Here is a 117700-nt window from a genome sequence, read left to right as displayed (position 1 = left end):
GTTTTTAGTTTTTCAAAATATTATATTTACATTTAAATATGATTGAAGAATACAATATGCGAACCTTGGCTGGATCCAGATTGGGGAGGGACACAAGTGATCAAGAATATTGTTGGGGAAAAAAAAAAAAAGAATATTGTTGGTACCTGACCAGGCGGTGGCACAGTGGATAGAGCATCAGATTGGTATGTGGAGGACCCAGGTTCGAAACCCCAAGGTCATCAGCTTGAGTGCAGGCTCATCTGGTTTGAGAGAGGCTCACCAGCTTGAGCCCAATGTTGCTGGCCTGAGCAAGGGGTCACTCGCTCTGCTGTAGACCCCCAGTCAAGGCACATATAAGAAAGCAATCAATGAACAGCTAAGGTGCCGCAACAAAGAATTTGATGCTACTTATCTCTCTCCCTTCCTGTCTGTCTGTCCCTCTCTCTGTCTCTGTCACACACACACACACACACACACACACACACACACACAGAATGTTGTTGGTGTTTTATACTTCAAATTTGCTGAGAGAGCAGACCTTAAATGTCATCACTCAAAAAAAAAAAAAAAAGTAAAGTCATAGCATGTTAACTAATTGTGGTAATTTCATATTACACATATCAAAATCATCATGTTGTATACCTTAAATTTATACAATGTTATAACTGGTTAAGCAGAGAAAATACCTTGTTAACCATTGAACCACCTATACTGAAGTAACTGGTGATATATACCAATAAACATGGAAAATAGTATATATAAAAAAAAGAATAGCAATTCAGGAAACATTGATTAGGGCAGAAACCCAAATCCGAACTCCTCAGATGGAGAGACAAAGGCAAGGGCTATTTATGAGAAAGGGAAGGGGAACAGTCAGATCAGTTGAAGGAAGGTATTTCTATTGGTGCAGATAAGCTACATAGTGATGCTATTTCAAAACAATGTTTTAAATTTTCAGTACAATAGTCCTCAGTCCAGTAGTCATAACTGCCTTCTTGTTATCATCCTTGCAAATAGTTCTTTGGGATACAATGTTGCCTTAGGCTCAGTCCAAAGGTTATTTTGATGTTTTAACATTCCAAAAGTTTAAGGCATAGATATGAAAGATAGAGCCGGGATGGCAGCTCCAACTCCATGTTAAAGTGGCTGTCTCTCTATGTATCACCCCAGCTACTTCAGGGTAGGTACTTCAGTGGTTCAGAAGGTATCTTCTCTGCTTAACGAGTTTACAGTCTACAAGGAAGAAAGAAAAGTAAAAGGGCAACTTCAAATCTGTGTATTAAAAACACCAAGGGCACACAAAGAAGCAGCGTCTATACCTTCCAGTTCTGGAAGGTCAAGGAGGATTTTCCTGAGAGGGTGCCAACTGGTGGAGCAGCAGTGGTCACAGCTGAGTAAACTTCAGTCCAGGGTCAATGGCAATGCTCTGCTACTCCCTTTCCTAGTTTCAATGTGGAAAGATTTGAGATTTGGAGACCAAGAGCTATCTTTTCTTCTCTTTGCCCTGGTTTATAATGCCTGCGCTCAGGCAACGTCACTTTTTAGTACCCTGTAGACCAGGGGTCTCAAACTCACGGCCCGCGGGCCGCATGCAGCCCGCCGAACAATTTTGTGCAGCCCGCAGACTAATCCACGAAGTTCAAAATATTTTGGATAAAATTAAGTAAGCCTAGGGGCCTACTTGTATTTTTCATTTCTCTAGCATCCTAGCTAAATATTAGCTTAGTTAACAGCAGTTGTGATGCGAACTACAGTTTTTGGTCTTTTTGTGACACTGAGTAAACTGCATGTACGATTGTGCTTGTTGTACTGATTTTTTTTTGTTTTCAACTGCAGTGAGAAAAGTGTTGCATAACAGTTGCCTTTTGTAGACCTAGTGCGGCCCGCCGAACGGCTGTGATCCTGCTCTGCGGCCCATATGCTGAGTTGAGTTTGAGACCCCTGCTGTAGACCCAAGGGCTGAGAAGTCACAGAGGACTCTGAAGGTTATATCTGATTAAATTCCCTCGGTGTAGAACAGGGGCAAGTGGCTACACGTCTTATCTCTGAATATGACCAGAAGTTCTTCAAGATTTGTGATTTCACCTGACCTGTGGTGGCACCGTGGATAAAGTGCTGAGTTGGAATTCTGAGATCACCAGTTCGAAACCCTGGGCTTGCTCGATCAAGGCACATTTGGGAAACGACTACTTGGAGTTTATGCTTCCGGCTTCTCTGCTCATGCCCACCTTCTCTCTTCCTCTCTGTCTCTCTGGCTTGCTCTCTCCCCTCTATCTAAAAATCAATAATAATAGCCTTAATAAAAAGACATGTGATTTTCATAATAAGCAAAAATTTTAGACCAGGTTTCACAAATATTGTGCCAGAGTCATAATTTCATGATTGCTCTATGTCCCATTGTTTTATGTTTCTTTGTTTTCTCTAAGCTTAGCTCTTTTATTCTTGAACAGCACTATCCACTAGAAATATGTGATCCACTAATGTAATTTTAAATTTTCTAGCAGCTACCTTTTAAAAAGTAAAACTAAACAGAAAATTACCTTAATAACACGGTCTAAACAAAAATAAAATAGGAAAAACAATTTAAAAAATAAAATACTATGGGAATAAATTTAGCAAGAGAAGTACAAAACTTACTGGAGCTACAAAAACGTTATTGGAAGAAATTTAAAAAGACCTAAATTAATGGGCAGATAGCCCATTTTGTGAAACAGAAAGCTTACTATTGAGATGGTAACATGGACACAGCATGATCTCTATCATGTCCCACATGATTTCTTTGCAGAAACTTACAAACAGATCCTAAATTTCCTATGGAAATTCAAAGGACCCAGCAGAGCCAAGACAATCTTGCAAAAGAAGAGCAAAGTTGGAGGACTGACACATCTTTGATTTCAAAACTTAGTACAAAGCCACAGTAATCAAGACTGTGGCACTGGCATAAAGACAGACAATAGGCCTGACCTGTGGTGGTGCAGTGGATAAAATATTGACCTGGAATGCTGAGGTCGCCAGTTTGAATGCCCAGTCAAGGCACATCCAGGAAACAACTACTGAGTTGATGCTTCCTGCTTCTTCTCTCTCTCTCTCTCTCTCTCTCTCTCTCTCTCTCTCTCTCTCTTTCTCCCACTCCTATCTTTAAAACAGAGAAAGACAGACAACAGATCAGTGGAATAGAAATGACAATCCACAAATAGCCTCAAATTTATGGTAATTTGATTTTTGACAAGAGTATTAAGAGAACTCGACTGGGGGATGGAGGAAGAGTCTTTCCAACAAACTGCGCTGGAACAGCCGGACAGCCACAGGAGGAAAAAAAAATGAAGTTGGACCACTACCTCACATCATACACAAAAATGTACTCAAAATGGATTAAAGACCTAAATGTAAGAGATAAAACTATAAAACTCTTAGAATGTAGTATAACTCTGTGATCTTGGCAGGTGATGGTTTCCTGGATGTGACCCCAAAAGTATACACAACTACAGAAAAAAATAAATAACCTGGACTTTTTCTCTATTTAATTTTAAAACTTTGCTTTTTGGCCCTGGCTGGTTGGCTCAGTGGTAGAGCGTCGGCCTGGCGTGCAGGAGTCCTGGGTTCGATTTCCGGCCAGGGCACACAGGAGAAGCGCCCATCTGCTTCTCCACCCCTCCTTTTCTCCTTCCTCTCTGTCTCTCTCTTCCCCTCCCGCAGCCAAGGCTCCATTGGAGCAAAGATGGCCCGGGCGCTGGGGATGCTCTGTGGCCTCTGCCTCAGGCGCTAGAATGGCTCTGGATGCAACAGAGCGGCGCCCCAGAGGGGCAGAGCATCGCCCCCTGGTGGGCATGCCAGATGGATCCTGGTCAGGCGCATGTGGGAGTCTGTCTGACTGCCTCCCTGTTTCCAGCTTCGGAAAAATGAAAACAAACAAACAAACAAAAAAAAAAAAACAACTTTGCTTTTCAAAGGACACCAACAAAAAAGCAAGATGACAAGTCACAGACCAGGAGAAAATTTTGCAAATATCTGATAAGATAGCTGTATTTAGAATATATAAAGAACTATTATAACATACTAACAAAAGACAAATAACCCACTTTAAAAACGGACAGGGCCTGACCTGTGATGGTGCAATGGATAAAGTGTTGACCTGGAATGCTGAGGTTGCAGGTTGAAAACCCTGGGCTTGCCCAGTCAAGGCACATATGAGAAGCAGCTACTGTGAGTGGATGCTTCCAGCTCCCCTCCCCCTCCTTCTCTCTTTCTCTCCTCACTCTAAAATCAATAAATAAACTTTTTTAAAACATGGACAGGACCTCTGAATAGACATTTTTTCCAAAGAAGATATGCAAATAGTCACTAAATACATGAACAGATGCTGATCATTAGCAACTAAAGAAGTGCAAACCGAAACCACAATGAGCTATCACTTCATATACGCTAGGATGGCTGTCATCAAAAACACAGATAACAGTCGACCTGGAATGCTGAGGTCAGCGGTTCGAAACCCTGGGCTTGCCCTGTCAAGGCACATACCAGAAGCAATGATTACAAGTTGATGCTTCCCACTCCTCCCCAACCCCCTTTCTCTTTCTCTCTTCTCTCTAATAAATCAAGAAATTAAAACTTTAAAACACACACACAGATAACAAGTGTTGGTGGGAATGTAGAGAAATTAGAACCCTTACACACTGCCGGTGGTGATTCAATAACGTGCAGCTGCTATGGAAAACAGTCTGGTGGCTCCTCACACAGTTAAACATGGAGCTACCTTATGACCCATATATGCACTATAAATACACAGAGCTCAAGTGACAACTGGTAAGTCCTAAAAATGAATACACTCTTGCAACCAGCAAAACAATCATGATACAGAACTTCATCCTCGCCCTGGAAAGTTCCCTCATGCTCCTTTCCAGCCAATTTCCTCCGGGAAATTCTAGAGACAACTACTATTCTGCTTTCTAGCTCCATAGAATTGTTTTTCAAAAACAAACCAAAAAAATGGTCTTTGAAATTCATATAAATGGACCAACCTAGTATTATAGCATTATATTTTTATCTTAATGCACAAGCTTATTCCTGTTAAATTTAACCATGTTGATCTCAGTCTTTCCTTACGGCTCATTGCAAGCATTTTCATCTTGATTCCATCACACATATCTGCTCATTTCCGCAACTTCATGCACCTACATCTTTCTGTCCTTAATCCAGCATGAAACAAGAACAAAGGTGGAGTCCAGCAGTACTAATGTAGAAAGTTCCCTTCCAAGATTAGGAGGTGAGGAGCATTGTGGAGGCTCTGGCCGAGGGAGGAGGTGGGGCAACCACGCCGATGGAGAGGACTGGGTTCTGTCTGGCACACACTGAAACGGGGAGGTGGAGACAGGAAATCCCAGTGGGGTCGTGTGCTGGGGAGAGGGCAGGGCTGCAGGGGACAGTCTGAGCGTCGCATGCATAGAAATGAGCCCGGACATAAAAGGCGGTAGAGAGCTCCTGAGAGGAAGGACCGAGGGCTCTATCCATCACCTGAAATTAGAAGGTCACGAAAATTTCCAAGATCATCGCAGGAGTCCTGAGCTACAGTTACCGTTTGGCCCGGTTTTAGATTTTGTTTTGCTTGTTTTGGTAAGTCCTAAATGGAATCTGACAGCTTGTAAGGGAATTTTAATTTCCTAGATTTAGAACGTACTGAAATTGTTAAAAATCAAAGAGGTCTCTTAGTCTCTCCCCATACTCCCCCAGACTCAAACCAGCTTTGGGGACCGGCTGAGTGCAGGCTGAAGGGTGGGGCTGGGGGGAAAGACATTTGCAACATGTTGGGGACCTCTCTGGTCTTATCCAAATGTTCCTTCAGGCCCTGGCTGGGCAGCTCATTTGGTGAGAGCATTGCCCTGATAGGCCAAGGCTGCGGGTTCCACCCACCCAGATGGGGGTGACAGGCCCCGTTTACCCCACCCTCATCTATTAACGGCAAAAGAGAGTCAGAAATCTGTCTGAGTGTCAGAACTAGACATCATTTTAAAAGAAATAGTTGGTGGGATCCTGGAAACTGCATTTTTTAGACTAAATTTTGACACTGGTTCACAGACTGGTATTTAAGACTCACTAAACTACTGGTAAGGTCTGTTATAGTTCTAATATTCTATAATATGTGGTAGGACATCCTATCTGAACCCAAAAAGAATCGGTCCTTTGTGGTCTATGCATTTATTTCATTTATTTGCATGAATTAATATTTATAGTGGTCAAATTGGGGAACGATTTTTGGGGAGGGGGTCAGAAGAAAAGATGGAGGGATAGCAATAAAGATAATGGGGATGGGGTGCCTGACCGTCCAGCGTGGTTACAGTTCATGGCAAGTTGATATTTGATGGAAACTTCTTTTAAAAATTTTTTAACTAATTTTGAGAGAGAGAGAGAGAAACATCAACTTGTTGTTCCACTTATCTATGCATTTATTGGTTGACTGCTTTATGTGTCTTGACTGGGGATCAAACCCACAAGCTGGGTGTATCAGGACAATGTTCTAATGAACTGAGCTACCTAGCCAGGGCCTGATGGAAACTTCTACGATAAGAAAATAGATGTAGCCTGACCAGGCAGTGGCTCAGTGGATAGAGCATCGGACTGGGATGCCGAGGACCCAGGTTCGAGACTCCGAGGTCGCCAGCTTGAGTGCAGGCTCATCGGGTTTGAGCAAAGCTCACCAGCTTGGACCCAAGGTCGCTGGCTTGAGCAAGGGGTTACTTGGTCTGCTGTAGCCCCCCGGTCAAGGCATATGTGAGAAAGCAATCAATGAGCAACTAAGGTGTCGCAACGAAGAATTGATGTTTCTCATCTCTCTCCCTTCCTGTCAGTCTGTCCCTCTCTTTGACTCTCTCTGTCTCTGCCACATACACATACACACACACACACACACACACACACACACACACACACACACGATGTAAAAAGGCATGCCAGGGCCCAACTGGCACATAATTCAGTGTGAAAAGGTACTGACACCTCATCCCCAGTGGACTGACCATGCAACCTTTGAGCATGGGGTAGCTTAGGGCTCTCAGGAGCCATCAGGGCTGTCACCGAATTTGTAGAAGGGCTAACTTCTCCAGCTTCCTTCATCCCCCATCCACCCCTTGCAACCAATAGATGATGAATGCAGACACATTCCCCATACTCCCATCCCACGTCCCACTGACCTATCCTTTCTGAGCTTCCCCCCCCCAGCCCCGCCCTTCCCACCTCAGAGATCCTCCCATCAAGTCCAAGTAACCTTATCTTTAATGTTAAACGCTTTATCCATAGAGTATTTTATTCGTTCTTAAAAGGTAGGTAATATCATTCCCATTTTTACACAGGCAAACTGAAGCTTATAGACTGCATTAAATACCTAATTGGGTGATTCCCCACTTTTCTCTTCTCTGAAAAGCTTTAACCCACCCCCCTAAGGTGGGTTGTTGCTGGCAGGTTGGTACAAGACACACACCAACCACCACACTCCTCAAGCCAGGGATGAAACTTGACCCCAGTGCAGAACATTGGTCATCTTTTCCCAGAAATGTAGATTCGGATGTAGAGACATTTGTCCTCACTGATAGGCCTTCATAAAGGTGGGACTGCAACACCAGCGTGTGGTCACGTGTACCGTGAAGGCCAGCTGAGAAAGAAGAATCAGCAGTGCCGAGCAAAGCAGGGGCAGAGAAAAGCTGCCACCTCAGAGAAGAGAGAGAGGAGACAGGCCACACCCTGGTCCACAGGGGCTCTCCCACCAGCTCCCAGGTTTTCTGAGAATCCCTCTGATTCTTCAAATTAAGTACTCTATTTTGATCAAGCTACATCAAGTGGCTTTCAATTCTTGGTAACCAAAGGGACTTGACTCAGAGAAGTTTAGTAACTTAACCGATGCCACACAGCCCAGAAGGATGGAGCTGGAGCCGCAAAGCCCTCACACTGCTGTCATTGCCAAGCTGCTCAGAGGCTGGCAGGGCAGACGTAGGGCATTTCCTACCAGATCATTGTCTCCTGTCCCTTCTTTTACACCCAGTACACTTTCTCAAGGACCGCCAGGGCAGCCTCAAATGGGAAAAGAGGTTACAACGTAGAGACTTGTCCTCACTAATAGGCCTTCATAAAGGTGGGACTTTATAAAGGAAGAGAGAAGGGCAGCACCTCTTTGGTGGGTGGGGATGGGGCATCATAGGGCAAATTCTTGTTTTTACCAAATCTCAGGTCTTTGCAAGAACAGGTGGAGCCATCTCCTTCCCTCCATGAGACCCAGCTCAGCAGATGGCTAGGGCGAGGAGGGAAGAGGCCAGGAAGGAATGGGGACAGCTGAGTCTTTGGAACGGGAACTTTGACCATGAGCCCCTCAGGCCCAACGTCCTCCAGGGAACAACATTCAGATTTGCCCCAAATGTGCAGTCAAGCCAGGTGAAGCCCAAAGGAAAGTGGGTCAAGTCTTCTCTGGGCACATGCATGAGAAGTAGCTGCTCCCTGAGAGCCACTTGAAGCCTGCAGCTCCTGGAGCTCCGTTTATTGACTCTGTTTATTTCCCTAATTCGTCAAGTACTGTCTGCAAGCTGGAGCTTGCCTCCTAAATGCTCAGCTTCCATCCCGCCTTGCAGGCTTCACCAATTTGATTAGCATACTCTATGCTCTCTCTTTTGAGTCATTAATGAAAACACTGATGAATACTGGGCATCAGTCAGATCCCTGGGAGGCCTCTTGGCTGCAATCTCTTTTTGCCTGGCTGACAACCTAACAGGGATGACCCTTCTTTTCAGACTGTTTTTTGCCCATCATTCAAGAGTTTTTGTCCCCTCTTTTCATCCACTTATTTACTCATTCACTCATTCATTCATTCATTCATTCATTGCACTAGGGCTAGAGTTACCCCAATTCCTGGAAAGTGAAAATTTATGGCAAATGCTTAACAAAGGCAAGCTATTACGACTATTCGGTGTTGTGGGAGAACAGAGGTGCACAGGACAGACCCCAGCCCTCAGCAGTGGGAATAACAGCTTCCACTTGCCAGCGCTGGGCTGAGTTTCATGCAGGTGTTGTCCAACCTGTGCCTGAGATCAGCCACCCGAAGGAGGGAGCTGTTGGTAACGATGAGGAGTAAGAATTCTAAAGTTTTTATTCTGGCTTAAACTTCTTTGGCTTAGATTCTCCCTTTGTGAACTTACCTCCTGGGGTTGTTAAAAGGACTTAAATTACTAAATTAGATAATATAGAAGAGGTACGTGGAGCATTGCTCAATACATAATAAGCATTCACTAAATGCTAGCTATTACTCTTATTTCAAGCACTATGTATAACTACCCAACATGAGGTCTTATTATCTGTGTTTTACCAGCAGGAAAGCTGAGGGTTAGGAAGAGAAGTAATTTGCCCAAAGTTTCAGCCGATTATAGAACTAGGGTTCAAGCCCAAGTCTGTTTGATGCCAAATCTCATTTGCTTTCTTATCATAACCTAAAAAGGCAGAGAACATGCACAAATAACTATTTTACAAGATAGAAAAGCCAATGAGACTGTAGAGAATATTTTCATGACACAGAGTAGATGCTCAATAAATACTACCAAATGATGATGATGATGATAAAATTATAAGCACCATACTGAAGTTTTAGAAAAAAAGTGTTTTACGATATCAGAAGAAAGAGAGAGATCTTTTTTTTTTTCTTAAGTGAGAAGTAGGAAGGCAGAGAGACAGGCTCCCACATGTGCCCCGACCAGGATCTACCTGGCAAGCCCCCTACTGGGCACTGCTCTGCCCATCTAGAGCTGTTGCTCCGTTTCTCAGCAACCAAGTTATTTTAGCACCTGAGGCAAGGTCATGGAGCCATCCTCAGTGCCCAGGGCCAACTTGCTCAAACCGTTTCAGCCATGGCTACGAGAGAGGAAGAAAGAGAGAGGAGAGAGAGAGAGAGAGAGAGAGAGAGAGAGAGAAGGGGGAGAGGTAGAGAAGCAGATGGTTGCTTCTCCTGTGTTCCCTGACTGGAAATCAAACCCAGGACATCCGCATGCCTGGCCAATGCTCTACCATTGAGCCAGCCAGCAAGGCAAGAGAGATTATCTCTAAGCAGGAGAATAGTTGAAAACTTTTATGGAAAAGGGGCCATTTGACTAGGCCTTAGCAGATGAGTGTGAGTTAGACACAAAAAGAAAAGAGTGTGGGCCCCAATTAGAAAGATTTATCTGTCAAAATGGACTTCTTGTCACTAACTGGGCCAAAATTCATAACCAGAGTCTAGAGGCCATTGCTGACAAAGGCCTCTCACACACTCTGTATTTCAGGAAAAGCCATAGGCTGAGCTCTCAACCTCTTGCAGTATGCTCCTGCCATCTGAGTCAACCATTGTAAGGGAGTTTCTGCTTTTGTCATTTGACCAAAGGACTGACACCTGTCCTGTTCAATCAGAATCGCACAATTATATCCTTATTTGCACCTAAACTGACCAATCAGGACTGCTCTATAATAACCAATTAGAACACCCAATACTGACCAATCAGAACTGTCCACATTTAGAAACCTCATTTGCATAAAATTGAACCAATCAGGAACCTTCTCTATAAACTGTGGCCTCCCCTATGTGTTGAAGGAAGGCACTTTTTGTTTCTACCAGAGGCTGTGTTTCCCCATTTGCAAACTGCTTGGCTAAAGTATCACCTTTTCCCACATCTCTTTTGGAATTTGTGGCAACAAAGATAAAGGCACTCCTGATAGAGGAAACTGCATGAGCAAAGGCATGAAGATTAGGAATGCTTAGGGTGTGTTTGAAAAAAATATAACAAGAAGTTCCATTTAGATAGTCTGTGGTATAATAAAGGAAATAGTTTGGAATGAACTAGAAAGTATTGGTAAATGAGGTCTGGACCACAACACTGACCTAAGTCGAGAGATTTCTCATACTCCAAGAGTCTCCTAAATACACTGGGGGAAGTGCCATAGTGGGGATTTGGGGATAAGGAAGGGGATTTCTTTAGTATTCAGGCAAGAGTAATTTCCAGAACTGTGTGATAAGGTTTAAGCTTGAGGTGGGGGCCCCAACAGGGCCGACAGCTGATTTATGTGTATGAGTTGTTAAAATACCAGTGTTTTGAACCTTGAGGACATTATGCTAAGTGAAATAAGCCAGTCACAAAAGGACAAATATTGTATGCTTCCACTCATAAAATATCTAAAATGGTCAAAATCAAAGAAACAGAAAATACAAGGGTTGTTTGTTGCAAAAGAATGAGGGGAGAAGGAAGGGAGAATTAGTGGTTAGTGGGTATAGAGTTTCAAGTTTGCAAGATGGACAAGTTCTAGAGATCTGTTGCACAACAATGTAAATACACTTAACGCTACTGAACTAAGCTCTGAAAACTGGTATCTTTAATGTTGTGTGTGTTTTTACAATAAAGTAAAGAAAAAGTGAATCCCCTCCCCAATACATTCAAGTGCTTTCTATCCAGCTGGTGAATGGCACTGCCCTCAGCCACCCAAAGCCCCTTCTCCGGACCCTGGACCTCCTTGACATCCCGCTGTGAAAGGATTAATGTCTGGCACTATTTTGAAAACCACCCCTGGGGTTAGGGCACTTGGCTTGAAGTTGCATTTGCACAGCATTTTTCTTAAGATGGAAAAACACAACAATTGTATCAATGAATGGGGGAGGCATCCCAAGCAGTTGCTGAAGAGTGTTGAAAAAGCAAACAGACCCACCAGGGGCACTCTGGCCTCAGATATTCCTCAGGCAAGATCCCTGCAAAAGCAAGCAAGCATTGCCGGGAACTCTCTTCCTGCTGAGTCATGGGGCAGCAGGGCTGCCCAGCCATGAGACTTGTGTGGGAGTCCGGAGGTACAGACCCTGCAGGGGTCCCTTTCTGAACCCAGGGCAACCGCAAGAGTCCATATCAGGACAATAGCGGCACCACGCTAGGCACACACCTGCCCGTCTACCTTGTGGACGCCTCGTTTTCCCGTTGCTCCTAGCATCAGATATCCCTAATCCCTCCATTAGCTTGGCAGTGCTGTGGAGAGTGTCAGAGAAAAAACAATCCTAAAGCATTGGTTCTTGGCAGCGTTGTCCCAGTCATTTCTCCTCCTAGTGAACCAGCAGAGAGCTGGCTCGGTTGGGACCCTGTCGCTCCTTGTCCGGCTCCTGATTCATCATCTGTGAGGCTGTACCACTTCGTCCGAGGTGACAGGAGGGAAGGAGAGGCAGAAGCTTGGGGCCTGCTGTCCCTTCTGCTGCAGCTGTTCTCCTCCTGCCCCAAGCAGTGGCCTTGCTCAGCCCAGTGTTTCAGTTTGATTACTCCCACTCCCACCGTCACCGCCCCAACCCCCAGCCCTGCACCAAAGACAGCCTAGAGCGGGGAGGAAGGGATCCTGAGGGCAGGGTCCCCTACAAGGCCGAGGTCCATAGGCAACTCCAGAGGTCAGGTGTGAGTGGTGCTCCAGGATGAACGGTGCCCCCACGCGCCCACACACACTGCACGCACCCCCATGCGCCCCCACGCACCCCCTGCTGCTCCTCACGGGGGGGGGGGGGGCACGACAGGCCCACCCCGGAGCCAGGAGCAGTAGGAAGGAGGACCTGGACTTCCTGCATCTGCCCTCCTGCTGGGTGAGATATTGTTTCTTTAACAAAAGTGGGGGCTTTCCAGCCTCTTAAGAAGACAGATAGGCCCTGGCCGGTTGGCTCAGCAGTAGAGCGTCCGCCTGGCGTGCGGGGGACCTGGGTTCGATTCCCGGCCAGGGCACATAGGAGAAGCGCCCATTTGCTTCTCCACCCCCCCCCCTCCTTCCTCTCTGTCTCTCTCTTCCCCTCCTGCAGCCAGGGCTCCATTGGAGCAGAGATGGCCCGGGCGCTGGGGATGGCTCCTTGGCCTCTGCCCCAGGCGCTAGAGTGGCTCTGGTCGCGGCAGAGCGATGCCCCGGAGGGGCAGAGCATCGCCCCCTGGTGGGCAGAGCGTCGCCCATGGTGGGCGTGCCGGGTGGATCCCGGTCGGGCGCATGCGGGAGTCTGTCTGACTGTCTCTCCCCGTTTCCAGCTTCAGAAAAATACAAAAAAAAAAAAAAGAAGACAGATAAAAGACCTTAATTCCTCCACCCCTAGGTGTGGCTTCTGAGGGTGGCTTTTCCTTGGGGCATCTCTCCCAGGAGGGGAAAGGGGAACCCATGAATGGCATTGAGGGCCTGAACAAAAGAGAAGGGGTGAAGGACATGTAGGGGAAGGGTTGTGACAATTAAAAGGGTCTTTATTGGCATGTCAGCCCTCCACATGCAGCAAGCAGGTCCCCCCTACCATCCCCAGAAGGTTCCTAAGGAAGCATGTGTGTGGTCCCTCTTGGCCATTCGCATCCCCCTCCAACAGCACGTGCTCTCTGCCCTCCTGCTCACACTGGCCCGATGTTCAGTCCGGCGGGTGCCAGAATGACATCTTCCCTGTCCGCGCGGAACCCACCTGCCATTCCACATCCCCCACCTCAACTCCTCTCCCTACAGCGGCTCCCAAGCCTCATGCTGCCTGTGTGAATTTGGGAGCTTGTTTCAGCCTCACCTGGGTATCACCAGTGTTGGCCCGGTCACCCCACGATGGCCTTTTAGTCAGCTTCTCGCGGCTGAAAGGGGCCCTCTCCTATGTGCAGAAGAACCCTTAGCTACACCTCATCAATTCACATTTACATGGATAACAACACCTAATATTTATAAAGCTCGAGTGCCAGGCACTGTCCAAAGTATTTACACGCATTACTCATTTAACCCTCACAATTACAATTCCACGAGGCCTCCACTATTGTCCGCCCTGACTGACAGAGGAAACTGGAGCATAAATATTTGGTGACGTAGCCAGAGCTGCATATAAGGAACTGAGCCCAGACTCCAACCCACGCTATTAAGCTCCAGAGCACAGGCACTTCCCAAAACATCATACCACAGGGCCACCAGAGAGGTACACGGGCCTGATACCTAGCCCTTCCCCCAGAACAGGTGCTAAGGGCTGGGTGGAGGAGCACGGGAGGAGGCAGATGCCTGAAAAGGGGAGGGGAAAGAGTGCAGAGAGGGGATCAGAGCAAAGGGCCACAGGGGAACTTTGAGTCCCTCTCTGTGCTGTCTGCCAGCTGGCTGTCACAGCGGGTGAGGTGTGGGTGGGGGTGAGGAGAAGGGGATTTGGGAAGTGGAATGAGAGTGAGTGAGCAGCGGGCGCCTGGAGGTGGAGGTGAGGAATGCCGACAGGGTGACCTGAGAGACTGGTACAGACACACCCAGAGCCCGATGGGAGGGGGGAAGGGAGCCAGCAGCGCCCAAAGGTGCTGACCCAAGTCTGGACTGCTGACTCGGGGGCTGACCAGGCAGTCATCAACTTTGGTTTTAACACCAGAAAGCAATGCATTCATTACTGCACGCTACTTCTTGACCAAGTTTTCCCAAAGGTATAAGATGCCAGTGGCTGCTCAACGGGATGCTCCAGGTTCTGGGGAAGAGAGGGCCAGGGAGGCCAAAACGGAGACCAGACACTAATGCTTCTGCCAGCAGAGTCAGAGCAAGCCTGTCAGTGCCGGCCCACCAGCCCGAAGCTGGCCACAGGCAGCCAGGACAGGCACAGGCCAGGGCAAGGCAAGGGAGCAGGCCGCCCCAAGGCCCTTGGGATACCTTGTCAACAGGCCAGTGTCCCTTGGAAACAATCCAGATGAAACAGCAACTGTGAGACAAAGGATTTCCTTCCTCCTCCAGCATGTCATAGGTTCCCTCAGGGTTCTTCCAGGAGCCAGAGTCCATCTTTATAAAAATCCTAGTCTAAGCTTTTAATCCACCCTGAAAATGGGAAATGGAGAAAAAAGCGAGGTTGAAAAGGTGTTGCTGTGGTCATCCACGCAGGATAGACTGCCATTACTGAGCAGTGAGCAGCTGAGCAGTGTGGGGACAAGGCCACTGTCTGGGGGCAGGATTCTCTAAGGTCATTCATACCCTGTGGTGCCCGCCTCACCCACTGTCTGAGGGCTGTTAGAGCTGGGGAGACCTCGGTGCTCCTCACACCAGTAGACCAGGGAGTGGAAGGCATCGCCCAAGACCACACAGTAAGTTAGTGGCAGAGGAAGTGCCAGAGCCTAGGTCTCCTAGTGATCAAAGCTACCATCTCATTGCTACATGCACCACACTGAGTCCTGAGAATAGGAGAGATGCTCCCAAAATGTCGGGTTTCAACAGGAGGGACAGGTTCGCACAAGAGAAGGGGCAGGCATACCACAGGGGTCTTGCTCTGTGGCACCCGGAGAAACCCTGGCAGAGCTGTGGCTACAGGTCCTGCGCACTGTGTTGTCGGAGTGAAGAGTGCCGGGTTCTGGGCTCAAACAAATAAGGACTTGAATTTTGTGTGACCCTGGCTAGGTGACTCAACTTCTCTAAGCCTCAGGTTCTACTTCTGTACAACAAAGAGAAAATGAATACCTCACAGGATTTGGGAGAGGATTAAATAAAATAATCCACACAAAGCCCTTAGGACATTTGAAAACTGGCACTGAATAAGCACTTGATCTAATGGTTCTCATTTTTATCTACAGCGGTTGTCTGATTTAATTTCACACCTTTTAAGAGAGGGAGGACATCGGCTCAGAAAGCTCAGTTGCTTGCTCAGACGTGTATGTATCTACTCAGATCCCTTAAACTTACGTCAAGAGCCAGACACTGTTCTAGATGTGGGGATGCAGCAGTGAGCAAAGTTGACAAAGGTCCCTGCCCTCACAGCACTTACATTGTCTTTGAGGAAGATAAACAATAAACAAAAAATATAAATAAGTGGTATGCTATGCTAGAGAGTGATAGGTGCTATAGAGAAGCAAAGCAGGGAAGAAGATGGGGTGACAGTGTGGAGGATGGCAGTACTAGAGCAGCCAACGAAGGCCTTCCCCTGATGACACTGAGCAAAGGCTTGAAGAAGGCAGGGGTGAGGGCATCTGGGGGAAGAGCATTCCAGAGAAAGGGAAGTACAAGTGCAAAGGTCCTGAGGCAGGCACCAAGTATTAGAACAGGGGTCGGGAAACCTTTTGGCTGAGAGAGCCATAAACGCCATATATTTTAAAATGTAATTCCGTGAGAGCCATACAACCACCCGTGTACGTTATGTATTATCCAATAAAAATTTGGTATCGTCCTGGAGGGCAGCTGTGATTGGCTCCAGCCACCCGCACCATAAACATGAGCGATAGGAAATGAATGGATTGTAATACATGAGAATGTTTTATATTTTTAACATTATTATTTTTTTTATTAAAGATTTGTCTGCGAGCCAGATGCAGCCATCAAAAGAGCCACATCTGGCTTGTGAGCCATAGGTTCCCGATCCCTGTATTAGAAGGACAAGCTGGAGGCTAGTGCTGGGAAGCAGAGGAGTGCAGGAGGAGTAAGAGATGAAGTTAGAAAATTCTATAAATTATGATGCAGGAAATGTGCATTTGAACCCAGAACTGATTCCCAAACCCATGCACACATGCACACTCACACACATACACACTCACACATGCACATGCACACCTTGCCTGGCCCCCTCACAGCTTCCCTCGGTGATTGGCAGGTGTGACTGGGGAGTTAATTCTATTCTTCCCAGAGAGGGTTTTTTGTGGTTCCAAGTCAAATCCCAGGGAGTGGGTAAAGAATTCCATTTCTAAATAAGTATACTGTCTCTAGTTTCAGAATCAAAAACCAGAATACAAATTCCAATAAAGAGGGTAGGACAGAATACTTGAACAGGGCATCTAAGACATCCAGGACACGGTCACCTTAAACAAGCACAGATGCTTCCATCCCAAAGACCTGCAGCTGTTTCACCTGTATCCACCTCTGCCAAAGAGCAGCTGAGAAGCTCCTTCACTGGTCTTGGGAAGGAGAAACTGGGACTCTAATATCCTCTATCTGTGGCAGCAGGAGCAAGTCCAAATGGGCCAGTGGGCTGACTTCTGGTCACCCTCAGGACCTTCTGACGACCATCATCTGCTTCCCACCCCCATCTGCCCACCTCGGAGGATATTGCTGGGAAGGATCAAAGAGAACCTCTTGAAAGGGCTGGCTCCCATTCCAGATAATTGCCAGGTAAACACGCAGTGTCTTTGTGATGTAATGGGCCTGTGCCGGCAGAGCAGAGGAAATTGCTCACTTTGGGGAGAGGCAGGAACTCTTCCAGGCCATTACGATCCACTAAGTAAGTTGCCTTTGCCAAGGTGAAATGGTTCCCTCGTGATCTGAAAAGCGAACTATCTTCTACCATCTCAGAAAGCATTTCAGTTACCTGGGCTACGACGTGACCTTCTCTCTCCATGAACTCCCTGCAGCAGAGTTCCCAGACTCCTGGCAAAAAGACTGGGAAAAGAGCATATATTTCAAAGAGGGTGGGAATTCCTATTGAATGCGGGCTGGGGGAAGAAGAGACTGCTCCATAGCTACATAGGGGCCTCCGGGTTATACCCTGTGCCAGTTCCAGTCCTGGTCATTGGTCATTTCCTCATACCCCACCCCCCCATCAGCTGAGTGACCTTGAGCAAGTCAGTTCTTGACTCTAGCCCTCAGATTTATCATATATAACATGGGAAGGTAATTGTAAAGTTGACATTCAGCTCTAAAATTCTGTCATTTTAAGCAGAAGAGATTGTGTGGGGCATTTATAATGACCAGGATGGCTCATGATTTGAACTGAATGATCTATCTTTGTTTTGGGTCCAGAAACAACACCTTCAGCTGAATGTTATTATTGCAAGTCACAATGAGACCTAGACAGGGATTTTCACATAGGCAGAAATAAAATAAAACACAATTAACCATGTTATGGGGTTGGGGCGCGGGTCATTTCTGCTTGGAGCTTGGAAGCCCAGAGGAAAAACCACAAATAGGGCTGGGGACCCACACACATACTCAGCAACTGAATTTTAATATCAGAAGATCACTTTCATAAGCTACATCAACAACTTGTATCTCAGTAGGTGCCAACTAAGCCCTCCCGCTTAATTACATGCCTGGAGCACTACAATTTAAAATCCTGGCAACCATGTTCTATGTAATTAAAAACAAACTAACAAACAGGCCTTCCTTGAGCCCCTAATATTTTATTCGAGTGTTTGCCTGCGGTTCTCCCACTCCCCTGGTGACACAGAAGGCTCCCCACCGACCAGCCTCAGTCCCCTATTCCCTAACGCCAGCTGATCACTCCCCGGCCTCAGTCAAGAGGTCCAACATCAGGTGCCACTCAAACCAACAGGTGTGCTTCCTCCCAGCCTGAGTTTCCAGGTCACTGTGCTTCCACTTTGCCCTGTTGGAGCACAAGATTCCTGAGCTGGGGATGCTGAGAGAATTTTGCATCATCAGTGGCTTTGAAAGTAAGACATTAGCATGCTGCCTCAATTAACCTTCAATCACTAATCAGCTTTGCTTTTTCTGCTTTTCCAGGTTTATGAGCAGAAATTGGGGCCTAAGAGACACTATCAGCCAGAATCCCAGGGGGCAGAGAACCCTGAACCCACAGCACTCTCTTCTTCTATACATCAACTCCACTAAACGTTAGCCCAACAACATATTCATATGAGAACTACGCTAGCAGGCGGCTAGGGGTCCGGCGCAAAGTGTACCCATGCCTCCCCCTTCTCCCAGCAAACGAGGGAGCAAAGGGGACACCATCAAATATGCTTAGGGATGGAGTCTCCACATCAAATCCATCAGCAAGATCTGGGTGTTCTACTTCCAAAAGTGTGAGCATTTATCCCCTTCCCTCCACCCCAGTTCAGGCTACCATCATTTATTTCTTGGGTGTTGGGCAGACAACTGCCTCCTTTGAAAGCTATGACTTTCTCTATTACTCTAGTCCAGGGGTCCCCAAACTACGGCCCGCGGGCTGCATGCGGCCCCCTGAGGCCATTTATCCAGCCCCAGCCGCACTTCCGGAAGGGGCACCTCTTTCATTGGTGGTCAGTGAGAGGAGCATAGTTCCCATTGAAAAACTGGTCAGTTTGTTGATTTAAATTTACTTGTTCTTTATTTTAAATATTGTATGTATTGTTCTCGCTTTGTTTTTTTACTTTAAAATAAGATATGTGCAGTGTGCATAAGGATTTGTTAATCATTTTTTTTATTGTCTGGCCCTCCAACGGTCTGAGGGACAGTGAACTGGCCCCCTGTGTAAAAAGTTTGGGGACCCCTGCTCTAGCCAATCCATTCTCCACGCCACAGCGTGAATGATTTTGTCAAAAGTCAAAGTAAATGATGTCACCCGTGATTAAAAACATTGATTCTTTTCTATGAACAATATCCAAACTCCTTACTGTGACCTAAGAGACTCCCAGTGCAATTCTGTTCTCTCTTGATGGGCTTCTCATCTTTCTGGTCTTAGCTTAAATCAGTGGTTCTCAATCGGGAGCACTTTTGGCTGCCAGGGGATATTTGACAGTATCTGGAGACAGTTTTGGTTGTCAAAGTTGGGGTGGAGGGTGCTACTGGATCTAGTGGGCAGAGGCCAGGGATACCGCTGAAAGTCCTACCATGTGCAGGATAGTCACCGCAACAAAGAACTGTCTGACCCAAAAGGTCAATAGTGCCAAGGTAGACGAATCCTGGCTTAAATCCACTTCCTCAGAGAGGTCTTCCCTGAGCATCTTTATCTACAATTGGTCCCCGTGCCCCTCAGCTTTTACCTCATTAGCCACTGTCTGTAAATATGCTTTTGTTCTTGTTTACACACTCGTGTGCTCCACCAGGTGAGAGACCAACTATGTCTTGTTAAGCACCTGTCACTTAATAGGTGATTACTAAATATTCGTGGAAATGAAAGGGCAAGAAGGAAGGGCAGGGGGAGCAGAAAGGACCTTGGAGCGGGAGCAGCATCCCGGCCACCCTTTCTGAGCCTCTCACGGGGTCACTCCCACCTTCAGCTCCACGTGGAAAAGCTGCCATTCAACTTGGCCAACTGCGCTGATAGTTTTACCAGAGAATAAACTCAGTGGACTTTGAAACATTTTTAAAAAGCCTATGTTGAGGGGTTGGCGTGAAGATGTCTAGATTTCTTGTACAGTATGGGCTTTGCTTTTTCCAAACGAGTCACCCTGCAGGTAGGACGTGGGTCTACTTCAGTCTGCACTGGAGACCCAGCACCCGGCAAAGTGCCTAGTACACAGTGAGCAGGTTCCAAACTCTGAATGAAAAAACATCAAAGGGGGAACACATGGAAACCCCAGCCTCATTGCACCCGCTTCTCTAGCATCTCCTAAATCCATTCAGAGAGCCCGCTGCCCTCACCACCTTTCTAGGCCCCATCTCCTTTGATTGCTGACCCTTAAAGAAAGCCCTGCCAATAAAACTTCACTTCTGGAAAAGACTTCTCTCCTTTGTCAGCTATTTCAGACTGCCCTGGAAGGAAAAGTAAATTTGGCTTCGAGTTTTCCCAAGGCCCATTGCCGTTCCTCACCCAAAGCCCTGACATTTATACTATTCTGTCATCCTGTGGCCCACTCACTCTTTTAAAGGGAACCTTCTCTCCACCCCCACCCCAATGGCTCCACCCCAATTACCTCCTCCCCCACTCAGGGCTTCCTGGTACCTAGAGGAATGAGCTGCTGGCTGTGAGGTTTCTACAATGCACTCCTCACTGGAATAAATCTGCCTAAATTTCACTCTTAAACCCCAGGGATTAATGTTATTTTATTAGCGACACAAAATGGGAAAGACTGAGCCCTTTCAACCTAATCTGCTTTGGCTGCCTAGGCTGCAGGGAGCTTCTCCAAGGAATGTGCTTGGCTATTGTTAGAAGGGGGAAAAAAGCCCTACATATTATTTGGCATAAATCTGCCTATCTAATTTAGATTGTGAAAACCCAGCTGATTAAGCCCTGCATCTATCTTTTTTTTTTTTCTTATGGAGTCTACAGATATCATTACTATTAGGAAATATTATACCATAAAACTCACTACTACAAATACTACTTTTATTCTCTTTCTCTCTCTCTCTCTCTCTCTCTCTCTCTCTCTCTCTCTCTCTCACACACACACACACACACACAAATCTACTCTTTATTCTCATCAACGCCATCTGGTGGTGACTCAAATCCTCTACTTTAAAAGCTATTAACTCCCCAATGCCTGTATATGTATACATATTGTATCTATCGTATTTATCTATTGTATTAAAAAATAAAACCCAGAAAGAAAAATAATTTATTGAGTAATTTAAAAATTACAATAATAATCCCATTAAAGTTTTAACAAACACATTTTAATAAAAAATAACCATATGTTTCAAAACAAAAAATATATAGAGAGTACCATTATTTTAATTTCTGCACATCTCTTTAATGTCTGGCTTAATAAAACACAGCCAAATTCTCATTTCTGTTTCTGAACTCAGTCTATTTCAATATCTTGTTTTTGGTGGAAACATATGAAGAAAATCTGCCCTCACACAGATACATAGCTGGAAAAAGGGGTATTTAATAGCCTTTCCATATAATTGTGGGCATTCTGCTTTCATAGCATACCAAAACTCAGTAAGTTATACAATTTCTTTTTTTTTTTTTTTTTTTTGTATTTTTCTGAAGCTGGAAACGGGGAGAGACAGTCAGACAGACTCCCGCATGCGCCCGACCAGGATCCACCCAGCACGCCCACCAGGGGGCGACGCTCTGCCCACCAGGGGGCGATGCTCTGCCCCTCCGGGGCATTGCTCTGTCACGACCAGAGCCACTTTAGCGCCTGGGGCAGAGGCCAAGGAGCCATCCCCAGCGCCCGGGCCATCTTTGCTCCAATGGAGCCTCGGCTGTGGGAGGGGAAGAGAGAGACAGAGAGGAAGGAGAGGGGGAGGAGTGGAGAAGCAAATGAGCGCTTCTGCTGTGTGCCCTGGCCGGGAATCGAACCCGGGACTTCTACACGCTCTACCACTGAGCCAATCGGCCAGGGCCGTTATACAGTTTCTTAAAGGTTAGTTGGAATGTGGAACCTAAAATCATAATCATAAACTTTTTGTACTATGCTACATTGAAATTCATTGGTCTATCTTGGACTTTGAATGGATATTTGATGCATAATTTTATAACTTTATTCCTTTTCATATGGAAAATACTGTTCACTGAATTATGCAGAATTTCCAAAGGTTGACACATTTCATTATATGACATCAAAATATCATATTCATTAATATCACTATCAACCTCATCAGAAAAGTCAAATCAGAAAAGTATTAAGAAGCTGTCATGCTCATAACAAACTCACATTTCCCCAAATCCTAATTTTCACTTGAAAGTTCAAATTTTATCATTGGGAACTAATAGTGTCAATTGTTTTCCTTGAAGTAACAGTCTCAGCCCTGGCCAGTTGGCTCAGTGGTAGAGCATCAGCCCCATGCATGGATGTCCCAGGTTTGACTCCTGGTCAGGGTGCACAGGAGAAGCACCCATCTGCTTTACCACCCCTTCCCCTCTCGCTTCTCTCTCTCTCTCTCTCTTCCTCTCCTGCAGCCATGGCTCAATTGGAGCGAGTTGGCCCCTGGCCCTGAGGATGGCTCCATGGCCTCCCTCTCAGGTGCTATAAAGAGCTCAGTTGCTGCACGAGGGAGCAACACCCCAGAGAGGCAGAGCATCGCCCTCTAGTGGGCTTGCCGGCTGGATCCTGGTCAGGGTGCTTGCGGGAGTCTGTCTCTGCTTCCCCTCCATTCACTGAATAAAAAAAGAAGAAGTAACAGTCTCACTTGATTCATTTTTGAGAAAATTTCTGCCGAATACCACAGCTTGTTTGTCAATCATTCTTTTGAGAAAAAAAATGGTGCTCCACTACAGAAAGAAAGCAGCTAATTCAGCTAGCAACTCAATCATATACGTGCTTTTTTAAAAAGACAACCCTCTTCTACTAACATAGGCAACAAAAATGCCTCATGCAAACTTCACATCTCATCATATAGAATGTTAAAAAGGTGTACTCATGAGTCAATATGTATTACATTAGTACTGTGCAGCTGACGTCTCTGTTGCTGCGAGTGCATGGTGGTGATGAATACAGGGGTGCTGTCCAGTCTGGTATCACCACCATGACATGTGTAAAGGTGCCAGGAGTTTTAGCTACCATTGCTTTTTGCATCCCTGGTGCAGATATCAACACAGTGGAAAAGCAAACAACTGGTTACTACTATTGGAAAAATAGTTTCAGCCTCACAGGTCTCCAAGGGTCTATGGATCACACTTCAAAAATCATTGCTCTATTGGGGTAAATCTCCTAATATGGGCTGCAAAGGGAAGGACAGAGGGGCTGTTATATTCTGTCATGAATATAATTTGCACAGAGATGGGGTAAAAAAAAAAAAGATCCCCATACTCAGAACTCATCTCCTCAACCCTCACCTCTCAGGTTCTTTTCCATTGCCCAGTACCCTGTTCTGACTCCCCATAGAAAGTCTCCTGAGAGGTGCAACTGTTATTGTCACCACAGGGCAGACAAAATGGCACCGGTGGGACCCACTTTACCTCCCACCTAGGCTAACGTTTATTTTTTCTTTATCTCTCCCAGTTATCACCTAACCCCTAGCACTTATGATTAGGAAATAAAAAAGGCTTCAAGAACAAAGCACCCCACGAGATGAGGTAAAGAATGCAAGATGAGCAATCTGGCAGAGGATATAAAAATCCCCTTTCTGTGGGCTTCTTGCAACACATGGAATCCCCATCGCCATTACCACCCAGTGACTGTTTTCGACTTAAGTCATCTTTCAGGTTTCAACTAAAACATCACTTCCTATCTCTCTATCTATATCTGCCTATCTGTCTAGATGGTGCTGCAATGGTGAGTCACTTGCAGAAAATAGATATAGGTACAAAGAGTCCTCGAGTTACGACCCAGTTCTGTTCCTACGACAGTGATGTAACCCAATTTTGGTGTAAGTCGAACCATACCCTAGTGTAACACAAACAGAGCACTTGCACTTTTAACAGTCCAAAATGGCGTCGGTAAGTGTAGGGGGGGGGACGACACCAACTCCCTCCTTCATATGCCCATTACTGTGTATTCTGCCACGTGCAACCAAATTATTTCACCCACGTAGTCCGTTAGTACGACGTTAACGGCGTAATCCCGAACACTTACCTCTCAATTTTTAAAAGTTTTTATGGGAGTGAGCGTTGTAAACCCCAAGCGTCTTATGTCAAGACTGTCGTAACCTGAAGACCCTGTACATAGATGCACAGCTGTATCTCAGCCTCGGATACCTTCACTGTCCGCTGCCTTTCGTGCTTCCCCCCACTAGATGGTAAACCCCAAGAAGGCAGTAGTAGTCATTTTCTGCCAAGGGATTTAAAACATAGGGCAGATGGTTTATGCATTCTTTTTGTAAGCCAGTGCCTCTAGATGAGGCATTCCTCTTCATTCTCCGCAGTCTTCTGCCACATCCTGCTGTTATAAGAATGCACCACTCACGGACCTGCCTGGCCCTGAATGAATTAGAATTTGCCAGTCACACCGCATCCCAGAACAGACCTGGCCCTCCGTAAGTACTGTATTTTTCAGAGGAATATCTTTTCTTTTCAGGTTTGCTTAAAGTACAACACGAGATGGGGGGTTCATGCTCCTTTAACTGGCCAGCCTTCACTCACCCCCCACCAGGGCTGCTTTTATTTGTGGGAGTCCCTTTGCACTTGGGCCACTGCTTCCCTGCACCCCAGCACAGTTGGTCTCATGAGGGAGCTGTGACATTCTAGAGCGCAGAATCTAAGTCTCTCTTCCTTTCTCCGCTTACCCTCTTTCTCTTGCCTCATTCTCCCTTGCCTCCTTCTACCCCCATTCAACCATTTAATGCCAATCACTTAATTAGGTTACAGTTAAGGTGGACGCCCAGGTAGGGAGCAGAGAGTCTGCTCGTAAAGAGGATAATGCTCTCTCAGGCAGAAGGCCTCTGTTCCTGGAAGATCGAGTCTTACAAGAAACAGGGCCGTGCACAGTCTCATGGGCGGGGGAGGGCAGGAAAACTGGTAGGAGTTGGGGAAGGTAGGCTGGGACCGGACTGGGATGGGCCCTCAAGGCCATGCTAAAGAATGCATGTCTTTTCCTACAGACATTGGGGGTTAACATGACCGGACCTGTCTTCCATAAACTTATTTCCTAGGGCTAATCTTCTATTCCAACTCTTCCCCTTTCCTCCCTTATCACAAAGACGTCTCCAGTGCCTGCCACTAAGACATGAGAGGCCCTCCTGATCGGTGGCTGCAGTGTGACCAGGTCTGAGAGGAGGGGCAGGGCAGGACACAGCAGCAGCTGCCCACCCTTCCCACAACCCTTCTCCTACCAAAACACGTTCTCCAGCTTGAGCTGGTCTGACTAGACTGGGTGGGGACCCGAGGGCTCAGAGGATTAGCATATCGGTCCCAGCCTTAACGAAGCACATTCCACAGTCAAGTAAACAGGGTGTGGTGTACCAGGCCCCGCCCTGCGCAGAGGAGCGTGTGCACGTGCTGCCCCCTAGGAGACCTCCTTGGTGCTTCCTCTCTTAGAACATCCTCTGTCCCTCCTCTCCCTCCCTCTCTCTCTCTCTCTTTTTCTCTCTCTCTCCTTCCTCTCTAAAAAATATCAATAATTAAAAAAACAAAAAACAGAGGGTGAGGCCCTGGCCAGTTGGCTCAGCGGTATAGTGTCGGCCCAGCTTGTGAAAGTCCCAGGTTTGATTCCCAGTCAAGGCACACAGGAGAATCACCCATCTGCTTCTCCACCCCTCCCCCTCTCCTTCCTCTCTGTCTCTCTCTTCCCCTCCCGCAGCCAAGGCTCCATTGGAGCAAAGTTGGCCCAGGTGCTGAGGATGGCTCCCTGGCCTCTGCCTCAGGCACTAGAATGGCTCTGGTTGTGATGGAGCAACGCCCCACATGGGCAGAGCATCGCCCCCTGGTGGACATGCCGGTGGATCCTGGTCAGGCGCATGTGGGAGTCTGTCTGCCTCCCTGCTTCTCACTTCAGAAAAATACAAAAAATAAAAATAAATAAAAAATTTAAGAAAAGAACAGAGGATGGAGGAAGACTGAAAAATATCTCATTTGGATCATTGGTAGAGACTTGAACTCTCCTGTAAATAATGTTGGGATGACCAGTGAGCGGATTTTTGCTTGCATCTGACTCATTCTCATGACACAAGTGTTCATGCTAGAATCAGACCAATCCCAGCCCCGCTATTTGATGTGTGGCCCTGGACATGTTACTTGACTCTGATCCTCATTTCCCTCAATACAAAATGAATAATGAGATCTACTTTTAAGGATGTTAAAAAGTTGCAAATGAGATAATGTAAGGTCAAGTCCTAGCTCACTATAGCTAATTTTTACTACCTTGTTTCCCCAAAAATAAGACATCCCCCAAAAATAAGACCTAGTGCAATTTTTTTCAAGCTTAGAAATATAATGCCTCCCCTGAGAATAAGACCTAGCGCATCTTTAGGAGCAAAAATGAATATAAGACAGTGGTTTATTTTCGGGGAAACGGTAGATTATTGTACATGGAAATAGTCACAGGAAATTCTTGATGGAATTCAGAGTTTGGCTGGTTATGCTGATGTTTGTGACGACATGACTACAGTATATTAATAAATGTTTATTTTTTCTTCAACAATAAATGTGAATTCTTGTTCATGGAAAAATAACGCATCCTCTGAAAATAAGACCCAGCACGTCTTTAGGACCAAAAATTAATATAAGACACTGTCTTATTGTCAGGGAAACACGGTACTACATGGTATTTCTGGGCCTGTGATATAAAATTAATGTCACATAGCCATACTGCTTCCCAGAAACAGGGGGCAATTTATACACGTGCGTCTGGCACATGTCACCTTTCCTGGTATCTTCTTCAGCAAGGCATTCGGTCAGTTTCCCATCTTCACCCAACCCACTGTCCATAGCAGATTACATAGGCCCGGGACAAGCCTGCCTTGAAATCCAGCAAAGCTCATCTTTCTCCTCACAATCAAAGTGTCCGGCACAGAGCCCCACCTCACAGAGCGAATGAAAGGTCACGGCTTTCAGGCAGGAGGGTGTCAGTATAGAAGTTCAGAAGCCATTTTTCCACATGCAGCTAAAAGTTGAAATAGGACACTGTGGGGAAGAAAGCCCCCAACTCAGTCTTCCTGTCTGCTTTCACCCTCACTCCCACCCAACACATAATCACTCAGAGTAAGAGCACAACGGCCATGTTATGCTGCAGAAGTGGCCCAGAGAGGTGGTGTGTCGTGCCCAAGGTCACACAGCTAACGAGTGCCATTACAGGTTTCAAGACCACAAGGGGATCCATGACACACAGCCAACAAATCTTGTCTACGAGTGTAAAACTCCATTTGTGTTTGTCCCCTTAACCCCATTCACAGCTGTACCGGCATTGTCAGGGTAGGCAATGACAGGGAGCAGGGGACAACACAAACTTGCTCGGGGCTCTGAAAGCCAAAATCCATGGGCTGTGCCAAAGTCAGTTGTGAGAAGAGACAGACTCACCTGGACAGGTGGCACTCAGTGTCACGCTCCAGAGAAGCCCCTGCGGTCCAGTTGGGGGTGCTAGGACCTTCAGGGAGGCGCCTCACCCACCTCTTTCCTGCACCGTATCCATCTTTCTCCGGCTTTTCCCCACATACGGAAATGCCCCACACACTTGTACATCTTATCTAATTAAAAAGAAATGAGGGACCCTGGCTGGATAGCTTGGTTGGTTAGAGCGTCGTCCCAAAGCCCAGAGGTTGCTGGTTCGATCCCCAGTCAGGGCACATACAGGAACAGATCAATGTTCCTGTCTCTGTTTCCCTCTCTCCTCCTCTCTCTCTAAAATCAACAAAATAAACATTTAAAAAAATAAAAAGGGTGAAATAACAAGTTTATAAAGCACCACAGTAAACCAGAAGTCATTGTTATAACAGTTTTATTCAAGTTTGTGTGTTCTCTGGTGGGAAGACCAGGCTGAGATCAGCATTACACGGTAATACAGTAAGAGGTTTAGCCATTGAACCAAGCCTGCTTGGCACCCCTAGTCAACAATTTACAGTACCTTGAAAAAAAAAAAGCCAAAGAAAAAAACCTGAAAAGCTTCCTCCAGGACTTTTCGATTTTTAAATATTGTAGATGAAATAACAATAACTTAAATCCCAAAACAAAATGGGAATTCAAGAACACAGGGTCAGGACACACGGACAGGACACTGGAGCAGGGAAAACCCAGGCATGAAAACTGGCGGCTAATTACAGAGGAGCAAACGAACACGTGTGTGAACTCTCACATTACCTAGACTCAAAGGTTCAAACAAGGACGAAAACCTCAAAGAAAGCTTTTTTTGTGAGCTAGATCAAGCCCATCTCCAACTCCTTCCCCTAATCACTAGAAGATACACCTTAGCCTAAATCTGAGTGAGCACATGACCATTTGCGTGTGTGTGTGTGTGTGTGTGTGTGTGTAGAGCAGGTGATAAGGAAAAATCAGAGGAGAAAGTCAACAAGTTCATCAACCCCCTTCTTTGCTACAACTGGGTACCAAGGGTCTATGGTGCCTCAATACAAGTCTGACTTCAAGATCCCAGTGAGGAGCGATGATAAGGCTTCCACACTGGAAAGACCGGAAGGGACGTAGGTGGAAGCTTTAGCAAAGAGCAGCGATGGGGCCACTAGAGCTGGAAAGGGGAGCGAGGCCCACAGGCCTTCAGTGGTCCTGGAAGGGCTACAGAATCAATACGTTCAAACCCCCCGTGTGGAACAAATCCCTGGAAGTTTGTGGGAACAATGAGGAGAAAGCAACCAGGAGCAGGATGCTGGGAGGTTGCAGGTCCTGCTGGGTGAGTCCAGTGACGAAGGCAGGAGAGGTAGCCACAGGACACATCCCTCCTTGCACAAAGTGCCGTCTCCAACTTTAGGCAGACCTATGCCAGGCTGATTTTACCGCAGAGCTTCTAAACAGTGGCCCCAAATGTGCTCAAAAGAAAATGAGAAACAACTTTGGAGGCAAGCAGATCAGTAGCGCTGTTTCATAGCCTTGTGTGCTGCTACGTAGCATGTTATATAATTATCTGAGCCTCGGTTTCCACATCCTCAGATGGGGGTCATACCTTCCCTTTCAGGATTATTGTGATTCAGAATATAAGGATAAACCTCTGGGACAGCACCTCCCCCACAGGAGAAAGGTGATGGTTTCTTATCATTTCTTCTTAGTCGCCATGCCCGGGCCAGGATGAACCCATGCCTCACTCCTACAGTGATGAAGAAAAGGGCCATAGCCAGCATGGCTTCTGGAACTGGACGGAGAGGTAAGGGACGAGAGTGAGATAAAGACGAGAGAACGATACTGGCGGGGGAGAGGGCACGACAGCTGACATTACGAAGGCTTGCTAGGGGCCGGGCACAAGGCTGTGGCACTCCAGCCACTGCAGTCCTTGCTGGAATCTGGGAGAGGGCATGAGTATGAGTCATTCCCATCTCCCAGAGGTCAGAGGTGGCCCAAAGAGCCGTCAGAGGAGAATCAAAAGGGTCCTCTACTGTAATGACCATCCTTTCTCCTAAAACCCCGACACACCTCTTACGTGGCCTCAGGGTTTCGGGGAGCCTGACAGGAAGCTAGAAAACTTCCATGAAAAGTTACCCCCAATTATAGGCCCAGAGATGAAAACTGTCCTCACATGCTTCACTGTTCTAAGTCGACACATTCCTATTAAAATCAAATACTCCCAGCGAACTACCACCTCACTCGGGACTTGAGGGTAAAGGCAACCAGAAACCCCCCCTAAACCCTATTCCCCAATTCTGCCAGAGTACTGCCGCAGATCCGGGTGAGGGCCCCATTCCCCAACTCTGCCCGAGTACTGCCGCAGACCCGGGTGAGGGCCCCATTCCCCAATTCTGCCCGAGTACTGCCGCAGACCCGGGTGAGGGCCCCATTCCCCAATTCTGCCCGAGTACTGCCGCAGACCCGGGTGAGGGCCCCATTCCCCAACTCTGCCCGAGTACTGCCGCAGACCCGGGTGAGGGCCCCATTCCCCAACTCTGCCCGAGTACTGCCGCAGACCCGGGTGAGGGCCCCATTCCCCAATTCTGCCCGAGTACTGCCGCAGACCCGGGTGAGGGCCCTATTCCCCAACTCTGCCCGAGTACTGCCGCAGACCCGGGTGAGGACCCTATTCCCCAACTCTGCCTGAGTACTGCCGCAGATCCGGGTGAGGGCCCTATTCCCCAACTCTGCCTGAGTACTGCCGCAGACCCGGGTGAGGGCCCTATTCCCCAATTCTGCCCGAGTACTGCCGCAGACCCGGGTGAGGGCCCTATTCCCCAACTCTGCCCGAGTACTGCCGCAGACCCGGGTGAGGGCCCTATTCCCCAGTTCTGCCTGAGTACTGCTGCAGACCCGGGTGAGGGCCCTATTCCCCAGTTCTGCCCGAGTACTGCCGCAGACCCGGGTGAGGGCCCGCAGGGCCAGGCTGGGAGGGGGGGGGGGGCAGGTGGAGTTCACTGTGGATGAAAAACTAAGAGGGCACCAGAACAATTCTCGGTGTGGAGACAAGTGGCAACACATCCACAGGGCCTTCATTCCCCGGACTGTTCTTCACAAAACCACTCTGCCCTCTGGATTCAGAACTCCTGGATGTCAACTGCTCATAAAGGGCCATCTCGGAAGGCCTGGAACTGTCCGCCCGCCTGTGTCCCAGCTGAGACAGCTCTCCAGTTGTCAGGTTCACACCTGCCAAACGGGTCTAGCAGAACTAGGTTGTGGGTGTTTGCAGGGAAGGGGGGTCAGGAGAGAGGTGGATCTGTTTCCAGGAGAAACAAAGAGAGGTGTGGAGAAGCTCCTGGCTCTGCTAACCCACGGGCCCTCCTCTATTGATTCTCTTTCTGGCTGCGGTTGTGAGCTCAAGACCCAAAACAAGGCTCTGGGCAGGGGCTGCAGGGAACCAGACGGGAAGAATCAGGAAGGACCAGCCCTACTGGCTCCAGGAGGGAGCCCAACCTTTGGAAGAACAAATGCCAGGACTCCTTCAGAAGCCTGGAGAGGCCAGGGTGCTTCCTGGGCCAAGACTGGAAACGACAAAGGAGGGGGTGGGGCCTGAAAGTATCTCATCAAGATGAATGGAAAACAGTCAACAGTCTGAGAAGTCTAGGAGAGGCTCACTTGGCCTGCACAGCCAAGCAGAAGCCCAGGGCTGGGTCAGGTTAATTAGGCACCTAAGCCCCTGTTAATTAGCCTTAATCAGCCAGGACTCCAGTGTCTGCCTCCTGTATTCCAACACCAGTGCACAGGCCAGGCCAGGAAAAAGCCAGGGACACAGGACCCCCCGCCCAGAAGCAGCAGTGGGTATCCCTTTCTGATGTGGATTTTTATTAGTTTGATTTCCCGATCTCAGAAAACAAGGATTTGTCTGGAAGAAGAGAGGTGCATTCGGGAAGGTGTTCCTACAACAACTGCAGCTTAACAGAAAACCATCTCCGGGCCTGAGGCCAAGGAGAGAGGCCAACGGTAGTAGGTTGAACCACATGAAACTGCTTTTTTACCCCTACTGTTTTTTTTACCTACAACAACTCCTTCCACACACACACAATTTTCTCTACAGAGAGAAGCAATCTAGCAAGATGAGGCTTATCAGCGCTGGACCGTTCCAAGACCACACGTATTTTAAAGTTAGAAGGGCTCCATGCTTCAGGTAGGAAAGAGCATCATCCTTAGTGCACGGCTGGGCTGAGGTCCACAGACAGGAAGAGACACTTGCAACTCCATACAACTAGCATGTGGGCAGCTCAGATCACCAGATTCCTGTGGCTCCTGCTGCCACTTCACTCCCGTTCACCTCTGATCACAATGCGCTATGGGCCGCCCTCACCTCTGACTCAGGTCTGCTGTCTCCGGCGGAGCCCTCCAAGAAAGCCTGGTCCTACAGAAAACTCAGCACCTTCTTCCCCTAGTCCTTCAAGAGGCAGTGTCTGACCCACCCGGAGGGGCTTCCCACTCCCGAGTCAAGGCACAGGCTTGATGAGAGGAAAAGGGCAGGTCCTGTGCTCAGAGGGGCCTGCCCGGCGGACATTTCAGCCCTGAAGTGGAGCCTTTGCAGCCATTCGGTCTCATGGATCTCTGCTCCGTGCTTTGTTAAAAGCGAGCTTAAAAGTTAGGAATGTTTAGGTGTCTCCCTCCTTGCAGGGGAGGGATGGGGGAGAGGGGCTCCCAATGTGGAGACCGTGGAGTGTTGACAAGAAGTCAGGCCTTTCTGCCCTTGTGTGTGTGTGTGTGTGGGGGGGGTCTCATCATGTCCCTGAGAAATCGCGGTCTGAGGGAAAAGGGCTTTGTGAGGAAGCCCACACCAGGACACAGGTCCGAAGGCCAGCAGACCCTTTCCCAAAGATTCTTCCAGGAACTGGCCTGATTATACTCTCTAAACAAAGAAGACTCTGGGAATGACTCCAAGAAACTAGAGAGCCCAAACTGTCGCTCCGGTGCTGCTGCAGCCGCTTCCTCCTCTGTAAGACACCACGGTGGGGAAGGCCACCCGACACGTTAGGCGGGGGAATGGGAAAGGATGCAAGTAAACAGCAGGTGCTACATAAATGCAGAAGAGCAGTGCTGGACCGTGGTCCCTATCAGTCATGCAGAGCCAGCTCCCAGTCACTCCTCTGCCAGAAGACACAGGGAAGAGACAGTAGGTGGGACCCCTAGACGGAAAGGTGCTGAGAACCATGTCAACTTCTGCAGTTTGTCCCAGTCCAGCCCACAGGGGCCCTGCGCTTCCCTGACCTGCTGGTACTCCCTCTCGTTGCCCTTGTGAGGGAGGCGGGTGATAGGGGCAGCTCTTACAGGAAGGTAATATGAGAGGGATGAGGAGACAAGCCCGAGGTCAGACAGCAGAAGCCGAACGGGGAACAGAGCCAACTCGCTCAGCTCTGAGCCTGGTGCCCGACTCAGCAATCAATCCAAGCAGCTTTTTCATTTCTCTTCTCGTGAATCTGTCTTTAAGCACTTCCCCGTCTCTACCGGCAAAAATATCAAATATAGAAGGAAAATGATGTCACCGTATAAAGGTCAGGAGAAAGGTTAGCATTATTCCGAGTCATGCGAATGTAAGCTATCGTCACCATCGTCACTACCAGACCTCGGGATACCAAAGGATGAGAAGTTAAGAGCATTCCCCTCAGAAATAACAGATGAGGGTAAACGGGACATCCACTCAGCCTGGCAGCGGCCTGGATGCCCAGGGGGGTAAATGAAGGGCAGTTCTGTTTAGAATCAGTGGAAGGAGCCCGCAGATCTGAGGAGGGGGGCAGGGCACAGAGTCCGTTTCCCGTCTGCATCGTCCAGGCAGGGGAAGAGCACCTGCCCAGGGCAGGGGAAGTCTCTGAGGAGAGAGAAGCAAAGGGACAAGGGAGGCCGCCATGGCCACTGCCGGGCTTGCTCCCAGAGTCAAGGCCTGACCCTCACCATGACCACAGAGGCGAGGGTACCTGAGTGGACAGGAAGCAATTTGAACTTGGCACCCCATTAGGGTCCTTGTCCCACCCCAGCCTTGCTTGCCCTCCAGGGAGACTTTGGCGAGCGGGGGCCCAGAGAGATGGTAACTCCTTCATCTCCATGGAAACTCATAGAAACACTTTCAAAATAACCCTGCTTCTGCCTCTGGCAGGTACAATTCTTCCCTTGGCAGAGACCCAGCTTTCCATCTTCTCCCTCGATGAAGGAGGAAGAACTGTCACTCAGTGGCAAGTGGCTGTCATTTGGTTTATGCGACACCAGTTACACTACTACCTCTAAGAAAGATGGCTACAACCTAACAAAATGACAAAACGTGAAAACGAGCACAGGAACAGTCCCCGCCTCACACCACCGAGCACGGCCCCAAGCAGCGTGGTTTGGATGAGGGGGGAGCCTGCACTCCACGGAGAGCCGCTTGGTGGTGTACAGATGTGCTAGCGGCTGAGACGGGGGCTGTGGAGAGGTGGTTTGGATGAGGGGGGAGCCTGCACTCCACGGAGAGCCGCTTGGCGGTGTACAGATGTGCTAGCGGCTGAGACGGGGGCTGTGGAGAGCCCAGAAGGGCCCAGGACGGACCTTCTGCGCTCCTCTCCCCACCAAGGAAGAAGAGGAGTCACTCGGTTGGCTGTGCACAGGCAAGAGGCCTTGGTCAGTCTCCAGTGCTTGGGGCCAGAAGGGCCACTGTACCGTGGCGGTTCACTGAGCACCCTGCAGACAGCACCCCCCTTGCTAAGGGCTCTGCTTCCCTCCGAGGGCATCACAGAACGATGGCCTGGCTGACAAGGAACACCCATTCCCAGTTCTGACTCCCGGTGTCCAGGACCCCCGCTGACCCCGTGCGCTACTCTGGTGCAATGCAGAGATATCTACCAACCAAATATATGACCCAAAGTCCACTATTTCAAGGGACAGAGGAAAGATCAAAGGAAGAAAATAATGTAAAGATAACAAAAGGGACAAACAAGGGGACTTTGCCTCTGGCATCCCCAAAAACTTAACCATGGGATGGGCATATGTTAGTATCAGAAGCTGGTCTGACCACGTCCAGACCCTCGGGAGGACACGGGTGCTGTCTGCAGGGGCTGCTTCCCTCCCTTCTTTGAGTTTTTCCATAAGGAACAAGGACAGACAGACTCTGTTACCCTCTTTACTGAAACTCGACTGTATTTTTCCCAGCCCCTCCCCACCCAGTCCTCCCTGAGGCAGCTCCCTGACCACTGGTAGGCTCAAATAAACACCTGGGGCGCCTGGACATGCCGGCGGGGCCAGGCCCACCAGCTCCCACGCGCCACACCGGCACCTGGCCTTCAGTCCTCCAGCTGGCATGAAAGGACTCAGGCCACAGAAAAGCTCCTCTTTCACATCAGACAAGGTTCTGACTCCTGGGTGTTCAGAAAGAATGTGGAAGATGAACAAAACTAATCACAGAACATCCAATCCTGGTGTCTGGGAAGGCTGAACTCAGGGCTAACGAGGACGCAGGGCAGGCTCTGGGCAGACCCGGGGGCTGAGGACAGGGAGCAGCAGACAGATTTGGCTGGGTGACGCTACAAGGGTCACCCTGAAGGCGAGGAAGACTGTGGAGGGTGGGGGACATGCACGCACCCCTCCCTCCCCTACACAGCCAGAGCTGCTAGCCACAGCCCCTCCAGTGGACGTGGGCCGAGGCCCTGCAGGCCAGAGGCCCTCTGAAGTGGCCCTGCGTCCATCCCTTCCATCTTCAAAGTGCATTATCAGTGCAAGAAGTAGGACTGGATTCAGGGGCTCCGACTCTGAGAAAGGGCTGTGCCAGCCAGCTCCCCCAGCTCCTCCTGCTTCCCCCTTGCCCGCCCTGGAGCCTTTCCAGGCTACGACCAGAATCCTTGCTGGATCTCGCAAGGGGCAGGTCTGTGTGTGTTCAGGCCGGCTCTACACAGTGGCACAGTGCTGTCCTGGCTCTGGCCCTCTGTGTCCAGGTCCAGAAGCGTCCGCTCGGCGGGGGGCAGCGGCCCCGCCTGGAACGGGAGCAGGGCTGGAAGCCCAGGCCGCTCCTCCACAGTGCTGCTGCTGCTAGCAAAGCAGGAGTCCAGGTTGCTGGGCGTCTCTGTGCTGGAGCTGTTGGCCGGGGAGGCGCTACGGGCATGGCTGGGGGACACAAACCACCAAGGGTCCAGCCGCTGCCGGTTGGCAGATGGACGTGGCCGAGGCAGAAACTCCAGGGTCTTGGGTCTCTCCAAGGTGGGGTCCTGCTGTGTGCTCCAGCGCCTTGGGGTTGGGGGAAAGACTACATTGGGGTCAGGGAGACGGGGGAATTCACCTGGGTCTCGGCTAGGGCTGGGGGTCTTCAACGTTCCTGGTCAAAAAGACAGAGGGAGAGGCATCAGATGAGGGCACCGTGGTTGGAGGCCAGGTATACACTGCCCCTCCCTTGAAATAACATGAATAGCAAGTGCTTAGTGAGCACCTACTATGTGCTATACAGTGTGTTGGAGGCACTAGAAATACAACAGTGAACTAGAAAGCCATGGTCACTCTATCTGATAACAATGATGGGACATACGAGGTTCTATCTGTAATAGTTACTTAAGGTTGATGTTGGCAAACTACAACTCACACACCAGCCACCTGTGTTCGTAAATAAAGTTTTATTAGAACACAGCAACACCTCCTATGTCCTGTCCCACAACAGCAGCAGGAATGAGCAGTCACAACAGAAACCATGTGACCGACAAAGCCAAAATATTTACTATCTGGCCTTTACCAAAAATGTTTGCTGACCCTGGGCTTAAGGAAACGTCTGTTCATTCATAGTTCATCTGTTTAATAAACATGATGGGAACAAAGCTAGGTATCAGAAATCTAAAAAAGATGAGTAATATAGGGGACTCTAGCCCCAAAGAGTTCATACATTTATGTTTAACAAAAAAATCTAAAGAGGGCAGAGAGAGCTGAATGGCCAAATACCATGATCATTTACACGCAAATCTCGTGGGAAGGGTGTTGCCATCCCCTCTTCCACTGGGTTGGAGGTGGTTTCGAAATCAGGTCCATGTCTTCTAGTGAGGAAGGGACAGTGATGGGAAAGACTAGGAGGATGTGTGCATGCCCAAGAGTCACAAGGGTCAGAGGGAGAAGGCGGGTGCACGCACAAACAGCAATTTACCTGGACACACCTCCACTTCCAAAAAGCCAGGCCTGAGTAAGGAGGGAGAACTGAAGAGCAGGAGGCGGAGGTGGAAGCGTGCCTCCTGAGTGTGCCTGTACTAACGCCATGATGAGTGTGCTCTACAGAGCACAACTACGTGGCGGACAACACCCCTCCCAGGTTCCGGGCAGGGTTCCTTCCGGAACCTGTCTCCTTGGCAGGGAACAAGCAGAGCTGGACTCCGCCCTCCCTGTACTGACTCTGACCCTCTGCATCCTGGTCCAAGAGTGCTGCTCTCTGTAGTCCAAGGCCCAGGGCCTGAACACCTGCAGGATCCAGCGCCGACCCTTCCTAGAACCTGCCTGTCTTCTTTGGCTCCTCGGGGAAGACCCCTGCGTCACAGGACAGAGAGAAGTTGGCCCCACCTCCATCCCAGATCAGCCTGTCTTGATTGGCTGAATCAGAGGAGGAACAGTGTTCACCCCAGCGTCTCTACTTCTGGGGGAGACACACAGGCCGGAAAGAGAACAAAGAAGGGGGCAGGACTCACCTGCTCCAGGGCTGAGGCTCAACCCACTGCTAGAGGGGCTCCTGCTGACTAGGGGATCCGCTGGCTTGAGAGCCCCATCAGAAGGAGTCCTCCGGTGACCACTGGGCTGCTTGGGGGCCGTAAGGGTGACGTGAGTAGGAGTCAGGGATTGGTTAGGGTCTCGTTTGAAGCGCTCCACTCGGATGTTGACCAAGGGGTTGTGGGTGCAGGGGGTTGGGGGTGGGGCCTCCACCGGGCTGACAGGCATCTCATATACCACTATCTCATCGCTGTCCGATCGCAGAAGGGAGCGGGTGGAGTTGCACTCGGAGATGGAGGAGAGAGACAGCAGTGTTAGGGAGGCGGAAGGGTCTCCTAGCAACAGCAAGGGATCTTCCTTCTTGAAGAGCTTCCGGGACGGGGGGCTGGTGCTCCGACGAGGACGACTGGCCCTCTGGAAAAGACTCTCACGCCTCTTCTTCTCCTCCCGCGCTGGTGGCTCAGGCTCCTCCGGGAGGAACAGCTGGCACTTGCCAGCTTCCAGCAGGTCAAATCCTAGGCCTGTGGCTGCGAGAACAGCTCCACAGCCCAGCAGAGCCACTTCGCAGCGGCGGTGGTGGGTGCCGCCCCGCTTGAGGCTGTTGGTTGGCGTCAGCTGAGGGGTACTGGTGGCTGAGTTGACTGGGGTGGGCTCCTCGTGGGCTCCGTCACTGGAGGGGCCGTCCCCATCTTCTCCGCGAGGGAATGGGATACAGAGGTAGGACTGGTTGGGTGAATGCTGCAGACGGCTCTCCCCGCTCCCTGGGCCTTCACTATCCTCATCCTCTGTGAGGACGAGAGGAGTGGATGGAAATAGAAAAACGGAATGCAGCAGCAAGAATAAGATCATGGTCCTTCCCCCCAAGCCCAGACCTCCTGGCCTAGTGTCAGAGATGCAGAGGTCAAACAGTCTGATGGGCGGGACAGGGGGCTGGGCATTGAGCCGAGAGCGCTCTACCCGTCCACACTCAACTGCGACCAGTGAGGAATCACGCTCCACTCCAGAGCCTGCTTTCCCATTTGCAGAAAGGGGACTGCTCATTTGCTACTCTTTCATTGGGACCCCCAACACAAAACGTGGAGCGAGTTTCCTAGAACACCGGACAGAACAGAAACATCCCTTATTTTTTTGCATTTTGGAATTGCAAGAGACCCTGGACTTTCAGAATTATAGCCTAAAAATCTGTCTTAAGACTAGACTCCTGCAAAGGATTAGAATCCCCTACATGGATAAAAGCCAATCTGCTCTGCAGACTGACCTACTATGGCCTCGGAAATCTACAGAGATAACACCTGAGAGAGAGCCTGGAAAAGCCCTTACCAATCCGATGCTCAGGGACAATACTGCAAAGCTGCCTTTAGAGGGAGACTGTGGCATCTTCCACCACCCTCTCTTGTTTTATGGCCTGCCTCCCTACACTAAAATAACAGGAAGCAGACCGGAAAAGCGGAGTGCCTGATTCAAGGCCTCACCTTCCTGCACTCCCCTAAGAAGACTACAGCTGGCCCCTGGGACAGAAAGCCAGGAGCAGGCTCCACGGCAGCGGTGGTGATGTGGGAAGTCACTGAAATGGGAACAGGGCAAACGAGGGAACAGGGTGGGGGACCAGGATTTGAGTAAAAGAGGAGACAACCTCCCTGCAGTAGTACAGAGGGCCCCAATCAAGGAGACAACCTCCCTGCAGTAGTACGGAGGGCCCCAATCAAGGAGACGACCTCCCTGCAGTAGTACGGAGGGCCCCAATCAAGGAGACGACCTCCCTGCAGTAGTACGGAGGGCCCCAATCAAGGAGACGACCTCCCTGCAGTAGTACGGAGGGCCCCAATCAAGGAGACGACCTCCCTGCAGTAGTACGGAGGGCCCCAATCAAGGAGACGACCTCCCTGCAGTAGTACGGAGGGCCCCAATCAAGGAGACGACCTCCCTGCAGTAGTACGGAGGGCCCCAATCAAGGAGACGACCTCCCTGCAGTAGTACGGAGGGCCCCAATCAAGGAGACGACCTCCCTGCAGTAGTACGGAGGGCCCCAATCAAGGAGACGACCTCCCTGCAGTAGTACGGAGGGCCCCAATCAGCCCTAGGAACTTGGCCAGGAACTCCCTGAAGAGGAGAGAGCATGACAAGGGCAGTGCTTACCGATCTCCATAAGGCTGGTGAACCCCGGCAGGGCGGGGCTGCTTCTCGGGCCCTTCCCCAGGTTGGGGGCGCTGGATGACCACTGTTTGTATCCATCTACCAGGGACTTGAGGCTAGATAAGGGGAAATGAGGACACTGTTGATACTGGTTACTTCCCTTACTCCACCCTCAGTTCCATGTGCCCATGGAAATGTGCCTCCTTTAACGACACCAAAGCCCAAGGGCCCTGGGGTACAGGCAGCAGACCTTAGTGCGCCCGCCTGCACATGCTCTGGGGAAGGAAAAGCAGCGCACGGCGCGCCCTTCACATGCGGCCACGGGCTGTGGAAAGATCTGGTGGGCAGGCCGGGGCCGGATAGAGAGAGTAAGGACTGCCCGGCACCCACCAGGGTCTTGCCCAAGCCCATCATAAGGGAGAGGCCATCAACCCACAGACACTGAACACAACACATTGATGACATCGGAAACATTGTAACGCGAAGACTTGCAATGCAAGCCAAGCACTGGGCAGATGAGCTAGCAGTTATGGGCCAGGTCACCCCATTGCATAATTTCTCAGTTTCTCCTTTCAAACTTATGGCATGCCTAGGCAACTTTTAAAGCCATTCACTTTTCAAAAACAAAAATCAACCAACAAAGCTGCACCCACCCAGTGCACTCTGGGACAGACCTATGTGGGGTATACATACCGTACCTGAGCCCTCGGTTTGTTGAGGACTGGAGGGCACAGCAGCTCACTTGCAAATCCCTGTAATCTCACACTAGCAAGCCAGCAACTCCAGGACAGACTGGGAAGCTCACAAACCCTCTTCTAGCCTGGGGGACAGGAGTCTATGCTATGTGATGGTTGCCTTAGAGACCACAGGATTAGAACCAGAAATGGCTCTCATTTTAGGGCTAGAAAGAGCTGTCAAACGAAAGCCCACTCTTCCCAGCAGGTCCTGAGGGAGAGAGAAAGACCAACATTTTCCCTGAATTCAGGTCTCTGTTTCAAGTGCTATCACAAATACCACCAAATTAAAATACATCCCAGCCACTAGTGGTGTGAACCAAAATGCACAGCCAGAGACAAGCAGGCTGTTAACGCCCTAGCCTGCTGGGACTCCCGATGATCTTATAACATTGCCTCCAGCTCGGGGTCCAAGGAAATCAAGATTAGCAGAGTCAGAGCCAGGGCAAACAGCCAAGTACTGTCCCCCTAAAACTAAGGGTACCCAGAGAACCCCAACAACAGGAGTAGTAAGGGAAGTGAAGAACCAGGTGAAGTTAGACCAACACAGGCATTCTCCCAAGGTGCACGGTGGTACTGCTTACAAAAAAAGAAAGAAAAGTAAAAAAAAAAAAAAAAAAAGCCGCAGTCTGGCAATAATGAGGCTTGATTTTATGAGGTGCGCGGTGAGAACAAAGAACTGGAAGGGGATTATTGCCAACACATTTGAAACGGTGAAGATGAGACTCACCCCAAGTGGAAATGTGGAGAGTCTGATGGGGTACTTAAACCATTAGCTTTCTCACGTCTCTGAGGGGATCTTCAATGAATAAAGAGAATCAGTAGTGGGCAGCAGCAGGGGAGAGACCCCTTCTCAAGGCTGGACACGAGCTATGTCGCCAGCCACCCTCCCCTTGTCCAGTCCGCAAAGCCCACGCCATGAAAGAATTTTAACAAGCGGGCCCTGCTGGAGCTGCTGTGGACCAGAACCTCCCCACCTGTGGGACACAGGCCCCTGGGAAGCCACAGCACAGTTCAAAGGGGCCTGTGGACTCACGGATACCCAAGCTGTCTACAGACAAGTACATCCATTTCCTACAAATGGGTACTATTTTTTTTTAAATATGGAGATGCAAATTCACTTAATATTATTAAATTCAATAGAGCTTTATGTCATTATATTTTCTTTAGCCAGTAGAGGCTAAATTTAGAAATACTGGCATATGCAGGTTCTCAAAAAGTTCTACTATTAAGAGGTCTTTCACTCAAGACTTGATGGAATATATTTTATTTCTTCAACAGGAATTTTGAGGGCAAGTCTATGTGAGAAGGAAGAAAATTCCAAAGTTAATATTTTATAATGCAAAAGTCACATAACTTACTAGCAAGACAAAAAAAAGCCAAACCACAGAAACTATGGGGACCCATAGCCAACCTGGTAAGTCCTAGCTGTAATCTCTCTAAGGTCAGAAAAATGATAGGTTCCGAGTGACTGAGTTTTTCCTTGGCCCCAGGTCACCCCGACTCTAGCCTGGGGCTCAGAGGACACACCGAGTAGCCCCTGCTCCTGTAGAACTTAGTACAGCAGAGCCACCTGCCACGCCCAGGGGCTTCAATCACTGAGTTCCCACAAAGCACAGGCGGTGGGCCCTACATGTCTAAACTTCCACTACAAGGTATCTAGCGATTTCCAAAGCCTGGCTTCAAACAGTCAATCCTTTATGAACCAAACTGTTACTTTCATCTTCAGCTCAGATCTGACGTAGGAAGAGATTTTTGCCATGAAATCTTAGTGTTCGGAGGAATACTAAGGCCAATTACAGGTTCAGGACATCTATAAGCCTAATACTGAATCTTTGAAGCTCTTTGGAAAGCCGCTAGAACGGGTGAAGCAGGTTGCTGCTTATTCTCACACTAGGAAAAATAGAAAAAACAAAACATGGTTCTAGATTCTATCAACAAGAACAGGCACTATACACCATTATGTTTGTTCTTCAGGTATAAAACAGAATTGCATTAGAAGCATGGAAGAAGCACAGCAAATACTTCCACATGCTTACCAGGAGCCAGCTATTCATCCTCTTTGGCACTTCACAAAGATGAGCTTATTTATTCCTCTATCACTTCCATGAGATGGGTATGGCTATAATCTCCATTTTATAGATAAGAAAACCTAAGGTCCCATAGCTAGGCATGGTGGAGCCAGGATTCGACCCTGGCAGCCCTGGGTCAGCATCCCAGCTCCTCACTACTATACTACAAGTGACTGGCCTCTGAAGGACAGGGACCAGGAGAATGAGTCCTAGGTCACAAGCCCACAGAGCAAATACAAGCACATCTAACACACCAAGACATGCTGTGTGCTTTGTCCAGAGGCCCTTACATCTGTCAGTGTGGCTCAGGGGTAGAGCCTAAAGGAAGTCTAGTGGCCCTGGAGTGGATTACTCTGCCTGCCCCACGTTCAGGATGAGCCTCCAGTCAAGACAGTCCCATAATCTACGCTTCCTTCTCCTTCCTTTGAGCAGATGTTTTAAGGGGAAGAGCCAAGTATAAGTACAATACTCAAGCAGAGCTCTATACATCTGGGTCATGCTTAGACTACTTGCTGCTCTGAGTAGGACACTTTGAGGGATTGGTAAACTGTAACTCATGGCTAAATCCTGCCAACTACCTGTTTTTCACGTGCGTCCTGTCCGTGGCCTATGGCTGCTTCTGCACTACCACAGTGAAGTCGAGTTGTTATCACAGACACCACACAGCCCACAAAGCCTAACGTTATTATTTGGCCCTTTATGGAAAAGGTATACCGACCCCTGTTCTAGGATGTCGCAGGGGAAAGGATATTGGCCAACTCCCTGTTGTAAAGATCAAGTGGCTTATAGTTTCTCAGAAAAAAGTGAAACACACAACAGAGAAAAAGGCATTTGTCATCATAGTTTGAAAAGAGTGCCCCGTCTTTAAACGAGAACTTCCCAGCACCTGGCCCTTACCCTTCATCTCCTGAGGCAAGCTCCTTCTGACCAAGTGTGCCTGGCCCCCACGTCCGTCCCTTCTTCTTGGAGGCCCTCTTCTCCTCCTCCTCCCCTTCCTCCTTTGGGACGACTGAGCTCCGGCCCCAGGTTTTGCTGCTTTCCCCTGGTGTCACTGTGAACAATAAAGGTTGGATGGGACCTGGAAACAGACAGACAGCGCTCCCCACCCCAAAAACTAGCCTCTACCCAACCAGACACACACACACACTTGAAGCTCCTGAAAGAAGTTAGACTTCCACAAATACTCTGTTTGCAAGTGGAGCCTTCCAGGAAACCAATGGTGTTCTCAGCCACCAGTCACTTAGCATTCTCAAAGCCAGGGGACCCCAACTATGCCCCGGGCCACATGCGGCCCCCTGAGGCCATTTATCCAGCCCCCACCGCACTTCCGGAAGGGGCACCTCTTTCATTGGTGGTCAGTGAGAGAAGCATAGTTCCCATTGAAATACTGGTCGGTTTGTTGATTTAAATTTACTTGTTCTTTATTTTAAATATTGTATTTCCCGTTTTGTTTTTTTACTTTAAAATAAGATATGTGCAGTGTGCATAGGGATTTGTTCATAGTTTTTTTTATAGTCCGGCCCTCCAACAGTCTAAAGGACAGTGAACTGGCCCCCTGTGTAAAAAGTTTGGGGACCCCTGCTCAAAGCACTAAACGTGGAAACACATCTGTACTGCTCGCGAGCCCAATGTCAAGCTGCTGGAGCTCAAGCCAGCCAAGCCTCAGAGCGCCAAACAGATCTCACTCAAGGAATTCATTGGGTTGGGAGGAGCTGGATTGTGGTGTGGGTGGGTGAGGAGGCAGGTGGGAGAGAAAAAGAACCAGGTGTAAGGAAGATGTGGTAGTGCAGAACTTTTGGTAAGGCAGGTGTTGGAAAGGAAGAAAATGGGAGTTTCCAGACTGTGGAGAAGAAGTCAGGAGCAGGAGGACGGGGAAGGAACAAGCCCAGAGAAATATAATCGATAAGAGGGGAAGGACAGTCTTCTGAAATTGATGCCTGAGGACACGGGCTGGAGCCCGAATGCTTCTGACTTGGCTTAGAGCATAAATGAGAGAAGTGAGCCAGGTGCCAACACAGGAGGCACTGAGGGAACTGAGGCAAAACACAAAGCATGTGGATGCTGCCGTGGGTCCCAGCCAACTGTGGCACGGGCAATGTGGAATCCACCGATCTGATTTTTTTTTTAAGGAAAGCCAGAAGTCCAGGATGTGTGTGTGTGTGTGTGTGTGTGAAATCACTCTATCTTTAAATCGGGGAAACTAATTCATACACATAAGAACACACGCATACGTGTGCACATGTATGTGTTGGTTGTATGCATAAATTCTTTTCAATTAAGAGCACTGTAAAAATAAAACTGATCTAGATTTGGCCTATCATAAAATATTTGGGTGAGTTTTCTTAGGACCTACACTTTGCGTACATCCTTCCCTGGGACACACAAACAAAAGAAAATCAATGATGCTCCAAATATGGCAGCATGGACAAGGTGCTCAGGCCATGGTACCAACCTGTGTAGGCTCCACACATTAGTTTCCAAATTGCTTTGTACCCACAATACCCACAGAGCCCTTTGCTGGTATCTGACTAAGAGTGAGAGGGAGAGGAGGTAGCAGTAAAGCTAATGGAGAGAGAGAGGGGGAGGTCCACAATGTCCATATATATGTGCGTATATGTACACAGTGTCGAGGAAAGGTGGCAGAAGCTATGGATGGTGCAAGCCTGAACCAGTCGGTGGCTGGACAGAGTAGGGAACAGGTGCCCCTGGTGTGTTCTGGCCCCGGCTAATTTGGAAAACAGTCTCACACTGGATGGCTCGAAGGCGAGGAATGATGGTGGGGCTCGCAGGAGGACTGGAGCGGCTGTTGATGAGACTTTTCCTTTTATCCATGGTGGGGGAGGCCTGGACCGTGAACTTGTGCTGGAAATCTGCTTGGGGAAAGACAAACACATGCATGTGCGTTACAATTTTCCCACAGTCAGATTCCTCCGAGAAAACTGACACTTCCTGCCAGGCTTGAGGGACAGGCCCCAGTTTTCTGAGAAACTCCTTGTTCACCTGGGAAATGTTCTCTTTCAGAATCATCTCTTTTCACCAAAAGATGGCAGGATGGCAAGGTGAACAGGCAAGGAGGAGGAAAATTCCTTACCCGAGCGAAAGTCCTTAGTTTTCATAAATGTATGCAGATGTAGCAATTACAAATTTAGAATAGTCTTTTTTATAGATCATGAGAGCTGATGATTCTTCTAGGAAATCTAAATTCTCCATTTCCTATAATCTATTAGTATGCACCCCCTCTTCTCACGGACCAAAGCCGGCAGACTAATGCTTCTCACTAAGCGCAGGCAGAGCAGGGTGGTAAGAACCAATTCTCGGTGGAAACCTAGGGACGTGAGGGACACGGCTGACGGGCCAAATTCTGGTGCATTCCAAAGGCAGTTACGGCATGGCCTAAGCGATGTGAGCCTCACAGCGCTGCACTTCTGAGTGGCATTCTCCTCAGCTCTCAACGAGGGGTAATTACAGCTGCAGGTCGACACTAGGTCTCCCCCAGACGGTGCCCTCCCCGCAGTGGGAACTATCGCTCTTCTGTCTGCCGCCCCAGCATGCAGCGGTGCACTGGCACGCGCTGGATGCTCAGGGGGCGCTAGGGGCTCTGTGTCGCCTGGAAAGAGGAAAAACGTGCCACAAGGAAACCAGTCAACAGGTCCCACGAACACGTTCACTGATTTCCACGAAATGAGTTCCCTGGTCTATACTTATGCCATCATCCCTGTGCTTACAATCATCCACTGCTGCTCCTATGTGCCATTTTCCCTCGGTTCCTTCACTGCTGGGCCTTAAGGACTCCGAATACAGTGAACTTTTTTTATCGACGGAAACACACCCTTGAGCACTCACCTCCCTCCACAGGGACATTGCACCCCACAAGATTCTCAGACACAGTTTCATATTTCTTTGCATTTTTCCCAAGGCTGTGCGCATCACAAATGTGCTTGTATTCAGCCCATTGTATTTCTGAAAGGGTATGTGTAAGTCAAATTCTTATACATGAACCCTAACCTCAACTGCAGGCAGAACTAATTATTTAAGGAAACCTTGAGATGAATTATTTTATAGAGACAAGCATTCTCTGGTCTCACACATAACATCCTCTGGAATTTCCCTTCCCCCCATTTCCATGCTCCCCTCGCCAGGCGTGCCTACAGTGTGACATGTGCCTTCCTGAGTAACCGTGCCCGGACTGTGCGTTCCTGGCAGGCCCACCACCAGTTGGTCTTCCCTTCATGTTCTATGTTTAGTCACACTTAAAAGTCCCCTGGAGTGGGGTCGCTTTCAGCAGGCCAGACTACCCACTGGCCAGCGCGGCCCATTCCCCACCGGCTCCAAGCTGAGACTCAGGGTCTGTCTCCAAGCTCAGCCCCCTCCCTCACCCCCTGCGGCCCAGGCCCCGCCCCGCCCCTACTGACCGGAAGGGAGGCTGATGCGGTTTCCATCCTTGAGTTTCAGCCGGCTCTTCCGGAACTTGCCCTTGCGCTTCTTCACCCGTGGCTTCTCCTGGCACAGCTGGTGGATGATGATGTTGAGCTCGCGTTCCAGGATGTCGATCTCCCGCTCGGCCAGCTCTTGCTCCCGGCGCCGCAGCAGCTCCTCCTGGTTCTTCTGCTGCAGCGCAGCCCGCGTCAGCTCCTCCTCCCAGGTGCGGAGCTCCTGCAGGGTTGGAGGGACCAGGAGCAGGAGGGGGCGATTGGGGCAGAGGGCTAAGGCCTCGAGCCCAGGGGCTGGGGCTCACTGCCACCTGGAGAGCACTCCCATAATGCCCCGCACGTCACGTCCCCAGCAGAGATGGCAGCACAATAGTTAGCTGGCAAATGAACACCTGGCCGCCTGAATGGCCGGGAAAGGAAGGCTCGGAGCAGCCAAACTGAGGAACAGCTAGGGAGGAGCCATGGGCCAAGCCCCGGCTGAGGATTCTCAGTTGCTTCTTGATTACTGATTAAAATTGCCTGTGACCTGGCAAAAAAATGAGTGTTTGGGAAGAAAATATAACATCTGCTTAAATTTTACAGACTTGGTTCTATTTTAATTTTTTCTGTCACATAAAAAAATTTTTTTTTGCCCTGGCCAGTTGGCTCAGCAGTAGAGCGTCAGCCCAGCGTGTGGAGGTCCCAGGTTCAATTCCCAGCCAGGGCACATAGGAGAAGCACCCATTTGCTTCTCCCTCCTCCTCCCTCTCCTTTCTCTCTGTTCTCTGTCTCTCTCTCTCTTCCCCTCCCGCAGCCAAGGCTCCATTGGAGTGGGGTTGACCTGGGGGGTGAGGATGGCTCCATGGCCTTCACCTCAGGTGCTAGAATGGCTTTGATTGCAGCGGAGCAACGCCCCAGATGGGCAGAGCATCACCCCCTAGTGGGCATGCCGGGTGGATCAAAAGGTATGTGAGGCACGTCCCCTAGGTGAGTGATGCCACAGAAGCTTGTGGTTTGAACTCTCATCTTATCTTAAAGGACAACCATTTGCTTAGGAAGGATCGTGCCAGTGCAGCAACAAAAGGAGAGAGAGAGAGAGCGTGAAGTGAGAAAGAACATTTCCTGACGCCTTTGTCAGGCACTGGCTCCAGGACGGCTGCCACATGAGGAGAGCAGAGCCTCTCCCCTGCCTTCCCTCTTTCCTTCTGCATGAAATTTATCAATGAACCCAGCATGGAGTTCTGGGAAGAACTGAAGGATATAGAATCAGGAAATAGGAGAGAAAACAGGAAGGAGAACAAACCATGTGCATAAAATGTTTAAACATGGAATCTAACCTGTTAACATTAGCTACTCCGGGCCTGGGACTGGAGTGGGGTGGGGACAGGGAGAAACCTAGGCGGCTTTCAGGTTAATAGCCCGAGGGAACCATGCCTAAAAGAGGGAAGTGTCTTCAGGAAAGAAGCCAAAGCAACACATCTGTGGTCGAAAACCTAAAAATCTTAATGACATGCTCCTCTAGAAGTCATTCTGGAAACTACAAACTACTGTAGATAAGCAACCCAGAGCTATTTTTTAGAAAAGTATGTGCACACATACTGGGGAAGCTGAGCGACAGATAGAGAGCAGAAGGGAAAACAAAGGTGGGAATAAAACATCCTGGTGGTAGGAGCTTTCATTGGCCTCGCCCTCCATTCCCAAGAAAATATCAAAATAATCATAAAAGTAATAAAAGAGAAATGAGAAGAGGATTAGCACCTCTAAACTTTTCTGGTACACAGCAGGTGCTCAGTAGTTGCTGAATAACCTGTTGAGTCGATGAAGGAACGAATGAGAAAGGAGGAGATAGAAGACAATTTTATAAATGCAATCCTGCTTTATGAGAACACAGATTCGTCATCAGTCTCTACGAGGTGAGCCTGAACTTTTGAGCTTCTCCTTTGATGAAATAAGCTCCAGAGAGATTAATTGTGCACCTGCACTTCCTTGGCTTCCCTGTCCCCATTACTTGGTTTTCACCAAAAACACCTGGAAGATTTAGAAAAAGTATTACTGGTTGGTTGATTTTGCTGCTAAATGGGAAAACTAAACAGTTCAAGCTCATACCAGCTTTCCTAACTCCTCTCTTCCACATGCTGTTGTCTAATAAGGGACAGTTTGAGTCTAAGCCCCTTCCTTTAAGGGAACTTGGACCCCAGTCCAGAGATCAATCTACGATCACAATACCTAGAAGCAGTAGGTTGAGCCAACTTGAGAATCAGCTGAATCATATAGGACACCAGGACATTTCCAGAGCATTCTTCTATGGTGCCACAACACCTGGAAGACCCTCAAACACGGTAGGTCCCCTTCCTGTGAAACACCTGTTTGAGGATCAACTTCACAGTATGCAAATCACATCTCCCACAAATAATAAGAGGAACCCCTCCAGGGAGAAAGCTCATTATTCATCTTACCCTTGCTTGTCCAACAACCAGCTTTATTTTTATTTATTTATTATTTTTTTATATTTTTCTGAAGCTGGAAATAGGGAGGCAGTCAGACAGACTCCCGCATGCGCCCGACCGGGATCCACCTGGCATGCCCACCAGGGGGCGATGCTCTGCCCATCTGGGGCATCGCTCTGTTGCGACCAGAGCCATTCTAGCACCTGAGGCAGAGGCCATGGAGCCATCCCCAGCGCCTGGGCCATCTTTGCTCCAATGGAGCCTTGGCTGCGGGAGGGGAAGAGAGAGACAGAGAGGAAGAAGAGGGGAAGGGGTGGAGAAGCAGATGGGCACTTCTCCTGTGTGCCCTGGCCGAGAATCAAACCCGGGACTTCTGCATGCCAGGCCGATGCTCTACCACTGAGCCAACCGGCCAGGGCCTCCAACAACCAGCTTTATAATGGAGAGGCATCACAGCATGGTGATTAAGAGCAAGGACTCTGGAACAAACTGCCTGAACTGTGGCCTTGGGCAATTTAATATGGACCTCATCTGTGATATGGAGTTAATAGCACCAACATCACAGGGTTGTATCCATAAGACAATTATTATTGTATTGTGTAAGATTCTGTAAGAATTCACATAAATTACTTATAACAGACCATGACACACTGTACATGCTCTACAAATGATAGCTCTTATGAGAATGGGTTTGGCTTTTTCTAGTAACAACTTATTGACAAAAATCCAACTTTTATGCCTGACTGGGAGGTGGCGCAGTGGATATAGCGTCGGACTGGGATGCTGAGGACCCGAGTTCAAGACCCTGAGGTTGCCAGCTTGAGCTCATCTGGTCTGAGCAAAAGCCCACCAGCTTGAACCCAAGGTCGCTGGCCCCAGCAAGGGGTTACTCGGTCTGCTGAAGGCCCGCGGTTGGGGCACGTATGAGAAAGCAATCAATGAACAACTAAGGTGTTGCAACGCGCAATGAAAAACTGGTGATTGATGCTTCTCATCTCTCTCCGTTCCTGTCTGTCTATCCCTGTCTATCCCTCTCTCTGACTCACGCTCTGTCTCTGTAAAAAATAATTAAAAAAACAAAAAACAAACAAAAAATCCAACTTTTATTTATTTTTTTTACAGAGTGGTAGCAGTAAAATTCCATCAATCAAAAGAAATAACCAAGAGGCCCTGGCCGGTTGGCTCAGTGGTAGAGCATTGGCTTGGTGTGTGGATGCCCCGGGTTCAATTCCCAGTCAGGGTACACAGGAGAAGTGCCCATCTGCTTCTCCACCCTTCCTCCTCTCCTTTCTCTCTCTCTTTGCCTCCTGTAGCCAAGTCTCCACTGGAGCAAAGTTGGCCCAGGTGCTGAGGATGGATCCATGGCCTCCGCCTCAGGTGCTAGAATGGCTCTAGTTGCAAAGGAGCAAAGCCCCAGATGGGCAGAGCATCGCCCCCTAGTTGGCTTGCCGGGGGATCCCAGTCGGATGCATGCAGGAGTCTGTCTCTCTGCCTCCCTGCTTCTTACTTCAGAAAAAAAAACAAAAAAAACTAAATTAAAATAATAATAAATAAATAAATAAATAAATAAAACAAGAGCCCTGGCCAGTCGACCTGTCATGTGGATGTCCTGGGTTCGATTTTTGGTCAGGGCACACAGAAGAAGCACCTATCTGCTTCCCTACCTCCCCCCTCACTTCTCTCTCTCTTTCCTTCTCTCCCCCTCCTGCAGCCATAGCTTGATTGGAGCAGGTTGGCCCTGGGTGCTGAGGATGGCTCCATGGCCTCTGCCTCAGATGCTAAGAAGAGTTTGGTTGCTCAGCAACCAAGCAACACGCCAGGTGGACAGAGCATCGTCCCCTAGTGGACTTGCTAGGTGGGTCCTGGTCGGAGTGCATACAGTAGTCTGTCTCTCTGCCTCCCCTCCTCTCACTGAGTAAAAAAATAAATTAATTAAAAAAAATAATAACCAAGAGTCAGTGATTCAGCAATCTAAAAAAAAGCCAGCAACTCTGTGGTTCTTCTAGTTGGAATAGCATCAGTACTAGGAACAGTCTCTCTCTTTTTTTTTAGGAAGGAAGGGGGGGGAGGGAGAGAGAGAGAGAGAGAGAGAGAGGAGAGAGAGAAGCATCAATTCTTAGTTGCTTCACTTTAGTTGTTTACTGATTGCTTCTCCTATGTGTCTTGACCAGGGGCACAGGCCAAGCCAGTGACTCCTTGCTCATGCCAGCAACCTTGGGCTTCAATGACCTTTGGGCTAAGCCAGTGACCTTGATCATGTATGCAAGATGACGACCCCACACTCAAGCTGGCGTGCCTGTGAAGTTCATGAACCCACACTCAAGTCGGTGAATTTGGGGTTTCGAACTGGGGTCCTCAGAGTCCCAGGTCAATGCTCTATACACTATGCCACCACCAGTCAGGCAGGAAGTCTCTTTTAATCATTTTGCTCAATGGTCAGTGCAGGTCCACCCTCCAACCCCTGGATCTCTAAAGATAGGTCACAAGCTCATTCTATTCCTCTGTAGAATGCTTGTTGACTTGTCAAACAATACAGAGTTTAGGATTGCTATGTTGAATAAAAAAAGTTTAATCTCTTCCACTCAGTTCCAGAAATGATATTTAAGTCACTTGTTTAGGGAAACAACAATGATACTGGAAAGTGGATGGTCTTGGAATCAGAAGCCCCAGGTTGAAGATTCTGTTCCCCACTTCCTAGATAGAGTCACTGATCCTCAGCTCTGAGACGAAAAGAATAATACCACCCGCCCTACATGCTGGTGGCAGGGACCAAAAGATTCCTGGATAAAAAGAACAAAAAGGTCTTATCAGACCTTTCAAGTGAAAGAACTGGGAAGTAATTAAAAACATATATAACATTAGCTACCATTATTATCATATTGCTTCCCAAATTTCCATGGAGGGGAATGAGAAGGGTATTAACCATCTATATACAGACATCCCTCCTGCCCCTCGCCGTGGCCCTCAGATTCAGTCCTGCCCCTGCAGTATAAAGCAACACAACTGCTCCGATTAGCTTCACCTGAGGACACTGACTGCACCGAGGGCTTAGAGAGGGGCCACTTAGGGAACGGCCACCAAAACAAGATGGATCCTTACCCGCTCAGTCTCTGAACTCCCCAGTTGGTTAGGCCTTTCAGCCCTTTTCATAAAAACATGAAAAATGCCAAACAATTTCAGTTCCACGGTATTTTTAGCCTATGTGCTATTTCTGATTCTGATACCAAAAGACACTGGCAGATGTTCCAATAACTGCTCTCCATGTTGAAGTTAACCCTGTCTCAGGCTAACCCCTCTAGAAGTCTACTGCAAAACCATGACGCCTTGCTAGGACCCTCGTGTTCTCAGCTGGCAGGTGGGACACCATGCTGGTTCCTGCCCGGGGCGCTCTCCCTCCAGTTCAGACAATGAAGTAGACACACTCGAGAGCCCCGGACCCGTGACTCCCTCCACTTAGTCCTGCCACATCCCCAAAAGAAAGAAAATGTCTATATCACTTTAGGTCACACCTGAGGCCTGGAGAATTCTTTCCATGCAAATCTGGGAAGGGAAGAGCTTCCCTGTTACCGCAAATCAAGCAGGAAAGTGGTCGTGTCAGGACGTCCAGAGGCCCCGAAGGCTCACTGATTCAGTGCATGCCTTTATCTTTTCTTTCTTACCTTTTCTTTGGCCCTGAGTTGGTCAAACATCTCCTGGATTTCATGTTTCCAGTCGTCCTGCAGGCAGTGGAAGGAGTCCTTGGGCATTTCAAAGAAGCCAGATTCCTCTATGGTAGTTAGCTGGTCCAGGATATTTGTGAAGGATGGTCGTGAGTGGGGGTCAGGATTCCAGCAATCTTCGTGGGACACGTGGGCCGACAAAAAGCATGAACGGACAAGGGCACATATAAGACTTAGGATGTTAAGTGAGCTCATTTATCAGAAAAGTACCTCTCATTTCTCCTTCCAGAAACACAGACTGGGATCTAGGTCCACAAACAGGGCTTAGGAAGGAAAGCACAGTGCTTTCATAAAGAGTGAATCTGGGAAGAAAATGCAACACGTCTGCACCCATCTGATCCTGACTATTGACCTGGCATGAGAAAAGCAAGTCCCAAGAGTTCCCTTGTGGGCAGTACACTACCACAATTTATCAAGGTACCTATGATTCCAGTCCGCACAACGCGTAACTGCACCATGGGCCTCAGTTCCCCACAGATAAATGAGCCACCCTGCCCAACCTCAACAGGCAGCCGAGAAGGCAAGGACCAGAAGCACTGGCAGGGAGTCAGGAAAAGGGAATTCTTCCTACTCCCAGCTCAGCCGGACTGATGGGGTGGCCACCTGTCCACGCTGCCTCTGCTTTGGCTTTCTCACTTACCAAATTACAGGATTTGACTAGACGACTTTTAGAGTGCCTTTCTTCTCAGGTATACTTTATTTCTACATGTAAGACAGTCAGAGGTCCTGAAATAAAAGCTGCTAAACCTTCTCAGTTTGTATTAAATAGTAATATAAAGAAGCACTGGGTAGCAGGCTTTAGTTACTAAGTTATGATTGTCAGCGGAGATGGCCAGAAGGGATATCTGTGACATCGATGTATCAGGGTGCTGACATCTTGAAGTAGCTCTTCCGATGGGCCATAGGATTCCTCCTTGAGTGACTAACACTTCCTCTCCCCTTTCGGGAACTGATACTGCAGAACTGGCCAAAATCACTCAGGCGCAGAGAGGAAGGTGACCTGTCTCCGGTTTTGTTCCAGCCAGGGATCACTTACCTTCCATGAGTTTGGCAAAAGGTTCTGGGCACGTAGAAGGGATGGGGAGGGCGAGCTTGTTCATGGCCACTCCATAAGCGACTGCTAAACCATCAATTCCTCGGAAGGGCACCTCACCAGTCAGCAGCTCCCAAAGCAGCACCCCATAGCTAAGAAGAGAGAGAAAACAGAAGCCACATAATAGCCACAGGTGCAACTTCACTGAAATAGCTCACAAGGCCTCGCTGAGCAGTCCACATTCTCCACAGCACGTTGGGGGACCAACAAAACAGATGTACTCATGTATGATGAAAGGGAGACCATAAGGCCCACTGGCTGAAAGCAAAAACTCTGGCATCAGACATACCTGGTTTCAAAGTCTGTTCCTCAAATTCCTCACCTGCAGGCCCTGGCCAGTTGGCTCAGTGGTAGAGTGTCGGCCTGGCGTGCAGGAGTCCCAGTTTCGATTCCGGCCAGAGCACACAGGAGAAGCGCCCATCTGCTTCTCCACCCCTTCCCCTCTCCTTCCTCTCTGTCTCTCTCTTCCCCTCCTGCAGCCGAGGCTCCATTGGAGCAAAGTTGGCCTGGGCGCTGAGGATGGCTCTATGGCCTCTTGTCTCAGGCACTAGAATGGCTCTGGTCGCAACAGAGCAACGCCCCAGATGGGCAGAGCATCGCCCCCTGGTGGGCGTGCCAGGTGGATCCCAGTCGGGTGCATGTGGGAGTCTGTCTGACTGCCTCCCCGTTTCCAACTTCAGAAAAATACAAAAAACAAACAAACAAATTCCTCACCTGCAAAGGGCAAATAACACTAGCAGTCTCTCAAGACTGCCATGAAATTGAATGAGCCACTCAAGTGTTTACATCAGTGACCAAGGGCCACAGCTACTTTGTTGTTGTTATTATTAATGTAATAAACTGAAAGAAGGAGCAACCTCCCCCAAATACAATTTTTGTTTTAAAAAACTTTAGCTTTAGTCACAAATGCATTTTTTTTCTAGCCTTTAGAAATGCAGAGTTGACCACTCAAAACAAACATTCTTTTTTTGTTGTAAAAGATTTCTGGCCCTGGCTGGTTGGCACAGTAGACAGAGTGTCAGCCTGGTGTATGGACATCCCCAGTTCAATCCCCAGTCAGGGTGCACAAGAAAAGTAACCATCTGCTTCTCATCCCCTCTCCCTCCCTCTTCTGTCTCTCTTCTCCTCCCGAAGCCACTGGCTTGACTGGTTTGAGTGTTGACCCTGGACACTGAGGATGGCTTGGTTGGTCCAAGCACTTTGGCCTCGGGCACTAAAAATAGCATGGTTGATTTGAGCATCGGCCTCAGACAGGGGTTACCAGGTGGATGCTGGTCAGGGTGCATGTGAGTATCTGTCTCTATCTTTGGATAGATTCCTGGTCCCCTCAGTGTGAGTCCTTCATGGACACCTCTGTGTAATTCAGAGGGGAAAGTTTCACCATGGTGGCCAGCACCAGAGGGACAGAGATCGTCAGCTGTGAGGACTTCAGAGTTCCCTCCCTACCTGCAAGTTCACATGAAAAATTTCTTTTCACAGGTCCTGGAAGTCAGAGAACGAGGAGCATAAAGCTTAGCGTAATTATTATTCTACAAATTCACGATCAGAACAAGACAGAACTATGTAGCATTTAATCCTCCCAGGAATAAGTCAGGGTGAGGAAACACAAGAGCATGAACAGTTGGAACAGTGGCTCTCCTTGTTTTCAACATAAATCTCAAATTTTTTTAATGGTCGTCAGTAGTTTACAAACAACAAGAAATCATAATAATTTAAAAAAATAATAAACCCGGTATCTATTGTATCATGGTACCTGGCATGTGAAGGGGGCTATGCCATTTACAAACATCATCTTGAATCCTTATAACAAACCTGTGAGATAAGTTTCATCGTCATTTTGCAGATGAGGAAAGCAAGTTTTAGATAGGTTCAGCAGTGTATAGAAAGGGCATACATGATGTAAGTCATGGTGGACCCTGGACCAACTTACAATTCTTTCTCTCTAGAATGCCCTTCTACCATTTCTCTGCCTGGTAAACTCTAATAGTCTATCAAGGTCTGACTCAAATATACCACCATTTACTCACTCATTTTAAACATCTACTAAATATTTCTTATGCATCAAGTTCAGTACCAGGCACTTGGATACAGGATAGAAGATACAGATCTTATCCATGAAGAGACTCGTGAGAAGAAGAGAAAACACACCAATTCCAAGACGCCGAAATGAGTCACAACATAGATGCTGTAAGAGTACAGAGGAGGATCATCCACACCGGACCAGGATGCGGCAGGGGCTGCTAACCCTAGACTCGGAGTGAAGGGACAGCCAGCGCTCCAGAAAGGGGGAGCAGCACGTACAAGGACACGAATTTGTCTTGAAAGAAGCCCAGTGGCCCGGCCTGGCTCCAAAGAGCAGCAACGTGCCCGGGTATCTGGGGGATCCCTACAGATGGACCCTGAGAATGGTCTGGTCAGGCTCCTTGGACAATGGCTTTACCCCAGTGATCCCTCCAAATACTTTTGTTTTCTTTATGCAACTTGACAGAGAAAAGCCTGACAGATGGTTGCAAGTCATGTCTTGTCCAGACGGGGAGCTGGATTTTAGACTGAGGCCGATGGGCACGATTAGATACTTTATGAAGCCTTCCCTAACACCCCCAGGTGTTACTCAGCCTTTGTTTGGGCTGCCCCAGATTGTAGTTGTCTGTCCACCAGCCTGTGGGCTCCTAGGGGGCAGGGACAGTAGGTTTTTTTTGTTTGTTTTTTTTAAAAATTTATTTATTTACTTTTTAACATTTTATTTATTCATTTTTATTAGAGAGAGGGGGGAGAGAGAGAGAGAGAAGGAGAGATAGAGAGAGAACAGGGGGAGGAGCAGGAAGCATCAACTCCCATATGTGCCTTGACCAGGCAAGCCCAGGGTTTTGAACCGGCGACCTCAGCATTCCAGGTCGACACTTTTTTTTTTTTTTTTTTTTTTTTTTTTTTTCATTTTTCTGAAGCTGGAAACAGGGAGAGACAGTCAGACAGACTCCCGCATGCGCCCGACCGGGATCCACCCGGCACGCCCACCATGGGGCGGCGCTCTGCCCACCAGGGGGCGATGCTCTGCCCATCCTGGGCGTCGCCATATTGCGACCAGAGCCACTCTAGCGCCTGGGGCAGAGGCCGAGGAGCCATCCCCAGCGCCCGGGCCATCTTTGCTCCAATGGAGCCTTGGCTGCGGGAGGGGAAGAGAGAGACAGAGAGGAAAGCGCGGCAGAGGGGTGGAGAAGCAAATGGGCGCTTCTCCTGTGTGCCCTGGCCGGGAATCGAACCCGGGTCCTCCGCACGCTAGGCCGACGCTCTACCGCTGAGCCAACCGGCCAGGGCCTCCAGGTCGACACTTTATCCACTGCGCCACCACAGGTCAGGCGGGACAGTAGTTTTTAATCTGCTTTCTCAGGGCCTTGCTCAGGCTCTCGTACATGGTAGGCACGCAGTTAGTGAGTTGGTGGATGGGTGAGGAAGTGAGTGCATGGTGAGGTGGTCCTGCAGGGTGCAGGGGGTACCCTAGAAGTAAGCCCTGCATACCACCAAGAATGGCACTATTGTATTTCCTGCCAAACCTTTAATGGGACTTACCCAGACAGTGGTCATGCTGGGTAGCTTCTACCAAGTATCTCTAGGAAATCTCAGCACTGCTGATTAGATTCCTGGGTTAGTGTGACTTTCATCACCAGTGGCCTGCTCTGGGCATTACTGCCCATCTCTGCCCACCTCTGCCCTAAGGAATGAAAATCCAAGGTCCCAAAGAACCCCTTTCTCCAATCCAGGCAAAGACAACTGGTGATATAACCTCCTGGAAAGAGAGTGTCTCAAAGATCCAAACACATGTCCTCTTTGTGTCCCAGTGTCCCCTCTGTGATGGTTTTCACATGGAGCCCTAGGTGACCCATGGAGACGCCTCAGGTGACCTGGATAAAACAGGAGGCAGCACGCTCACCCCCTCCCCCAACATTCAACAGGGGCAGCTCTGCTCATTCCTGGCCTGCTTCTTTGCTCCTCGACATTCCATTCCAGTCGAAGGGCTCTAAAACTAAGTGAAACGGGAAGACTGCTGCTCAAGAAGCACTGAGACAGACTCGAGTCAAATGCCTGCCCTGCCACTCGAGTCAAATGCCTGCTCTGCCACTCCCCAGCTGTGTGACCCTGCAAAGTAAGTCCACGCCTCCAAACCTCAGTCCCCTCCTCTGTACAACAGAGACAGCCATCCCTGCACCTTACAGATAGCTGCAAGGAATATGCAACACCTGTCCCTCATCCAGAAATGGCCATCTACAGCTGGCAGGCACCGTGTCCCCCTTGGAAAGAACCTGACACGAGAAGTGGCTGTGGGAGCTGGGGGAGCCCACTGTGCCCGGACGAGCCCTGTGGAAGGACATCGGCCTTGGAAAGAACCTGACACGAAAAGTGTCTGTGGGAGCTGGGGGAGCCCACTGTGCCCGGACAGAGCCCCGTGGAAGGACATCAGCCTTGGAAAGAGCCTGACACGAGAAGTGGCTGTGGGAGCGGGGGGAGCCCACTGTGCCCGGACAGAGCCCTGTGGAAGGACATCGGCCTTGGAAAGAACCTGACACGAAAAGTGTCTGTGGGAGCTGGGGGAGCCCACTGTGCCCGGACAGAGCCCCGTGGAAGGACATCAGCCTTGGAAAGAGCCTGACACGAGAAGTGTCCTTGGGAGCTGGGGGGAGCCCACTGTGCCCGGACAGAGCCCTGTGGAAGGACATCGGCCTTGGAAAGAGCCTGACACGAGAAGTGGCTGTGGGAGCGGGAGGAGCCCACTGTGCCCGGACAGAGCCCTGGGGAAGGACGTCGGCCTTGGAAAGAGCCTGACACGAGAAGTGTCCGTGGGAGCTGGGGGAGCCCACTGTGCCCGGACAGCCCTGTGGAAGGACATCGGCCTTGGAAAGAGCCTGACACGAGAAGTGTCTGTGGGAGCTGGGGGAGCCCACTGTGCCCGGACGAGCCCTGGGGAAGGACATCGGCCTTGGAAAGAGCCTGACACGAGAAGTGTCTGTGGGAGCTGGGGGAGCCCACTGTGCCCGGACAGAGCCCTGTGGAAGGACATCGGCCTTGGAAAGAGCCTGACACGAGAAGTGTCCTTGGGAGCTGGGGGGGCCCACTGTGCCCGGACGAGCCCTGTGGAAGGACATCGGCCTTCTGGCCAGAAGCCTTTCTGGGGTGACTAACCCAGCCAGTTTTCCTCTGCCAGTGTTTGTTTATTTTTGTAACAGAAGGTGGGTGATAGAAAGGAGGTCTTGGAATTCCTTTCACAGGCACAGAGCCCAGGAAGGAAACTGGAGAAATACAGGTTAGTTGGGTCTGAACCCCAGGGAGATGTGGGCAGAAGCCCACAGGTTTAGCCTGCTTTGCAGCCCTCCCGGGTCTGAGAAAACAGGTGAAGGGGTCCTTTCAAGACCATTTCAAAGCAGCCTGGAGGTAGCAGCTAACACATGGCCTCGGAGTCCCTCCCCCACAGAGAATGCCAGCTCCCACAGCGCTGCCAGCGACTCCCCGAGAACCCTCCCTGCCTAACCTGAACCCTCTGGGAGTCCACCTGCTTGTCTCTAATTAGCCACCTGGATCCACAGGTGCAGTAACCCTCTCCACTGTTTGGTATGGTGAAGGTGGGGGAGGTGTGTTTTATTTTTTTCGACTTGAAGAAAAGCATTGGAATGGAGAGCAATCCTTCCCAACTAAAAGGCGCAGCAATTCTGCACCTGAACTGGACCAGGACTGCTTTCTGATCAACCCGTGTTATCTCTAAATTAGAGATAACCTGTTTATTAGCAATAACTGTCAACTCCAGGGCCACGCTCTGAAAGGACAGGTGGCCCCTGAATGGGCTCTTGCAGTTGGCAATCAGCTGTGATCCCACATTCAGGAACCACACTGACTGTTTATTAATCTTTGGCCAGGACAACTGAACTTACTATATGTGAAACACTTTGCAAATTACAAAATAACATACAATTCTTCTTCTTGTTAACCAGACCCTCATTCAAAATGATGATGCACTTACTAACATATATGTAATACATACATTAATATTTTTACTGACAATAAATATTTATTGATAGGCTCATGCAATATTATATTTAAACAGTAGCTTAAAAAACAGAATGATCCCATTTTAAGGGACGGGTGGATGAGCATGTGAACAGGAATAAACACGCCAACATATCAATATAAGTTCTCTTTAGAAGTAGGTTGTGGCAGATCCTCAAGCCTGCTTTCAGGATCTGTGGTTTAAGGGCAAGACCTGGAGGTTAGTCTTAGAACGAGGACACTTTGGGCAAAAGTTGAAAGGTCCTGCCTTGTTCCTTCCATGATGGACAGAGCCCCGCCACGGCCTCGCTCTTCCTCCTCTGTCATTTCTAACACCAGGAGAAGATCCTACATTGGGCATTTGGGTTTTCCTTTTCCACCAAGAATGTACCTGCCCAAATCACTGTAGCGGCAGCAGTCTTTGGAGTGTATGACAGTAAAACCTATTAGCATCATCCCCACATTCTCTTACAGCCAGACACTGAGCCACGTGGAAGCCACGACTTCCCAGGCTGGAGTGCAGGGGTAACCTGTCGTCCTTTCTTTTGCACAGCAAGGTGATGCGCTGTCTCACAGCCAGGAGTGTGCATGCTCTGTAGATGCTCATCCTGTCAGTGGGGACAAGAATTTAGATCCATGTCCTTGTGACCTCTTGGGCTGACATTTACTAGGGGAACAGCTGGTCTAATCTGCAACTCTGCATTTCTGGGCACATGCCCAGGACCTGTCTTTTCCCATATTCAACAGATAGACTAAAAGGTTCAACTGGATAACTGGAAGAAAAAAGAGAGAGAGGGAGAGAGAGACAGACAGCACAGAGAATATTTCCCGGTCCAGGAGCTTCCAGTGAGGACAAGTCGAGCAGTAACAGCCACTGTTGCTAAGCAAGGCAGGTGAGCCTGGTGGAGGTCTCCAGGAGAGCGAGCGCCCTCCCCACCCTAGAGGCCCTGACGGCAGTACACACTGCCCCTGGTGGAGGTCTCCAGGAGAGCAGGTGCCCTCCCCACCCTAGAGGCCCTGACGGCAGTACACACTGCCCCCGGTGGAGGTCTCCGGGAGAGCGGGCGCCCTCCCCACCCTAGAGGCCCTGACGGCAGTACACACTGCCCCCGGTGGAGGTCTCCGGGAGAGCGGGCGCCCTCCCCATCCTAGAGGCCCTGACGGCAGTACACACTGCCCCCGGTGGAGGTCTCCGGGAGAGCGGGCGCCCTCCCCACCCTAGAGGCCCTGGCGGCAGTACACACTGCCCCTGGAATATGCTGATCTTCCCCAGGGAGCAGTCACCAACAGAGGGGCCTGCATAGTGTATACTTTCTACAACACCAGAGGGATTTCTGGTAGATGAGGAAATTGGAAATTGTCCCCTGGCAGCACGGGAATTAGTGTAGACTGCTCTGACGGGGTCACTTAAACCTACTTGGGGTTCCTGGGAGTCTACGCAACCTCAATTCTCCAAGTCCAAAGCAGATCTGGGGATCCCTGAGCCCACACCTCTGGCCCTTACCTCCACACATCGCTGCCTTTGGAAAACATGGAGGCACGAATGACTTCAGGTGCCATCCAAGCATATGTCCCTGCCGCGCTCATCTTGGTGGTTCGGTGCCACTCCCGAGCCAGGCCGAAATCAGTGATCTTCAGAATCTTGTTGCTCAGGTCTCCATTCTCCACCTTCTGGAGGACCAGGACTGGCAAGGAAGGGAACACAGAAGAGACCAGACGGCAGCATTAGTCACTAGTCACAGAGCCCTCCTGCACCCGCCTGTCCTCTCCCGCAGGCACCGTCACGCAGCCGCCAGACTGACGGATGGTAGGAGCCATCATCTCTCGAACACCAACGGTGCATCCATTTTTATCCAGAGTCTTTCCTAGGCATTATCTCCAACCCTCCCAACAGCCTTATGAGGTGGGCACTATTGCCACCTCTGGTTGACAGAGGAACTTACGATGGGGACACTGAGTTACAGCACCAGGAAATAAACTTTCCAAGGCCACCACACTAACAAGCCAGGACTGAAACTTGGGCAGCCTGACTTGGGAGCCTTCTCTCTTACCATTCCTACCATTCAGCCCGTCCACACCCTGGGGAAGGAGTTGGGAGGTCCCAGCTGACCCTTCTGAGGAGGGGCTGCTTGGGCTTCCTGCCTGCCAGGGCACGCAGGGGCTGTAACCACTCGCGGGCCACAAGGGACAGAGATGCACGTTGGATTTTCAAGGTTTCAGTGTGTGAACAGTTTCCATAAACCAATTCGAATTACTCTTAAGAAAACACATTTTGGGACACAGAGATTCCCTATAATCCAGGAACTCACCCCTACCCACTGAGAACTGGCTGACAGGAACAGAGGGCACACACAGGTCCCCACCGGTGATGTTCTCTGGGAACATGGCCCAGGAAGGAAGGAACGGTGCACTGAGCTGGTTATATCCTCAGCCCTGTCTCCAGAGTTATAACACGAAAGCCACGTGGTGTGGGAGCCACCTTGGCGTTCCTAGGACAGCAGATGAGGCCGCCACCTCATCCATAGGACAGTTCTGGCGAGAAGTGTGCCCATCTCCTCCAAAAGGACAAATTGATTACAGCACTGTAAACTAAGCCAAGGAACTCTGCCCAACTCCTTGGGCCGGTGGAAGGCAAGCCTCCATTTTCCCAAGTGGGATGGTATCAAAGGCCCAGGGCAAACACAATCTTTTGTGGGCCAGGCACTGAGTCATGTGGGATTCAGAGTTCTGAACATAGGATTTCAGGGAAGAAGGATTCTCTCTGCCACTGGGGGGGAGGGGGCAGTTTTAGGGCAAGGGCCACAGGCAGGTCCCTAAAGTCACACAACTGTACTTTTCCTGACGAGCCCCCCGGCTCAGCAAATGTCCACTGAATTGCTACCAAAGATCTCTAAGTCCTATGAGCTCCTCAGAAAATTGTCAGTAAAGAGGGAATGCAAGCAGCCTGACCTGGGGTGGCACAGTGGATAGAGCATCGACCTGGGATGCTGAGGTGGCCAGTTCAAAACCCTGGGCTTGCCCGATCAAGGCACATGCAACAAGCAAGCAATGAATGACTAAAGTGAAGCAACTATGAGTTACTTCTCGCTCCCCCCATTCCTCTCTGTAAAATCAATAAATAAAATTTAAAAAAAAAAAAAAAGGAGAAAGAGAGAGAGAATGCAAGCAGCTACAGAGCTGGAGGCACGAAAGAACACAGTGCCAGCCACTCCCTAGCCACAATGGACTAAGTCTCCTTCCTGCACACCCTCCCCCGGCACACGCCTCCCCCTCCAAGCGTCCAGCACACTGTATGGGTCCAGGCCTCTGAATGCTTGGGCAGACTAAACAAACAGACAAAAACCCTTTCTCCATGTCACCTAATAAAAGCCCTTCCACAAGCACCTACACCCAAGAACTGTTTGTCATAGCAGCAGCTTACACACAGGTGCTGGCAGCAAGCCTTTGGGGGCTGGGGCTGTGCCCCTCAAAGTGAACTGGGGGGGTTCTACACTCCTGGAAATAAATCTTTCTAGATTCTTCTGTGCCTCTCTCCCCCTCTCCTCAAACAGAGGCAATGGGCACATGTGCACTCAGGTTGCTGACACTAACCGAAGGTGACACCAGAGAAGCCCACCACTCCCTCTGAGGAGGGGCCACCAGCTGCCGAGCCGCCTTTGAACCAAAGGTTCAGCGAGAACCCTCCCTCTTCCACAGTCAGTGAGGTTTGGTCCTGTCACCCCATCTCCTGGCAGCTGGCGCAGGGTGCAGTGGGGAGGAGGGTGAGGGTTTCATGGCAGGTATGGGACCAGCTGAACTTCCTCAGATGCTGTGAGGGAAGGGGAAGCAGAGAAGTTTAGGTTCTGTTACAGGAAGTGGATTTTAGCAATTCAATGGCATACTGCAGATGATTTTTTAAAAATAGACTAGTCTGTTAAAGGATTAAGAAGGAAAGCAAGGCCCTGACCGGTTGGCTCAGTGGTAGAGCGTCGGCCTGGCGTGCAGGAGTCCTGGGTTCGATTCCCGGCCAGGGCACACAGGAGAGGTGCCCATCTGCTTCTCCACCCCTCCCCCTCTCCTTCCTCTCTGTCTCTCTCTTCCCCTCCCGCAGCCAAGGCTCCATTGGAGCAAAGATGGCCCGGGTGCTGAGGATGGTTCTATGGCCTCTGCCTCAGGCACTAGAATGGCTCTGGTTGCAACAAAGCAACGCCCCAAGATGGGCAGAGCATCGCCCCCTGGTGGGCATGCTGGGTGGATCCCGGTCGGGAGCATGCGGGAGTCTGTCTGACTGCATCCCCGTTTCCAACTTCAGAAAAATACAAAAAATAAAAAAAAAAAAGAACGAAAGCAGAACAACAGAGATAGGCAAGAATCGGCCTGGAGACTGCCAGTCTGAATCTGAATGCCTACAGACAGGCAGGTCCAGCTGGTTTCACCTAGTCCCACTGCTCCCTGCTGCCGTGCACCCCGTGGGTCTCAAACAATTATCACAGTGGGTTGGGTCCCTGAAGTCATAGGAGTTAGAAATCCCTGGCTAAGGTGTCCTGCCCTCAGTCAAGAGGAGAAGCCATAATCAGAAGCCAGACAGTTCTGCAGATGATGAGATACTGTATATAGAAAACCCTACGATTCCACCAAAACTACTAGAACTGAACGATGAATTCAATAAAGTAGCAGGTTCCAAAATAAATATACAGAAATCAGTTGCATTTGCATTTTTTTTTGTATTTTTCTGAAGTGAGAAGCAGGGAGGCAGAGGGACAGACTCCCACATGCGCCCAACTGGGATCCACCCGGCAAGCCCACCAGGGGGCGATGCTCTGCCCAGGGGCGTTGCTCCATTGCAACTGGAGCCATTCTAGGGCCTGAGGCAGAGGCCATAGAGCTATCCTCAGCACCTGGGTCAACTTTGCTCCAATGGAGCCTTGGCTGCGGGAGAGGAAAAGAGAGACAAGAAAGGAGAGGGGGAGGGGTGGAGAGACAGATGGGTGCTTCTCCTGTGTGCCCTGGCTGGGAATCAAATGTGAGACTTCCACACACCTGGCCGACGCTCTACCACTAAGCCAACTAGCCAGAGCTGTCAATTGCATTTTTTAAAAAAGATTTTATTTATTGATTTTAGAGAGGAGAGAGATAGAGAGAGAGAAAGATGGGACGGGAAAGGGGAAGAGGAGCAGGAAGCATCAGCCCATAGTTGCTTCTTGCATGTGCCTTGACCAGGCTAGCTCGGGGTTTGAACTGGTGACCCCAACATTCCAGGTTGATGTTCTATCCACTGAGCTCACCACAGGTAAGGCAATCAGTTGCATTTTTATAGAACAATAAGAATTATCAGAAAGGGAAACTAAGAAAACAATCCCACTTACAATTTGCATTTAAAAAAAAATTCCAAGGAATAAATTTAACCAAGGATGTAAAAAATTTGTACTTGAAAATTATAAGACATTGAAGAAGGGAAGTAAAGAGAATACAAATAAGAGGAAGCATATACCGTGTTAATTGTTAGGAAGAATTAACATCATTTAGGCCCTGGCTGGTTGGCTTAGTGAATAGAACATCGGCCTTGCATGCAAAAGTCCCGGGTTCAATCCCTGATCAAAGCACACATGAGAAGCGACCATCTACTTCTCTTCTCCTCCTCCTCCTCTCCCTTCTTTCTCTTTTCCCCTTTCACAGCCAGTGGCTAGACTGTTTAAGCATCAGCCCTGAGCGAGGATAGCTCGGTTGGTTTGAGCATTGGCCTCAGGCACCGATCATAGCTCAGTTGATTCAAGCATCGTCCCTAGATGGGGTTGCCAGGTGAATCCCAGTCAGGATGCATGCAGGAATCAGTCTCTCTATTCCCCTCCTCTTACTTAAAGAAAAAAAATTAACATCATTAAAATATCCATACTATCCAAAACAATCTATAGATTCAAAGCAATTTCTATCAAGATACCAATGGCATATTTCACAGAACTTGAACAAATATTCCAAAAATGTATATGAAACCACAAAAGGCCTAATAGTCACAGCAATCTTGAGAAAGAAGAACAAAGTTGAAGAAATCATGCTACCAGATATCAAACTACACAACATGGCCATAGTAATCAAAACAGCATGGTACTGGCATAAAAACAGAAATATAGATCAATGGAACAGAATAGAGAGCCCAGAAATAAACACACACATTTATAGTGAATTAATATTTAACAAAAGAAGCAAAAACATACAATAGGGTGAAGACAGTCTATTCAATAAATGGTGTTGAGAAAACTGGATAGTTACATGCAAAACAACAAAACTAGACCTTCTTACACTATACACGAGAATAAACTCAAAATAGACTTCAATGTTAGACTCAAAACCTTAAGAATCCTAGAAGAGGCCCTGGCCTCTTGGCTCAGTGGTAGAGCGTTGGCCTGGCGTGCGGAAGTCCCGGGTTCGATTCCCGGCCAGGGCACACAGGAGAAGCACCCATCTGCTTCTCCACCCCTCCCCCTCTCCTTCCTCTCTGTCTCTCTCTTCCCCTCCCACAGCCAAGGCTCCACTGGAGCAAAGATGGCCCAGGAGCTGGGGGTGGCTCCATGGCCTCTGCCTCAGGCGCTAGACTAGCTCTGGTCACAACAGAGCGATGCCCCGGGTGGGCAGAGCATCGCCCCCTGGTGGGCATGCCGGGTGGATCCCGGTCGGGAGCATGCAGGAGTCTGTCTGAATGCTTCCCCGTTTCCAGCTTCAGAAAAATACAAAAAAAAAAAAAAAAAAAGAATCCTAGAAGAAAAGATAGGCAGTAAAATCTTGGACATTTCTTGTAGGAATGTTTTTTCTGATATATCTCTTTGGGCAAGGGAAACAAAAGAAAAATAAACAAATGGAACTACATCAAACTAAAAAGCTTCTCCACAGCAAAGGAAACCATCAACTAAATGAAAAGACCTCCCACTGAATGAGAGAACATATTCGCCAATGATATATCTGATAAGGGGTTAATATCCAAAATTTATAAAAAATATATAAAACTCAACACCAAAAACCCCCCAATCCAATTAGAAAATAGGCAAAGGACCTAAATAGACACTTCTCCAAAGAGGACAAAGAGATGGCCAAAAACAAGAAAAGATACTCAATGTCACTAATCATCAGAGAAATATAAAATAAAACCACAATGAGATATCACCTCACACCTCTCAAAATGGCTATCATCAATAAATCAACAAACTGCCTGGCCAGGCGGTAGCGCAGGTCTCCAAACTTTTTACACAGGGGGCCAGTTCACTGTCCCTCAGACTGTTGGAGGGCTGCCACATACAGTGCTCCTCTCACTGACCACCAATGAAAGAGGTGCCCCTTCCGGAAGGGCATCAGGGGCTGAATAAATTGCCGCAGGTGCCCACATGCAGCCCATGGGCCGTAGTTTGGGGACGCCTGAATAGAGCCTTGGACTGGGATGCAGAGGACCCAGGTTCGAGACGCCGAGGTCGCCAGCTTGAGTGTGGGCTCATCTGGTTTGAGCAAAGCTCACCAGCTTGGACCCAAGGTCACTGGCTTGAACAAGGGGTTACTCGGTCTGCTGAAGGCCCACGGTCAAGGCACATATGACAAAGCAATCAATGAACAACTAAGGTGTTGTAACGAAAAACTGATGATTGATGCTTCTCATCTCTCTCCATTCCTGTCTGTCTGTCCCTATCTATCCCTCTCTCTGACTCTGTCTCTGTAAAAATAAATAAACAAACAAACAAACAAACAAACAACATTTATTGATGAGGATGTGGAGAAAAGGGAGCCCTTCTGCACTATTGGTGGGAATGCAGATTAGTGCAGCCACTGTGGAAAGCAGTATGGAATTACCTCAAATAATTAAAAAGCAAACTGCCTTATGACCCAGCTATTTCACTTCTGGGAAGATATTATCCAAAGAAACCTGAAACACTACTTCAAGAGAGTATATGCACCCCTACATTCATTGCAGCATTATTTATTTATAATAGCCAAGACTTGGGAGCAGCCCAAGTACCCATCAGTAGATGAGTGGATAAAAAGCTGTGGTACATTTGCACAAGGGAATACTATTCAGCTGTAAAAAAGAAGGAAATCTTACCATTTGTGAGCACATGGATGAACTTGGAGAATATTATGCTAAGTGAAATAAGCTAGTTAGAGAAATACAAATACCACATAATTACATGTGGAACTAAACAAACAAAATAGAAAAAAACTCACAGATACATGGAACAGACTGATAGCTGTCAGAGGGGAGGGAGTTTGGGGGCTGGATGAATAAAGTGAAGGGATTAAACAAAGAAAAAGAAATAAAAAGAAGCCAGCTAGTAATCCTGGCAGATGGTTACAGCCCATGATTCTTTTTATTTATTTATTTTTTTATTTTTTTACTTTTTGTATTTTTCTGAAGTTGGAAACGGGGATGCAGTCAGACAGACTCCCGCATGCTCCCGACAGGGATCCACCCAGCATGCCCACCAGGGGGCAATGCTCTGCCCATCTGGGGCATCGCTCTGCAGCAATCAGAGCCATTTTAGCACCTGAGGCAGAGGCCACAGAGCCATCCTCAGTGCCCGGGCCAACTTTGCTCCAATGGAGCCTTGGCTGCGGGAGGGGAAGAGAGAGACAGAGAGGAAGGAGAGAGGGAGGGGTGGAAAAGCAGATGGGCGCTTCTCCTGTGTGTCCTGGCCGGGAATCGAACCCGGGACTCCCACACGCCAGGCCGACGCTCTACTACTGAGCCAACTGGCCAGGGCTACAGCCCATGATTCTTAACAGCAGTGTCCTGACATTCCGGCATCAACCCAGCATGTATTACTAGTAATATTGTGGTTTTCAAGTTTGTGAAAGCTTTATGGTTTCTTTTGCAGTTTTTAAAAATTGAGATGAAATTCACATAACAAATTAGCCATTTTAAAGTGAACAAATTTAATGGTATTTAGTATGTTCACAATGTTGTACAACTACCACCTCTATCTAGATCCAAAATCATCACCCTCACAAGGAAACCCCATATCCATCAAGCAATTATTCCCCATTCTCCCTTCCTTGTAAGCCCTGGCAATCACCAATCTGATCTTTATATCTGGGGATTTACCTATTTTGGATATTTCACATATATGGAATCATATAATATGTGACACATATGATTACTCCACTTAGTATGCTTTCAAGATTCATCCACATTATGCATTGTATCAGTACTTCGTTCCTTTTAGTGACTGAATAACATTCCATTGTGTGAATGTACCACAATGTGTTTATCCATCTGTCCACTAAGAGACACCTGGGTTGTGTCCCTCTTTTGATTACTGTGAATAGTGCTACAAACATGTGTGTACATACATTTGTTTGAGTGCCTGTTTTCAACACTTTGGGGTATATACCTAGGAGTGGAATTACTTGGTTACATGGTAATTCTATGTTTAACTTTTTGAGGAATCCTCAAACTTTTCCACAGTAGTTGAACCAGTTTACATTCCCAGCAGCAATGGGTAACAGTTCCAATTTCTCCATATCCTCACCACACTTATTTTCTTTTTCCTTTTCTTTTTTTTAATAACTATCCTGGTGGCTGTGAAATGGTATCTCATTGTGGTTCTGACTTCCATTTCCCCAATGATTAATGATGCTGAGCATCCTTTCAGGTGCTTTTTTAGCCATTTGTATATCTCCTTTGGAAAAATGTCTGTTGTTTGTCTGTTTTGAATTAGAAGAATTCTTTGTATATTCTGGATACTGGACCCTTATCAAATATATGATTTGCAAATATTTTTCCCTTTCTGTAGGCTGTCTTTTCACTTAATAATGTCCTTTGATGAATAAATTTTTTTAATTTAGATGAAGTCCACTTTATCTATTTTTCTCTTCTGTTGTTCATGCTTTTGGTACACTATCAAAGAATTCATCACCAAATCCAAGTTTGTGGAGATTTACCTCTATGTTTTCTTCTGAGAGTTATATGGTTTCAGCTTTGTATGTAAGTCATTCATTCATTCTTAGTTAATTTTTGTATACTGGATGAGATAGGGGTCCAACTTCATTTTTTTTTTATGTGGTTAATCCAGCTATACCAATGCCATTTGTTAAAGAGGAAAGCTTTGCCTTTTAAAACAGAATGGAGCTCTGGCCAGGTAGCTCAGTTGGTTAGAACAACGTCCCAATACAGCAAGGGTGTGGGTCTGATCCCAGGCCGGTACACATAGAAGAATAAACCAATGAGTGCATAAATAAATGGAACGACAAATTGATGTTTGTTTCTCTCCCTCTCCCTCTCTTTCTCTCTCTCTCTCTTATTCCTCTCTCACTTAAAAAACAAACAAAACAAGCCCAGAATGGAGACAATACTTCCCCAAGATGCTTTCCCAGGAGGCAAAGAAAGGTCATATTCACACAGCTTACTCATCTGAAGCACTGCAGTGGACCCATTCTAAGCTTCCACCACTGACAAACAGCTGCGGCAGTAACAAATTATTGTACTTTACTTCTTGGGAAATTTAAGAATGCGTTATCAAAATCTAGGATGCCATAAAAGAATACTGTGTAAACCTCACCTCTCGTGTGGGGCAGTAGAACAAATCCCAAGAACAACTCAAAGGTCAGGACGAAGTCAGTGGGTGCCTGGCCAGAGTGAGGGGAACAGAGAGGAAAAGATGCATCTGAACTAAGAACCTAGTGATAAACCAGATAGAGGGGCTTGGTGGAGAAGGGAGAGGTCTCCAGCCTTTCAGACAAGAGTGACAAGTGGAACTGCAGTGACAAAGCCCATTTGAGGAAGCCAAGTTCAGCGGGACATAATGGGTTTAGGGTGACAGTGACAAGAGTCAGTATGGAACAGAAAAAGAGCAGATGCCTTAAATCCCAGGCTCGACACTCCACGGGATCCCAGACAAGTGTCACACACCGGGCGCCTCTATTCCTGCTTCGATTAAAATGGGACAGGGATTAAAGGCAGTATAAGAATAAACACCTGGCGGGGTGCATGACACAGGACACTACAGCTATTATTATTACTGTCCTGATGAAGTGTCTTGTTCGTAAGTAAACCCCCAGGACTCGGCAGCCACAGTATTGAGGTGAGAAGTCCAGCAGCCCCTGACACATAACAACCATAGAATAAATTCTTACCGTATCAATAAACAAAATGGCTGATTAAGTAATAACAATAGCTACCCATTATGGATTGCTTCCTATGTAGTAGCATGTTGCTCTTTACATGATGTATGTGAAGTGGCTGGTGTACACCGCCTTGGTTCATCTTTAAGTCAACCCTGTGAAGCAGGTAGACATCATTATCCCCAGTATCTGTGCTGAAACAGACACAGAAGGTTAGGCCAGCGAGGGACGGGAATGGGATCCGAAGCCAGACCTCTCGAGCGCTGTGCCACCCAGAGGACGGAGAGAAATCCTGTGCCTCCCAGGTCTACTTCAGTTTCCACCTGATTCCTAAAATGGTCACTGATGAGTCTTCACTGCTCTCCCTTTTCCTGAATTATTTATTCCTTCCGCATCCAAACCACTGGCACACGACTTAACATCAGACACTCCTTTCATCATTCCCGCGGCTGCAGGTGCGTGACTCTCCATTTCCTCTAGAATGTGACGGAATAGGGCTCCTGGAAGGCAAGGGGCCCACACAGCCTCCACACCTGGGGACCCAGCACAGGGCTGGACTCTCGGAAAAAGCGGACCCCTCCCTGGCCTCTCACTCCACTGAAGGAGTCCCTGTCCATCGTTCCCAGGCTATCCACGTGCTGGGTGTGGGGGGCATCTTCCCGATGTGACCAATCCCTGGGAAACTAACGGGAGCCAAGGGCAGAGCAGGGAGGATAGCGACCCTGGAGAGAGAGCAGTGCCTCAGCCAGTGCTCACCAGTGACCAATACAAGCATCCGGCTGGGTGGGGGGACACAGGAAAGATGAGCTGGTGGCTCCCCCATCGAGCGCCTTCCAAAAGCTATACCGGAAGATACACGACGAAACTGAGTATCGGGTGACGACACAGTGTGCATCAGTAAGGCCTCAGGTTTTGCTATGATCACCGAGACGAATCATCGTTTTCCAAACCTCAGTAGCTCAAGGTGACTGACTCATGATTATTTCCACATTGGGACACCACCTACATGGCGTAAAAAAATATTTACTTAATATTTTTCTTTAAATTGACTTTTTTTTTTTTTTTAGATTTTATTTATTTATTATAGAGAGGTAAGACAGACAGACAGACAGAGAGAGAGAGAGAGAGAAGGGGAGGAGCAGGAAGCATCAACTCCCATATGTGCCTTGACCTGGGAAGCCAGGGTTTTGAACCAGCAACCTCAGCGTTTCCAGGTTGACACTTTATCCACTGCGCCACCACAGGTCAGGCTAAATTGACTTCTTAAAAAATGACTTAAAACAGGGGTTGGGCCCTGGCTGGTTGGCTCAGTGGTAGAGCGTCGGCCTGGCGTGCAGAAGTCCCAGGTTCGGGTTCAATTCCTGGCCAGGGCACACAGGAGAGGCGCCCATCTGCTTCTCCACCCCTCCCCCTCTCCTTCCTCTCTGTCTCTCTCTTCCCCTCCCGCAGCCAAGGCTCCATTGGAGCAAAGATGGTCCGGGCGCTGGGGATGGCTCCTTGGCCTCTGCCCCAGGCGCTAGAGTGGCTCTGGTCGCAACAGAGCGACGCCCCGGATGGGCAGAGCATCGCTCCTGGTGGGCATGCCAGGTAGATCCTGGTCAGGCGCATGCGGGAGTCTGTCTGACTGTCTCTCCCCGTTTCCAGCTTCAGAAAAAACCAAACCAAACCAAAACAAACAAACCAAAAAAAAACAGGGGTCGGGAACCTTTTTGGCTGAGAGAGCCATGAATGCCACATATTTTACAATGTAATTCCGTGAGAGCCATACAACAACTCATGTACGTTATGCATTATCCAATAAAAATTTGGTGTTGTCCCAGAGGACAGCTGTGATTGGCTCCAGCCACCTGCAACCATGAACATGAGCAGTAGAAAGTGAATGGATTGTAATACATGAGAATGTTTTATATTTTTAACATTATTTTATTAAAGATTTGTCTGCAAGCCAGATGCAGCCATCAAAAGAGCCACATCTGGCTCACGAGCCATACATTCCCGACCCCTGACTTAAAAGAAGAAAGTTTATATCATAACAATAGGAAAAAAAATGTTCTCCTAATATTAGGTACAAATAAGTAAAATGAAAATAACTTATTACGTTTCAGTAGATCCTGCTATTATTCAAAGTTCTGAGCCAAAGGCCCGCTTTCCTGGTTAGAAATGTTAGGAATACAGGCAAACTAGCGCCCAAATGGAGTTGAGCGTCTCTGAATATGAAGCAACGGAATGACTTTCTATGGGATTCAATGGAATTTAACACAGATCACCTGGAAGGGGTGCGGGCACCCCCACTAGCAGGTCAGCAGAAGGAATGCCGTGGGCAGAATGGCCCCAGAGGCTTCGTGCATCATGTCCTTTAGCCGGAGACCAGGCTCTCACAACTCGGCATAACTGAGATGCCCTCGCGTGTCCTAATGTTGAGTGATTTTTTCAGATTTTTTTTTTTTTATAAAGACAGAGAGAGAATCAGAGAGAGGGACAGACAGGAACAAAGATGAGAAGCATCAATCATCAGTTTTTCGTTGCGACACCTTAGTTGTTCGTTGATTGCTTTCTCATATGTGCCTTGACTGTGGGCCTTCAGCAGACCGAGTAACCCCTTGCTCAAGCCAGCGACCTGGGGTCCAAGCTGGTGAGGTTTGCTCAAACCAGATGAGCCCACGCTCAAGCTGGCAACCTTGGGGTCTCGAACCTCGGTCCTTCCGCATCCCAGTCCGATGCTCTATCCACTGCACCACTGCCCGGTCAGGTTCAGATTTCTTATTATTCGCCTCCATCAGCACAAGGGGCTGGTTGGTTAAACGCTCACCGGGCACCAAGGTTCCTTCCCTGGGCCTTCACTTGGTTCAGTGATTCCACATCATCTGTCCTAGATTAAGCAACTGGTCTAACTCAGTTCTGAGGGTTACATTTTGCCTGGTTTCATCTTTTTTTTTTTTAAGTTTATTGTCAAATGTATATACACATAGCAGAGGGTATAGAAACCACGTGTCACGGTTTAAAGAAAGGAAGATGAAAAATGAAAACCCAGGTGAGCCCAGCCAATCGCTTAGAAGCTCCGTGTACCCCTTCCTGTCATTTCCCCTTCACTCTCCACAAATCCCGACTTCTGTCATTCACTCCTTTACTTCTTGTAATTTACCTCCTCTGTCTACATCCCTAAACATGATATTATTTAGTTTTGAAAAAGGAGGACAAGCACAAACCAGTTTCCCAGGGCCACCATGAGAAACTAACACAAATTTGGTGGCTTAAAACAACAACAGAAACGTATTTCCTCTCAGTGCTGGGAGCTAGAATCCTAGTCCGAAATCAAGTGCTGGCAGGGCCCTCTCCCTCAGGAGGCTCCAGGAAGATCCTGCCCTGCCTCTTCTAGCTTCTGGTAGCTGCCAGCAAGTCTCGGTGCTCCCTGGCTTCGGGCAGCGCAACCCCAGTCTCTTCATGGCCCTCTGCCTTCTCCTGTGTCTGCCTGGGTCTTCACGTGGCCTTCTCATCTCTGTGTCCATATCCAAATCCCCATCCGTGGATTAGTGCCGATCCTCACCCAGCACGACCTCATCCTCACTCGATTACATCTATAGAAACCCTATTTCCTAAAAAGGTCAAATTCACAGGTTAGGCCATCAACAGACCTTTTTTAGGGAGATACAAGGCTATGCACAATCCTGTATGACAGTAAAAATATTGTCTTCACCTCTCAGAAGGAAATAAGCTGAACAGAGTGTTTGGTCATGGTTCCAGAGAATTGCCAAGAGCCCTTTCTGGGAAAGTAGGTAAGCAAGATCATAAACGAGTCCCAACAGCATTGGGCAGGTGGCCACAGTGGGGACATCTGGCAGCGAGGACATGAGGGAAGGTGCAGAGACTGGGCATCCATCAGGGAGATGGCTCAAGGAGTGAGCTCCTCTGATTTCCTATTGCTGAGTTCACGATGGCCTGCCCCTGGTTCTCAGGGTTGGGCAAAGAAAACACGGTCTCTCCGGTCAGCAGAGCAAAGACGGTGAGCAAGACAGCCAAGTGCAGATAAGAATCTGGGCCAGGCTCCCCCAGGTAGTCAGTCCTCAGGCTAAGCTGATGGAACACCGGCAGTGGGTGAGCAGGTGGTGTCAGCCCTGAGTCACACTGCCTGTCCTCTGTCTGCCGCACGGCTGTCCTCCTGGGCTCTCCCTTCCCCGTCCTCAGGGACCTCCCTGCATCTCTCTGCTGGGCTCATTCCTGTGCCCTGTGCCCCATTTTCTCTTTGGCAGGTTTCTTTTCTTCTTGGGGGGGGGGGGGTGTTCTCCAGTAGCTCCTTAGAAGGGATGCGTGGAAGACTCTTTTGTTGTTGTTATAAATTATCTGTTCCATCCTCACACTTAGTATAGAAATGGCTGGAGATTTTCCTTCATAAGTCTGAAGGCATCATGCATTCTACTCTTGCTTCCAACGCTGCTGGTAAGAAGCCCTGAGCACTTAGTTTCCTGATGCTCTGGGTGTGATGCATCTTTTTCTTTTATTCAGAAAATTTTTAGTCTCTTCTTTTTTTTTTTTTTTTTCCTTTTGTATTTTTCTGAAGCTGGAAACGGGGAGGCAGTCAGACAGACTCCCGCATGCACCCGACCGGGATCCACCCGGCATGCCCACCAGGGGGCGATGCTCTGCCCACCAGGGGGCGATGCTCTGCCCATCCGGGGCGTTGCTCTGTCGCGACCAGAGCCACTCTAGCGCCTGGGGCAGAGGCCAAGGAGCCATCCCCAGTGCCTGGGCCATCTTTTGCTCCAATGGAGCCTCGGCTGCGGGAGGGGAAGAGAGAGACAGAGAGGAAGGAGAGGGGGAGGGGTGGAGAAGCAGATGGGCGCCTCTCCTGTGTGCCCTGGCCGGGAATTGAACCCCGGACTTCCGCACGCCAGGCTAACGCTCTACCACTGAGCCAACCGGCCAGGGCTTTAGTCTCTCCTTAATCCCCAGTGTTCTGAAATCTCAGAGGGTGGGAATTAGTGACTACTTTCAAATCTGAACCCTCCCATCCTTCGGTTACAGCGAATTTTCTTGAAGTATTTTACTATTCATTTCCTCCCCAATATTTCTCGGTTTTCTCTTTCTCTAGAACCTCTATTCAGATACTGGGCTTTTGAGACTGGTCCTCTAATTTCATCTTTTCCACTTTGCCCAGCTTTTTTTATTCTTGCTCTTCTTCCTGAGGCATCGTCCCTTTTTCCTCTAACCCTCCTACTCGGTTTGTCATTCCCCATCACGGTTTTCATTCCTAAAAGCTCTTTTTTGTTCATTGGATTTTTTAAAAAGGATGGTTTTCATTTCTTTGTTTTCTCCCAATGTTGTTTGTTCCAGCTGTTTTTTCTTGTGCCTTGGTCTCTAGTGCACTTCTTCTCAGCGTTATAGTAATCCCAGGCTGTCTGTTCATAACTAAGAACCAAATTGTGCTTAGGTCATAAAAAGGAAGTCCTTAGGTTTTAAAGGTACATACTGAAATATTTAATATATAAATAATACTGTGTATATATATATCTGATATTGCAGATTTTCTTCAAAATAATCTGTATATAATATATAATTAATAATAATATATTATCATATATTATATGTATATTATATATATATCTGATATTGCAGATTTCCTTCAAAATGATCAAGGGTGGGGAATGAGTGGGGTGACAGAAGATACAAGATTACCCATTGTAATCTTTGTTGAAACCGCTGGAGCCACATGGGGGCTCCTTATGGCATCCCTGTTACTTGTATATAAGTTTTCCGTAATAATAAGGGGGGAGGGTCAAAAGCTGGTTGGAATCTCTAAGCACATAGGAGGAATTAACCAGCTTTGAACCTCACTGTGCGGAAAGCCTAGACGAGACAATCTGAGGCCATTTCTCTTGAGCTGCTGTGCTCCCAGAGGGCAGTCCTCTCCCAAACCGCTAGGAAAACCAAGGTCTGGCTGCCGGCGAGCTGGGAATCAAGTCATGACGAGTGCAAGCTGGTCTCAGAATGTAGGCTTTAGTATAGAAACAGTGACTTCATCTCCCTATTTTTTAAAATAAAGTACCCATCCTCTCCATAGGCTCAGTGTCCCGAGTCCAGAAACTTTCACCACTTCCAAAAGGAAAGGCCGCCCGCTGGCTGCATGGAGTGGAGAAGGAGGCAGTCCAGGACCTAGACGCACTGCCTACAGTTTCCACCCAATCTTTCCCTGTTTTAGCACCCCCTGCACCCTAGTTCCTGAGATACCTGGAGCTGCCAGTTCCTAGATTTTTAAGGAGCCTGTGATATAAACAGAATGGTTCTTTGCTTTCCTCACTGTCAGCTTAAAAATTACCTTTCTCAAATGTTAGTCAGTTACCACGAATCCACCTGATTTCCAGCTTTCAAAATGTTACTGCTGTTGTCTCCTCTCCTGTTTGCCTCGTGCTTCCTGGCCTTGCAGCTGGGGTTCAAGAGAGCACAAGCAGATGGAGCATGCGTATGTATTCACCCTGCCTTCCTAGCCCGGAAGGCTGCCTTTGGGAAGGCCGTTTGTTTTCTTGGGTAGGGAGAAGGAAACTGGTGCCGTCTGTATCAGAGGCGCCCTGCACACTCTTCCCGCTTTCCTTGGCCTGGTTCTTCCAACTCTCCCAACATGCGAGATCTGTGCTGCTTGTTCCTGCCAGAGCTCAGCCCAGCCACCAGATCCAGTCGCGGCCTCCTCTCCCACCTTAACAAGAGCATTTCTGAGCTTCAGCGAAGAAGAAAAGAAAGAGCAACAGATGAAGATCTGGAATGTCTGGTCTGGCTTCACCACCATGTGGTCTTCACCTGGACCTCACTCCCCCACCTCTGACATTCTTTGTAATTCCCGAAAAACAGTGTCAGTCTTTCCTGGGCCCAGCTAAGCTCCCCCACCCATCTGAGCTAGGGAACTGCTACACTCAAGGGCAAAGAGAAGTTAGGCCAGAGAATCCTACCACAGAAAAAAGCTCCCCAGACACAGCTGGGCCACAGCCTGAGTCAGCACGGGAGACATCTGCCTCCTGCAGCACTTCGTCTCCAGTGGCAGAGGGCAGACTCCCTGTCGTGCTGACTCAGCAAAGCCACACGGAGGCGCCTGACTCATGGACCACTACCACGCAGTGAAAACGTGGCCAGCATGCATCCCCCGGCCTCTCTTGGCCACTGGCCCTCCAGCAAGGCCAAGAGAGGCCAGACTTGCTTACTGAGGCAAATGATTCACCACCTAGACACCCCGACTCTGCCTCAGCAGAGGTGTGGTGCATCCTGCAGACAGCAGGGAGATGCCAGCGGCAGCTACGGCCCCAGCCGGGTTCAGCAACGTCAGCAGAGCTGCGCCGGGCCCACTGGCACAACCGGCGAAGCTGAGCTTCCCAGCAAACATTCGGGCCCAAGCAGCTGGAAGGCCCCGTGGGAACAACTACAGATGGGTGCAGAGAGTTGGGTCTTTGGGGACTTAGGACCTGCCCCCTCTTGGTACAGAAGAGAAACCACTGGATGTGTGCAGTGCACTGCCAGCAGAGCCAGAGAATACTCAGCTCAGTGACCTTTTCCTGTGACCCAGAACTAGAGCCAAGCTGAACTACAACGGCCTCCCTTCCTAGATCTCTCACCTGGAGAGGCCTGCAGGTGCTCAATAAATATCTGTCTTGAATTAATGCATGAATACAAATCATCCCAAAGGTTTCTGACAGATCGATGAAGGCAGTAGTTCCGAAATATCTGTATGAGAGCCGGCTACATCAGAATCACCAAAGAAATGATAGCAAAGACTCCTAATGTTTTAAAATACATCCTTTCAGCCTTAAAAAAAAATGTTATCATGATGGTAAATGTACTTTTAGTGTGTCAATCAAGAAAAAACAATAAGCAGAGCTAATGTTTATGAGGGCCTCGATGTGTGCTGCACAGTAGACTAAGTGATTCCTCCATAGTCTTATTTAATTCTCCCCACAGTTCTGGAAGACACTTTCAGACATGGACACCAGAACTCAGGCCGGTCACCGGGGGAAGCAACTGCGCCAGAACACAGCCCAGGTCGGAAAGAAATCGCAGTCAGAGCCCCAGATCATCATACCAAATGAAACACCCAATAAGAAAACTGCTTTTGAATGAATTTGTATTTTATCAAGCAGCAGTACCTACACCCACATGAAAAACAAGACTATGAATACTTGCCCTTGCTAAGAACATGCTCACATTCAAGGACACCGTGAAGCTGACCCCTCCCCAGGGGTCGACAGCCTATCACTGGGAACCACTGAGCTCAACGACTGAAACATCTCACATCCAAGCGGGAGTCTCAAAGCCTCCGACCCCAGGGATGGATGGGAGAGAATCTCCACGGAAGGGTTAAAACAGAAGGACACAGTCAGCAGGCGTGAGAAAGGGAAAACAAATTGAAAACACAGCAGAAACAAATTGCTACATTAGCAATCCTGGCAACATATTGTGGAAGGACTAACAGGGATTAATGATAGGAAAAGAGCCTGAAATCTGTGATCCAGACTGCTAGTCGCCCATCACTGTTTTTCTCCCCGCCTCCCATAGTAACAGAATCCTCAATTTCAAGATGGGCGTCTAGCCACCTATAACATCGACATTTCCCAGTCTCCTTGTTCCTAGGGATAGCCAGGTGACTAAGACGTATCCAGTGGCTGCTTTCTGTAACTTGTCTTAAAAGAGAACAGTTCAGGGCCTCTAGCCCTGCTTCTTCATCCCTTCCTAGGTAATATATGTGATTATGTTAAAATAAAATATTAGTATACAAAAATACATAGTTTGATCATATTTCCCTTTTCTTTTTAGCGAGCGAGAGAGAGAGACAGGAAGGGAGAGAGATGAGAAGCCTCAATTCGTAGTTGCATCACTTTAGTTGTTCATTGGTTGCTTCTCATACATGCCTTGATGGGGGTGTGGTAGGGGATCCAGATGAGTCAGTGACCCCTTGCTCAAGCCAGTGACCTTGGGCATCAATCCAGTGACCTTTGGGCTCAAGCCAGTGACCATGGGATCGTCAATGATCCCATACTCAAGCCATCAAGCCTGTGCTCAAGACAGATGAACCCAGGTTCAAGCTGGCGACCTTAGGGTTTTGATCAGTGGTCCCAGTTCTATACGCTATCCACTGTGCCACTACCAGTCAGGTGACCATATTTCTTTTTGTAAGAATATGCTGTCCATCCATTAATCTATCACACAGAAAACACATGGAAGATATATACCTATACCTAAATGCTAACAGTAGTTATATCTAGGCATTGGGATTTGAGGTGACAAATTCTTCTTTATACTCATCTATATGGTTAAAATTATCTAAAATAAACTTTTTTTAATATAAAAAATAGGTTATTTAATAATAACAACAACCATACTACTAATAACAGCAGCTACCATTTCTTGCATGCCTCATATGTCCCAGGCATAATATATACAATAGTAGGAACTTCACAAATGCTACCTCATTCATCTTTATGACAACCCTGCAAGGTGGGCAGCATGCTCATCTTACAGACGCGAAAGCTGGAACTCAGTGGGTAAGTAACTTTTCATCATCGAAGGAGAGAGGGGACCAAATTTGACTCCTGCTCTGGCTTCAAGGCCCACGCTCCGGCCACTGCACCACACTGTCCCCTCCAGTCGGGTTCAAATGTTCAGCAGTTATATCTCTACAACAAGACCTTGTACATCTCTACAGGGCTGGTCTCTCCTACGCCACAGTGCACCCCACATCTTCCTTTTATTTGTTGTCTTGGGATGGGCTCCTATCCTAAATTAATTGGGCAGGCACATCACCTAATCCTATGATCCTGTGTCCTGTACGGACAGAGCCACTGCTAAGAACGGTTTGCTCACAGCAGTTAGTTGATGATGGCTACTTCTCACTGGCCAGGACAAAGAGGGATAACTGTCTAGAACAAAAGAGAATCAGCAGAGAAGCCACCAAAGCTTGGAGTAAAACCCAATTCTACCTGAGTCCACTGTCCTTTCCACTAGAACTCAAGTGGTCTCTGCAACCAAACCACCTGAGTATCGCTCTGTGATCTTTCCAGGGAGGGGAACCAGCCTTTTATCTTTAAACAGGAGTGCTTTAGAAGTAAAGGCCAAATATCTGAGATGCTCTACCCTCTCTCGGGCTGCTGCGTTAAGGTTTTCTTAGACAAGTTTCCTGCAATTAAAACAAAAACCAGTGCCGTCTCCCTGGCCAAACCTTCCAGCATGTGTATGCAGGACGTCTTCCTCTCTCCATCATCCTAAAATATGATATTTCAAAAGATGTCAACCTGGGTACCTACAGCTACTGCCATCTTGTGCAAATTAAGCCCAGATAACACAGCTGGCCCTCCGGCCTCATGCCCACCCGACACAGATGTCACCAGCAGGAAGCAGAAAAGCAGAGGTGGAGCCCTTGTGCAGCCAGTATGCTCATGGGAGAGCATCACCCCGAACACCTGTGTGCCCTGAGCACTCCCATGGCACCAGCCTGACTTGGCCAAGCCAAGCTGCCAGACCTCTCCATGCCTTTGAAGCACGCAGCGACCAACTGGACAAAAATACTGTAGCAAAAAAAAAAAAAAAAGAGGCAGCACATCAGACCTCTGATGAATCTGTCAACAGAAAGTCATTCTTCTTTCTTGGCAGGTGGGCATGGGGTGCTGCTGAGGCCCGGCTCTCGGGACCTGTAGCCTAAGTTTGGCCACCAGAGCTCCCTTGGCAGGCACGGCAGTGGCATTTTCAAAATGGCACAACATCTGTCATCTTATAGGATTCTCTCCAATGTGACTGGACACTCCTCGCACTGAGAGGCGGGTCTCTGTCCCCTCTGCTGGAGACTCAATGGGCCGGAGCTCACTTGAACTACTAGAGTGCAGTGGCAGTGACACTAAGCCAGATCAGAAAATACAGTGCAGCTTCTGCCTTGCTCACTTGTGCTTGAAGCCTTGAGCCACCACGTGAGGAGGCCAGGAGCCCTGGGACAGCCACACTCAGAGGAGTCTGCGGTGGGCACCGTCGTCAGCAGTCCTGGCCTTGGAGTCCCGCCAGCCCAGGCATCGGATGTGTGTGTGAACCAGCCTTTTCCAAGATTCCTGCCCCCATCTCCGGCCTCACCCTGAGCCTGCAGGTCTTCCCAGCCACGCGCCACACACTGAGGAGCAGAAACAAGCCGTTCCTGATCCCTTCCCAAACTCCCAACCCCAGGCCTCCATGAGCACAATGAAATGGTTCTCGTTAGGGGCAGTCTGTTCTGAAGCAACAGGAATGGAAACTGTGTAGTCTCATCTGCTGCTGAAAGAGAAGCAGACAGTGTTTTTGAAAAAGAAAAAGCTCCCTTTTATCAAGCATTTACTTTGTGCCCAGCATCATGCTAAGGGCTTACACACATAATTTCATTTAATGCTCGTTACCATGCTGTAAGTACACACTATTATCACCAAGTGGAAATGAGCTCAGAGGCTGAAGACCTTACCCAGATCCGCCTGAGTCACAGCCCATTACCACTGGGCCGCGGTCTGCTCTCGTCACTCGGAGATGGTGCTTCTATAAGGAAGACTCAGCTACTTGGAGCACAGTCTCCCTGTTCAATAGCCCAGGTCTGGGAACCTCCTAGAGAACCCAGGTGCCAGGCGCACGGCATCAACAAACACTTGGCCTTGTCTGAACTGGGGCAGAACCTCCCCCGGACAGTCACGGCTGTGGCCCAGCACCCCATTAGTAATTCCCCCTGAACCCTACGCCTTCTTTAAGGCCTAACTCCTTCTTCAAGGCCTTCCAGAGAATTCCGCCTCCTCTAGACACCATCTCACGCAGGTTGGGCACACCATTCCACACCGCCCACAGTGCTCTGGGTGGGTGTGTTCCACAGTCAGGCTCCTGAGGATGGACACAATGTGGCGGAAGCGGCGTCTGAGTTACAAATATGATAAGTGCCCTAACCTGCAGCACCCACACAGCAGCAAGTACACAGCCTCTTCGGACGAGAAGCATCATCCACGCACAATGCAAACATTCCAGGCTCTGGCGGCCTGCACTTCACCCCAAGCGTCCCAGAGGAGAAGGGACGTTGAGGCCAGTGAAGGAAGTCACCTGACCCGTCACAGACACCTTTCCCCACCACCTGGCAGGCCAGGAAGCCCTGATCACAAAGGCTTAACACAATGGGAGCTGTCACATTGAACCTTAAGTCCTTAATAGCCCTGGAAAGCTAAGAAACACAAATTCAAGTTTCCTATGAGTCACTCAGCAACCTCTCCATCTCAGAGTAAGGAGGGACCAACCTCACGTACCTCCTCAAGCTAAGACTAGCTTTGTTCTGACTCACTGTTGTGCTGTCTATGCTTCGGATGCTTTTCCTAGACCCTTCCTTCCGCCTCCACGCCCACTGGGATGGGTAAGTCCAGGTTTGTGTACCTTCCCAACCCACCTCCAAAAATGACTCTGCAAACCCTGTTCCCCATGAGAGGGAGCTGAGTATCTTACTACGGTTGGGCAAACTAAGACCACACAGGTTCTCAAGGTGGTACACCTCAGTTTCCAGGAGAAGCCAGTCTTCCTTCTTTCCCTGCTACCGAGGACGACAGGGATAATGAGCATACACAGAAAACTGCTGGGAAATATCCCAATGCCTGATTTCCTGCGCTTGGGGAATCTCCCTGTGAGGAAAGGTCTTAGAATATCTCCCTCTTCCTCAACAGGGGCATTCTTATGCTTTCTGGAAGGTCATCATCGGTGACCCTGAGATTCCCAGCCTCTCCTCCAATCTGCTACATATCAAATCAAGCACCAAAAAAGCTTACAGGAGCCTAAAATTGTCCAGATGCATGGTCTGTGCCAACTAGAGCCATGTATATAAAGCCAGGGTCAAAGGTTATAATCACACCCAGTGGGGGGAGGGGCAGCATCCTAAAGGAAACTAAAGTTTGTTGAAATGTTTCCTTATTTTGTCAGGCATCAGAGGGTTCATACGGTCGACAGCAATACGTCTTCAAATCCCCCTTTTTTGGCCTGACCTGTGGTGGCGCAGTGGATAAAGTGTTGACCTGGAAATGCTAAGGTTACCGGTTCAAAACCCTGGGCTTGCCTGGTCAAGACACATATGGGAGTTGATGCTTCCAGCTCCTCCCCCCTTCTCTCTCTCTGTCTCTCTCTTGTCTCTCTTTCTCCTCTCTAAAAAAAAAAAAAATCCCCCTTACTGCCCTTACACAAAGATGCCCACAAACCTCCTGCTTAAAATTACTTTTTAAAAAGTGTTTCTGTCAAGCTGAATGGGAGGATTCCAGACCTTGTCCCTTCTCTCTCCCCCCCCCCCCCATCACAAAAGCTCAAAAGTACTAGTAGGAACATAGTCAAATTCTCTCCAGTGCAGTGGAGAAGGGAACCCTGGGGAAGCTTCACTCAGCACAGCCTGGGCTGTTCCACCAGCAGTTGATCCAAATTGAAGTATTAAAGAATGAATGGTGAAAAACCAGCTTTCTCTTTCATGATATTAATCTGAAACTATAAGTGTGCACTACAAAGCATGCCTATTTACCTCTCCCCCGGGGAATACAATCACCATGCTGGTCTGCCATGGTTTCTCCTGGTTACAAACTCTCTTGCAAAGGCAATATTCGGCGGGGGTAGGACTGCTCACTGCCAAGAGGACCTGAGCTAAAAGCCATGGCATCTGAATAACACGCAATGCTCTGCCATTAACCCTTTGAGTAGTGAGTTCTTTTCATGCTCACTGACCCCCCGGGAGTGAGTTTTTTTTTCCAAAAATGAAATTAGTTCCAGTTACAGTTTTATTAACTTAAAATTATGTTTGTTTAGTAACCAATTAATGGAAACAAGAACATACATTTGACTTTTTTTAATGTTGCCATACACATTTTTAAAATAAATCGATCGTACTCTGGATGGTCAGAAGGCATGAGGATGTACATGAATGTTCGTACTACTCAAAGGGTTAACAGATGTGTCTGAACATTTTTGAAGGTTCATATTACTTTTCTGGTTAAAAAATTTTAAATGCCATAAAGAAGGATCTGTGAATTCATCTGAAATCTATACATACTTCCTTTGTTTAAACAAAAAACCATAGCAAAAACATAAACAAAAACAAGAGTCCAAGAGAGGGGAAACTTGTTATGGCTCAGCTTTCGGACAGCTGTATGCAAGCACAACTGTGGCTCAGGACCAATACTAACAAGAAGCAAAGCGAGGCTACAGAATGAAAGCTGAGGTTCACTGTGCTTCTGGAGGGCCCTGGGGAAGGAGGAGATGAGAGACTAGCTCACGGCCCCAGGGCATTTTAGGACCGTCAGGTTCAGAGGTGTCAGAGGCCCCCAGGTTGGAGCAGTGAAGGATCTGCTCCCTGCAGTTCCAGATATGGGGGTGATCTGCTTCACAAAGAGTCCAAGACCAGGTTCAAAGTCAGGAACTAGCCTCATCACTCCCAGACTCTGGTGAGTCACAGGGGCCAATCACAGCACAAGCTGCTGGAAGAGGTCTCCACCTGCAATCTGTTCCCCAGGAACAGAGCAGAAAGGACAGCATGCAGGAGCTAGGAGCCCACGATTCAGGTTCGTGCTCCACGTTCCCTCGCTCTGTGTTCTCGGGCAAGGCATCTGAGACCTCTCTCTGCCTCAATTTCCTCTACTGTGAAATGGGGATAGCATCACCTCTGCCTGGAATACATTAGATAGATATTGTTCCAAATAAAATTCTATAGCACCAAATACAAAATGTGATTATTATTCACTCCATCTCTAGAAATGTGTGGGGGAGGGGGTGAAGGTTCATTTATTGCTGTCACTGTGAATAACAGGCTAGAAAACAAAATCAGATAATTATCATGTTATCCTAATAATCTTAAATCATCTGAAAAAGGCTTGTGGGAAAAATTTAAGATGGTTTTACATTGCTATCCGTGGAACCTGACCAGAGGCAGATTTAGCAGTGCGCGCCCTGGGCCCCAACTTCTGAAGGGCCCCGCAAAACCCTAACTTTACATTTTTTTCTAATGACACCAAGTTTGGTTTCATATGTGCAATTTTAACATTAATAGTACATAAAGTACATAATATTTTTTATTTCTTTTAAAATGTGGTTAACATGTTTGTTTGTTTTTTGTATTTTTCTGAAGTGAGAAGCAAGGAGGCAGACAGACTCCCACATGCGCCCCAACTGGGATCCACCAGGCGTGCCCACCAGGGGGTGATGCTCTGCCCAACTGGGGCATTGCTCCATTGCAACTGGAGCCAGTCTAGTGCCTAAGAGAGAGAGAGAAAGGAAAGGGGGAGGGGTGGAGAAGCAGATGGACACTTCTCCTGTGTGCCCTGGCCCGGAATCAAACCTGGGACTTCCACACTCTGGGCCAATGCTCTACCATTGAGCTAACCAGCAAGGGCCTGATTAACATGTATTTTTATTTCTGTCTCTCTTCTCTCTCTTTTTTTTTTTTTACAGAGATAGAGAGAGGGACAGACAGACAGGAAGGAAGAAAGATGAGAAGCATCAAAATTCTTCGTTGTAGCACTTTAGTTGTTCATTGATTACTTTCTCTCTCTTTTTTTTTTTTGATAGAGACAGAGAGAGAGTCAGAAAGAGGGACAGATAGGGACAGACAAACAGGAAGGGAGAGAGATGAGAAGCATCAGTTCTTCGTTGTGGCTATTTATTTGTTCATTGATTGCGTTCTCACATGTGCCTTGACCAGGAGGCCACAACAAAGCAAGTGACCCTTTGCTCAAACCAGAGATCTGCGGCTCAAGCCAACGACCTTTGGGCTCAAGCTAATGACCCCACACTCAAGTCAGTGAGCTCAGGGTTTCAAATCTGGGTCCTCTGCATCCCAGTCCAATGCTCTATCCACTGTACCACAGCCTGGTCAGGCTGATTGCTTTCTCATCTGTGCCTTGACCATGGGGCTATAGCAGACCAAGTAACTCCTTGCGCAAGCCAGTGCCCTTGGGCTCAAGTGGTGAGCTTTGCTCAAACCAGATGAACCTGCACTCAAGCTGATGACCATGGAGTGTTGAACCTGGGTCCTCCACATCCCAGTCCAACACTCTATCCACTGTGCCACCACCTGGTCAGGCTCTTTCTCTCTTCTTTTAAGGGGCCCAATATTTTCTTCTGCACCCGGGGCTTAAACCACCTCTAAACTTGACCGTCTATCTTTCCTTGTCACCAGCTGCCACGCACTCGGAATGGGCTAATTTTTTTATTCATTGAATCCAAATATTCAGGATGGGTAGCTTTCCTTTGGAGGGAGAAGGGAGAACTACTAACGGCAGAGAGATTGTTACTGATCCATCCCAGTATTCCTATCTCTAAGCTCAGGTACCAGGATGTGACTGTTTAAGAGTAAAAATGGGCCCTGGCCGGTTGGCTCAGCAGTAGAGCGTCGGCCTGGCGTGCGGGGGACCTGGGTTTGATTCCCAGCCAGGGCACATAGGAGAAGCGCCCATTTGCTTCTCCACCCCCACCCCCTCCTTCCTCTCTGTCTCTCTCTTCCCCTCCCGCAGCCAAGGCTCCATTGGAGCAAAGATGGCCCAGGCGCTGGGGATGGCTCCTTGGCCTCTGCCCCAGGCGCTAGAGTGGCTCTGGTCGCGGCAGAGTGACACCCCGTAGGGGCAGAGCATTGCCCCCTGGTGGGCAGAGCATCACCCCTGGTGGGCGTGCCGGGTGGATCCCGGTCGGGCGCATGCGAGAGTCTGTCTGACTGTCTCGTCCCATTTCCAGCTTCAGAAAAGTAAAAAAAAAAAAAAAAAAAAAAAGAGTAAAAATGTTTTCAATCCAACTAAAAAATAGGCAGAAGACCAGAATAGACATTTTTCTAAAGAAGACATACAAATAATCAACAGGTACGTGATAAGATGTTCAACATCCCTAATCATCAGGGAAAATGCAAATTAAAACCACAATGAGCTATCAGCTCACACCTGTCAGAATGGTACTGTCAACAAGACAAGTGATAATAAGTGTTGGTAATAACGTGGAGGAAAAGAAAACCCTTGAATACTGTTGGTGGGAATGTAAACTGGTGCCATCACTCTGGAAAAGTAACAGAACTACCCCATGACCCAGCAATCCCACTTCTGGGTACATATCTAAGGGAAATAAAATCACTACCTAAAAGCAATATCTGCACTCCCCAAGTTCAGTGCAGCAATATTCACACAGTTAAGATAAACTAAGTGTCATCTACAGATGAATAGATAAAGATGTGATACGCACATATACACACATACACAATGCAGGATCAGTCAGCCATGAAAAGGAACGAAAACCTGCCGTTTGTGACAACCTGGATGAACCGTGAGGGCATTATGCTGAGGGACAAGTCAGACAGAGAAGACAAATACTATATGATATCATTTATATGTGGAATTCTAAAAAGCCAAATTCATAGAAACAGAGAGTAGAATGGTGACTGCCAGGGCTGGAAGGTGGAGGAAATGGAGAGACATAGGTCAGAGGGTACAAACTTCAAGTTATAAAATGAATCAGTTCTAGGGGAGGGGTCTAATGTAAAATATGGCGACTACAGTTAACAATACTGTACTATATACTTGAAAGTTGTGAAGAGAATAGACCTTATGTTCTCAAAACACACACACATACACACAAAGGTAATTATATGAGGTGATGGAGGTGTTAGCCCTATCGTGGTGATCATTTTACAATACATATGTGTATCAAATCATCATGTATTATACCTTAAATTTCCATGAGGTTATGTGTCAATCATATCTCAATAAAGCTGGGGGGGGGTAGATAAAAATGTTTTTATTGTTTTTTCTTCCTGAAAATGGAACCACCTGGAAGAGCAGTGAACATTCTCCCTCTATTACCTAACACAGAAAATACTCGAGCTTGTGTTAGTGAGCAGGCAAGACGCAGACTTCACTGACCCCCACCCTGGCTTTGACTCCAGGACCTTATAAGCAAGCCACCCCGTTCCTTGGACAGTGTGTAGATCCTCATTCCATCACTGTCCACAATCCCTCGGACCTGGCTGGGAAGTCTGGCAGAGTCACTGGCCCACGCTCAGGGGCTGGGGGTGACTGGAAGAAAGGACACTGTCCTGAGACTCTGGGATGTCAACAGCCCGACCTCAGGCAAGCCACTCAGCTTCTCGGGGTCAAAACTCTAAGGTTTCATTAAGCTCTGACCTTATCAATAAACTCAAAAGAAAGTTAACAATCATTGGAAACGGAAGACTTATCACTATTTCCCCCAACTACAGTATTTTCTCCTTCCACTTGGCTTTTGAAGGTTAACAGAATACAGAAACAAAATATATATATATGGTGTCCAGACAGCATGTGTACTGTGACTAAAATGGCAGAAGATGAGGTGTATAGAGAAAAATAGGCAAATCACATATAACAATAAAAACAGTGACATTTGGCCCTGGCAGGGTTAGAGTGTCATCCCCGATATGCCAAGGTTGTGAGTTCAATTCCCAGTCAGGGCACATACAGGAATCAATGAATGCATAAATAGGTGGAACAACAAATCGGTGTTTTCTTCTCTCTCCTTTCCTCTTTAAACTACATAAATAAATAAACAAACAAACAAATAAAAATTTAAAACCCAGTCACATTTGCACAGTGAAACCTGTGATTATTTTTTTTCTTTTTTCAATGATACGTTTTCCTGTTACATTGCCTTATCGGGTACATCAGGTTGCAAACAGCCACAAGAATTTGCCAGGTAAGGTCTTAGTTACAAGAGCCATCACTGCCAGGACCCTACAGCCGCACTGGTGTGGCAACAGCTCCCACCCCCACCCACCCCCAGCCCGCTCCTGGGGATGGTAGGCAGAGCCTTCACAGGTGGGCAACTCCAGAGGCACACATTAGGCTTCTGGCTCTCGGAGCAACTCCAGGGTACACCTTCCTTTAGGGTCCAAGCACCTGCAAAGTTTATGACATGGATGTATACAAGCAAGGGCTTGACAGAAGCAAACGCAGCTCACTCAGTTAAGGAGTTTTAAGGAGTTTAAGTCCATCCACCAAGGAACTAGAAATGGGAAAGGCAAGATTTCACAGCAGAATTGGAACTGCTGCTATGCATCTGGGCCGCCACATGCAAAGTGCTTTATTCGGCATGATTTGAGGGAGAGGAGACGTAGGGAGCAGGGGAGGATGGCAGAAGAGAACACCACACGACCTCTGCTGTCAAGAATCCTACTGGGAGTCCTGTTTTTACAGGGAATACATTATCAAAGGAGATCCCAAAGAACCTTACTTCCATTTGCTTCTAAGAAGTAAACTTTAGGGCAAGGAGGAGACTGACTTTACTTTGTATTTCAGTTTTGCACTATTTTGACCATGTGTACATATCACATTTTGAACTTTAAAAATCCACAGTGCAATCAGAGAGAATAGGACTAAAACACTGAAAACGCAGGTACAAGACAAACGGTACTCAAAAGCACAAGATCACAAGTTGTGGATCTAAACACTGAGGGAATAAATGTAGCCGCCGGACTTATAATAATAATGATCAACATATGGAGCTCTTGCCACGTGCCAGGCACCGCTCAGAGCTTCACCTAGCTTATTTTATTAAATCCTCACTTCTACCCCGTAAAATGAGATGGGTGGATTATAATTATTCCCATTTCGCATTCACAGAAGCTAAGGCACAGAGGGTTTATCATCTGCTCTAGGTCCCAGCTAGACAGAGCTAGGGCCAACCAGTCTCACCCAGAGCTCACGTGGGCTCATCTCCACGCAAAGGGGGGTTCACATCCTAAATGTGGGTGCTGGGGGGGGGTCTTGGCATTGTTTGGAGAATGTCTTTATTTTTTTAATTTATTTATTAAATTTAATGCAGTGACATTGATAAATCAGGGTACATATGTTAAGAGAAAACATCTCTAGATTATTTTGACATTTGATTGTGCTGTATACCCCTCCCCCAAAGTTAAATTGTCTTCTGTCACCTTCTATCTGGTTTTCTTTGTGCCCCTCCCCTCCCCCAACCCCTCACTCCTTCTTCGCCCCACCCCCCCTCCCCCACCCCTGTTGCCATCACATTCTTGTTCATGTCTCTGAGTCTCATTTTTATGTCCCTTCTATGTATGGATTCATATAGTTCTTAGTTTTTTTTCTGATTTACTTATTTCACTCCGTATAATGTTATCAAGGTCCATCCATGTTATTGTAAATGATCTGATGTCATCATTTCTTATGGCTCAGTAGTATTCCATAGTATATATGTACCAAATATTTTTAATCCACTCGTCCTCTGATGGACACTTGGGCTGTTTCCAGATCTTCGCTATTGTGAACAATGCTGCCACAAACATGGGGGTGCATTTCTCCTTTTGGAGCCGTTCTATGGTGTCCTTGGGGTATATTCCTAAAAGTGGGATAGCTGGGTCAAAAGGCAGTTCGATTTTCAGTTTTTTGAGGAATCTCCATACTGTTTTCCACAGTGGCTGCACCAGTCTGCATTCCCACCAGCAGTGCAGGAGGGTTCCCTTTTCTCCACATCCTCGCCAGCACTTATTCTGTGTTGTTTTGTTGATGAGCGCCATTCTGGCTGGTGTGAGGTGATATCTCATTGTGGTTTTAATTTGCATTTCTCTACTGATTAGTGATGTTGAGCATTTTTTCATATGCCTATTGGCCATCTGTATGTCCTCTTTGGAGAAGTGTCTATTCATCTCTTTTGCCCATTTTTGGATTGGATTGTTTGTCTTCCTGGTGTTGAGATTTACAAGTTCTTGATAAATTTTGGTTATTAACCCCTTATCAGACGTATTGTCAAATATGTTCTCCCATTGTGTAGTTTGTCTTTTTATTCTGTTCTTGTTGTCTTTAGCTGTGCAAAAGCTTTTTAGTTTGATATAGTCCCATTTGTTTATCCTGTCTTTTATGTCACTTCCCCGTGGAGATAAATCAGCAAATATATTGCTCCGAGAGATGTCCGAGAGCTTACTGCCTATGTTTTCTTCTAAGATGCTTATGGTTTCATGGCCTACATTTAAGTCTTTTATCCATTTTGAGTTTATTTTTGTGAGTGGTATAAGCTGGTGATCTAGTTTCATTTTTTTGCAGGTAGCTGTCCAGTTTTCCCAACACCATTTGTTAAAGAGGCTGTCTTTACTCCATTGTATTTCCTTACCTCCTTTGTCAAATATCAGTTGTCCATAGAACTGTGGGTTTATTTCTGGGTTCTCTGTTCTGTTCCATTGATCTATATGCCTGTTCTTATGCCAGTACCAGGCTGTTTTGAGTACAATGGCCTTGTAGTATAACTTCATATCAAGAAGTATGATACCTCCCACTTTATTCTTCTTTTTTAAGATTGCTGAGGCTATTCGTGTCCTTTTTTGGTTCCATATAAATTTTTGGAATATGTGGTCTATATCTTTGAAGTATGTCATTGGTATTTTAATTGGTATTGCATTTAATTTATAGATTGCTTTGGGTAATATAGGCATTTTAATGATGTTTGTTCTTCCTAACCATGAGCACGGTATATGCTTCCATTTGTTTGTATCTTCCTTGATTTATCAATGCTTTGTAATTTTCCGAGTACAAGTCTTTAGTCTCCTTGGTTAAGTTTACTCCTAGGTACTTTATTTTTTTGGTTGTAATTGTGAAAGGGATTGTTTCCTTAATTTCTTTTTCTGACTGTTCATTGTTGGTGTATAAAAATGTCTCTGATTTCTGAGGATTTTATATCCTGCCACTTTGCTGAATTCATTTATCAGGTCCAGTAGTTTTCTGACTGAGACTTTAGGGTTTTCTATATACAATATCATATCATCTGCAAATAGTGATAGTTTTACTTCTTCTTTTCCAACTTGAATGCCTTTTATTTCTTCTTCTTGTCTGATTGCTGTGGCTAGGACTTCCAGGACTATGTTAAATAAGAGTGGTGATGGCACCCCTGCCTTGTTCCTGATCTTAAGAGGATTGCTTTTAATTTTTGCCCATTGAGTATGATGTTGGCTGTGGGTTTCTCATAGTGGAGAATGTCTTGAGGGAGTAGATAATGCATGGGAAAAAGTGTAGCACTAGATCCTGTGATCAAAACCACAAACGTTTCTTGAGGACCTACTAAGTGCTGGACACAACCAGATTTGGAATAGCAGGAGAAAGATAAGAGTCGCTATACAGAGATAGGAAAGGGCTAATCCATTCTCCTTCCAAAAAAAAGACCACATAGTCAAAATAAAGTCTCTTCTGTCCACCCCGAATACTCCACTCTTAAAAGAGACTGAGAAACAAGAATGCTAAGTTGATTTGGGAAGGCCAGGAGGAGGGTTTGAAAAAAGACATTCCCTTTGACCTCGGCAGCCGAGAAGGGAGAGAGAGAGAAATATACAGCCTTCCTCCTGGGACAAAAGCATTTTAATTATCAGCTGAGAAGCCAGCAGAGCCATAAAACTGGCCAGCTGTCCCATTCAATCAGACAAAAGGCCATAATGAGACAAGACAGGATTTCTCAGGGGGCCAAGCACTGCCTGTTAAGTGGGGTCCACAAGAAGCCCAGGCACAGTTGGAGGGGGCTGGTGGGGATCCATCCCTTTCTGCGGCTTCGGGTGGAAATAAATCTGCCCATTTCAGTGGGCAGTAAAATTACACCTGGCTGACTTGAGAGATGGCAGCTCAAGGCTGCCCCCAAATCCTCAGACTACTTTAAAAAGGAAACCCCAGTTATGTCCTGTATACACCTAAAGCAACAAGGAACAGAAATAAGTTTCTCCTCCTTGGGAGGCGGGGGACAGTGCAGTCCCATCGTCAATGGCGGTTCTTGGGTGACACAGCATCTTACAACAACCCTTCCCTTTTCTGTACTGTCCACATTTTACCGATGAGAATCCTAGTCACACGCCCTATGTCAGGGGCTCAAGAAATAGCTTAAATCCGAGTCTCTCTGAATCCCAAGCCAGTGTCCCTTCCACTACAGCCCATTGGTTCCAAAAGTCACACTTAAGGCGGACATGCTTTCTTCTCAAATCAAAACCTTCACATTTCCTACAGAGAGCAAAAACCCCAGCGAAGTTAGGAAGGAAAAGGATGTGTAAGCCAGAGCTTTACTATGTCTCATTTCTGCATCTCAGGGCCACAGCCTACTGGCCTGCAGAGCCAAGTCCTCCTGCAGCTGTACTGGTGAGTGGGGACCGAGGCACACAACTAAAACCACCTAAATGGTCTTGAGGCCTGCCTGAAAAAACTGTATCTGTGCCCATTCAGAAAAGTGGGTGGGAAGCCAGTGAGCAAAGCCCTGAGACACTAGGATGCCCACCGCTCAGCTCTGAGGCCGAGTAGTTGACCGGGTCCTGACTGCGGATGCAGGCTGGCTGTCCTTGGTTTACTGCGAATCTGCATTATGATTGACATGATGGGAACATCACTTCCCAGCCAGGCCATCTGCCATGCCCCGGGCAGTGAAGGGGGAAGGGAGCACCTGTGGGCTCCTGTCAACTGTTCTCCTTGCTTGGTCAAGATTCCCTGCCAGGAGGTGTGTCCCTGCAGTGCCTGACCACAGCCTCAGAGACCCTGTAGTCCCCACCTATTCCCAAAGCACATCCATTCACACTTGAGTCACATAATATCAGTCCTGGGAGGGACCTCAAACACCATCCCATCAAAACCTCTCATTTCACAGACAAGCCGCATCTGAGGCCCAGAGAAAGCACAAGACGTGCCCAGGGCCACCCAGCCTGTCAGTGCCAAGGGCGTTACCTGCACTGGTGTCCCCTCCACTGCTCAGCTGAAGGAGTTTTCTATAACGGTGTTAATTCATAACTTTATCTGAGACTCGGTCTGGTAAAAGCTACCACCCTTTCCCCGCAAATAAACCTACATACTATATACAGTGTGTCCTTAAAGTCATGGTGCACTTTTGACCGGTCACAGGAAAGCAACAAAAGACGATAGAAATGTGAAATCTGCACCAAATAAAAGGAAAACTCTCCCAGTTTCTGTAGGATGATGTGGCAGCATGTGCGCATGCGCAGATGATGACGTAACACCGTGTATACAGCGGAGCAGCCCACGGCCATGCCAGTCGAGATGTGGATGGTACAGAGGAAAGTTCAGTGTGTTCTGTGGCTCGCTAAATTCGAATCCGTGACCAAAGTGCAACGTGAATATCGGTACGTTTATAACGAAGCGCCACCACATAGGAATAACATTATTCGGTGGGATAAGCAATTGAAGGAAACCGGCAGTTTGGTGGAGAAACCCCGTTCTGGTAGGCCATCAGTCAGTGATGAGTCTGTGGAGGCTATACGGGATAGCTACCTATGGAGCCCTAAAAATCTGTGCGTGAGCCCACATCGAACTGCACTGAATAGGTATGAAACTGGGAGAGTTTTCCTTTTATTTGGTGCAGATTTCACATTTCTATCGTCTTTTGTTGCTTTCCTATGACCGGTCAAAAGTGCACCATGACTTTACGGACACACTGTATTTTGCATAGATTCCAGGGGGTTCAAGGTTAACAACCCTTCCTTAATAAGAAAAATAAGTATGTTTCTACAAGAGGCCGATGGGGGAATTCAGGGAAAAGAGATGGGTGGCCAAGGAAAGAAGATACATTTTTCTCTTGACTCAACCAGACCACTGACATCACAACTTTATATGTCAGTTTCCCTATCCACAGTGATCTTGAGCTACCTCACGGGAATGAGGTAAAGCACCAAGTCAGAAATGGGAGATTTTCCAACATGGAGGAAAGGAGACAGGTAGGTTCTTCTCTTGTCTCCTTAGAGATCGTACATAGAGCATCAATCTTGACCCTAAGGGATGGCAGTGCCGTCGGCCACCTGTGAAAGGTGGTCACTACTTAGCTGTTACCAGGTTTGCTTGGGGAGAGGTCTAAGGAAGAGAAGACCTAATAGTTTATTTGACTTTCAAAGCAATAGCGGCTTGAATCAGCAGAAACAGAGGTCAAGGAGACAAGACCAAAGAAATATAGGGTGGGGCAAAGTAGGTCTACAGTTGTGAGTATGCGAAACACAGAGTTTCCTCTTGTATTCTTATTTATTAATTACTGTATTATTTTCCATATGAACAACTTTAAACCTATATATGGCCCACCTTGTCCTTATAAATCAGAGCCCACACACCTGACCCTTCACTGAGGCAGTCCCCGCCACGCCAGTGGCTCAGTCACAGTCCACAAATACCCACCGAGATCCTGCGCACAATACAAGGTCCTGCTCCAACTCCATCACAGGCTTTACAGGTGCCTAAATGTGGCCCAGGGCCCCAAGTCAAGCCCCACTGAGTAAGCTACAGAGCAGCCCCCAGAGGCAGCAAAGAGGAAGGGAAAGTGGGAAGTGGGAAACACTAGGAGCAAACTTGGGGAAAATAAAGGGAAATAGTCCACAAAGAAATCAATTTTCCTCATGAAGCCCCTCCAACCACGGGAAAGGGCTGAGGCAAGAGAATCCACAGGGAATGTCCGGGGCACCCTTTGTCTCCTGGGGGGCCATGCTCTCACTGGGCGTTTTGTCCGCTGGTCTCCCCGCCGGGAACCTCCTTGCCCCACCTACCCACTCTGTCTCATAACTCCTCCTCTCTCATTCAGATCACAGGCTCCACGAAGCCTCAGGCATGTCATTCTCAAGACACCAACCTCTTCCCTCCACTGCAATCACCAGTCTCCAAGCTGTCCGTCCTGCTTACGGTTACAGTCCCGACTCCAAATGCTCAAAGTGACACACCAACCAGAACCACCTGTGTGCAGACAATCACCACACTCAAGGGAAAAAGGGGGTTCCCAGACATAGGGAAAGAACTGAAGACACAATGTGACCTGCAGGTCGAACTTCCTGGTTTCACGAGGTTCTTCTGCTGAGTCCTGTCACCTGGCTGGTTGCTTACTTCACTTTAGCTTTACTCATGTATTTATTTTAACTTGCAGAACAATGTCTTTCATGGAAAACGCTGCCCATCAGCTGAGCACAACCCTCTGGGATATGCCTGATGGCTGCCGACCATAGGTGCAGTCTCCTGCAACCACAGGAGAAATGCAATTCATTGAGCACCTGTACTCTTCTGCCAGGAGAAGTCCTCAAAACACACCTGTTATCCTCCAACTCTGTGTAAGCGGGAACTTGTAGCAAAGAACCCCGAAGACCAGAAATGGGGAGAATAACAGGGCGAGAGGTTCAGAAATACCAGAGCCAGGTACTGTTGGAAGTATCTCATTTGGGGATGTGTTCATGAGACACAGAAAAAGTCATTTCTGAACCTCTCAAAAAAGACTAAGAATTGGGTTCTCTAGTGGATACCTGGCTGCCTCCCAGATCCACCCTGGGAATGTTCTAGAGTTTCTTCTCCTACAGGAAAGTGACTTTCATGGCTACTCCTCATCCTTTAACAGGCAAGTCCCGCTGCCACACTGCTGCTGGCCACGATGCCTGGGCCTCAGTGGCCTCATGCCTACGGCAGGAATACGCTCCACCTCCGGAGCAACGTGAGACACTAGGAACAAGGGGACTAGAGAGCGGAGTCCAGCGGCCTCGGGGTCCCATGAGCCTTGCAGCCAGCAAGCTCGCAGCCTGGCGAAATTCCACACAGGGAATACAGTCAGGCGCTGAGGTCAGTCAACAGTCCAGGTGCACACCGGCTTAGAGCCGCCCTGAGGCCAAGGGCAAGATGGAAGCTCCTGCCCTTCCTTGCCTTGTGAGCTCTGAGAGAAGGCTGGATGCAGGCACAAAGCCCTTGTGAGCACACAACTGGGTGAAAGGGGATGCCTCCCGGGCCTCCAGTTGTAAGAAGAGCAGCCAATCAAACAATTCAACAAAACTGGACTGGGCACTGTGAGGAGCACAACAGGAAATTCACGAGGTGGGACCACAGGGAACGCTGCGTTGGACGAGACAGGCTGGCTGCGGATCCGGGCAGCACAGGACAGTGGCCTGTTCCAGCAGCACCTGGCAGCCCGGCCTGGCTGCAGTGGGGACATCAGCCAGTGGGAGTCAGTCGGGGCTGGCATCTGGGAAGGGTGCAGAGAAAGAAGAGGCAAAGCAACCGAGGCTGGTAACAAATATGCTGTAAAAACGCCACACACAGCACCCAGAACAGGCCGATGAACTCAGATGTTAGCAAGGATCAAGGGCCTGGAGATTATAATGAAAATAAAAAGCAACTCCCATGCAAGTGAGGTGTGAGGGACCTTCTCCCACAAGAAAAGGGGAGTTTTTACATTGAGATCCTGCAAATAGACCAGTACAAGTGATACATTCATTCATTCATTTATTCATTCAAGTGCCTGGAAACTAAAGACACAAAACCTATTTATTTATTTAATTTTTTTTTTTTCCATTTTTCCGAAGCTGGAATCGGGGAGGCAGTCAGACAGACTCCCGCACACCCGACCGGGATCCACCCAGCATGCCCACCAGGGGGCGATGTTCTGCCCCTCTGGGGCATCGCTCTGTTGCATCCAGAGCCATTCTAGCTCCTGAGGCAGAGGCCACAGAGCCATCCCCAGCGCCCGGGCCATCTTTGCTCCAATGGAGCCTCGGCTGCGGGAGGGGAAGAGAGAGACAGAGAGGAAGGAGAGGGGGAGGGGTGGAGAAGCAAATGGGCGCTTCTCCTGTGTGCCCTGCCGGGAATCAAATCTGGGACTCCTGCACGCCAGGCTGATGCTCTACCACTGAGCCAACCGGCCAGGGCCCACAAAATCTATTTAGAGACATCGGGGATGCTCCTGAAATCAGAGCCGACAGAAGCAGGGGGCAGGGGACTGCAGTCTGGCATTCAGCTGCAGGCCAGCACGGTGCTTTGCTTTGTGTTCCAACGGCCTGTGCTGGGTGGAGGAGACACTCACTTCACCATCACTCCCACCAAGCCCTCCACCTTCATACCAGCTACTTCGCAAATGTACTGACCCTGACTGGAAGGCATCTAAGCTTACAGCCATTGGCCTAGCAGCTCTAGTCCCTGTCACCTTACTATAAAATGTGATTAGCACCTAATGACTACAGTGATGGGCTTTCGGGAAGGAGAAGCAGCCTGCTTTGAGCTGTGCACAAAAAATGCATAGAGTTTGGACAGGCAAAGAGATGAGGCCAGGGTACCCTGAAAGCAAGGTCACTCCCATGGCAAGAGTCAGTGTGATGAGGGCCTACAAGCTGAAAACAGGGTGTGTTCTGGGGGAAAGAGAAAACCAGCCTGGCTTAGGGAAAAGCATCTTTGAGGAAAAGAGGGAAATAAGACAACAAAAACCTCAAGAGAAGATTAAGCTGACATCCAAAATGAGGGAGGCAGGTGTGGCTATTCCCAAAGCAAATACAGCTCACCACTCGCCTCTGTTCTCTCAACTACGAAATTAAGAATAAGGTGATCAGACACGAATGAAATGCAGGTGCTATGGCTGTGAGCAGGGGGATATCACTTCTATTGATAATTATATAAAACTAAGGTACTCTAGGGTCACTGAAACACCCAGCGTGTGCCAACTACGTGGTTGGGAACTCAAGCTGAGGAGTCCAACCTGGGCTCAAAGTCTAATCAGAGGACTGGCAATGAGATATAGAGAAATGGCCGATCCCTCCTGAGCCTCAGTTTCCTTATCTGTAACATAAAGGTACTCACAGTCTTTATAGGGTTGCCACGAGATTTATATGAAAATTCACGTAAAATGCTTAGACAGCGTCTGACCTAAAGAGAGCACTCAACAGGCATTAGTTGTTGTTGTTATTACATAGGAGTTTGACTTCGTCAATACAGCAGAGTACATCTAAATAGTGGAATACTGTGCAATCTTTAAATATCTTGTGGTAAAGAACTATTTACTCACGGAAGAAGGTGGCCACCATACACTGACAAATGGGGGAGGGGAAGCATGCTACAATGTGTATTAGCATTTCCTGTGCATGATTTGAGTGAAAACAAATATGCATAAATGCAAAAACTGGAAAACCGGATGCTGCTTCTTCCTCTTATGTTTTATTTCTGTGTTTCCTAAGAGGAGAAAATAAATTATTTAATAATAAAATAAAATAACACAACCTTCAATTCAGGTAAGGCTTTTCATTTTCCAAAGCTTTTTTCATAGGATCTCATTTTTAAACTAATTTAACTTTTAGTGACCATATTAACCTGTTATTCCACCAAATGCCTACAAGTGAAAAGCCTGAAACCCATCTACTAACTCCCAAAAGGACAATCTTCCTTCCAACAGACCATCTTCCACTAACACTGTTGCTATCAACCAAGCCGCTGGCTTCCCCCAGTCTGACAGAGCAGAGGCCCATAAATCCATTTTTATAGCCAGCGCTTTTACAAGTAGTTTCAAAAAGTGATGTTTATGCTAATGGTGCAATGTGGTAACGCAGTATAAACCATTAGCTCAATCAGGGGTCTGAGCCACACATCCCAGGGCCTGGCTACCCTTGCTTGGCTGTATGATGCTCAGTATCCAAGCTAACAGTTCTTCCCCATGCATGTCCCACACTGAGATTCCCCAGTAAGATGGCCAGCTGCTTCCCCACCAGCCACACTCTCCCTCTTTGCTGGTAACAGGCCCTGATTAGCAGCGGCACCCAATGCGCCCAGAATGAAATACTCCTGTACAAGCCACGACTATGTCAGCACATTCAAACCAATTAATGCAAGCAGATGTGTCGTGCTGGACTTCTGGGAGATTCAGAAGTCAGCCAGAGGAGCCACAGAGCTCAGCCACAGGAGCACCTGTGCTTCTGCTCTCCTCTGCCTCCAGGCCTGTGTGTTAGACCAGATAACAGCCTGTGGGACTGTAAAGTGACCCCTGAGGATACCAGCCAGGTACCAGGATGATGGAGTGAAAATTAGGAGCCTGGGTCCCTGACAACACCATGGAGACACCCTAAAACTCTCTAGACTTCTTTACAAAGACTAATGAATGTATACCTTGTTTTAGCCACTGTTAATTTGGTGGGTATTTTTAAGGTTATGTACACTCAAACCTAAACTTATTGCCAAGTACATATCAACAGAGGATACGATATGCTATACACATTTCACTGCCACTAAACAGCACATGGCTTTTTTAAAGTAGGTGACCAGATGATAAAAACATTTTAATAAATCACTTTTATACCGAACCTTTTCTAATAGCTAGGTGTCTATCACCAACTACTTTTTTTCCCCAAAGACCTCCCCTATTTATACATACTCTTTTCTGTAGAGGTTCAAAGTCAACTAATACATGTAATTCATAGAATTCTGCTCTCATATGACAGTGACCAAAATCCAACTCTCTGGAACACCTAATGAAAGCCTAAGGAGACAGGCCAGTATCCCCAGGTCTGCAAAGCACAAAGAAGTTCTGACTCTCCCAATGGAGGCAAAGACGTGGCATAACATTTTAAAAAATGACTTCCTAGTCATGTACACACAGCAATGAAATAAGAACAACAGTGTCACCAAGGCTCATACAGGATATGCCATGTACAATCCCAGGCAAACAGACAACCGCCAGGGAGGTACCCCTCCTCACGCAGGAGATTTATAGCTGGCGTCAATGTTAACACCAACCATGCAGCCCAGTGGACCCTGTACACTTTTGGACATCAATGATCTTGATGAGATCCTTTCAAATGCCGCCCTATATATAAGTCCAACACCTGCCATGATACCCCGCACATGAAGGCAATCCTAAAACTCACTTAAGGACAAAGAAAGGACTTTGTCTCCTGGATGACAGAATGACACTCAAGTCTCTTGCTCTCTCCTGCAAACAGCGGAACCTTGACAAGTTAGCATTTCCTTCACAAGAGCCTGGACTTTCAGGCACAAATCTCATAAAAGGTAGTCTTGTATTTACAACTTGAAATTATACCCAAAGTTAAAACTTCATGGTAGAAATTAACTTTCACAATTCCATCATCCTAGCCCAAGTTTTTAAGTAGGCTCAATGACATATGGTTAAAGCACTTTGCTTAGTTCTTCCAGCATGCTTAGGATATAAGAAAAAAATAAGGCCCTGGACAGTTTGCTCAGTGGTAGAGCATCAGTCCGGTGTGTGGATATCCCAGGTTTGATTCCCGGTCAGGGCACACAGGAGAAGCAACCATCTGCTTCTCCACTCCTCCCCCTCACTTTCTCTCTCTCTCTCTCTCTCTCTCTCTCTCTCTCTCTCTCTCTCTCTTCCCCTCCTGTAGCCATGGCTCAAGTAGTTCAAGCACCCTGGCCAGGCGCTGAGGATGGCTCCATGGAGCTTCCACCTCAGGTGCTAAAATGAGCTCAGTTGTGAGCACGGCCCCACGTGGGCAGAGCATCGACCCCAGACAGGGGTGGCCGGGTAGATCCCAGTCGGGGCACATACAGGAGTCCGTCTACCTATCTCCCCGCCTGTCACTTGGAAAATAATAATAATAATAATAATAATAATAATAATAATAGAAAGAAACAAACAAATAAACTTCAGCTTCTGCATCATGTTTTACACCAACACGTGCTTCTTCCTGCCCCATCATCCAAAGCAATCTCTAGGTAGAAATTACTTTGAAAAGTGGTCACCAAAAGTTTTAAGGTATTTAATACATTTAAGAACAGAATTTTGGGAGGCCTATATGAGAATAATCATATGATAAAGAGATAGAATAATGGCAGAAGGAGAAAAAAAACCAGATTTCATTTTTTGGAACTTAAATCCTTCACATGCCTTATATCTAAAATACATACTTAATGTTCCATACTCTCACAAGAATAATTTTTTTTTTAGTGCATGCACATACAAGAAAGAGAGACAGAGACGGGAAGGGAGAGAGATGAGAAGCATCAACTTGTAGTTGTGGCACTTCAGTTGTTCACTGATTGCTTTGCATAGGTGCCTTGATGGGGGCGAGGGATGAAGGGGCTCAATCTGAGCCAGTGACCCTTGCTCAAGCTGGTGACCCATGCTCAAACTGATGAACCCACGCTCAAGCCAGTGAACCTGCACTCAAGCCGGCAACCTCAAAGTTTCAAACCTCAGACCTCAGCGTCCCAGGTTGACACTCTATCCACTGTGCCACCACCAGTCAGGCAAGAATGAATTTTCTATTGTAAAAGGGGAAGCAAGTGAGTTGGAGGAGGTAAAAGTAATAAAGGCTATTTAAAGTAAAGTGGAAAGTGTATTTGTATATATACAGTGTGTCCGTAAAGTCATGGTGCACTTTTGACCGGTCACAGGAAAGCAACAAAAGACGATAGAAATGTGAAATCCGCACCAAATAAAAGGAAAACTCTCCCAGTTTCATACCTATTCGGTGCAGTTCGCTGTGGGCTCACACACAGATTTTTTAGGGCTCCTTAGGTAGCTATCCCGTATAGCCTCTACAGACTCATCACTGACTGATGGCCTACCAGAACGGGGTTTCTCCACCAAACTGCCAGTTTCCTTCAACTGCTTATCCCACCGAATAATGTTATTCCTATGTGGTGGCGCTTCGTTATAAACGCGCTGATATTCACATTGCACTTTGGTCACAGATTCGATTTTAGCAAGCCACAGAACACACTGAACTTTCCTCTGTACCGTCCACATCTCAACTGGCATGGCCTGGGCTGCTCCGCTGTATACACGGTGTTATGTCATCATCTGCGCATGCGCACATGCTGCCACATCATCCTACAGAAACTGGGAGGGTTTTCCTTTTATTTGGTGCAGATTTCACATTTCTATTGTCTTTTGTTGCTTTCCTGTGACCGCTCAAAAGTGCACCATGACTTTATGGACACACTGTATATATTTATATATATAAACCACACATGCTCTAAAAATAGCTGGCAGGAATGTCAAATGTAATAGCTATATGCCCTGCAGGAAAACATTATGGGTTATATTTTTCTTTTTGTTCATCTACACTTTTGAGATTTTTTACAACAAAAATACTACTTACAGGATTTTAAAATCTGTTTTCTTAAACAGATTCACAATAGCATCAACAGAAAAGTGAGCCACACCTGCAACAGCCCCAAATGAAACAATGCCTAAAGGATTTCTGCTCTTAAAGCTAAAGGACACAGGCCCTGGCCAGATGGCTCAGTGGTAGAGCGTCGGCCCGGCGTGCAGGAGTCCCAAGTTCAATTCCCAGCCAAGGCACACAGGAGAAGCGCCCATCTGCTTCTCCACCTCTCCCCCTCTCCTTCCTCTCTGTCTCTCTCTTCCCCTCCCGCAGCCAAGGCTCCATTGGAGCAAAGTTGGCCCGGGCACTGAGGATGGCTCTATGGCCTCTGCCTCAGGCGCTAGAATGCCTCTGGTTGCAACAGAGCGACACCCCAGATGGGCAGAGCATCGCCCCCTGGTGGGCATGCAAGGTGGATCCCGGTTGGGCGCATGCGGGAGTCTGTCTGACTGCCTCCCCGTTTACAACTTAAAAAAAAAAAAAAAAAGCTGAAGGACACAGAGAGAGTGAAATCCCTGTTCCCACGTCACACCAAAGTCCTAAGGCCCTCCTCTCTGAACAGGGTGCTCACAGTGATCTCAGGCATATACCATCAGCAAGCTGTACTCTCTATACCACACAGTTTAGGCAAGAGAGAACACAAATGACCACACAAAAGCCAATCCCCAGTACCTGCCGACTCAGCCAAGGAAAGAGACTGCAGTGTTGACCAACTCCCCATTTAATAATGTCTATCATTTGCTTTACGACCCAGTTTATGGACTCTGAGTGTTTCATAAACAGTTACCTCTCAGTTCCCTGCTATTAAACACTAGGGTAGTTAAGACATTAATGAATACTACCCCTAGGCTATCAGGAGGTCTGTAATACCATCAGCCAGGTTGTGCTGTCCAGTTGGTACTGTCACCTGAATCGGCCTCACACTTAAACAACACGCCTCCTCTCCCTTAGAGTCCCTTCTCTGGTGGGTACCTCAAGCTGAGTAATGAAATGCAAACAGGTGGTACAGGTTTGCTTTACCTAATGGCCCACGAAATAGGAAAACACCTTTTATGATAACAGACACACTTCCTTCAAGCAGAAAAATAAATCTATGTTGTTGCTGGGGGGTTTTTTGCACAGTATATGAGAATTATATCTATACATTGCCAAACTTGCCTGTTAATAGGAGCTCAGAATCATCCCAACCCCTCCAGTGCCTCATTCTTTTCTTCCTAAACCAATTCTCCTGGCACTAACTCCAGCCCTACATCTCAACTCAAGGATGGAACAGCTTTTATTGTTTGTTTGTTTGTTTGTATTTTTCTGAAGTGAGAAGCGGGGAGGCAGAGAGACAGAATCCCACATGTGCCCGACTGGGATGCACCCGGCAAGCCTACCAGGGGGTGATGCTCTACCCATCTGAAGTGTCACTCCGTTGCAACAGGAGCCATTCTAGCGCCTGAGGTGGAGGCCATAGAGCCATCCTCAGTGCCTGGGCCAACTTTGCTCCAATGGAGCCTTGGTTGCGGGAAGGGAAAAGAGAGATAGAAAGAAAGGAGAGGGGGAAGGGTGGATAAGCAGATGGGCACTTCTCCTGTGTGCCCTGACCAGGAATCGAACCCGGGACTTCCATATGCAGGGCTGACGCTCTACCACTGAGCAAACCGGACAGGGCAAGGAGGAACAGTTTTAAGCAAGGAATTTCACTGCCCACTAAGAGCCCTTTATGAGTCCACTCCAACTGAAGCCATGCACCGAGTCTGAATGTGCTCTTACGGCCTCCAGCCCCATCTCTTCATACTCACTGTTGCTGGACTTAAGGTCGCGGTGGATGATGGGGACAATTGCCTCATCATGTAAGTAGTTCATCCCTCTGGCAATCTGCACGGCCCAGTTAACCAGAATGTCTGGGGGAATCCTCTTCCCAGATAACACTCTATTCAAAGGTCCCCCACGAGCAAACTCCATGACCAAGCAGAGGTTGGGTTCCTTCAGACACACTCCCCTAAGAGCAATGATGTTGGGGTGCTTCAGCATGGCGAAGAGCTTGGCCTCCTGGCGAACGTTCTCTATGGTCTGGCTGATGTCCTCATCGGGATCGTGGCGAGCTGCTTTCACGGCGACCTCATCCCCAATCCAGAACGCACGATAGACCTTCCCAAAGCCTCCGATGCCAATAATCTCTTCCAGGGTTAGCTCCGCAAAATCAATCTCTAACACTGAGAAAGAGAAGAAAAGAAAGCAAATCAAAAACATTCTGAAAACACCATGTAATCACCCACTGTGTAGAAGCAGAGTTGTCTGTTCACTTGGCTTCTCTTGTCTTCCCCACTATAAGGTAAACTTCACAAGGACAGGAAATGCATTATTCTTAGTAACTAGCACATAAGTCCGAGATAGTGAACCTATGACATGCGTGTCAGCAATGACACGTGTAGTCATTTTCGATGACACATAGCCACATGCGGCCACATACCAGAGAAGTATGGGGCCGCATGCTGAGAAGGACGTTTCATCCTCGGTTCCTGCATGGCCAGGTGCAGTAGCCGAGGATAAAACATTTGCTGTAGTGTAGACACTCTGTGCCAGAGGTCTGTAGGCCAAAGCAATAGAACTCTGGCACAGTGTCTAGTTCTGGGACTTCCGGTTAGGCCGTTAAGGGATATTTGACCTCACTTCCAGCCGGCAGAGCAGGGCGCAGCGGAATGCTGCAGGGAACGCATCTCTGGGGGCCCTGTGATCGCCATTACCAGCAACCACATAACCACAGCAACCATCATCCAATCTACTGTTCTGGGGTGTCATGGATTTCTAATTGACCATCATTACTGAGATAAGTGAGGGGGAGGCTGGGAGAGGCGAGGGCCTGTGCTATGGGTGCCGTTCCCGCCATTAGAAATAGTGGCTGCCATCTTAATTTACATAAGATTCAACTTGCAGAATTTCAAGACAGCATCTGGGCTCAGGTGTTTGTCAATTTGAGGTCAAAGCTTGAGAATCTGGAAAGGTGCCGCTTGGAGAATCAAGAGGAGTGCCACTACGAACAGGAAATGTGGAGTGCCTGGAACCAATTACCAGACACTTAGCACCCTGAAAAATATAGCAATGGCTTTACTCACAATTTTACCCTCTACGTACTTTTGTGAAACCTTATTCTCAGCATTAAATAATATCAAAACCAACAAAAGAAACAGACTGACAGATGAAGTTAGTAGTGCTTGCTTGGGCTTGAAGTGTATAAAATACCAACCTTAAATTGAAGATTTAGCCAATGAAATTCAGCAACAAAAAAGTATTGGGCTAGATATGGTTCTGCTGCTATATGAGCAAAGTGCAACTGTAACCTCACGAAAACTCTGTTCCAAATCTTCAGTCTCATTGTCTTTACCTGGCTTACTCATACTCATCTCTCAGGTTGCAGCTTTAACATTAATTTCCTCAAGGAACTTTTCCTAACCCCCAACTAAATGGGCTTAAGTCTCCATCATACACTTCCATGGCAGTCTCTATTTGGCAAGACTTACCAAGGTGGCATTACTTGTTCAAGGCCTGCTGTCCTGCTAGATTGCGAGATCCCCAGGGAAAGATTGTGTCTGCCCTATTCACCACTGTACTCACCATGCCAAATATTCAGTAGGTGAAGTAAAAGGGGGGTGGGGGGAAAATATAACTCAGTAGGAAATAATCCAAACTTAGATCTGAAAGAAAAAATTAAACTGAACCTCCTAAAACAAATATAGAGAATAGTCTGTACTTTGGTTAAAAACAAAACACACACACAAAACCAACCAACCAACCAAAAAAAAAAGAAGTTTTACTAAAAAAAACTAAGAAACCAAAGATATATTTCTGAACTTTTGGCAAGACCAAAAGAAGAACTGCCACTGCTTCCTTCTACGGCCGACCCCATGATGCCGCCATTCTCCACTCAGATGCTGGAGGTACTACTCCAAACTGTTCTTCCTTAATGATAGCGTTTCTATCCTATCTAGGGCTGACAGTCATTTGTACTTTGTAATGCAACTGGCAGTCTAGTCTGCACAGGGATAACTCTTAGGAGAAGTCGTTGGACTGCCTTTAAGTATACAAGAAGTATAGCCCGTCTTGCCTCCCAAAGTTCCAAGTGTTCAAGCTTATCACCCCTCCTAGCGCTCTACCTGAGAATGTATGGTGTGGCAGGTCCTACAGACTAGCAAGCAGCATCCATTCTAAAATCCTTCCAGTAGGCCTTTCAGTACTACAGAGGCCAGAAAGCTGAACACTCCATTTCCCAGACTCCCTGACAGCTGGAGTTCTGGATGCAGATTAGATTCTGCCAATTAGATGCAGAAGATTGGGGAGGCAGAAGTGAGATGGAGACCATATCCTTGCTGCTTCTCCTGGCAAGCCTGGCTGTGGAGAAGAGAGGGTTTTATGCAACAGCACGTCAGTGTCCAACCATTAGCTCTGTGGATGTAGAGAGGCATGGTGCAAGGCTGAGTGGAAGCCTAATATTGGATTGCAACAACAACCGGGTATTCTTGAAGTCAACAGCTTTAGTGACAACTCCTGATTCTGCACCTTCCCAGTCAGAGAAGTAGCAGCTTGCCTGGTGGGCCAGGTCTATAATGTTCTGGGAGTTTTTCCCATAGAGTCCCTTCTCCCTACCCTCCCAATAATTCTGTAAGCACTTAATTTCCTGTGCTAGAGGACTTTCTGCTTAAAATAGCTTGAGTGTTTCCAGGTCCTAAAATGAAACCAGACATTACTAATTTTTGCCTTATCTCATCTATATAACTGAGAAAAACATATGCCTATGTTAAAGAGAGATAAGAAACTCTCTTGGAGAAAAATATGTTAGGAGTCTCTTGGATCATGGAAGGAAGGAAAATTCATTTTTTTTCTACTAGATTTTCCACTGGTGAAAAGATGCATGCCTATTTATCAAATTTGTATTTACACATCTATTTCCTCAACCGAATACCTGAATTCTCCTTAGGGAATGAATTGTTGTATTTTCTCTTGTACCCTGCCTTCTTGCCTCTGGTCTGAAGCTTAGTTGTGAATACATAAGAGATGTTAAATATTTATTTAAATGTATATTGATTTAAAAGATGTGATTCTGAACGAGGGTGCTGAAAGGACAGCTCCTCCAGTGGCATTTTGCAGAGGACAGAAAACCTCCGTGGGGAAGGCAAAGCAATGATCTTGCTTTGGGTAGAACATAAACTCTCAGGTTCTTGCTATTTAGTTAAGTAAAATATTATGACCAGACTTCAAGAAAAGTATAGAACACAGCTTACAAGCAGGTGGAAGACAGAACAGAGGGGAATGGAGGCAAGGGAGGAAGGTCCTTTCTTTTCCCTCCCCTGCTAAGAAGGCCCCTGGAGAAAGAAGTAGACCTCCAGTTGCTGCTGAGTGATGTGGGGCTCTCCTTTCCTTCCCCGCTCCAGTCAAGGCCTCATTTTAAGTAAGAATCAGGTCAAATTGCATTCACCACATTTTTCAGTTTCTGTGGAAGGACATTTCCAGGAATATCAGGAACAAAACCTCACTTCTTTAATTTTTGGAAGCAAGATGTTATTCCCTCTCAATTATATCCTTGGAAATGAAATGTTTAGGCATATTCTGGTGGATTTGGGCAAGTAAATGATACATATCTCACTCATTCGAAAATCTTAAGTACATCTGACAATGCATCCTTGTATTTCTAGGGGTGCAAGAAAAAAAGTAAATTAGTAATAACCTTTCATTTATGCCTTGCTTAAAAATAGATACAACTCTCCTATAGAAGAAACTTAAAAAAAATTCCTACTTATCTCTCAAGATGATATATCTCCCAAGAGAGCTCCTGAGTTTTTATTTGTGAGCTCCATAGAGAGCTATATCTTAATATCTAAATTGGAGGGGATAAAAGCATTATATAAATACTATTAGGTAACTTAGAGTATCACTATTATCAATATATTTCTCTTTGCCATAAGATTTAGTGATTTCCCCCTCTTCTGTTTTAAATAAAGTTTGAAGCAAAAATTACACTTTGAAAGCAATATTTAAAACTAAAATGGAACTTAGTGTCTTCTATTCACAATCTGGTGTCACAATTCATGCTCCAGTCAGGAAGTTCAAAAGGGTAACTAGGGAAAAGTTGTCAGTAGCTCAAACTTCATTCCAAATCTTTGTGGAGACAGGTTGTCAATCACCTTTAACTTCTGACACTAACTGAACTGACAGTCATTAGCATAGAGATCAGAAGTACATCCGTCAACAAATTCCCCTGTTCGTCTTTATCGAAGTGCTGCACTAAAATTATATATTTACATCACCAATTTCCCTCATGTGTGACATATAAGCAACTTCTTATCATTTCTTTATTCCTGGGTATCTAACACAGTATCCATTTTTCACTAGGCCATCTAATTGGTTTTTGACTGGAATTACATTTTCTGAATTATCAAGAATTAATTCCAGTCACGATCAGAAGTCCTGGTGATGCTAAATAAAACAGCTTACCAGAATCTTCAACTGCCACATTCTTCAAGTGAATTCTTTCAGTAAGCACAAGGTACTTCCCACTTTCTCATCAACTGAGTTCTAGATTTAGGAATCCACTCTACGCAGGGTAACTTTTGTTACAATAAAGATTAAGTCCTGGGCAACCAATGGAGAAGGAGCTTCTAATGTAGCACACTGGACGCGTCTGGCTCTCTGTGGATGGGTTCCTCCAGCCTCAGTCATATTCACTCCTGACTGCTCTGACAGCAGAGAGTACAGACAGTAAGGAAACTGAGGCCCTGCTCATGAGCCCCACACCACTCTTTTTCTCTAACTTTAGCTTTCTCTGAAAAAAAAAAAAAAATCACAAACTTAACCTACTAAGAACCTTGAAAGCTGCCTTTATGTTTAAAACTACACTGTTTTCTAACACACTAGGCCATTCATCTTCGACACTACTTCAGACACTGTGGTGGGACCCTTAGCCTTCATCTTCCCAGTACGAATGCCAAAAAGATATAATGCCTAGAAATAACTTATTTTGTTGTCTCCACATACTATCAAAATGCAGAAATGGGAAGTTTTTAATTGAATGAGAGGGAGAGAGAAACAAAGGGAACTAAAATGCCAATAAGAAAAAAGAGTAGAAAAACTGGGCAAGAGATTATAATTTTGGTATCAAGTGATGGTATTTAATAAATATCTTAAGAGAATAATACAATTATTCTGGTGGAAATAAGTTACAGAGCCAGAAGATAAGTATCACAAATGAAATTTTAAAGCTAGATGTTTAAAGTTGGCCATTGGTGATGATTTTTAAAAATCAACTAAGACAAAAAGCATACAAAATATGAAATACAGAGTGACAAGTATCTGTTAACAATACTATTTTTTTAATCAAAAAAGAAATTATGGAAGCCCTCAAATACAAACTAGTAAGCTATACTGGGAGATAGCGACATCTTTCTGCTGAAGCCACCTAGCAGCGTTGATTAAGGGATTTTAATGGCAACATAACTCCTTCGAAAAATAACAAAGGAAATTTCATTTCAGGGTGTGGAACAGGGGACTCCTGGGAAATTGGTGGAAACCAGGACACTGGAAGACAGGCTCTGGGAGGGTCCTTTGGGTATGGTCCCCCTGAGATTTGGCAAATACCAAATATAGGCAAGGATCTAGGGTGAGAAGAAAGAAGATAATGTATTGTCTTAACATTCTGGGTGTCAGGGACTAGGATTTAGCCACTGTACCTTGACCTCCTGATCTCTCATGGGAGAATGACATACTTTCCCCTCTCTAATCATTTCTCTACCCATCACCTGCTCCACCACACAACACACATCCCTCTTAGCACCTTATTCACTGAGACACCTGAAGTACAACTTCTGAGTTACAAGATTAGGATCCAAGAAATCAACACGACATTTCAAAGACTCTTCTGCCCTGAGTTCACACAGGCTTCTGGGACTTGTCAGCCAACCCAAATGCCTTTAAGGGGCGGGGACAGACGACAGAAGGTGCCAAGAGGTCCCAGACTTGGGGACTAAGGTTAGGACAGAAACCACCAGTTTGTCTGATATCCTTCCAGATTTCTTTTTGGGGAGTTGGGGGTTGGGGGTGGGAAATGGGTACATTCTCATGCTGGGGCTTCAGGAAGTGGGATCAGAAGTTCCTGCTGCGGTGGTCAGATGAAGGTTAAGCCCAGCGCCTGAGGTTCCAGGCAAGGCCTGCGGCGTCTCAATCTTACCCACTGCACCGGCCACAGCCCCTGCGGCCCGGGCGCGCGCGCCCGCGCGCGCACACCCCCACCCCCAGGTCAACCTTTCCCCACCCTCCACCTAACCCTCCAGGAGGGCTCCCACCTCTCCACGGCCACCCTCAGGTCAACCTTTCCCCACCCTCCACCTAACCCTCCAGGAGGGCTCCCACCTCTCCACGGCCACCCCCAGGTCAACCTTTCCCCACTCTCCACCTAACCCTCCAGGAGGGCTCCCACCTCTCCACGGCCACCCTCAGGTCAACCTTTCCCCACCCTCCACCTAATCCTCCAGGAGGGCTCCCACCTCTCCACGGCCACCCCCAGGTCAACCTTTCCCCACCCTCCACCTAACCCTCCAGGAGGGCTCCCACCTCTCCACGGCCACCCCCAGGTCAACCTTTCCCCACCCTCCACCTAACCCTCCAGGAGGGCTCCCACCTCTCCACGGCCACCCCCAGGCCTCCATCACTCCCCCCTCCCCGCCAGGTAGGTCCCGGGCCCCGCCTTCGCCTTACACTGAATGGGCGGGTAGCAACTGGGGTCCTCGCCACCGGGCTGGCAGCGGCTGGAGAAGACGCTGCGCGGGGTCACGTAGTTGCTGGGGAAGATGCCCACCCGCTGGTTCAGCTGCCCGGTCCACCAGCCCTCGTCGCCGGACACCTGCGAGTCCTTGGACAGCACCTCCACTACGTCGCCCAGCCGCAGGGTCAATTCGTCCTCGCCCGCTGCCTCGTACTCGAACACGGCAGTCCAGTAGGGCAGCGGCGCGTCGGAGCCCAGCTCCCCGGGAACCGCCGCCGCCTCCTCCTCCTCTTCCTCCTCCTCCTCGGCCCCGGCTCCCGCTCCATCCTCCCCCGGTGGGGCGGCAGCGGCGGCGCTCGCCAGGCAGCCGAGAAGCGCTCTGGAGGGCTCCATGGAGCGGCCGATCCATAGGGTGCGGGGCTGCCGCCGCCCGCAGGAGCCGCCGCCGCCTATTGTTCATGCGGCTCCGCAGAGCTGGGGGGGACCCCCTCCCCCGACGGCGGCCGCAGGTAGGGCCGGGGCTGGCGGGACGGCGAGAGCTGGCTGCCTAGGGCTGGCGTGGCAAGTGCAACGAGCGCGACTGCTCACCACAGCATGGGGTGAGCCCCCGCCCGCGCGCTCGCCCCCTGGGGGCGGCCTGGCACCTCCGCCGCGGCTACCTGCTAACGCAGCCGGTGCCCGCCGCCGCCCGCCAGCGGCCGCTCCCCTCTCCGCGCCGCGCCCCGCCCCCAAGGGCCGCCAGCCCGCCCAGAACCACCTGACGCGGTCCTGGCTCCGCCCCAGCCCTGCGGACCCGAAGGGGCGGGGCTTGCCGGCGCCCGGGTCCGCCCCTGAGCCAGCCCACCTTCCCATTGGCCGCCGCCGCCGACCGGTCCACAGGTTCTCCGGGCTGTGGTGGAAGCACCCGGGCCCGCCACCCGGCCCGCCCTCTCCACTCCCAGCTACTACGTCGCCCACCCCCTCGCTCCCGCCCTCTTTTGAGAGCTTCCTTATTCTAAAACCCGCAGGTCACACAGTTCTCTCTCCCATTGGCCCGCCGCAGCTCCAACCATTGGCCCGAGGTACCTGTCCATTTCCTGGGAGTTCAACACCTCCCCGCTGGATGGAGGCTGCGGCCTTATTGGGTGCAGAAGGAGAGATGGGTGGATCCTAAAAGGTAAAGCCGAGAGACTTCATTCCGACCAAAAAGGCTAAAGAAGGCTGTTCCCTTTGTTTGCAGTGACTAGTTGAGGCTCTGTTGGGCAGCACCGGTGTTTTTCATCCTACAGTGAGCTTTTGAAAGTGAGCAGAGAAGGGTGCTGGGTTGCAGCCCCTGTGAGAGCATTTTCTTTTCCATCTCCCTCTTAAGAGTTGGAGTCTCCCCTCTTAAATCTATCTGCCTTTGCCCAACAAGGTGGACCACCTTCAGCTCCCACAAGACTGAATAGCATTCCTCCACTCCACCACCGAAACCTTTCATTTCTTATTTAAGGTCTGCAGGCCCATTGGAATGTTCCTTAGAAAAACTCAACTGCAGTTCTTGCCTTTATGAAGTGTGCACATAGTCCTCCCTTTCCTGGGTTTCTGTAAGAAGAGATTCCAATACCGTGGTTTCTAGAATTCAGAAAGACGAGAGACCATCATACAGGGGCTTCGAATGGCGGCTGGGAAAACTACAGCGAAGTCGGCTTGGTCTCTCTGAAGAGACAGCTTTTCTTTACCATTGTGGATTCCTTTCACCTGGGTGAACTGCACCTCAGGTCATGGGGACCTATATGGAAATCAGGATAAGATCCAAAGGAGATGAGAGAGAGAGAGAGAGAGAGAGAGGAAGGGAGGGAGGGAGGAAGGGGGAAATAAAACAAAAATAGAAGAATCAAAGTAGAATATATATACAAGAGGATGCTGCAGCTCACGATCAAGAGCTGACCATTTTCTACATCCTTTTGTTATTCTCTGTCTCCCAAACATTAAGAATGAAATAGGCAGTCCCTACGGTTTCTTCTGTGCTTTAATACTGTCATAGCAAGAAGATTTCCAATGAGAAGGTTTTCTGGCATTTCGAAACAACTCAATGCTAAAAGATCTAGTCCAATCTCGACCAAACTGCCTTACCGTTTCCCCTTTAGTGGTAAGAACAGATACAATTTGTTTAGCAAGAGTTAGTGCTTCACTAAGTATTTTTTGTTTAATTTTCCTCTAGGGTTAATTGTTGGACAAACTGGAAACAGTGGGGGAGTTGGGAAAGATAAGTGAGGCTGGCATCTTTGGCGGCTGCATGACCTTGGGGAAGTACTTAACATTCTAGTGCAGTGTACTCATCCCTAAAGTGAGGGGGTGAACTGGAAGAGCTCCTGTTTTGTAGGCCTGATAGTCTGATTTCACACAAGTGGCTACACTGTATCTTCACACATTTGAGGTCCTAAAGAAGAGAGATTGGAGTGCTGTTCAGAAGAGCATCCAGAGTAGGTCTTCAGAAAGGACTTCTAAGTAGATGCCCTATGTTCAGCTTCTTGTACATAAGATCAGTGAACTGGAAAAGATACAGCTGAGTCTTTGAGTCAATCTCTAGGTTTTGCTTAAGACAAAATATTCCAGCCCCAAGCAGAAGAGAGCAGGATAATTGAGATAGAGGTACTTTGTGTTTTTAAAAAGGCCACAAAAGCCTGACAGGTGGTGGCGCAGTGGGTAGTCAACCTGGGACATTGAGGACCCAGGTTTGAAACTCAGGTCACAGGCTTGAGCGTGGGCTCACCAGCTTGAGGGTGGGGTTGCCAGTTTGAGCATGGGATCATAGACATGACCCCAAGGTTGCTGGCTTGAGCAAGGGGTCACTTGCTCTGCTGTAGTCAAGCACTCACCCCAGTCAAGGCACATATGAGAAAGCAATCAATGAACAACTAAAGTGCCACAACTATGAGTTGATGTTTCTTTCTTTTTTTTTTTTTTCTGAAGCTGGAAACGGGGAGAGACAGTCAGACAGACTCCCGCATGCGCCCTACAGGGATCCACCCAGCACGCCCACCAGGGGCAACGCTCTGCCCACCAGGGGGCGATGTTCTGCCCCTCCGGGCGTTGCTCTGTTGCCACCAGAGCCACTCTAGCGCCTGGGGCAGAGGCCAAGGAGCCATCCCCAGCGCCCCGGGCCATCTTTGCTCCAATGGAGCCTGGGCTGCGGGAGGGGAAGAGAGAGACAGAGAGGAAGGAGAGGGGGAGGGGTGGAGAAGCAGATGGGCGCTTCTCCTGTGTGCCCTGGCCGGGAATCGAACCCGGGACTTCTGCACGCCAGGCCGACGCTCTACCACTGAGCCAACCGGCCAGGGCCGAGTTGATGTTTCTCATCTCCTTTCCTGTCTGTCCCTCTCTCAAACGCACACGCAAAAAAGAAAAAAAAAGACAAGAAAAAAGGTTTTCTGGATAAAAATGTTTTTGAGGAAAAAGGAATTTTACAAAATGGTGTAGACATACACAGAGAGAAACAGAAAAAAAATCACTAAAAAGACAGAAAATTGTCAGTGATGGGTCTCTATCAAGTAGCAGAATTATAAGTAACTGGAGTAATTGGCAATTTTTATTGTCATTTTGCTTATCAGTAATTTTGTATGTGTTACTATATAATTTTGTGGCTCTTTGTTTCTCCCCCACCCAGAGGAGAAAGAGAAAGAAATCCTTGATCCCTCTCAGTAGGAAAAGTCTAACTCCTCATATAATCTAAATCTTTAATACCATGGCATGTATTTAGGACCTCATGAAGAGTCATTCATCAAACATTTCAGGAAGTCAGTGAGTAAATATTTGTTGAATGGGTAAGTGATGGAATTCAAATGAGGGAAGATTTCTTCAGGCTGAGTTTGTCTAGCAGAGTTTCATGGAAGAGGCAGAACCGAAGCTGGTCCTGGTATGGAGTCGAGCCCAGGAGAACTCATGTTCAGGAAAGGAGGGCAGGTGTGGGCACAGCACAGAGATGGGAAACTTCGCTAGAGTAAGCCCATCTGGACGTAATAAAAGGATGAGAAAGAACTCTGAAAAGATAGGTTGAGACCAGATTGTAGAGGGTCCTGTAATCACATGATTCATATTAATAATTACTTGATTATTTGTGATGATTTAATGTCCAGTTCTTTTACCACAAGGACAGGGACCCGTCTGTCTGGTTTTCCACTGTTCTCCAGCACCTAGAGAGTGTCTAGCACATAAGTGGCTCTCAGTATGTATTTGTGACTGAGAGGTTGGCTAGAGTACCCAGCTAAAAAGCCTGGGTTTTGTTTAGCAGATAGAAGATTACCACAGAAAGCTTTTGAGCAAGGCTGTGAGGTGGTCAAATGTTACTGTCAATGAGGGCTAGAATAGATGAGAAAAGCCTAAGGAGGTGCTTCGGTTTAGCACTGAAGGCTGTGTACTTCTTGATTAGTGGAGAACAGAAAGCACAGAGCTGGAAATTAATGTACTGGATAGCAATCATAGAAATACCAGCCTGAGACAAGAGAGAGTGCAAAAGGGGGAAATAAAATTGACTATATAAAAGGAGGGCAGAGTGCAAAAGAATTTAAAAGCCAGGTGGAATTTCTGAGATTTTACCACTATTTAGGTTTTGAGTAGCAAGTGACAAATGTCACCTCTAAATGGGACCATTTTCTCCACCCCACTGAAGATCATAGCGTAAGGCGGGGATAATAGAATCACAGTCAATGATGCAGCTTGGCGCTGCTACACTTACATCAGAAGGTCATAATTTATTATGGCTCTGCCCACTGGGAATCCTGGGACTTTGGGCAAGGTATCTGTGTGAACACCAATTTCCTCATTTTTAAATAGATGTAAAAGAGAAACTGCTTCTTCTAGAGGCGTATAGGATTAAATGAAATAAAAGCTCCTAGCATGCTGCATAGCATCTTCTAACAACTCAGCATATTTATTTTCTTCTTTCTTCTGCCCATCACCTTCAGGGACATCCTTTAATTACACCCTAGAATACTGCAAAGGCTTCTTGACTGGAAATTAAACTGGGGATTTTCCCTAAAAAAGGGGGGGGGCCCGACCTGTGGTGGCGCAGTGGGATAAAGCGTCGACCTGGAACACTGAGGTTGCCGGTTCAAAACCTTGGGGTTGCCCGGTCAAGGCACATATGGGAGTTGATGCTTCCTGCTCCTCCCCCTTCTCTCTCTCTCTCTCTCCCCTCTCTCTAAAAAATCAATAAATAAAATACTAAAAAAACAGGATCAGTCCATTTAAAAAAAGGGGGGGGAATGAGAAGAAAAGAAAAGAAAGAAGAGAGGGAGGGAGAAAAGAGGATGGGATTAGGAATGATTTTCTGTTCTTTGTCCCATACTAAT

The 117700-nt window shown here is 48.0% G+C and overlaps 1 protein-coding gene and 1 non-coding gene across 3 annotated transcripts; one reads left to right on the top strand and one right to left on the bottom strand.

Annotated features, from left to right (window-relative positions):
* Positions 1–34564: 34564 nt before the first annotated feature.
* Positions 34565–113089, bottom strand: MAP3K9 (mitogen-activated protein kinase kinase kinase 9). 2 transcript variants are annotated; one of them, XM_066344583.1, is made up of 12 exons: positions 112382–113089; positions 105439–105852; positions 61256–61436; positions 53662–53810; positions 52566–52741; positions 46463–46703; positions 44798–44920; positions 42948–43101; positions 40709–40777; positions 39248–39360; positions 37093–37896; positions 34565–35750 (listed from the first exon to the last, which is right to left on the bottom strand). In XM_066344583.1, exons 1-12 carry the CDS (start codon positions 112779–112781, stop codon positions 35266–35268), a joined length of 3309 nt encoding a protein of 1102 aa, XP_066200680.1. In that variant the 5' UTR covers positions 112782–113089; the 3' UTR covers positions 34565–35265. The 2 variants fall into 2 exon arrangements, with proteins under 2 accessions (XP_066200680.1, XP_066200679.1); XM_066344582.1 differs by lacking the exon at positions 40709–40777.
* Positions 63129–63246, top strand: LOC136377904 (small nucleolar RNA SNORA68). Its single transcript, XR_010746516.1, has one exon. It is a non-coding gene; the product is annotated as a small nucleolar RNA SNORA68 (small nucleolar RNA).
* Positions 113090–117700: the final 4611 nt, after the last annotated feature.

The sequence above is a fragment of the Saccopteryx leptura genome, chromosome 6 (assembly GCF_036850995.1).
Source record: "Saccopteryx leptura isolate mSacLep1 chromosome 6, mSacLep1_pri_phased_curated, whole genome shotgun sequence".
Lineage (NCBI taxonomy): Eukaryota > Metazoa > Chordata > Mammalia > Chiroptera > Emballonuridae > Saccopteryx > Saccopteryx leptura.
This window is presented reverse-complemented; position numbering and strand designations above follow the sequence as displayed.

Excerpts from the sequence above, each read along its gene's own strand:
- MAP3K9 (XM_066344583.1), bottom strand. The coding sequence starts at position 112,781 with ATGGAGCCCTCCAGAGCGCTTCTCGGCTGCCTGGCGAGCGCCGCCGCT. Across the intron at positions 105,853-112,381 it reads TTGCTACCCGCCCATTCAGT|TGTTAGAGATTGATTTTGCG; the intron begins GTAAGGCGAAGG and ends TCTCTTTCTCAG. Across the intron at positions 37,897-39,247 it reads CACCAGCCTTATGGAGATCG|AGGATGAGGATAGTGAAGGC; the intron begins GTAAGCACTGCC and ends TCGTCCTCACAG.